Here is a 143,657-nt window from a genome sequence, read left to right on the forward strand (position 1 = left end):
TGTGTCAGAAGCTTTCTCTGCTCCTTTTTATACTATAATAAAAGTCTGCTACACGCACACACACAACAAGAGCAGCTTGGTACAAAACAGAAGTTTCTGTAGGTGAAGTGACTGAGTCAGGGGAGAGTTGATGGTGATGAGGCAGGAAGGCTAGGCAGGAACGCTGCCACGTGGGACTTTGCAGGCTGTGATTATATATATATTTAATATATACATATATGTATATACTACTTTCCTTTATAAGATCGCTCACTTGAATACATATTCATATGTTGAATGAATTATATATTGATATAGTCAATATATATGCATATATATTCAAATGAGCGATCACATGAAGGAAGGGAAGCGACTTTGACCTGTTTCTCATGTGTGCATTCACTCAGCCTATGTAATTCAACTATTCTACTGTGTGTCAGTCACCGTGCTAGGAGACAGAGATACAGAGAAAGACAAAATATGAACCCAGTTTTTATGAGCCTGGTAACAGAGGATATGGGACTTCCCTGGTGGCTCAGAGGGTAAAGCGTCTGCCTTCAATGCAGGAGACCTGGGTTCGATCCCTGGGTTGGGAAGATCCCCTGGAGAAGAAAATGGCAACCCACTCCAGTGTTCTTGCCTGGAAAACCCCATGGACTTAGGAGCCTGGTGGGCTACAGTCCATGGAGTCACAAAAAGTCAGACACGACCGAGTGACTTCACAACAGAGGATATAGATACACAAGTAAGTACAAAACAGTGTGACAAGAAGCCTAATAAAGGAATGTAGAGGCTGAGAGAGCCTAGAAAAGAGTTGATTGTGCCTTAGAGATTAGGGAAATTTTCATTAAAAATGGAGACACTTTAACTCGCAGACAAAGCATAAGTAGTAAGGGGGAAGAAGGTTCCAGCAAGAGGAGCAGCAGGTGCCAAGGCACTGCAGTGACCCTGTTCAGAAGAAATGCTCATTTGTCCTGACAAGCACACAGTTGGAGAGGAGGCCCTTGGTCTTCCTGGTAAAAGATCTTTAAATTCCACACCAAAGAGCTTATATTTTATTACTGGTGCTCGTGCTTAGTAGCTCAGTCGTGTCCAGCTCTTTGTGACCCCGTGGACTGCAGCCCACCAGGCTTCTCTGTCCATGGGATTCTCCAGGAAAGAACACTGGAGTGAGTTGCCATGCTCTCCTCCAGGGCATCTTCCCAACCCAGGGATCGAACCCAGGTCTCCTGCATTGCAGACGGATTCACCGTCTGAGCCACCAGGGAAGCTTGTGTTTTTATTACAGGTGCACGATAAATAGGGCAGGTTTAGAAAGCTCTCTCCAGGGAATGGTAGATGATAGACTGGAGTTAGGTACTAAAGGCAGTCGGACCAGTGAGTGGAGTTTGCAGCAGAGCAGGTACAAGATCTGCATTGGGTCATTGATCCCAGAAACGAAGCGGGGTGGGGGAGAGATGTTTCCAAAGCAGGATGCCCTTTGTCCCTTAAGCAACAGGACCCTGCTGTCTCTAAACTTCAGGACAGAAATGACCCTGGGGAGCTCCCCTATGCCTCCCTCTGAGTTACAGACACCTCTGCTGGCGCCCTCTCTCGTCCCCGTCGCCAGCCCCCGCCTCCTTTCTCAGGAAGCTTGGGTCTCCCTGGGAGCGGGTCTGCCCTTGGGGGAGGCCTGTCGACTCGGCGCCCTGCAGACCGACGGACGTTCGGGGCGGATCGAAGAGGGGCTCGGCGCCCCCTGCGTGCACGTGTGCTAGCCCGGGCAGGAGGGAGCGCCTCCGCGGAGGAGTCCAGGAAGAGGGGGCAGGGAGAGGCGCTCCACAACCTCGGTCCCGGGCGCCCTGGTCGGCCGCGGTGGAGCTGCAGCTTCCAACAGGTTCGTAGAACTCGCGCTCGCGCTCGGTTGCCGCCACCTCCCCCGCTGGAGCAGGTCCGCGGGAGAGACCCTAGCCATAGGCCCCGCGCTGCTGAGCTCCCTGAGGGCGGCTTCCTCCGCCCTCCTTCCTTCTCCGGGTAGCTCTGCGCTGCCGCCGGCTCTTCCGGGGCGAGGCGGAGGGCGCCGCGGGCTCCAACTCGCTTCAGCACCACCTCGGGGACAGCTCCCGCGCCCCGCAGCGTCCTCGCCCTGGGGTCAGCTCTCGCACCGGCGGACCGCGCCCGCCCGGCCGGCTCGTCTAATGGTTCGGTCTGGGTTCAGTACCACGGTCGCGGAGGACAGTCCTCCGCCCCCGCGGGCTCCGTTCCCCGCGTCAGCACCGTAGCGGCGGACAGCTCTCGCCGGGCGCCAGCTTCCTAGCGAGCCGCGAACAAAGACAGGGGGCTGGCTGGGGCCTTCCGCGCTCCTTGGGAGTGGGTGGTTGCCTCCGTGGGGGTCTTTCGACTTCCCCCAGAGCAGTGCCAGAGGCGATCAGGGGAGGGGGCCTAGTCGTATTCGCGGGTTTCTTGCCTTGGGTCTGCAGTTCGCCAAGGCCTGGCGGTGCAATGGCGGGTCCCAGCTGGAAGTCGGAAAGAGGATGGGAGGGGAGACGGGCACAAAAGGTCCCGGGCTACAGTTGGGCAGGTTGGGCCTAGGCTAAGAGGAAGGAGTGCGCCGCCCCCTCTTCCTTCCAAATCCCCACCTCCGCGGCTAGCTCAGGACCGCGGACTTCCATCGCAGAGCCTAACACAGATGCCTAAGGCTGGCAGCTGCAATCACTGACTCCGACTGTCCCCGGAACATCCCTAGAAAGTGTGAGGCTGAGTTTCCGTTGGGGGGAAGGGGGCCGAGAAACCGCGGGGAAGCCTCGCGAAGCCGGCGGCTACACGCTCCCCCTCCCTCCTGCCTAGGGTTCCGCCCCCACCTCCAGAGTGAAGCCCGCAAGGAAAGAAGGGGGAAGGAGGGGACCTGGGCAGCAGGTTGTGAAAATGGCTTGACCCCGGGAGGTTGCAAGTGGCAAGAAGAGAGGATGAGAAGCTGGGAGGTTCTCAAACAGGGAGGCTGGTTCGGCGACAGGAGATCAAATGTGGAAAAGGAAACCTTTCCTCTGCTGAAGCAGGGAGGGCCCTGGAATCACGTGATCCTCGCTTACTGAGAGTCTCACTGGGAGATGGGAAGAGCTAGCTTTAGGGGGCAAAGGTAATTTGCCCAAGGTCAGTTAGCAATTTTGTAGCAAAATTGAGCCTAAAATTCACGCTCCCCAAATCCTGGACTTGTGTAAGATTGATAGGGAAGTCTTAAAATACCAGATGTGCAAAGAAAGGCCAAGTCGTTTCAGTTGAGTTCAAATCCTAGCTCTGTCACTTACTAGCCTGTGACCTTGGAAGTGACCTTCTGAGAAGACAGGTTAGTAGTACCCACTTGTAGTGAGGCTTTAATGAAATACCTATGTAATGAGATTAGGGCAGTGCCTGGCACATAATAAGTGCTCAAAAAATAATAACTACTATTCCTGACATTATTCCCTCTGTAAACGTGCTGAGGGCTCTTACATGCCCTGGCTGTGAACTAGGGAGGCAGAGAAGTGTCCTGAAAAGGACACAGACCGGCCACAAGAAGCAGAAAAGTAAACAATTGCAATAAGATATGATTGTGCTGTAATTAAGGTGAGTGTGTGAGGCTGTGAGATCACAGAGGCAGGAGTGATGAACTGTGAGGAAAGGAGGAAAACTACCTTGAACAGATGGAACTGTGTGGAGAGGCCTCACGTGTGAAACCACAGCCACCAGGGTGATGTCATTGTGACAGAGGGTCCTCAGGATGGGGACTAGGAAATGAGAGTGTTGAGAAAGCTGGAGTCAGTCTCCAAAGGCCCTTTTGTGATGAAATATTTCAAACATATTTTTTAAAAATAGAAAGAATAGTATAATAACCCCCCACACACACACACACATACCCATCATCTAGCTTCAACAGTTGGGTAATTTATTTCATCTGTACCCACGTCCACTCTAATCACACATACCGGTACAAACACACACAAACACAGATTATTTTGAAGCAAAGCTAAGACATCCTATCATTTCATACAGAAAGATTTTTAACATCAGCAACAACCTCTGCCATTCAAGTGGCATTCCATGTTAGAAGTCACTAACTCAAACCATGACTTTCTCTTCTTAATGTGTTCTGAACATTCCTGTTCCTTAGTATAAAGTTTTGAGAGAAGCCCACACTATGGTGACAAGCCATATGCTTTAGAGAAACTATTTTAGGAAAAGCAAAGGGCACATCAACTCTCTACAGATTTTACCCAGCCAGAGTAATCTCTACTACCTATACAGTGACCAGGGGCCAGTGACTATTGGCAAAGCTGATCAAAAGACAAATAGAGCCCCATAAAGAAGAAGGAAAAAAGTGAGCTTCCCTTTCAAGTCATCTGAATCATAAGTTCATAAATATAGAAGGTATGAAGTCATGGAAATCATCCAACCCAACAGCCATATTTTACAGATGAAGAAGACAAGGGACACAGTTGGGGATGCATCCAAGTTCCTACAGGGCTGAGACCAGAGCCAAGGCCTTTGAACTTAAAACCCAGACTTCTATTCAGTTCTCCATTTTGCCCAAAAGATTAGGCCTTAGAGTTTCTCAGGCCCTCCAGTTGAGATGCCATTTCCTTCCCCATCTCAAAGAAGCTGGAAGGAAGAGGCAGAAGTAGGGCAAGAAGGGTCCTTTCTGGTTCTCAAGAGGATGACAATGTCTGACAATTGGTCTCTGAGGTACCCTGACACAGCTCCCTCTTATATCTTTTTGGAGAAAGTCGAGGATGATGGTACCTCTGTTCCAGCTGCTACACATTAGCAATAGCTCTGCAGTTAGACACCTAGACCTTAATTCTGTGCATGTGTGTCCATCCTGCCTGCTTTAACCAGAAGCACGTGAAGACTTCCCATTTGCCCTGAATTTGGCTGCACATCCCTCTTGGCTACAGATAGCCATTCCTCTGGGGTGTTAAATGAGTAGTGTTTGGCCCAGGTGCTGGTAGGACTCAGCTCTTGTGCCTTCCTGGAGTATGATGTCTCCCCTGTTATTGATGAAATGTGATGGCTATGATGAGTGTGTGCACTCCCATTGGGCTGTGGGCACTTCGCAAGTCAGCAGTCTTGCTTTTTAGGGATGTCCCTGCCTGCAAAATGGTGAGGGCAATATCTCACAAGTTTCCTTGAATCTTAGTTGGGCAAATTAAAACATGTAAAAGAAGTTTAAGCATCCCTGATGAAGAGAAGTCAGCAGAGAATAGTCGATAAAGTGGCCTTATTTCTAGGAGCATGGTTGCAGGTAGGATGTAGGAAGGTAATGAAGATCATGAATTTCAGCTTGTGAAATTATCCCAGCTTTTAGCCTGAGATGAGGCCAAATTAGATAAATTATATTATATTATCCGGGCTTAGTTGAATTGTAGCTCCCCAAAGAGACCTTGGAGAGTATCTACTCTTCCTTCAACATGAACTCATTGAGTGGCTATTATGTCAGGCACTGTTCCACGTGCTGAGCAAGACCCTCCAGACCCCTGCTTCATGGGGCTTACAGACTTGCAATAGACACAGTCGTTAACAATAAGTAAAAGGTGAAAACATCTAAGCAAACGAACAATAGCGGAGGTCTGTCTGCAAAGATGACATGGGACTGAAGCCCAAATCACAAAAACAGTCGGTCATGTGTGGACGTGGGGCAAATGTTCCAGGAGAAGAAATAGCTCGATAGAGTGTCTATTGTGAGCCTGGACTGTCTGCAGACAGACAGGAACCAAAGTGGCTAGGAGCCAAGTGAGGGAGACGGGAGTGGCGGCAAATGAGGAGGGGTGGGCAGGGACCAGCCCATGCAAAGCCTTCTAAGTGCAATGGATTGTCACTGGATGGTTCAAGCAGTGGAGTGATAAAAACTAGTTTTGTTTTTAAAAGCTGCCTCTGGTTGCTGCATGGAGAGTGGATGATCCGGGAGTGCTGGGCTGGGCAAGAGGGAGCAGAGAGGGTGAAACACAGCCTCCCCCGTTGAGATGCTCAGCATCCAACAGAGAAGACAAGACCTAAACCAGAACAACAGTCTTCCATGGGAAGGGCTATTGTGGCGAGATGTGCAAGGCGTCGCAAGAACCCAGAGACAAGAAGAACTCATTCAACCTCGGAGACATCAGGGAAGGCTTCCTGGAAGTGGGCAATGTCTGCTGAATTGTATCTAGAAAAGGAGATGGTAGGGTTAGTGTCTGAAACAGGCAGAGAGGGCACGGAGTGGCAGCAGGATGCAGGGGGTGGGTGCCAGCCTGCCTGGGTCCCTTTAGCAGCTGTGTATCCTCAAGCAAATTACTTACCTCTCTGTGTCTCAAGGTCCCCATCTTTAAGATGGAGATGAGAATTACAACACTTTTCAAGGTGCTTCTGTTAGGATTAAACAAGTTACATTTTGTGAAGCATTTAGACAGTGCCTGGCACTGAGAAAGTGACAAATGAGCGTTGGTTAAATAAAAATGTGGCACAATGGGGGTGGGAAGGCAGGGAACATGTGCTGGGAAAGTTCAACTACAGCCCCACACTGAGGGGCCTTGAGGATCAGGCCAGGGAGGCCCACCTTGGTTTGTCTGGTTTTTGTCTGCAAGCCAGTGGCTGTTACGGCTGCTCTGGGTCTCTGTTGGGGCACTCGGTCTTTCTCTAATCGAGGTGCATGGGCTTCTCCTGTTGCAGGGCGTGAGCTCTAGAGCATGTGGGTGCAGTAGTTGTGGCGATGGCCTTAGTTGCCCTTGGGCATGTGAATCTTAGTTCCCTGACCAGGATCAACTCAGGTTCCCTACTTTGTAAGGTGATTCTTTACCACTGGACCACCAGGGAAGTTTCCCATCTTGCATTTTTTTTTTTTTCTTTTTCTTTTTTCTTTTTTTGCAGTGAGAAGTCATCAAAGTCTCTTAAGCAGGGGGAATTAGGGGTGGAGAATAAACTGAAATCCAAAGGCCCAGAAATAGAAAGGAACCTACCCAGAGTCACAGAGCCAGTTACTAGACACTGTCATCTGTCTCCCCTACAGATCCATTCTTGTAGGAGGGTAAGGACAGTATATATTTTATTTTGTTCTCCATTGCAGCCTCAGGGTTATAAGAATGCCTAGGATAGTCTCAGTAAATATTTGTAGATATGCTGCTGAACCAATGAACAAATGGGGCAGGGAAAGTCAGAATCCTTGAATCCTCGAGAAGGTCAGGGCATTTTGGACAGTGGAGAAACTGCTCTCAGAAAAATAAACTCCTGGAGATGTTGACTTGGGGGCCTCAAGCCCCTCCAAACCCCAGCTTCCCCTGTGGCAGAGACACTGCTGCCCACAGTCCGCCAGGCACCCCCTCAAACTGCAGCAAGCAGTGCTGCATGGGGTTCAGAAGTTAATCTTGGTAAAGTGCCTGGAAGATGAGAATCGTTCCGCAGACATTCAGGGTGGTAATTGCCAATGCAGAGAAAATGTATCTCTCCATTGGCGAGAAGCAGGACTTTGTGTTCCACAAAAACCAGCCTTTAGAATTCCTGTCTCTGACTTGTCAGAGAGCTGTGACTGCCGGGCGGCCAAGTAGGGTCTTGCAGTTCAAGCAGCAGATGGCAAGATACTCAGAGGCACTCAGATCCAGTTTTCGTGTTGCTGACCGTCTCCTCTGAGCCAGGCATGGAAGTGGGCGCGTCTCCAAAGGGGAGAACCCCAGCCCCAGCCCTTCCCAGCTGGGTGAACTGGGGCAAGTCCTTGCACCTTTCTGAACTTCAGGTTCATCATCTGTGAAATGGGAACACTGCAGCCAGTCCGCCCAGGCCGTTTGATTCTGACAGCGTGGGCTTAGGGTTGTACGTCATTTCACAAATGTGGAAACTGAAGCTCAGGATATGGCTCATTGGCCCCTCAGTACTTACTGAGCACCTGTGACGGGCCAGTAACTCTTGCGGGAGCTGGAGAGTCAGTGAAGAATGAAATGAAAACACATTCTAGTGGAGACAGAGGAAGCAAGCGAGTAAACAAATATAATTCCACCAAGTTATGTAAGTGCTAGGAAGGAAATAAAAGAGGAGGTGTGCTAAGGAGAGTGGGGTTGCTTAGGTAGGGCAGGCTGGGGAGGCTTGATGGAAGAGGCATGGAAACCGACATCTGGATAGGGAGAAGCAGCTGGCCATGAAGCAGCTGTCCAGGCAGAAAGTGCAAAGGGCCTGTGGCAGGAATAAGCCTGATGAGATCACAGGACAGAAACCTACTGAGCAAAGGGGAAGGTGGTAGAGAAGAGCGCAGAGCTGGCAGGGCCTTGAAGACTGGTTGAAGCAGAGAGGTGACAGAATCTAACTTCTGAGTCATTTACCTCCATCTCCCTAGCCATAAGGGGCCTGACGTGGCAAAGCCCACATCAGAGAGATCCCTGGGACCTCTTCAGACCCACAGTCCCCACTGCCATCTCTGGAGCAGGTCAGCCAAAGGGCAAGCAAAATGATGGATTCTCCTGCTGGGAAATAAATCCATCGGCTGGCTGGCTGCCGGGTGGGCACCGCAGTGCCTCGCAGGCAGCATCCTAATGCCGTGAGGCGAGAGAGGGAGGGAGAGGACACAGCGCCGGCCCCGGCTGGGGGGTGGCAGGTGGGAGAGGCACCTGTCTTAGGTGCAAAATGTAAGGGGATGCTAAAAAGCTCAGCCATCAACACAAATATCCTTTGTGCAGTATTTTTTAATAAGATTAATGCAAAAAATCTATGATGATTAAAATACAAAATATTTTCAAATAAAGACAGGATTCCAAAAGAGGTTGAAAGATGAGTCATTCATGTGCAGGATGTAATCCTGACTCTCAGATGCTCACTCCCCTGCAGGGACACTTCCTGGGCCAGGGCCCTGTTCCCACAGGGAGCCAGCATCTAAAACTAGTCTGTTCTTGATGAACTGAAAGAAACAAACATCTCCAAACAGGAACTCAGACATCACCGCTTGCTTCAGTTGTGGAGACAGAGCTCAAGCAGGGACCACACAGCTTGGAGGCGCTGCTCGGCCCACAACCCCCAGGGCACAACATAAGTCAAGCAGTTCAAACCCATGTCTTGCACATGGTGGGATCCTGAGCAGGTCAGGCAAAGGGCAAGCACAGTGATGGATTAAGTAAGGCACTTTGCCTCTCAAGCCTCAGTTCCCCATCTGTGACCCTGGTGCCAATTAAACCTGATCCCCAGGATTCAATAAGATAAAGTCCCCTGGTGACTCAGAAAGTAAAGCATCTGCCTGCAATGCAGAAGACCCAGGTTCCATCCCTGGGTTGGGAGGATCCCCTGCAGAAGGAAATGGCACCCCACTCCAGTAATCTTGCCTGGAAAATCCCATGGACGGAGGAGCCTGGTAGGCTACAGTCCATAGGGTCACAAAGAGTCCGACACGACTTCACTTTCACTTTTAAGTCTTCTAGGACCTAGCTGGGCCTTCCCCAGAGGCTCAGTAGTAAAGAATTTGCCTGCAATGCCGAAGACGCGGGAGATATGAGTTTGATCCCTGGGCCAGGAAGATCCCCTGGAGGAGGGCATGGCAACCCACTCCAGTACTCTTGCCTGGAAAATCCCATGGACAGAGGAGTCTGGGGCCGGGGGGGTGGGCTACAGTCCGTGGGGTCGCAGAGAGTTGAACATGATGGAAGCGACTGAGCACGCACGCACACATGGGACCCAGCTACACCAAGGGGATCACAAACCAGCAAAGTCAGTATCTTCTGGGAACGTATTAGAAATGAGGAAGTGCAGCTGCTTCCCAGACCCATGGAATCAGAATCTGCATTTTAACGAGACTTCCTGGGAGGGGGTGGCATGCTTGTGAAAGCCTGAGAAAGCGGTCAATTCTTGCCATTTGGAAGATGCACACAAAAATGACAGGCTTGCCCCTGTACCCACCAGACCCTGAGTTAGATCCTGACTTGAGGCAAGAGGAAAAACCAAAGATGGAGAGGCGAGATGCTGGTGTGGCCACCTCACTAAATTTTGAACAGTCAAATATTGAAGCCAGGGAGTCTGGCTGAGCTCCTTCTATACTTAACCATGGAGGCCCCCCATTTGTTCACCTGGAAAATGGGAATAATAATAGCTGCCTTACTGATTGTTGTGAAATATGAAATTGTTGTGCTAAAGATCACTGAATGCTTGCCCTTGTTGCTGGTGGGGTGGTTGGCGTCTAATACATCATTACTGAGCACTGTCCATGTGATGAAATAGGTAACATTTGTGCAGCTCTTTGCCATTTACAAAGCACTTTCCTACATACCATCACCTGACTCTCAATCCTTTGGGTGAGAAAGCATGAGATTTATTTACTTTATAGAGGAAAGTACTCTAGGCTCAAAAATATGCAGTGACTTGTCCAAGCAAACCAGGATTTAAATGCCTGGAGTCCAACACTAAAATCCATGCCATCATCAGAGCATCCAACAATAACCACAGAAAAGATTAAACACGGGAATAACTGGAATCAGACCATATTATACACTAGGGATGGTCTTGTTCAATCTCCTTATTTTACTGAAGGGAACACTGAGGCCCCGGGAGTGGAAGATACTTGACCGAGGTTACTCAGACAGAGCACCAGCCCTGCGGTCAGAATGCAGCTCACGAGGCTCTCAGTCCCAGGGCCTTTGTTCAATGTCCACACCCCTCATCACACAGGCCAGCCTCCACCCGATCAGCCCCGGGGTGGGGTGCTGGCAGCCAGGGGTGCAAGACCAGTCTAGTGGACGGGAGGGACCCCAACTCCTCCTTCCACTCCAGCCCGGCCAGAATAGGGAGTGCAGAGGTTGCAGTTGCCAAGGTGAAGCGTGCGAGGTTGCTAGGACACATTTTGGGAGCAGTCAGGTGGCAGAGGAGGGTTCAGCTGGGCTGAGGCTGGGGCAGAGATGACGACCTGACCCACTGGTCTTCTTGGAGCTGCAGGAGGACTTCCAACTCTGCAGGGTGGGTCAGCCAACCAGAGGGCTGACTTGCAAAGAACCCACAGCTCTGTACTCAACACACCGCCCAAGCCTGGGGGCTGAGAGGCTCTTTCCTCTGCCCTGCGCCTCATCAAACACAAGCCTTCCTGCTGAGTCCTCCCATCCCCCCAGCCACATCAGCTCCCTTCCAGAAGGAGCTCTCTAGAGCTCAAAGCCAAGCCCTGCAGGGCCCTCCAGGATCCTCGGGGTGAAGCCCACACCCTGCTGAACTGAGCCCCCCAACCTGGCACCAACAATCTGCCAGCCTCATCTTTCTTTCTCCCCAAGGCTCTGGCCAAACCTAACTCCTCCAAGTGCCTGGGAAGACCATGCTCTCTTGATGCCTTTGCAGATGCTCTTCCCTCTGCCTGGGAAACCCTTCCAGCCCCACTGTCCCTAAGCCTCAGCTCCAGACTCTACCTCAGGGAAGCCCTCCCACTGCCTCCTGGCAGTGAGTCTCCTCTGACCAGCCCACCCTCAGGTGGGTGGCTCATCGTGTTTTAAGCATCCACTTCCCTCTTTGGGTCCCAATTAGGTTGTGAGCTTTATAACACCTCACTCTAGAGTAAACCCGGGTTCCAGCGGTGCAAGATTAGCACTTCTCAGAGCATCTGTGCCCTCCTCTGTGATGAGGAGGATGACCTTGGCCTTGCCAGGCTAACGAGAGGATTAGAGATTGTGGATGTGAAGGACTCGACACAACTCAGTTACACTGAAGCTGCGGTCACCATCCTGTTGCTTATGTCAATAACACGGACACCAGGCATAGAGGGCTCACCTGTAAACCCGTGCCAAATGGGTCCCTCAGCTGCCCAGTGGGCGAATCACCAGGCACGAAAGCTCTAGAAAGAGCAAAGCCCCATTCTGGTGTGAGTCATAATGACTCCAGTAGTCAACACTCTTGATTCCCACAAGTCTCCAGACCTGTGTCATCCCAACACACTCTCTGCCTACCCTTCACTCACTAAACAAAATTTATTAAGTACCTACTATGTGCCAGGCAAAGCAGTAGGTAGACACGAAGCACTTGATCGCAACACCTACATTTCTCTCCTTGCCCCCCACCGACCTTTTTTTTGAAGTATAGTTGATTTACAATGTTTTGTTAATTTCTGCTATACAACAAAATGATTCAGTTATACACATATTCTTTTTTTATTGTTTTCCTTTCTGGTTTATTCCGGGAGATTGGATATAGTTCCCTGTGCTCTATAGTAGGACCTTGTTGTTTATCCATTCCAAATGTAACAGTTCACATCTACTGACCCCAAACTGCCTATCAGGGTCAGCCTCCCAACTCAACATGCAGACCCTGCTCAGAGGCGCTCCCATCAGCCAGCAGGCCCAACCAAAGACCCCCCTCCCCCGACCCCCACCTCACCAGTGAGGAAAAAGCAGCTCTGCCCTTTTGCCAATCCGGCTGCTAGCTTTAAATTCAAATACTGTCAGCCTCCCCAGAGCAGGCAGCCCGCATGGCCTTTCACTGCGCTGTTACCAGCGTTTAGAACAGGGCCTGGCACAGTCGTCCAGCCTCCTATTTACGTGTTCATTCACTCACTCAGCAGATATTTATCAAGCCCTGCTAAGTGCCAGGCTCCGGGGAGCCAGCAGCAGGGCCCTTCCTCACTCCACTCCTCTCTCAGTGGAGGGGCTGAGGGGGCAGAGGGGATTCTGTTAGGAGGTGATGGTGCCAGGAGCTGTTGAGACCCAGCGGGTTAGGGCTGTGCTTCCCAGGGTGGTCCCGGAAGATCGCCAGTGATGGAAAGGGCCTCGAGTGGGCTGACCTGTTGGAACCCCTGACCTGGGGCCAACCCCCCAGCCCCAGCTCTGTCGCCGAGACCGGAATCTCCACGTCGTGTGTCACAGCAAGCAGGACCCTGGTGGCGGCAGGAAGAGAAAATATTCGAGGAGGAGATGACAGGTTGCGCTCAGGTCCCTGCAGTGGCTGAGGCCTTGGCGTCCAGCCCAGAGAGGAGCTGACTGCAGCAGGAGAGAGAGAGTGAGGGCTGCAGGGTCTCGCCCGGCCCCACACTCTCCCCTGTGAGTGAGTAACCGAGCGGATCACGTCCGCTTCCAGCCCCTGTGTGCGCACCTACGACGTGGGAGCGGAACATCGACCTCGTTCTTCCGAGCCGTGTGAAGGCAAATCTAGCAAATTTGCTGAGCATTGCTCAATCGACAAATACTTACTGGGTACCCTTTGCCTTTTTAGGTATATCTGCTACCTCCTAGAAGAGAGCAGAGGAAGGCAATTAGGATTTCAGGGGCTACCATGCAATAGAAATCTTCACAGGCATTATCTTACGTAACACCGCCACCAACAATACTAGAGGCTTCCCTGGTGGTTCAAGCAGTAAAGAATCTGCCGGCAATGCAGGAGACCCGGGTTCAATCTCTAGGTCGGGAAGATCCCCCGGAGGGGGGCATGGCTACCCACTCCAGTATTCTTGCTGGGAGAATCCCAAGGTCAGAGGAGCTTGGGGAGATTACAGTCCACAGCGTCACCAAGGACTGGACACGACTGAATGACTAACTCTAATATTAACTAACCAATAACAGTAACAAGTACCTATATGGCCCAATACATGAGGCTGGTGCTATTAGTAGCCCCATTCTATACAGGAGGAAACAGGCTCAGAGAAATGGAATGGATTTCCCCAAAGCCAGAACTCAAACCCAGATCTGACCGACCGTAAATCCCACCCACTGACACCAGTCAGAAATCACAAGGAAGCCAGAAAGCAGTGTGGTCAGTGGTACCGCAGCTGCATTGCCTGGACCAGAGACTAAGACGGATGGCTGCTGTCAGGAGCAGGCGAGGTGGGGTCAGGGTTGGGTCTCCTGCCAAGCAGGACCCCTCCTGAACTGCCCAGCCCTTTGCCAGAACCCAGAGGATCAGTGTGGCCTCAACAGGGTCAAGGGCTCATCTGTCAGGGGGGTCTGGGGAGGGGTGCCCATTCAGGAAGCCGCCCCACCCCCTGCAGCCCTCTCCCCTCCGCCCTCACCACCCTCTCCCCCTCCGGGAAGTCTGTGGGTCTCTGGCATGCTGCCGGCTCTGCCTGGTAACTGGAGGCTCCTGCCTCTCAGCTCAGCCAGGAAGCAAAGTAAGGGTGCTGCCCAGGCTCACGCCCATACGCGGTACTCAGCGCGCCCCCCACTCCTGGTGAAGGTGGTCGTGACGTTACTTCCCCATGGTGGTCACCAAGAGCACTCCCCAGTGGGAATGAGATGGGTCAGTCTGGCAACACGTTAGAATGGCGCTAGCTCACATTACAGCAGAGAAGAACGTCTTTGTGTGTGCTACCTTATTCAGTGATGACCCTCCCTCCCCAAAACACCTGAGGTATCACCCCCAGGTTACAAATGAGGAAACTGAAGCACAGAGCAAGGGAAGGACTTGCCTGAAGACGGACAGCTGCAGGTGGCTAAGCCTGAGCTTCTACCTTCTGTTTCCTGTCTGTATCCCCAAGTGGCCCACGTACCTTTTAGGTGGTTGGTATTTGTTGGACAGATGAATGAGTGAACTAACGAGTTGCCTAAGATCAATGGCAGGGCAGAGCAGAGCTGGGAGCTTACTGTCCTCTCACTCCCAGCTCCTATGCCTTTTGTTGAGCTTCTGCGTTGATGAGCTTAACACTTCGCTCTGCACCCCCACCCCAGGACCTCAAGCGTCTCATGTGTGATGTTCATTACCCCCACCCCCGCAGCAGACTAAATGATGAAAGGTGGGCCAGTCAGCCTTGGTTACTCTTCCAGGTGGCCCCCAAGCTTGGATCATACCCAGCATCCCTTCATCCATCCACCTCGCCTCTTCCTCACCACCCACTACCAGTAATCCAACGTGCATAGTTGTAAACTTGTTTCTTTAAATAAACAGTCTTGAGTTTCATACCAAATAGTCTTTTAAGAGGAGGAACGTCTCCAGGCCACCTCGTATTTAGCATACACTGAGCCACATATTTGCACAGAGAGAGTGTGTGTGGATATAGAGATCGCTTGATCGCTATAGATATCATTGCTCATCCAGATGGGAGCTATTTATGATGCTGAGTCACTCGCAGAGAATGCCACTGAGGGATTCCAGGCTGGGCTCTGAGCCCCAGCATCACAGACCTCGTGGCTCTTTGCCTCATCCTCACTTTTCACAAATGAGAGAGACAGAGACGAAGTGGTCTCTCCCACCACCGCGCAGGGACAGAAGGAGACGTGTTGGCCACAGTATATGCAGACTTTCTCATAACCAAGCCCTACTCCAAATCCTTGTCCTCCATCCAGGACACCACAGCCCTTTCATCTCGTCCAGCTTCTTCATTGTATAGGAGCAGAAACTGGGAGCCAGAGGCGGAAGGGACTCGTCCAGTGTCCCACAGCCAGTCGGGGGCAGAGCTGGTCCCAGGGTTCAGATTTGCTGAGTGCTATCTGGTCCTCCCTTCCATCCCCCAGCAGCCTTCTTCAGTTCCTCTCCGAGGTCACGCCGCTTCACAGGAGCCTCTCTGTAAACCCAGAGCTGACCCTGAGCGTCCCCTTTCATGGGCTGTTCCAAGAGGGGAACTGAGTCTGGCTTGTTTGGATACCCCCCATGCTTAATGCAGGACCTGTATACGCTAGGGGCTCGATGCTAGTGCCCTGGGGGTTATATAAGGCCAAACTCAGTACCAATTCCTGGGGAATCCTAGTTCCCTGTTTGAAAAAGCACCCGTTTCTCTCCACCCTCTCTTTCTTGTCTCTAAGCCAGTTCTCTATCCATGCAAAAATAGACTCCCTCCCACTCACCACCCACTTCTGCCCAGTTCTATAATGAATCAATTTTATTAATAGGCTTTGGGATGAAAACTTGACAAAGGCTTTTTGTAAAAGTCACCCTTTATCTCCGTATATAGTTCACTTCTCAAAGCATTCTACTAAACTGGTCAGGTGGGATTTTGCCTCACATAAAATATTCATTAATCCACTCTTTCCCTCCATATAGAATGTGTTTGTTTAAGCATCTGGTGATCTCTATGCTTTATTATGGATTCTACTCAATTGTTCTAAGAGACAGTGGGATGAGACAGAAAGAGAACAGGCTTTGGAATTAGGACTGAGTTACATCCTAGCTGACCACATAATGGTTCTGCACCCACACCGATTGCTGTGAGAATTAAAAGGTATAATGGCTGTAAAGTACCTGGCACATAAAATGCTCAATACATGTTTGTGAATGAATAAATGAATGAATGAGTTACTCAGGACACTTATGAATAAACTATCCTACTCTGAAGTGTGAGAGATCACTGACTCTGCAGTCTGAAGTAATGAGGTCAGACAAGTCCAAGGGCAGTTTGAAAAGTCTTGTGTCACCGACCGCAGGGATTAAGCTACTGGTCGGACTGTCTCCAAGCCAGAGAGGGATGTTCTTTCTGTGGCCCCTTTGGAAGGTATTCATTCCCTCAGGAAATCTTGTGCTGAATATAGGTTCAAAATAGAAAACTCCTTGAGAGTAAAGATTGTGTCTGGTTGTCAGATTCTAACTTTTCCCAAACAAGAGCTTGACTCAGGGTAGTAGACAAAGAGATGTGCGGTAGGTACACACTGAGGTATGAGTATGCAGTAATTATGCATCGGACTGCAAGGGGGTCAATCCTAAAGGAAATCAACCCTGAATATTCATTGGAAGGACTGATGCTGAAGCTGAAGCTCTTCGGCCACCTGATACAAAGAGCCGACTCAGTGGAAAAGCCCCTGATGCTGGGAAAGATTGAAGGCGGGAGGAGAAGGGGACGACAGAGGATGAGATGGTCGGATGGCATCACTGACTAGGTGGACATGAGTTTGAGAAAATTGCAGGAGGTCGTGAAGGACAGAAAGGTCTGGTGTGCTGCAGTCCATGAGATCGCAGAGTTCAGATTGAGCGGCTGGACAACAAAAACAAATGCACAGAGTTGGGTTGAGTTGAGTAGAGTTGACTTGAGTTGACTCGGCTTGAACTGACTTGTTTTGCATTTGTTAATGGACTCAAAGTAAGGACTGCCAAGGGAGAAGGCCTGACTTAGACATGGTCCCTCAGCACAGGGGAGACCCCAAGTGTGATGTTATGGGGACATTCAGAGCCTTCCAAAGATGGAGGCATCTCAGAGAGGACAGGGCCATTGCCAAGACTGAGGAAGAAAGGTAGCAGCCTTGGCTTGGTCGGGGGCACCGCAAGGCTGAATGTCCTTTAGGAATCTTTAAAACTTACTGTAACTCTATGAGGATCTTTCCATATTTTAGGGCAACAGAGTCTTCTCTCCTGGGAGACAAAGGACTTTGGGGAATACCTACTTCAGTGGGGGATGGACTCTAGTTTTGAGGGGCCAAATCAGCTTCACCATGAGGTGGCCTGTGATGGCCCACAGTTAGGCAGAGCCCCCATACTGCAGACGCTGGGAGAGTCATAAACTGGTCTTCCTGCTGCGGGGAAGGTTTGGGGTTCTGAAGGAGTATGAGTCTAAGTCTAGACTTCCATCAGGCGGTGGTTACTAAAGGGAGCAGCAATGCGGGAACATTAGTGAGTAGGCAGACAAGACCTCTGGCGTCCCACCACTGAGGCCAGCCAGCACTGCTGGGTCCCCTCTGCTGGCTCCGCCTCAGTCACCACCCCTCTCAGGGTGTGGCCAGGCATCTGCGGGAGAAGGAGCTGAGGGAGCAAACGGGATTCCAGTGAAGTGCGGCTGCCCCCGCCTTTATCGTGCGCAGCTGGGTCTGTGTGAGCCCCTCTCCCACACTGGCCTGAGACCCATCAGGGGGCCTGCATGCTCTCCTCAGCCCCCTGTACTGTCTGAAAACCTGGGTACAGGTTAGAACGTCAGTGTTCAGTGAGTGAATAATGATGGCAGAGGAAGGCTTACAATGCCAGTGGAAGATTTCAGGAGGGAAAGATGGAAAATTTCAAGATTTCAAGATGGCAAAAGCCCAGGGTGAAGACGTCCAGCCAGAAAGGATAGCATAGATTCAAAAGTTGTCCCTCAGAAGTGTGGCTTATAGAGAAAATTTGGCTAAGTAGAGTCAAGAAAGGGTGGTGCAGCGCAGGCTTAAAATACTGTTCCTCAGAGTCCCAGGCTTCCGAGGCAGACTCCCAGGGACCACCCTAGGGTGAGTTTGAGCAAGGGAAATTCCCCCAACCCACCCGAGACCATGCCATTCAAAGTTTTAAACTGCAGTTTTATCTATTTTATACATTGGATTGGGCTCCCCAGGTGGTGTTAGTGGTAAAGAGAACCTGGTTCGATCTCTGGGCTGGGAAGAACCCCTGGAGGAGGTCATGGCAACCCACTCCAGTATTCTTGCCTGGAGAATCCCCATGGACAGAGGAGCCTGGTGGGCTACAGTCCATGGGGCCGCAAAGAGTTGGACACAACTGAAGTGACTTCACACACATGTATATTGGGTTCCCACACATTTTCACTTTTAAAGGATTCTTTGGATTGAAAAAATCCATTTGGAAAACACCAATGTTGAAATAGTCTAGGCATCTACATTAGGCTGTCTGGATGCAAATCTCAGCCCCTAGACTTTCCACCTATGAACATCAGAATGGGGCCCTTCTGAACCTCCACATTCTTGTCTGTAAATCATCCTTCTTCCAAGCATGTGTGAGCATTAGCTAAGATGCTATAGTATTTCCCAAAGGCTGGTGCACGTGTGATTGATGGTGTGTGTGATGGTTTTAGGTGGTATAGGGATAAATATTTATTATTTTAATAGCTCACGATTGATGCATGTTAGGAAAACATAAGCAGCATATTAGACTCCATGATTTATGGAAATAATATAGCATTTCCTTTTAAAATAAAATTCTGTGCTTTTTGAAAGGCAAATCGATTTAAAGAAAAACACTAAGTAAATGAACAGCACTGATAACCGCAGAAATCATGAAGGTGACACACGAATGACTGAAAGGTGGCAATATTTGAAATGATATATATAAAAGAGCTATCATAGTGCCTGTCATTTAGGGAGGGCTCTAAATGGTGAATTCTTATACCTTTCTGTACCTTGCTGGGATGGCTCAGCCTAGAACCAAGCTCTCCACTCGGGCAAAGTAACTGTCCAGGCCTGGTCAGTCTGGAATCCAGTGTTTGATGGGCATGGGGCAGGCAGCAAAGGTCAATTTCAGGCAGACAGCAGTGGTCAAGCCCCAGAGGGCAGCACCGATCGGGTCCTGGCAGCCAGCTGGCCACAGGATCTTGAAGCAGACACTGGCTGCTGAGGCAGCATCCATGGTGCCAACCACGAGTGGTCTATGAGATTACTTGGAGAGTTATTCAGGCACAAGTCAAATACCCCCAGGAGAGAGTTACTTCCTTTTCAGCTGATTCCATCAAGGGGGAAGTCTCAGTTGGAGGGTAGCACCTCCTTGAGGCCTCTCTAATGCTTGTTGATCTTCATTTCCAAGACAGAGACCCAGTCTTCAGCTGCCAAGAGTTTCTGGCTGAAAATGAATAACAATGTTGTCTTTTCCAAGTATTTTTTTTACTATTACTTTCCATGTATAGAACACAATACAGGTATTCTGTTTATGAGAAGGATCTCCTGTTCCCTTTTCAAATACATGTTTTAAAGGTTAAAAGGGAGAGTGTTACTTTTGTTCAGTATAAAGATAATAAAAGTACAAGCAGGATAGAGACATAGAAACAGATAAATGTAGTCCTTGACCAAGAAAAATCCCAGCGTGGCAGAGGCACGGCTCCAGAGTCCAGGCCAGCCCACAAGCAGGATGTCTTCTGACTCGGCCACAAGCTTTGCGGCAAGCGTTGTCCTGGAGAGGGCAGAGGAGGCCACACCCTGAGAAGGGGTCAGATTGCTGGGCAGATGACCCTGAGCTGCCAGGCTGCCCAGGGCAGCGGCCGGATAGCAGTCAGGACAGCTAGGGGTGACCCCAGACGGTGGGCCTGGGAGGGATGCCGGGCCTTTAGTTCCTAGTGAGGCTGGGCCGGCAGAAGATGGCTCTGATTGAGGGGGACGAAGGGGCTGAGGATTGGGAACAGGGAAGGCCTGACTCCACAGCCCGCACCAGCTAGGTGCTCAGGGGAAATCTGGTATGAACCCAAACCATTCATACCAGTCTTTGAGAGGGGCTGGGTATGAGTTAGGGCTGGGTATGTGTTGGTAGCAAGCAACAGAAACCAATCAGCCTCACTCAGACAGAAGCAGGAATTATAAAGAGAGTATCAGCTCCCAGAATCAAAGGCCAGGCTGGTTGTCAGACCCAGGAAAGGATCGGGGCCGGGGCAGACTAGGAGTTTGGGAGCAGGGACTGAAGTCATTTTTTCCCTAAGTTCCCCTTTGGGATGCATCAGCCACAACTGCTGTTTCCCCTCTGCCTCAGTCTTCTCATGAGTCACAGTCCCAGGAGGGGTCAAGCCAGCCTGCCCGTGTCCCGTGTCCTCCTCTTGGCCGATGGAGAGCCTTGAGATTTGATTAGACTCAATCCAAGTTTGAACACCGAGGAAGGGGTTGTTCCCAGAAAGAAAATCAAAGGACTATTACTAAAGGAGGAGGAATTGATTCTGCACAGTCAAAACCCAGTAGCGCATGTCTTCTACAAGGGGTGGGCAGTGAGGTGCAGGCCTGCCTCTCTGGGACCATAAGGGGGTTTCCTTTCCCCCACCCTGGCTGGACCAGGTTCCTCCCACTCCGGGCCATGGTCAGCCGAGGCAGGGGCCTCTTATGCTTCCCATGAGGAGCTCCTGGAGTCTCCGATGGTCTGGGAGAGGGAAGTGGCTGGACAAGCCTGGCTCATGGCTCTTCAGACTTTTCATGGCTGGAAAGGATCTGCTGGGTTGAGAAAGTCTAATGAGAATTGCACGCTCAGGGGTTGCAAACCCAACTGTCTGCTGGCTGGCAGGGAGCAAATGCATGAAGGTAACTGAGATGACTTGGAATAGCCGTGCCTGTCTAGAGGGGATGCCACTGCCGGCTCCAACCAGTTATTGGAGCTGGATTCTTTCTGGGGGGTGGGGGCTGCGCTGTGCCTTCGCTCTGGTGCATGGGCTCTTCACTGTAGCATGAAGACTTTGCCTGGCTGCGTGTGTGGAAGCTCCTCGCTGGCTGTGGCGCACTGGCTCTAGAGCATGCAGGCTTTAGGAGTTGTGGCAGGCCAGCTTAGGTGCCCTGCGTCATGTGGGATCTTACCTCCCTGACCAGGGATCAAACCCTCATCCCCTGCATTGGAAGGTGGATTCTTAACTACTGGACCACCAGGGAAATCCCTTCATCCTGAGTTTTTAAACTGAAACCCAAACCCAGAATTTTACAAGACTCCTCGTTTTTAAATATTATTAACATTTAAAATACTGTGCTGACCAAATGGTACAAACCACCAGTTTGCAGCCGTCGGACTGACTTCTATTCATCCACTGCAACCCAGCTGAGCAGGGACTTCTCAGCCGGGAAGCCTTCTGTGACTTCTTCCTCCCTCCACCGTGTCCACCCTTTCTTTGGATTCCTTGTAGATGCTGTATTTCTTCTTGTCACAGTACTGACACTCTGCATTATAAAAACTCATTTGTTTTCATCTGCTGCTTCGTCAAGGGTGAGGACACCCACTGTGTCTCGTGTCTCTTCCCAGCACAGTGCCTGACACATACGGGGTGCTGTGGCATTGCTGAAGGGGGGCTGTGGGGACTGCGTTTGTCAAGGTGGCTAGGTTATTCAGTGGTAACAAATTAATCCTGCAGTCTCTCTGGCTTAATACAACAAAGGCTTGTTTCTCTCTCCTATGGAGTCTGCCGTGGGACCTGCAGCTCTCCAGGCAGCTTCTTTCCGAGTGGTGACTCAAGGAACCAGACTAGCTCCCTCATTAGGGAGCGGGGGGAGAGCACCGGGGGAGAACTCACACCCCCTCTGACAAGCCTCAGCCTAGCAGTGACTCTCACCGGCTCTCTTCACAGCCATTGGCCAGAAGGAGGCCCATGACCAGCCTCCCTATAAAGGCCTGGAAATATGGGTGGAAGGCAGCCAGGGCCCATCATTCACAGGAAACAATGGGACTCTTAAGGTCACTGCATGGAAACACCTCTTAATTTGTGACATCCAGAAAAGTAGAAAAGAAGTAGGGAGAGATTTCGTTAGCTTAAACTTTTTTTCCCAATCAGTAAACACTAGGAACTGGAAATCAAATTGATGGAAAGTAGAGGTCAAACACCAATGAGCAAACCATTTATAGTGAAATCACATCTGAGTCCTTGGCATCTCATTTGAGGTCCATGATGGCCTGGGAATGATTGCTGCTACTCAAAGTGTCTCTCTTCTGTGATCAAATGCCGATGCATTCAGGGATCCTGACCCTCGCTGCCACCCTTGGCCAGAAACTCAGTCAAGGTGGGTCAGTGGGCCCCCCCCAGAGGCTGGAGACACACATCATGCCTTCTACAGGCTGGGCACAATGCAATCGCAGATGTTTCCTTGGATTGGAATCACAGGATGGTAGACGTGCTCTAGAAAGAGGGCAAGCTTTGAGAGCCAAAAACACCCGGGTTCAAATTCTAGCTCTTTCCTAATAAGTTAGATTCCAAGCAAGACTCTTCACTTCTCTGAACCTCAGTTTCATCATCTTGGAGATGCGGACAATGGTAACACCTTCCCCCCAGAACAATTGTGCAAAGTCTATGAGGTAACACATGTAAAGGGCCTGGTACACAGTAATACCTCAATTGACATCATTTCTTTTTCCCCACTGGGTTGAAAGGACTGAATCTAACCTATCAATAGCACTCCTGAGTGCAGTCAGCAAGTTCCCATTTTCATGCCTCTGTTGATAAGAAGTTCACTATATATCTGGCCCCCAACCCCCAAGCACCCTACTCCATTTTTGAACCACTCCCATGGTATCTATAATGAGAGGATCTGATGTCCCTGGGGACTGGAGTTTGGGGGAAAGGCGCCTGACCCAGCTCTCCTCTCTAGATGACTGATCACTACCTCTGCCCTAGGAGAAGATAAGTGTGGTCAGAATGAAGCAGGTGAGGGCTTCAGAAAGGCGGAATATGTGTCCATTTCCAGCTTACAGAGAGAGGACAGAGAAACTCATCACATGGGAGACAGGATCCCAGAGAAGAAAAATATCTGGAAGACTGTCACAGGACAATGATTCGGGCTTAGCCTGGGATTAAATGAGGGAAGCTACAAGGGAGCCAACAGGAGTTCAGAATAAGAATGAACATTCCTTTATTCATTTCGCAAACATTCACTATCCTCTATGCCAGGCTCCATGCTGAGCACTGTAGTCATGAGTCAGCCATAGGGCCTGATCTTGGGGAAGACCATGTGATAATAATATTAAACCCATATGAAGGGAGTAGCTGAGATAAAGGGAAGTATGGGGACTGTGAGAGCTCAGAAGAGGGGTCCCAGACCCACCTGGGGATGGGGGATTTAGGAAAGGATGAGGAGGTGGGCAAAAATGGGGATGCTAGGCAGAGGGGCAACATAGGAAAAGACACAAAGATAAGAAACATCCTAAAAAAAAAAGAGAAACATCCTGGCCTGTGGAAAGACCTACGCACTGTCCTGCTGCTTAAGGCAGGGAGGTGGCCGGAGCAGGCAGCAGAGGGCCTGGAATGACAGCGCAGAGCTGAGACCCTCCCCAGACTAGGAGGAGGCTTGGAAAGGTGCGAGACTTCATGGAAGATTGTTACTGCAACACAACCTACATTCGTAAAAGTGGTCGTATCACATATTTACAGCTCATTGTATTTTCACAAAACGAACACACCCCTGTAACCAATCAAGAAGCAGAAAGGTAAAAGCAGCCACAAAGCCCCCTTCACTCACCTTCCCAGACACCATCCCTGGCAAGGGAACCCGTCTCAACTTCTAACCCCATGCGTTAGCTGGCTTGTTTCTGAACTTCATGTAAATGAAATCATGCGGTGTTTGTGTCTGACTTCTTTCAATCAATATTATGTTTGGGATTCTTTCACATTGCATCATGTTGCATTATTTCACAGTGTTCATTCTCATTGCTAAATTTTATTGCATTGTGCAACTGTACCAAAATCTTTCCACTGCTCTGGTGCTGAGGGGCATTCAGGCTGTGCTCACCTTGGGCTCCTATGAAAAGTTCTGCTGTGTAGATTCTTATATGTGGCTTTGGATCAACATTTATGTACATTTCTGTCGCGTTTATACCTAGAGATAGAATCAACACACCCTAGAGGATGCAGGTTCCCCAAGGAGAACAAACATTTGTGTCCAAAATGGTAGCCCCAATTTACAGTCCGTACAGTACTGCATGAACATTCCAGTGGCTCCATATGGTCAGGAACACTTGACATTTTCTGACTTTTCCATTTAAGCCGTTCTTGTGAGAATGCTCTAATTGTAATTTGCACTTCCCTGATGACTAGTAAGGTTGAAAACCTATTTGTAGGCTTGATGGCCATTTGACCATCATCTTTCCTGAAGTACTTATTCAAGTCCTTGGGAAAGGAGAGACAAGGTTTACGTTGCATTTCAGAAAGTCATCTTGGGTGGCCAAGTAGGATGATGGAGATGGTAGAAGTAGGTTCTCTGAAATTTCTGGCTGGTACCAATGGTGTCTCACTTAGGCGCTGGACTTCATCTACTTCTTCTGCTTCTTCAAATGCCTCCTTACCAACCTCTCACAGATGAGGTGACTATGATAACAGGGAGTAATGACTTGCCCAAGATTTCACAGTTGGGCTGAGAGTGAAGCGGACATGTGGGGGCCTCGGACCCTCAGTTCATATCCTCATCAGTCTCAGACTAGAGTGGGATGTTGTGGGAGAAAAAAGAATAGGAAAAAAAATGGAAAGAAAAGTAAAGAAACAACTACACAGACACCTCACTCATTTTACACAAGAGCAGATTGTCTCTCCCTTTCTCTTCTCCCTTTCTCCTTCTCCCCAGAAGCCCAGCAGAGGGCAGGTCCATCAGAAGCCACATGCCCACCAACCCTGATACTGTGTTGGGTGCCCAGTGGCGTGAAGGGAGGAGCGAGGCCCACCCTAGTTGGATCCCACCTTCCACCGCCCACTGGGGGCCCTAGACTCATCACTACCTCCCTGGGCCTGACGCTCTTCGTCTGTTTCAATACCGCCTTCCTCAGAGCCTGCAGAAGGGACCCAGCGAGCCAGCTCCCTACCTGGCGAGGGGTAACCCCAGTCTAGGTGACATGCCCATTCCCTCCCTGGGAGCAGGGCTCCCCATCCTGCCCACTGCCCCGTTCTTTGACTCCTGCCTTCCTGAGTGGCAGGAGCAGCATCCTTTTGTCTCCTGCAGCTGCAACAGGCCCCGGAGGGCTCCTCACTGCTGGAGCGCAGGTGTGGCAGGGGCAGGAAGGGCGGCCCTCCCCTCCCACCAGGAGCTCCGTTTCCCACACGGGCTGACAGCCACACAATTAACCCCAGAAGGGCCTTTCTCTTCTCAAGGGCTCTCAGCTCAGAGCCCAGACACCTTTATTTTGGGAGCCTCGCTTGGTAAAGTGCTTTGTCAACACCACCTCCAGGCAACCCCCCCCCCCCCCGCTCTCCCACCACACACACACCCCACAGTGCCATCCTGCCTGTCCTTCCATTCATTAACCCACTCAGCACGTAGGGAGCATCCCAAGCACTGTGCTAGGCATCAGGACACCCACGAGGTCTCTATCATCATGGAGTTTTCCCTTCGGGGAAGAGATGGATAATAAACAAGCAGGTGGGTACTGTAAATAGGATCCCTTTGGATGGTACTCAGAGCCATGACATGGGGAAAGGCCCCCTTTGATGGAGGGGGCCAGATGGGCAACCACTCCATCCCAGGGCGGAGGGGGAGAGGATAGGCCACTGTCTGCAAGGCTATGTCCTTCTCTGGTTTGGGTTCCAAACTCAGCTTCCGGAGGGAAGGGTCCCACGGCAGCCACCACGGTGGGGAGGTCCCAAGACTTTGCAGCAGAAGGTCATAGCTGCTGCTGACCCCTAACAGCTCTGCCCCCTCCCCTCCAACCAGCTCCTTCAAAGTCTGCCTGCTCTGGGCCCTAGCAGCAGGGAAACGGCCCTGGGAATTCTTTCTATACCCACCAGCTTTTCCCTACCCATCCCATAGGTTGAACCCTTCAATCCTACTGGACTTGGAGAAAACAGTCTTTTCTAGTTGGTTCCCCCAATATAGCACCAGCGGCAAGGCCAACAGAGCCCCAGTCAGGGCCAGCAGCCCCTCCTGGCTCCCCCCGCCCAGGACGCTCTCTCTCCACCTCTCCTTCTCAGACCCCCTCTTCTTTCTTTTACCCTCTCGCTGACTCATCCTCTGTGTGCCTGTCTCTGTGTCTCGTTTTGATCCCGTCCCCGCCCCCGCCCCCCCGCCACCATCTCCCTGTCACTCTAATTCACATCCTAAATGTATGTCTTTCTTGGACATTAATTTACTTCAAATACTGATTTTTTCTTTTTAAATGCATTGAGCCCCTACTGGGTGCCAGGCATGGGGCAAGGAGCTTGGGTCTAATCAAAGATGAGTAAAGCATGCACTTCCCTGGAATGGAGATGAGTCATGCACTTAAATAAGTGAAATGGGGAGACTGTAAGTGACCAGTGTAATAAAGGAGACACAGATAGGGGCTGAAGGGAGTCAAGGAGAGGGGCTCCTGGGGACTTCATGGAGGAGGTGACTTTTAGTCAGACATTGGGACGTGGTCATGTCACGGACTGTGGGCTGACTGTGGGGAGGAAGACTGCCTCCCGTGGGCTGGCTGCTCGGTGCTCCCCTCTCACATGGAAATCTTACTGTGTCCTCCTTACTTAACCTCCAAGAAATCCTGAATAAAGCATGGACTTTGTGTCTGAAAGCCCTGGGTCTGAGTCTCACTGACTCAACATTCTGAGCTTTCATTTCATCATCTGTAAAGAGCCTCCTAGGGCTGTTGTGAAAATCAAATAAGACAAAGGATGTGAAAATGCTTTCCTACTGTTAATGAGGCTCTTTACCGTTAATGAGGGCTCTTCTGACTGCAAAGGACAGAAATCCAACTCAAAATGGCTTAAAGTAAAAAAGAAAAGTCTGACACAGCTTGTGTCAGGCACACTTGGACCTGGAGATTCAAATGATAACCTCAAGCATCTCTTTCTGCAGCTCTTGGGTCTGCTCTCCTGCACATTGGCATCATTCTTAGCAGGCATTCCCCCTCTGAGTGGCAACACAGCAACCACCTTCCGCTAGCTGAGTCAATCCAGTGGAAATAGGATACCAAGTTCCCAGTGGGGATTGAATCTCAGGGAACTGATTCCTAGTCCATCCCTAGAGCCAGACCTGGGTCACACACTCACCCCGAAGTTGGTGATGACGTGATCCTCCCACCCAACCCATGACTATGAGTGGGAAAGGGGTAGGCCCTCCCAAACAGGCACTGTTACACTGTTATAAGTAGGGGTAATGGATATCCTATTTTTTTTTTTTTTCACTTTAACGGGTTGTTGTTGTTGTTATGACTTATGACTTATCCTAAGCCGTGTCCGATTCTGCGACCCCATGGACTACAGCACGCCAGTCTTCCCTGTCCTTCACGATCTCCCAGAGTTTGCTCAAATTCATGTCCATTGAGTTGGTGATGCCATCCAACCATCTCATCCTCTGTTGCCCCCTTCTTCTCCTGCCCTCAGTCTTTCCCAGAATCAGGGTCTTTTCCAATGAGTTGGGTCTTCCTATCAGGTGGCCAAAGAATTAGAACTTCAGCTTGAGCATCAGTCCTTCAATGAATATTCAGGGTTGATTTCACTTAGGATTGACTGTTTTGATCTCCTTGCTGTCCAAGGGACTGTCAAGAGTCTTTTCCAGCACAATTAGAAAGCATCACTTCTTTGGCATTCAGCCTTCTTTATCGGGTAATGGGTACTGGGTGTCAATTCACTTGGAAAATGGAGACAAAGAACACAGAGGAAAGCAAGATGTACTCCTTCTTGTCTGTCAGGTCTCAGCCTAGTTGTCATCTCCTCCAAAATTCTCTTCTGATCCCTCAAAGCTGTATAGGGTACCATCACGACCACCACCCTCATGGGTACAGCACCTTATGCTTCCCTTTCCGTCATACTCATAACATTTATTATAACTTTCTACTTACTTGTCTGTTTCCTTCATAATATTGGGAAGAAAAACACAGTGCCTGTCTTATGTGTTATGGTAGCCTTCATACTGACAAATGCTAGACACTTAGTAAATAGTGGATGGACGGATGGATTATGGATGGATGGATGAGTGATTGAATGTAGGGATGATGGATAGATGGCTAGATGAATGGATAATGGATGGGTGGTTGAAATGAACAAATGAATGAGTGGTTGGATGAATAGATGAGTGGCTGGGTGGGTGGAGGGATGGATGGATGAAGATGAATGGAAGAATGAAGAGATGGATGATTGGCTAGATGGAGAAAGAAGTAGTAGGATGAGTTTGGGATGTGCTAAGCATAGGCTGCCTGTGAGCACAGAGATGTCCCTTAAGCTGTTGACAGGCGAACGAGCAATTCAGGAGGGAGGTCTGGGGTAGAAATGGAGATTTGAGAGCTATCAGCCTGGAGGTGATTGTGGAGGCCTTGAGAGTCATTCAAGACCACCAGGGAGGGGGCGTGAGGGGGCGAGTGATGCTGCAAGGTCACACCCATCACATCATAGACACTTGCACTCAGGGCTGTGTGGTGTCAAGGTCTGCTCTCCTTTTTTCACTCCAAGGGAACCTGGCCACTCCTTGAGGGGGTCAGCACAGAGTTAACTTCTCTCCCTTCTCCCCTCCCTCCCCCTCCTCAAACCACTCAGCCTGAAGGGAGCAGCTGCCTGGGAGGACAGAGAGACAGATTATGTAAACTGTGATTGCCACCCACAGGAGGAGGAGGAGCAGGAGAGTGAATAGGTATTGAAATGCGCTTTCAATAATGCATGTCCTCCTCCGCAGAGGCCCGGGGCTTGGTGGAGGGGAGAAGAGCCTTAAAGAGACCAAGCCTCTGGTCCCTAGGGGCAACCCACACACACCCCAGCCACACGGTCCTCTGTCCACAGCTGGAGGGTCCATGGACATCGGGGGTCCTCAGCCTTTCACCATCAAGGACACTTTTTCCCCCCTCTCCTGGTCCCAGGAGATTTGAGCTTTTAAAGATTCTGTTTCCCAAACACACTGCATTTAAGTCATGATTAATTCATTTTTCCCATTTTTTATTAATCAAAGACACTTAACCGCCAGTCAGAGCTTTGTTCAGCAAGAAGTAAGTCACAAGGATATCACTCCAACCCAAAACCGAGAAATCTGACAACATTGTTAGCCAAACCCACCTTGCTGTTAGAAAAAAAACCACCTTCTCTCCCCAACCCCCATTCATTACTGTTTTTGGAAAACAAGTGCTTCCTAGGTGGCTTGCTGGGTAAAGAATCTGCGTGTAATGCAGGAGATGCTGGTTCGACCCCTGAGTTGGGAAGATCCCCTGGAGAAGGGCGTGGTAACCCACTCCAGTATTCTTGCCTGGAGAATCTCCATAGACAGAGGAGCCTGGAGGGCCAAAATCAATGGGGTCGCAAAGAGGTGGACACAGCTGAAGTGACTGAGCACATTCGCATATGCAACCGGGGTACAGGGCTTCCGGCAGCACTCTCATTTCACAGAGTAGAAAACTGAGACCCAGAAAAAATGGGCTTGACTCAGTCTCAGAATCAGTGGGAACTGAAGGCTGAGGTCTGGCCTCTCCAGCTTCAGTTGATTTAGAACTTGGCAGTGAGGTAGGGATATGGAAGTAAGAGGATGGCAGGGGGAAAGCCTCATAGCCAGCACCTTCATCGGAACCCTACTATGCACCTGACCCAGTATATATACTCTCCGACTTTGTTCCCACACAATGGCCCTGAGAGGAGAGGTCACTATGCCTCGTTATGCATATGAGGAAACTGGGCATCGAAGAAGCTCTGTGGGTTACATAATCCCCTTGGCTGGAAAGTGAAAGATCAGGATTCCAGCAGGTTCTCCCATTGACTGTGAAATTCATACTCATTCTACTCACTGGTCTAGCTGGGAGGAAACAAGGCAGCCATTCAGACTGGATCTCAAGTTCTGCCCACCTCTTACCAACCGTGTGATTTGGTTACTGATCCTATCTCTCTGAGCCTCCATTCCTTCACCTGGGGAACTGGGGTAATATCTTGTTCCTTGAGTGATTGTGGAAGGTGAGAAGAGACAATGGATGTTCAAGACTCCAGCACAGACCTTGGGGTACAGCATTTGGAATTGGCTTCTCCTTTCGTACTCCCCTTTACTTGTTAAAAATCCAAACTGACAGAAGTCAGGGTGAGAGATCTGATTGCTTATGTTTGGGGGCATCTCCTAGACTTGGAATAAGAAAAGTATTGCTCTGTTCTCCCTCTGTTATCAACTAAGTGGACTGCCCTCCTCTGGTCCAATAATTCTAAGACAAGAGCCAAGTCTACCCCTCCAGTGTGAACGCTCTCCTGGCCATCACCATTTTATGCCATGTCTGGTTTTGTTGGTATCAGGTCAAGATGTCTTGAAAATTCCACACAACACCCCCACCCTCCTGAAAACCCCATTTATTTCTCTAAGTGGAAATCTTAGCTCCCAGCAGCTGGAGAGGGCGACCTCCTCGACCTGCCATGGTTGTTGCCCTGGACAAGGGGGAGGTTGAGCAATTGACTCCCTGGTCCCTCCCACCCCAAAATGGTTTTAAATGATTAAGTTCAATAGACATGGTAATAGGATGGAACACCAAGAATTCCTTGGGCATTATGCAGTGTATCAGAGATTTGTGAGGCTCCTCCTAGGGCCAGCTGTGAGCTGAGTGGTGAAGACTGACGGATGAGGGGGCCCTGGCTCTGCCCTGCAGGAGCTCCCAGACTAGAGGGAGAGACAGATGCAAAGCCAAGCTAGGAGCACTGGGCAGTTTAGAGATTGTGCTAGAATTCTAGGCAGGGTGTGGGGGCCCAACAGATAGGTGGGGCTGACTGAATGCAGAAAGCAACATGGGGAAACTTCACAAAAGGCTGATGCTTGTGCTGAACCTGGTATAAAAGTCAATTTCAGACAGTGGGACAGATGGAAAGACAGGGCCATGGGAGAACATTTTAAGGAGGATTCTAGGTTGTATGAATGGAAGGGGGTGGACATAAGGAAAGCTGTGTTGGGTTAGGTTAGGTAGTGAAAGGTCTTGAATGCCATTGCCAGTGGTAATGGATTCCAGGCTTTGGCCATGGAGAGCCATGGCACAAGAGTGTCTGTGATCAGACTAGCATTTTAGAAAGAGCTCTCTCTTGTAGAAAAATAGATTCACAAGGGCAAAACTAGAGGCAGATGTTTTGAAACATGAGTGACAGTTGATGTGAAAATCAGAGGGGCCTTGAACTAGGCTAGAGAGGTTTTGTGGAGGGTGAATGTATTGGATGTTATGGTTGATTGGATGTGGGGATGAGAGACAGCAAGAAATCTCTCAGGATGGCACCTTGCGTTTTGGATCCTACCTGCCTCTCTACTCTACCTGACCACCAATGTTCAGGCCAACTCAGGTTCCCAAGGAAGCTTGGAGAAGGATGACTTCCCATCAGCTACCTCCCAAAACTGAAGAGGAAGTTTAACGCTTGTACTCTCCTGCTGGTCAACACACCCCCCAGTTGCAACTGAAAGAAACTCAGTTGAAAGTAAATTTAGCAAAAAGCACAATTTATTGGCATAGGTGATGAGAAATTCAAAGGACGACTGGCTTCCTCCCTAGCTGAGTAAGTCACCTCGAATGATAAGAGCAGATCTCAGCTTCTCTCCAGGTCTTGGCTCTTCTTTCCTTTGGTGTTTGCTTCATGTTCAGTCAGCTTCTGGTCCCTGCCGTTCTGCACTTGGACCGCGCTAGCTTAGCAACCCACCACAGAAGGAGGCTTCCCAACATCTCCAACAGCAATTCCAGCGCCGAGCCTCATTGGCCTCTCATGGGTCACATGCCCATCCTTGAACCAATCACTGTAGCCCAGATGAACAAGCGCTGGGCTTGTAGCGCTGATTGGCCAAACCCTGGCCATGCGCCGTCTACTGGAGCTTCAGGCTGCTTGGCTTATTCTAGTTAAACTGCGTGGAAGGAGACTGGGAGAGGAGCCGTTCCCCCAAAGGAAATGGGGTTGCCTTACTGAAAGAAAGGGAAATGGGAGCATAGTATGCAAAACTACCAGCTCTTGACCTCCTTTCCATTGCAGCTTGGAGCTATGTAGAAAGGCCACCATGCCTTCCGGAGTTTGGCATCTGTGTTAGATCACATACCCAGGCCTGCTCAATACACCTTTAAGGTCTAGAGCAAGGAGATGTGCTTGGCCTCTTGCACTTTGAAAGTAACAACTAACTGAAACTGTTCGTTCATGTAGTCACTGGCCGCCCATGTGCCCTGGCCAGCTCTGCCTGCTGTGGGTGATGATGGAAGGACTCAGACTCTTCCCCCAAGTAATTCACAGGCTATTTTAAGTGTAATTCTCTGATAATTTAGTAGAGTCAAATTTACCCTCCAAAAATTACATTTCACTGCATATTTTTTTCTGGCACTTGGATGCTTTTATTTACTTTTAGATTAACTGCCTCCCATGAAAATCACAAATTGGAAAGGCCTCTAAAATTCCCTTTTTACTTCTGAGTCAATTTTGTCTTTACTAATAAAAAAAATCTAGTTGTTATTGCATTTATTGAACACTCTCATTGAGGCAGCCTCTAGTGTTTTCATGACTTATTCTTTGGAAATCTAGATATGAGCCCTGACAAGGTGCACAGACTAAGAGGGTAAAGATCTGTCCTGTTAGATCAGGGGAAAATTGAAGACCAGACAACACAATACTGGTGGCATGTGATGCCTATTGTCAAATATCCACCTGTGGAAGCAATGTGATGTTGATCTTTAGGGCAGAGGTTCCAGTGGTTGGGGAAAAAATTTTAGCTCAGTGTGAATGAAAAATATTTAAGGACAGAGCTATCACAAAATGAATAAGCTGCTATATAAGGTTGTGAGCTCCTCATCCCTGGAGGCATGTAAGCAGAAACTTTTGTATAGGAAGTTGTACCAAAAGATTCAGACTCTTCCAACTGGGAGATTCCTGAACCACAGGTTGAGTTCTACCTCAGTCATTGTCTTACAGTGTGGCCTTGGGTGAGGTCCTGCCCTTCTCTGAGCCTCAGTGATCTAGATAACTCTGTATTTTCTTCTTCCTCAAAATGTCTTGCCTCAGGTATTCACACATGTCTCTGTATACTCAGGCAACTTCTGTCCTGTGTATAGCCCAAGGCTCCTAGTGCCTGAGAAAAGCAGGCCAGCAAACCTACAGGTGTGAAGCACCTTCTGTTTGTAGAGACCTGTGATTGATAGCCAGGGGGACAGGCAGGTCTGTGGAGGGAAATCAGCCCCTGGGGCAGAATGTATCCCAAACACCTGACTTGGCCTCCAGCATGCATCATCCCTCTCACCCAGGATGGGCCCTCCACCCACAGATCATCTTGGGAATTGGCCTCATCCCACCAGGTCAAGCAAAGGGCAGAAGACACTGATGCAGAAACCAGTGTCATGGAGGCAGAACGTTTCTTCTGCCTTTTCATGAGTGATCTCAGTTCTCTGGCTTTTCTCACTCCTCTTCTGCTCCCTGCAAGGGAGGCATTACTATCCCCAATTTCTTGGAAATCTGAAGCTCAGAGAAGCTGCCAATTGTCGGAGGTCAGCCAGCAAGTAAGCAGTGGAGAGGGCCCTGGAGGAGGTCCACATGCCTTGCACCATGCTCCCTGCCCAAGGATGCTCACCAGCTCACCTTCCAGAAGGAAGTATCAGTTCCTCCTAGGTAAGTGCCCCTTTGCCAGGATAGTGGGTGAGAGACAGACCAGCACCTCCAGTGCCTCTGTGAGTGTTTTCCAAAGGATCAGGAGGAACAGGCGAGCCCGGAGCAACACCTGCCCCCTGAATTCTGCTGGGCCTGTTGGAAAGGCTGTTGCCGTCTCTGGACTGACCTAGTCCCTTCAACAGTAAGGTCTAGGATTCTACCATCCAAAGTTTTGCTCCCAGGTCTCCATCTGGGTGGGGATGATGTCTTCTGGCCACATACAGGCTGACAGAGTACTTTCCATGGCCTGTCGACCCAGAAATGACCCTGAGACATGGACAGTAGAGGTCCCCCACCCAGGACAGATGAAAAAACGAGAGGCTGCGTCTTGTGCCCAAGAACACACAGTCAGGAGGGCACAGAGCTGGGGATGAGGCCCAGACTCTTAACACCCTGATGGTGACTGCCCAGAACTCACAGAGACAGAGGGGACCTCAGTGCGGGGAGCAAGGTAGGGAGGCATGCAGGGAGACAGGACGGGACCTATATTCTGTGGTTTAATTTTCACAATTCTTGGAGATGATCTGTACCATTTTTCAGGTGAAAACACTGATGCTTGGAGACGTTAAGGGATTCTAGGTCGTAGCCAGGGAGTGGCAGAACCAGGTATAAACCACTATGTCATGCCACCCCCAGGAGGTGCGGAAAGCCCCCACCCAGGGTTGCTAAGCCAGTGATCCTCCTCCAGGAGGGACAGGTTTAGTGGTGAAGTACCCCCCAGCCCTCACCATCAGATGCACTCAGCCTCTGCCTCTTGGCTGCAGCCCACAGCCACGGCCAGGGAGGCTGGGCAGGTGTGCTGGAGGTCTCTCTGGGATACTTTGCACACAGCAACACAGACAGCAAGGAACAAGTAAAATCCAGTCTCTGGAGTCTTTATTCCCCAGGGCTTTCCTGGAAACAGCAGGAAGCTATTTTAAAAAGCTGCACCCATAGGCAGTAACCCGGGAGACGGGTGCCCTGCCCAGTCTTCACCCCTGTTGGTGGGAAGCGACGCTTATCCTGCTCATTGCTCAGCCAAGAGGACCACAGGGCCCCCACCTGGCCCAGGCCTGGGAGAGAGGGCAGGGGGACATGTCACGTGCCAGGGGAAGGGCCGTGTGTCTCGCTGAAAGCATCCCCACCCTACCAGCTGGAAGGGGCCTCCGATTCCTCAAAGGCAGTGTGCGCGCTTGTGCTGCAGCACTCGTGGGTATCAATGAGACTCTGCATCTGTTGAGTATTGTAAAGTGGAGTCTTGTGTATCTGGGGGTGGTGTGTGTCCACGGCAGCCCAAGCGTCTCTCTGTCTTGCACAAGTGTGACGTGCAAGTGGGTGTATCTGTGCTTCTGAAGGTCAGTATGTTGATGTGAATCTGTGTGTGTGTGCACGCGCGGTCGTGTTTGTGTCTGGGTAGCTGCATCTGTTTACTTCTGTGTGTAGGTGTGTATACACATGAGTGTTTATGTGTGTCTGTCAGTCTCCAGGAAGCCCAGAAGGTAAATGTATGCAATTTTAGATGCTGGAGAAACATAAGCTACCTCTTGAGCTCAGCTCCTGCTATCTCCACGGCTTAAGTCACAGAAGGAGAATTCAAAGCTCAGAGAAGGAAAGGGATCTGCCTGACGTCAGGCAGCAGAAGAGAGGACTGGAGCCCGGTTCACTTCTTCCCCATTAAAGCCTGTCTACCCAGTCACACCACAGAAGCTGCATTTCCAAGGTCAGCAGCTGCCCCCTGCCTGCCCCATGCAAGTAAGGGTCAGCTGAGCCCTTCGTCCCCACTGGGCTTTAAACTAGCGACTGAGAAGGGAGAGGTGTCCAGGCACAGGCGCATCTGTTCTGAGCTCCGAGCAGAACATTCACGAGAATAACACGGCCTTGATTCGGGGAAAGAGTCAGCTGAGCTGACTGGCTACTGAACCCTGGGCCCACAGAGATCCTGAGAGAGGCTTGATGGTGCCTGCCCTGAGGAGGCTGCAGGAGACCAGGCAGGCAAACCAAAAACTCTGACCTGGGGGTAAAAGCTCCTGCGTTTCTGCACAGAGGCAGGGGCACGTGAGCCTGCCCAGAAGGCTGAGCAAAGCTAGTGAGGAGGTGAGGTCTGAGTTTGGACTGCAGAGAGGCAGGGTGGTATGTCAGACACTGAGGAGAAGGGGCATTCCAAGCCTGGGGCACAGCCTGTACAAAGGGATCTTACTGACATCCTCACACTCATTCCAGCCAGATCCAGCTCCTTCCTGATCTACCCTCACCCTCTGCGTAGTCTGCCCTCCACCTCTCTCTCCTGTGCCCCTGTATCTCCACCACACAGAACCTGCTCGTTCCTTCAGCAGACGTGTCCTGGGCCCCAAATAGGTGCCTGGCCCTGAAAGTGGCACAGGAGCTAGAGACGGGGATTGGGCGCAGTCAGCCAACTGCATCCCCTGATTTTCTATGTCCCTGGACCTATGCTCAGCGCAGTGAGGGATGAGAAGACCATGGGGGAGAGGAAGGAAGCTCAGTGAGGGCCTTGCTATGCCGGGCGTGAGCCCCCACTACAGCACAGAAACTTAAGTCCTGGTGGCCCCATTTCTGGAAAAGAAAGTTGGGGCTCAGAGAGATGAGCTGACATATTTGAGATTGAGCAGTGTGTAGAGTCGAGCCAGGTCTGTGGGACTCTGGAGTCTGGTTCTTTCTGCCAGGCCCAGCTGGCTGTCTGCATGACCGGGAACACAGGCTTTGGAAACTGCTGCTTCTGCTGTTCCTTTGTCTGTACCCATCTCTTCACCGAGTGCTCTAAGCTTTCAGCTCTGTTCCTTTTGGAAATGCCTGTCAAGTCAGTAGCAGGGCCCTAGGCAGTAGGGGGCTTCTTTGCCCTTGGGTTCAAAGAAAATGGGATCAAACGCCCATGTCTAAGGAGCCCATGTGGGCCCAGAAGATTTGAGGTCAGAGTACATGGGGAGGCCTCAGGGCACATGGCTGGACCTCCTAGTTTTCCATGCCTTCTGTTAATAAGGAAGCCTCCCTGCCCAGAACCCTTCACTACTCAGCCTAAGAAAGGAAGTACACACCGTGAGGACCCAGCAAGGTCACGCGCGGGAGACTCAGCATTCTGCTTGCTGGGAGTAAGCTCTCCATAACATCAGCTAAGAAGAAAATGACTAGTCCACATCGCGTGTCAGCCATAACATTTTGTAAGTTTTCAAAATCTTATTTATGACTGAATCTTCACAGTCCGCCTCCCTGTGATTAGGAGTGGCCACCTCCACAGATGACAAGCACTGCCTCTGTGCAGATGAACAAACCATGGCCCTCACCCTCCAAGAACCACAGGCAAGAAATACAGACACACAGGGGCCTCTGGGTACTCAGTAGCAGTGTGTGCCCAGTTGTGTCTGACTCTTCTGCAACCCCATGGAATGTAGCCCACCAGGCTTCTCTGTCCATGGCAAGCATACTGGAGTGGGTTGCCATTTCCTTCTCCAGGGATTGAACCCACGGCTCTTGCATCTCCTGCTTTGGCGGGCAGATTCTTTACCACTAGCTCCACCTGGGCAATCTATCTGTGATAGACTGAGTGTACTCGTGGCTGTGATAGAAAGAAGCATGGTGAAGGAAGATAGCGGCACATGAAGGACTCCTTTTCCAACAGGGATAATTAGAGAAGGCTTCCTGGAGGAGGAGACCTCTAAACTGAGGCCCGAGGGTGAGTCAGAGTTAAGCAGGAAAATGTGAGTAGGAAGGGATGATAAGCGATAGAACAAAGCTTCTAGTCCAAAGCCCAAGTTCTACCCGCTCTGAGAAATCTTATTTCAACAGTCCTCAGATGGGCGTGGTCTGAAAAGCTTTGGCAACAAGAGTCTGAGGTAGGGATGGGAGACCAGAGAAGGGATAGTAGATCTCATCTCCAGAGTCAGCTGGTCCCCAGACTGGAGAGGACTCTTTAGCCCTTCCTGTCATGACCGGCCCCTTTTCAGAAACCCCACCCAGGCCCTGGGCTGAGCTGCTGCCAGACTCCTGCTTACAGCTCTCCTGCATCCCATCTCCCTTCCTGGTGAGCTGTGAACTTCTCAAACCTGGAAGGGCAGCCCCCGTCGCAAACCAGTGCTCCTCCCTGGAGCACCACCCCTCCAGCCGGCCACAGTTTCAACACAAGATTTCACTTCGGGGTGCAAACCAGCAGCATCTTGGCATGTGAGGGAGACGGAGGGGGAATCACTGGGTCTAGAGACAGGAAGACTCACCTTTGAAAGGCAGTTTTGCCACTTACACAGCTTGGGAAGTCATCACACGGCTCTGAGCCTCAGTGTCCACACAAACATCAAATCAGACAATACCAGCTGCACAGAATTCTGTGAAGAGTCAGATGAGATGCTGCACGTGAAAACTGCTCATAGACTGTTCAGAGGTATGCATATATAGGGGCTTCCCAGGGGACTCAGTGGTAAAGAATCCACCTGCCAGTTCAGGAGACACAGGTTAGATCCCTGGGTCAGGAAGATCCCCCAGAAGAGGAAATGGCAACCCACTCCAGTATTCTTGCCTGAGAAATCCCATGGACAGAGGAGCCTGGTGGACTACGGTCCATGGGGCCACAAAGAGTCAGACACAACTTAGTGACTGAGCGTGGGCACATGCACATGTAGGTGGTGTTATTGCTGTGATTTGGGGCATGAATAGTGATAAATGTTCATTCGTTCAACAAGCATTTATCTAGGACCCATGTGCCAGCCGCTGTGCTCAGAGCTGGCATCCCACAGGGAACTGAGTAGATGCAGGGTCTGCCCTCAAAGACTTCACCATCTGGGACAGAGATAGCCATAGATAAATTCAAAATGACATGATTTGTGCTTGGTTGTGGAGAGGCACAGGGGTTAAGGATAGCCAGGAGAGTCAGCCAGCTCAGCATGGGAAATCAAAAAAAAAACCTTTGCAAAACCGAGATCCCAGTGGTGTAAGCTAGGGCAGGTCAGGGAGGAGAGCTGCAGAGGCAACAACACGGGCAAAGGGCAGAAGGTAGGACCACGGGGTCAATTTGGGACATCGCAGAGTGAAGGAAGTTGAAAATTAAGCAGAGCATATCTGCTTTGAGATAAGATCAAAGTTAACTATATTATGTTAGTACCTTTTAAGCAGGTTGCAAACAATTTGATTTTTTTTTTTTAAGTAAAAACAGAAAACCATGACACCTAAATTCAGATGATATAACAACTGTCAGCGCCTGGTGCAGCCCAAAATAAGAATTCAGGTCACAAAATATTGCCATGAGCATCAAGTGTTTGTCCCTCAGCTCCGAGCCAGCTGGAAAGGCAGGACCCCTTTCCTTGTAACACCGACAGAAGTCCTAGGTTTCATTCGAATTGGCTTGTTTAGGTCAGAGATCCCAGCCTCCAGGATCTAATGCCTGATGATCTGAGGTGGAACTGATATAATAATAATAGAAACAAAATGCACAATAAATGTAATGCACTTGAATCATCCCCAAACCATCCCTTCCCACTGTGGAAAAGTGATCTTCCAGGAAACCAATCCCTGGTGCCAAAAAGGTTGCGGACTACTGGTTTAGGTCACGTGGCCTCCATAAACTAGAGGGGTACAGTGATCTGATGAGCTAGACGTGGGTGGACAGCGGGACTACGGTAGTTTCCCAGACAATACAGCAAGGGGCTGTTATCAGAAGGGGCACAGAAAGTAAGGAGGTAAGGGTAATGGTAATGTCAAGACAGTGTACCCAACTGGAAGTCCTTCCCCTTTCTATTCTGCTTTAAGGAAACTCAGAGTCATCCCAGGAGGCAGTCCAGCTTTGGGTTCCATATTTTCTGTTAATTTGATCCTTGCTGTGGCCCTTCTGGGGGTGTTAGCATTCCCATTTTACAGATCAGAAAATGGAGGCTTAGAGAGATAAAACTGCATACCCAGGGGCCCAGAGATTAAAAGGGGCAGATTCTAGATTTGAGCCCTGGTGTCTCTGAAGCCTATTTTTACTGCATATCAGGCTGCCACAGTCGCTCTGCTCCCCACATACTTCAGGCATATTTTCTGGACCCAAGGGAAACTTGAACGGCATAGCTGTCTTGGCTGCCCTGGTTTTCCTGCTCAGGTCATTCCCTGCCACTCCGGAATCCAGAGCCCACTTGTGAACACTTGTGTTCTGGGTTCTGGTCTCCTAACTGAAGAGGGCAAGAGGAGAGATGGGGCCCAGAAGTGGGGTTCAGCCAGAGTGAGTTACATGCGGATTTGTCCAAGCCTCCTACCTGCTACTGCTGTCCCCCACAGCCTGAAGGACAGAGGCCTGGAGCAGAAAACAGGAAGCAGACAGTAGCAGTCACTGCCGCCCACACCTTCCTTTAAAGTTTACAAAGCCGCCGTCTCAGCCTTCTCAGCCGATCTGCATCCTGCACGTCTGCAGAGCGGGTACCAGCATCACGCCCATTTTACAGATAGGGATCGAGGTCACGGCGGGAGGAGGACCCAAAGGGGTGGAGCCAGAGCTTGCGTTCACATCTCCAGGATTCCACACCCCAGGGTTTTTCAGTTCTCAGAAGCCTCTCCAGAGGAAAGCAGACCCAAGCTTGGCATCCTGAAGGCACGGATGGGAAGGAGACCCTGGTTCACAGCTTAGGTGCCACGGCCAGCGTTTTCTCACACTGGGTCTCATTCACCCCCGACGCCGAACCTGCAAAGCACTTATCATTGATCTGAGGCTTGGAGAGGAGCACTGACCTGGCCAAGGTCAGGCAGCTTGGAAGGGAAATTCAGACCCCAAACCCTGCTATCCCATGACCTTCATGTGGCTTTTATTAAGACCTCCCTGCCACTGCAGCGAGACGCCCCGGGCTCCCACATCAGGCAGGGGCTAATTGGAAGGCAGAGCGCCGAAACTTCCTGCTTGGTGTGGTGCGGCCCCGCCCTCCCCCTCTCCACCTGGAGCCAGGGCCATCTGTTCCCTTTTGTCGGGATGCAGGGGAAGATGAAACTAAATTTAAATACTAATAATACTTAACATTTGTCTGGAAAATGTTTTGCACACTAATTGCTGATTAAGCCTCCCCAGGCCCCAGAGAGATTCTGTCTTTATATCCCCGTTCGGCAGCCGGGCTGATGGGACCCAGACCAGGAGGCTGGAGGGCGAATTGGGGGCTTGCTGGGCAAGAGTCTAGTCAACCTCCATCTCTGCTCAGCAGGACGGGGGTGGGTGAATAAATTCATCCAATTCATTGTTGCTCCACAGCGAACAGGAAAGCTGTAGCTGGATGCAAATTGACTTGGCTGTCTACCAGCCGCCTGATCATGGGCAGCCCTGAACCTCTCTGAGCCTTGATTTCTTTATCTGTGAAATGGGAAGAGTGTTCCTTTTTGTTTCAGTTAATCATTCACCACTGTTTGCTGAGCACCCGACTTGCTGGCCAAAGGCCAGGCCCTGGGAGTCTGCAGAACGTGATAGACAAGGTTCCTGCTGGCTTGCAGCTGGTCTGCATCTGACTGGGGAGACGGAGCAAGCAAGATAATCACAGCTGCTGACAGTGAAGTTGTTAGAAAACAAATTCATAAATGTATTTTTTTTAAACCACGATACACCTCTAAATTCTTCTGGGTGATACAGTTGAAACCACACTTCAGATGGAATTTGAACCCAGCCAAAACTCAGGTTGGGAGTTGAACCCACTGTCTTTTAGTTGAAATTGCTCATCTGTGTCGGGACTTACCGAAGCTCAAGTTTTAACGTCTCAGCGCAGAAGGAATTCAGTAAGAGGCAAAGAGATAAGTAAGAAGTGGATTTATTTAGAGAGACACACATTCTGTAATCAGAATTCTGTCCATCTCAAAAGATGAGAACGGCCCTGAGATGGGGGTTGGTTAGTTTTGTGGGCTGGGTACTTCCGTAGGCTAATAAGTGGGAGAATTGCTCCAATTGGTTTGGAGAAGGGGCAGAGATTTGTAGGAATTGGGCTACTGCCTGCTTTTTGGCCTTTGATGGTCAGCCTCAGAACTGTCATGGGGCTGTGGGCGTGTCTTCAGATGTACTGTATTACAATGAGCTTATAATGAGGCTTAGGTCCGCTGGAAGTCAAATCTTCTGACATCTTTGACCTACTTGGTTCTAACCAGTTTATGCCCTGTCCTCAAGGGCTCTGTCATTCTTTTAAAGGTTGTGCCTTGCCCCTCCCCCTTCTTTTTTTTCCCCTCCTGTTTCAAAATGACTTATTTTTCTTGTAATGTTCATCTAGAAATTAGGCTTCCCTGGTGGCTCAGATTGTAAAGAATCCGCCTGAAATGCAGGAGACCTGGGTTCCATCCCTAGGTCAGGAAGATCCCCTGGAGGAGAGAATGGCAACCCACACCAGTATTCTTGCCTGGAGAATTCCGTGGACAGAGGAGCCTGCCAGGCTACGGTCCATGGGGTTGCAAAGAGTCAGACACAACTGGGTGACTAACACTTTCACTTTTTCCCAAACTGGAGGGAGGGGTCACAGTGGACAGAATCACGGGCTTGAGGATTTTGTTGGAGCTGGGGACACCCTAACATATTCTTGCAAATCCAGGGCAACAGCAGCTTCCCACTCTTACATCCCCAGGAAGGAGTCAGCTGTTTCTAGCATTTTCCATATCTCCCCTCTTATGTCAATCACCTTTCCACTTTCCCAGGGTTTCTAGAGCCAGGCTTTTCTGGTGGAGTCAGAGGGGGGGCCATGTGGTTTGCCAGCTGTGTTTTTTGAAACACCAATATTCAACAAGATGACTTGAGGTCCACCTCTGGGATGAGACGGGACCCATGCAGGGGTCTCCAGGCCCACAATCACCCCAGACAGCAAAGTTATTCTAACGTTCTTATCTATTTTCAAATTTATCTAAAAAGAGAATTCCATTTCTGTGAAAGAGGTTGAAAAAACAGCCGTCTTTGTGGAGATGACCCAGAGTCAGGAGACCAGGATTTAAATTCAGATGTATCGCTTAATAGCAAATGACCCCTAGCAGGCTGGATGCTTTGCCTATAAAATGAGCTTGCCATCTGACCAAAAGAATGAGACCACATGGAGACAAGCCCGTGCAAAGCTTGGCTCAGTGGAGGCTCTCAAAAAGCTTATTTAAACCTAAATTTTTTCCCCCTGGGTATTTAACAAGCCGGAATAGAGCTGAGTTGCAATGTCTGACTTCACCAGTAGGTGGACCCTGCTTGAAAAGGTCATAAGATCCTCAAAACAAATTCACACCTTCATTTATCAAACCTGTAGCTCCAAAAATTTTAGCTACCCATTCATTTAAAAATAGGAAACACCTCTGTCTTTGGTTTAAGAGCTTCATGTCTAGCCTTCCACAGAGGGTGAAAAATCAGCACCATTCATAGCAGGGCTGTCAAGAAAGCCCACCCAGCCGCATCGTCCCAAGTGTGCGCTTATTCTCAGATACAGCAGGTCTGACAGGGTCTCGCCTCTTCTGCATTAGTTGGTGCCAGAGACAGGGATGAGCGTGGCCAGAAAGGAGGCGACTGTCTGGTAATGACGTCTGGGGAATATCCAGTTTCCACACACATGGGGAAGCAAGAGGGATTACACGTGGTGTGACAAGACTTCTTTCTATAGCACATTGAGCTCCAAGGACCTCCTCTGTGCTGGGCATGGGGGTGTCCTCTCGGGTCGTCACTGCAGTTTGACAGAGGACACCAGGCCCTGGGAGGGTGGGTAACTCACCAGCCTCCCGCACAGCAGATGGTGGAGCTGGGGTTTGAACTGAGAACTCTAACTAGAGAGGCCGTGCCTCTCAAGAACTGCTTGAAAGTAGAGACAAGGAAAGTGTCACATTTGGTCACGTGAATGATTCCAGAAGCAGAGAGTTTGAAGGGGAAGGTGAGACTCAAGTCAGTGGCTGCTTCTCACCCTACACCCTAGACCTCCACGTGATCAAACATCCCCCCCAAACTGCAACCTGCACCTGGATACAAACACTCCGAGGCCCAGCAGCCTGAATCCCTGCCTGCACAGGTGCGTACTTTGCACAAACCCCCAGCGGATGCACCATAGACTTACCCATGTGCTTACATGGGTTCAAACACAGAGACACACAGAGGCCAGCCAGGGAGCAGTCACACACGTGGAGATAACCCAGACACACGGGAGACACACGCCAGGAACACACAGCCGGAGCCTACAGGTGGAGGCAGCCGGAGCGTGGAACTGCTGTGTGCCGGCACCTGCTATGGACAAAGCTCTGATCTGATCCTTAGAGTCCAGGGACCCCAAGCCTCCTCCTCCTCCTCACCCCACCGCTGCCCCCTGCAGCACCAGGGGATTGAGGTCCTGGCTCGGCAGCCTTTCCGAGCCCGGGATCTGCTAGCTCTGCCTTTCTAAGGTTCTCACAGCACCTCAGACTTGTGGCCATTTCACAGAGGAGAAGACTGAGGACAGTACAGCCAGAAGCCCCAGAGGTGAGGTCCAGAGGCCTTGGGGAAACAGTGGGTCTGAAGGTACAAAGATCCTTAATTTACCCGGGGAGTCAGAATTCATATCTCCAAACAGCAGCCGGCCCTCAGGCTGAGCTAGGACTGAGGCGGGCTTCCCAGGGAAAGGGCTCCTGAGAGAGGCGAGTCTCCCAGCCAGCAGGGTCAGCCAGCCAGTGACCCAGGAGGTCAGCGGGCCGGGGGGACAGCGTCACTGTCTGGCAGGCAGTGTCTGAGTCAGTCGGGCAGGGGCGGCTGGTCAGACGGCGACAACACGCCAGCCCTGGCTCACACCCTTTCATCTCCGCCTTCCTCAAGAGTCTTGGGAGGACTGGCCAAGCTCAGCTGTATCACTGCGGCAGCCTGCCCTTCTCAGCCCCTGACGAAGCCTGGGAGCACCAGCCAGACGCCCTGAGCTGTAAACAGTGGCGCTCAGGAGCATACACTGTGATCTCGGTCCCTCTCTCCCTCCCGCCGCCCACATACACGGGTTCATGCACACTGTGTCATATCACACACACACCTATAGAGTCAAGTGTATCCACACAAGCACACATCCAGGCACACACACCTGCAACACACACGTGTGGGCACACACCCCCGCACCAGGGCACACACACCACCTCCCGCCTGCTCGCATTTCTGTAATGCAGGCACTCAAGTGTCTGCCTAAATCCATCACCTGAAGGACTGAAGAGGCCTTTCAGGGGAAGAGGGCTGTCCCTCCTCACCAGCAAGAGGTTAAGGAGAGATGGAGAGAGCCAGATGGGGTTGGCTGGCTCTGCAGGCCCTAGCGATGACCCTTCAGAATGATGGGGAGGAGGGCACTGGGCAAACCAGAATGAGAGGGTTTGCAGGAGCCACGGAGCCCTGGGGGGCCCACACCACCCTCCAGCCCTGAGATATCCTCTGCGCGAAAGCTCTGCTTCACTGCGTTCTCCTCCAGGGGCTTGCCTGCAGCGGCACGCTCAGCCTCACTCCTGACCTCAGTTTCCTTATCTGTAGGACGAGGTTAATGAGCCTTGTTATTAATAAAAGGAGGCTGTCTCCGGAGAGTGTTGCAGACTGAAACCACTGTCCAAGTGGAGCTACTAGTGGCCAGCAGGGTTTGGGGGCAAGGCAAGGAGGAACAGCCAATGGTAGAGTCGCAATTTTAATCGTACTGGGAAGGCGGCGGGGAGAGGGTGGGGACCACCCATAGGAACGGGGCCACCCAAGATAAATAGCAAGGTCTTAGCACAGGGAGCTATATTTGATATCTTCTAATAAACCATGATGAAAAAGAATGTACGAACATATGCATAACCCATCACTTTGTTGTACACCAGAAACGAACACAACATAGTAGATACACTTCAATTTTCAAAAAAGGAGAGTCGTGATTAGTGATAACCAAACAAAAAATTCCTGTGAAAGTTTATTAGGAAGTCAGATATATGGTACTCAGATAATCCTGGGTCAAATTAAAAACATTTTTTATTCTGAAATTTCTTTAACATGAAATAAAGTATTTGTCACTAAAAAAGAGAGAGAGAGAGAGAGAAACAGAGGTGCCAGAAGGCAAGCAGCTTCTGTTTTCTTCATCAGGAAAATGAGTGTCTGTCTCAAAGAATTGGTCATTTATTCATTCAGCAACCTTTACCTAGCTGCTACTGTGGACTGGGTGCTGGGTTTATGGAGACCAACAGGGCCAAACAAGGGCCTGCCTCAAGGGTCTTCTGTCTAGTGGGAGAAGGCTGCCCACAAGCACACAGATAATGGCCCCATTGACAATAAATGCTGGAAAAAATAAAATACAGCAATTATCCCCAGTGACTAGGAAGGTAGCTTGTGGGTAGGAAAAAATCAGAGAAGGCTTCTGAGGGGGTGGCCTGAAATTGTCTTGCCATCTGAATGGGAAGCTACCAGCCATGTGAAGGTAAAGGATAAGAGCAGCCCAGGTAGTCAGTCAGTTCAGTCTCTCAGTCGCGTCTGACTCTTTGCGACCCCATGGACTGCAGCACGCCAGGCCTCCCTGTCCATCACCAACTCCCTGGAGTTTACTCAAACTCATGTCCATTGAGTTGGTGATGCCATCCAACCATCTCATCCTCTGTCATCCCCTTCTCCTCCTGCCTTCAGTCTTTCCCAGCATCAGCGTCTTTTCTAGTGAGTCAGCTCTTTGCATCAGGTGGCCAAAGTATTGGAGTTTCAGCTACATTATCAGCCTTCTCAATGAATATTCAGGACTGATTTCCTTTAGGATGGACTGGTTGGCTCTCCTTGCAGTCCAAGGGACTCTCAAGAGTCTTCTCCAACACCACAGTTCAAAAGCATCAATTTTTCTTCTGTGCTCGGCTTTCTTTATAGCCCAACTCTCACACCCATACATGACCACTGGAAAAACCATAGCCTTGACTAGACAGACCTTTATCAGTAAAGTATTGTCTCTGTTTTTTAATAAGTTGTCTAGGTTGATCATAACTTTTCTTCCAAGGAGCAAGCGTCTTTTAATTTCATGGTTGCAGTCACCACCTGCAGTGATTTTGAAGACCAAAAAAATTAAGTCTGTCACTGTTTCCATTGTTTCCCCATCTATTTTCCATGAAGTGATGGGACTGAATGACATGATCTTAGTTTTTTGAATGTTGAGTTTTAAGCCAGCTTTTTCACTCTCCTCTTTCACCCAATCAAAAGGTTTTTTGGTTCCTCTTCGCGTCCTGCCATAAGAGTGGTGTCATCTGCGTATCTGAGGTTATTGATTTTCTCCCTGCAATCTTGATTCCAGCTTGTGCTTCATTCAGCCTGGCATTTCACATGATGTATAAGTTAGATAAGCAAGATGACAATATACAGCCTTGACGTACTCTTTTTCCAACTTTGAACCAGTCCACCGTTCCATGTCTGGTTCTAACTGTTGCTTCTTGACCTCATACAGATTTCTCAGGAGGCAGGTAAGGAGGTCTGGTATTCCCATATCTTTAAGAATTTTCCACAGTTTGTTGTGATCTACTCAGTCAAAGGCTTTGGTGTAGTCAATGAAGCAGAAGCAGATGTTTTTCTGGAACTCTCTTGCTTTTTCGATGATCCAACGGATGTTGGCAATTTGACCTCTGGTTCCTCTGCCTTTTCTAAATCCAGCTTGAACATCTGGAAGTTCTCAGTTCATGTACTGCTGAAGACTTGCTTGGAGAATTTTGAGCATTACTTCGCTAGTGTGTGAGATGAGTGCCATTGTGCATCAGTTTGAGCATTCTTTGGCGCTGCCTTTCTTTGGGACTGGAATGAAAACTGACCTTTTCCAGTCCTGTGGCCACTGCTGAGTTTTCCAAATTTGCTGGCATATTGAGTGCAGCACTTTCACAGCATCATCTTTTAGGACTTGAAATAGCTCAACTGGAATTCCATAACCTCTACTAGCTTTGTTCGTTGTGATGCTTCCTAAGGCCCACTTGACTTCGGACTCCAGGATATCTGGTTCTAAGTGAATGATCACACCATCGTGGCTATCTGGTTATCTTAAAAGATCTATTAAGATATTTTTTGTATAATTCTCTTGTGTATTCTTGCCACCTCTTCTTAATATCTTCTGCTTCTGTTAGGTCCATACCGTTTCTGTCCTTTATTGTTCCCGTCTTTGCATGAAATGTTCCCTTGGTAGCCCAACCAGAGGGAATAGCAGATGCAAAGGCCCTGAGGCAGGAATAACTTGTCACACCCGGAGGAGCAGACTGAGAGCCTTTGAGACTGTGAATGAGTAGAGAAGGGGGGAGTAGGAAAGTGCATTTCCAGAGGAGGGAACTCAATAGCACATTGTGTAGGACAGAATTCCTACAAGACTCTGTAGGACACTGAGGAGGACCCAGTGGGGAGTTTGCCAATTGTCTCTGTTTGGGAGCTGGGTTGCATTTTTGGAAAATATTGTTTCAATGCAGTAGCCCCTGGGAGAGACAGAAGAGGCTGGCATAGACTCAGAGGCAAGGCTTGGTGGGCTTCCAGACTCCCCATCTGCCTAGAATATCTCCGAAAGTGATAAGTTCTTAGAGACAGCAACCCCAGGTGGACCTGACCTGTGACTCCCGAAGGCCTTCCCAACACCCTGGACAGGCTGTGGCTGCAGAGGCCATGGCCAACTGCTCACTCTCCTGAAGGCTTCTCATTTTAACTTCTCAGCAATCCTGTGCAAGAGTCACTAGCAGATCCCTTTTCTGGGGCATAGAATTTAAGCTCTAAGATGTTAAGGGGCCAAACTCTTCTCAACCTTCACTGTCTGTCTCTCCCAGGAAGCCACCCACCCACCCGTGTCTCACCCATTGGCCCCGATTCAGGCCCCCGCCCTAATCTGTTCTCTGCACACCACCCAGGGAGGTCTTCTTAAAAGGAATTTGGACCAGTCCCTCCCCTGCTTGTAACTCTACAAGGATCCACTACACTCACACTAAAATCCAGTCTTCTCTGGGACCCTCATGGCCCTGTGTGGCCAGTCCCTTGCTGGCTTCTCATGGCTTGGTTCCCCAAACTCCCACTGCTGCAGATCCAGCCACACTGGTCTCCTGTCCATTGCTGCAAAGCACCAAGCTCATTCTTGACCCAGGGCCCTTGCACTTGCCACTTCCTCCCCTTGGCAGATTAGCCTGTAGTGCAAATGTCACCTCCTCGGGAGGGCTTGCTCTCTGAGAGTAAGGCCTGCCACGACCCCTTCCCCCTCGTCCCAAGCTCATTATCTTCAGAGCACTTATCACTGTCTGACATTACCTTGTCTTTTGTTTGTTTAGGGGTCGTCTGTCGGCCCTGCTAGATGGAGAGCCCCCTAAGGGCAGGGCTCTCGTTGGGAAGGCCTGACACACTGCTTGGCCCAGAGCAAGAGCCCAGGAGAGATTACTGGGAGGGATGGATAGACCTGTGTCCAAGATCACCCAAGCCTTTGACCCTCTAAGGCCAGAGATGGCCCAGGGACCCAGGACTTGGAGGGAACTCAGGATGGGTGGTCCTAGTTGCAGGAAAGGGAAGTCACCTGTGACTTCAACCTCTGCAGCCCGAGTGATACAAACGGCCAGTCTCCGGGCTCACGCCTCCCCCTCCTGAATCACTGGGACCCGACCTCAGTGGGGACAGCAACCCTCCTCCCACGGGACTCCCTGGCGCTGTCCTCCCTTCCCTTTGAGGCCTGCCTTACAGTTACTCGCTGCTGACCGTGTCCCACGCACCCCTCAGCCTGGGGCCAGGCCAGTCCTCCCCAGAGGTGGGCACAGGACCAGCACTAGCCGTTCGGGACCCCCAGAATGCCAACCCGTGACTCCACAGGGCAAGCGCGACACACCAGTGCTCCACACCTGTGTGTCCCCGGGGGCTCGAGGGAGCACGTGGCCAGCCCCGTGGTGGGGTGACGTGACCACAGGGCTGGCTGCGGAACCCGGGGACCCAGGCTCCAGGCTTCTCCACCCACTGGTAGCAGAGGTGACCTTGGGCAGATCAGTCCCTCCTCTGAAGCTCAGTTCCCTCGTCTGCAAAAGGAAAGCATCTTGGATCCAGTGATTTTTGAGGAACCTTGCAGCTCCAAAGAGAAAGAGCAAAGCCAGTCAGCCCACCTCTCGAGCCTCAGCTTCCTGGTATACAACATGGGTAGGGGGCACCTCTGATCTTCGGGGACATTGAGATGACTCAAGGAGGCCGTGGTGCCAAGGACACAAAGGAGGTTCCAGATGGGACCCTGAGTACAGAGACAGAGAGACACGAGGCTGGAGGGGGCTGCGGGTGCTGGCAGAGGAGGTGGGCTCGTCCCAGGCAACGTGGGGCCACCACAGGAAGCTTCCGAGCAGGGAGTGATATGATGGGAGTATTTTAGGAAGATTCTTCTGGCGACACAGCACAGGTTGGGTTGGAAGAGCTGTGTGGAGGAGTGTGAGCAGGATTTGTGCCTGGAAAACACTTTTAAATGAGGTCCCCCCCACTCCCCAGCCCTCCAGCATCCCAGGCAGTTTGAGAAGCAGGCTGGGGCTGGGGGCTTCTTCTTCCCCCACCCAGCTTGCATTTATGGCCCCAGGCTGAAGGTCTGCTCCCCGGAAACTCTCCAGCTGACTCCTCTCCTGAGCTGCATTAGCCCCTCGGCAATGACAAAGGAAATGGCAACCTGGAGTAGGAAATGGCAACCCACCCCAGTATTCTTGCCTGGAGAATCCCACGGCCAGGGGAGCCTGGCAGGCTACGGTCCATAGGGTCGCAGAGAGTCGGACACGACGGAGCTCCTTAGCACCATGATAAAGCACTTTCCTGCACATCGCCTTTGGTCAGCCAGTCCATCTCAGAGCTGCAGCTGAAGCTGGGGAGCTGGGATTTGAACCCAGGTCTATAGGACATCGAGTTCAATGGCCCTCCATGCAGTCACAGAAACTCGAAGTTGGAGGTGGGGGGGTGGGAATGGGCCAGTCCCCGGAACCCTGAGTCTCTGATAGGCGTTCTCTGCCCTCATCTCAGTCCAGGGCAGGATTAGACAGAGTGGAAAGCCTTGCTCAGCCCAGGGCCCTCCAGTCCAGGAGAGGCATCAGCCAGCCTATACAAAACATGCCTGGATCCAGATCGGCTCCATTACTTGGTACCAATCACGACGGAGTTAACCCCGGCTTCCCCAGGCCTGACTAGTCAGCAGCAGAAAGAGCTGCCTGTGGCCGAGCACCGTGGAGAAGGGGGCACCTCTGGCCCAGCCCGGGACCCTCCCCACACCCTGTGCCGGGCAGTGCCCTGTGAGGCTCAGGTCTTCTTGCCGTGAGGTTTCCGGCCAGTGATGCTGTCAGCGTGGCTCCCAGCCACCACCTGGCAGCCGCCTCCCAGGGCTGACGGTCACTGCTTGTTCATTCAGTAAGCCGTCTGCAGTGCTTGCTGGACACCGGGTCCCGGACGTGGTCCTGGACACCAAGGCACGTTTAGACAGATCCCTACCTTCACACAGCCCATAGGCTGGAGTGGGAGGTGGGAAGCTGCAGGATGGTAAGTGTGTGATAGGGGTGCACAGCCAGCTTCCAGAGACAGGGGCGCCTCATCCAGCCAAGGAACTCAGGAAGGCTCCCCAAGGCCCACCACACCTGCTTACAGAGCTGGGGGGCATGGGGGGCCAGGTACAGAGAAGGGTGGGGAAGACGGAGGAGCGTCCAAGGCTGAGGCACAGTGAGAACCCAGGGAGAGGACAAGGGTCCCAGGCAAAGGGAAGGGCCAGGTGCCCAGACATGGAGGCGAGAACAAATGGGATGTTTCCAGGAAATCGCAGGCAGCTCAGAGCAGCTAAAGGAGAGATGCCGGGGCAGGGTGGTGGGTGCAGGTGGATTAAGGCCCTAGAGGATCACAGGGACCAGATGGCAGAGATCCTTGTCTACCATGTGGAGGAGGCAGGATTGTATCTGGAAAGCAGGGAGAAGCTCTTGAGAGCTTCTGTGTGGGGGAGTGACACTGATCAGATCTGGGACAGAGGGTGAGGGGACTCAGGGGACCACAGTCCAGCTAGAGAGCCAGAATGGCGGTCCAGCCTAGTGCAGGCTCTGGTCACAGGGGGGTGGCCTCGGGACAAGCCAGATGGTGGGTAAAGGAGGCAGTGCCTTGCGCAGATGCAGGCAGCGGGGTAAGGACGCAGGTCCAAAGTCCGAAGACCACAGCTTCTGCTCCCCTGCTCCCACCCCCAAGCCCCTCAGCTAATGGGACCATGGCTCCTACCCAGGGCCACCAGGGTGCTTTGTGTACAGGCTACTTAACCTCCTCATGCCTCAGTTTCCTCATCTGTAAAGTGGGAATGCCATCTGCCAGTGAATGGCAGGCTGGGATTTGAACCCTGGTCATTAGCCCAAGCGCACACTCTGAACCACCCCACTGGCTCCCAGGTGCCCTCTTGTTGGCAATGGCTGAAAGAGGCGGCGGGACACAGCAGTCAACAGACCAGAGGAGGTTCCTGCCCTCGTGGAGACTGTATTCTAGCTGGAGAGATGAGCAATAAGCATGTAGACAAATACATCTAAACAAAGATAAAGTCATTTCAGACAGTGGCAAGTGACACAAAGACCATTAAATGGCGATAGGAAGTGATGGTCTCATTTACATAGAATTTAGATAGAGTAAAAGAGGGGCAGCCTCTAAAGAGAGGATGTTTGAGGTAAATATGAATATCAAGAAGGAGCCAGCCAGGTGAGGATGTGGCGGAAAGGTGTCCCAGGCAGAAGAAACAGCAGGTGCAAAAGTCCTGGGGCAGCAATAAGATCGCAGCGCAGGGAAGACACAGCATTGGTGTGACCGGAGTGGAGCCAATGCGGGGCAAGTGGCGGCAAGAGGGCCCAGCTCCCGTGGGGGCCTTGAAGAGCCAGGAAAGGCCCAGGACGGCAGATTTCATTCCAAGTGTAGTTGTTTGTTGTTGTTTTTTTTTTTTTTCAAGCTAATGGAGGGTTTTAAGCAAAAGCATGCAATGATCTAATTTGCATTTTCTCAGGATTCCTCCGCATGCCAGGAAGACTGTGTTGGTGTGTTTTAATGCCAATCAGTGCTGCAGAGCATGCTGTAACCACGTCCACATTTCAGCAGGTACCAACAGAGAACAAATGTTAGTCAGTTCTCTCCTTTGGGTGGGGCTGACCTATCTGTTGTCACCAGCCAGCTCCAGGTGGCTGTTTGCAGCTAGAAGTGACGTTCTTAGTCATCAGGCAGGCCAGCTACCCTGGAGCCAAAAGAGAGGGAAATTCATAGGAATGTGTGACGGCAAGATTCAGGGCACTGGACCTCAGCCTGTATCTTCTCAGGACTGTTCCCACAAAAGCCCAGAATCTTCCTTAGGCCTAGACACACTTATCCCTCCCTCATGCGCACAACTTCATGCATGCAGCCAAACCCCATGCTAGAGACTGGAGGTGTAAAGACAAATAAGACTTCACCTTGAGGAGCTCCCAGCCCAGTGGGGTGGTACAAACACAGGAGCAGAGACTCTGGCTGAGCGTAGGCAGCCTGGTCTGTGGGGCGAGGGAAGGCTTCTGGAAGAGGAGTCCTGTGACGTGAGTCCTGCTTGGGAGCCTTAGAGCAGAGGCCCAGCTCTGGCGCCACCCTGGGCTGGGGTCACAATTCCACGTTGTTCCCTCAGCCGCTCCGTGGCTCCATCCTTCTGGGAGCTCCCCTCCCGGCACCCTTCTGGCCAATAGGTGATGTGCGAGGTGTACAGCATCAAGACAGTGCCATGCACCAAGAGAGCTCTCAGTAAACGCTAGCCTCTCCCAGAACATTAATAAGATCATTCCTTTAGGGGGAATGGACTTGTGAGCTGAGCATCAGAAGCACGGCTTTGCAAAAGTCCTATTTGCCTAGCGAATCAGGAGTTCCTAGTGCCCCACCACACACACACACACACACACACACACACACACACGTGTCGCCCTTGGGGGAGGCATTGTCTGTGTAGCAGCCTCACCCTCAGCAGCTAGATACACCAGACACGCATTGTAAGTGAGGGACCTGCACTGATATGGATTAAAATACTCAAGTTTGCAAATTTTTCAAAGCAAATTAGAGGGGATCCAAAGAACTCCCCATAATAAAGTTATGCTCAGAATGACCTGAGGGCAGCAAGATTTGGGACCGTGGGGCCAGAGGAAGGCGAGAGAACTCCCACGCCTTCACTCAGGAGAGCCGCTGTCATTTGGGCTGGGGGTTTCCCTGGTGGCTCAGATGGTAAAGAATCTGCCTGCAATGCTGGAGACCCGGGTTCAGTCCCTGGGTCAGGAAGATCCCCTGGAGGAGGGCGTGGCACCCCACTCCAGTACTCTTGCCTGGAGAATCCCATGGACAGAGGAGCCTGGTGGGCTACAGTCCTTGGGGTCACAAAGAGTCAGACACGACTGAGCGACTTCACTTTCACTTGAAGCAAAGGCAGCTCTGGGCAGACGGAGAGAGTGAGCTGGCAGGTGGGAGAGGGGGCGGCAGACAGCCGCAGCCTGCACAGGGAGCATCCGGAGGTTCGCTTTCTGGGTGGAAATTTCTGGACGTTAGTGGACTAGCAGCTGGAAAGGCAGGCTTGGGCCGTGCTGTGAAGGACCTTGACCGCCAGAACAAGGCACTCAGGCTCCAGCCAACACTGCAGCATTTGCCAAAGCGCAGGCCTCAGAACACCCCTCACCTTGATCTTCCACGCCGGAAAGTCCCATGCTCAAATAAGCTCTAGAAATGCCAGGCGCTATGTCGCCTCTCAGAGAATCGTAATCCAAACAGCACATCAAAGGCCCTGAAAATTCCTGCAGGGAACAATCTGTTGGACTTCACTTAGCCCAGCAATCCCCACTCACCTGACAGAGGGCTCCCCTCCTCACAGAATCCCTGTGGAACCTGCACGGTCCACTTGAAAAACGCCAGGGGAGACAGGAGTGAGTTGCTAAGTGTTTTGAGCAGGGTCAGCACTGCGTGCTCAGAGCTAAGCGCACAGAGGAGCTGTGAGTCAGCCTCATGCAAGGAGAGTGGAGGACGGTGGGGCGAGGGAGCCAGGCAGAGCTGGGGGGACACGCCAGGTGGCTGGCACAGTGCAGGGGAGCTGGTGAGGCCTGGGGGGTCCCCGGGGAGGAGGGAGGGCAGAGATGGCACGGGGCGGGCAGTTCAGACTCAGAGCTGGGCACTCACACTGCTGTGGGCTTGAGGAAACAGGGAGATGGCAGAGCCGCCACTGAAGGACAGCTCTGATGCTGGGTGCAGGAGTCCAGCTTGAGGCGCCTTGCATGGGAGGAGCCTGTGGGCAGGTGTCTGTACCCTCCAAAGCCATGAGCCTGCTTTCTTGTCTCCCTGAAGCTACCCTCGGGTTAGGGAGCCCCAAGGAGGCCCGCCCTCCTCTCCTCCCGAACTGAGCACTCAGTCGGCCCCTGTGGTTTAAGTGGGGAGCCCCTGGATGAAAACACCGCAGAGCCATTCGTTCCCACAGTAAACATTTGTCAGGTCCAGCCTGGGCCGGCCAGGCGCAGCCCAGCAGCGCAGAGACACTGCCCTCGCTGAGACGAGCCGCTATGCCAAGTCACCAGGCAGGCAAACAAGAGCCATCTGGGAACCGGCGCAAGTCCCAAGGAGGCGGGGACCAGCTCTGCGCAGAGAAGGAGACGTGTGCCCTGAGTCACGAGCCATCCTAAGAGGAGGCAGGGCACCCCGGGGGGAAAGCGACGGCAGCTCTGCAAAGAAGGGCTTGGAGAAGAGGTCTCATCACAAGAAGTCCCTGCAAGGCCTGGGCCTTAGGTTTCCCACCTGTGCAATGGGTATAACAACCCTCATGGCAGGTTCCTCTGTAAGGACCCCGGAGGAAGGGCTGTGATCCCCTCTCATCCACTTCCCAGGCGCTGCCAGGCCCTGCGCGGAGATGAATGAGGCAGGTGTGGGGGAGTCACTGAGATGAACAAGCCTGGAGACCCAGGTGGGCTCCTTCATGCCGCGGCCAGGGGATATCTATTTTTGCCCTCCGGTGTCTGGGAGGTGGATATTGTTGGAAGCAAAGCAGGGCCTGTCCTTGGCTCCCAGGGGCCAGGTTCCACATGTGCACGTCTGGCAGCAGCGCTTCGGTCCTGGCGCCAGTCTGAGGCTCCGTGGGCCGCTCGGGAAGAGGCAGATGTATTTTGACAAGCCTGCCACAGCTTCTACAGCATCCTGAGTCAAAATAAGCCCTTCTCATGGGCAGCCCCTGGGACCGGGCTATTTCTGCACCACATTCCCTTTTCCCACATGGGGGAGGGGTGCGGTGGGGGGGCAGGACTCAGCAGCAATGGTTCCAGCTAAAAACAGAAGCTGCCTCAGCTGGAGCCCACGACATCCCCCTCTGCAGAGCCATCAGCTCGTGCCTGTCGTGAACTCCAGAAGTCTTTCATGTGGGCGCAAACTCAGATAATTTCCCCCGAGGGTATGGGCAGTCCAACCTCAGAAACACTTCAACAATCTTCCCATCCCAGAGGGTCACAAATCATAAAAATAAGCAGTTCCATGTGTACCAAACTTTGCCAATGACAGTGTCTTCTTGCCCACACAGCAACTTGATGAGGCGGCTGCTATTGATCCGTTTTGTTTGGGGTTTTTTTTTTTTTTTTGGCTATGCTTGCAACTTGAGGGATCTCCATTCCCTGACCAGGGATTTCCTCCCTGGGCCTGCCAGTGAAAGTACCAAGCCTTAAACACTGGACCACCAGGGAATTGCCTGCTGTTCCCATTTTAAAGATGAGCAAATTGAGGCTCAGAGAAGTGACCTGACCCTGGAGAACATGAAGGAGAGAAGAACTGAGTTCAAGGCTGTCAGAGTCTCTAGATGGAAAAAAAAAAAAAAGAAAGAAACAAGAGCCTGTGAGAGAGGAAATGGAATTGCAGCAAAGGTGGTGGCAGAATTTTAAATTAGATTGGATTGGGATAAAAAGGCAGGAAGGCACGCCGCCTGAGTCCCCGCTCACTGTGCCAGGCACCATACAAAGTCACTCTGACACACAGCATCTCATTTTAATTTTCCAAACAGTCCTGGAAATAGGAACTGCCATCCCCATTTTCTAGATGGGGAGACTGAGGATCAGAGAGACAAAGCGGCCTCCCGCCCGGCTACAGGGAAAGCCGTCTCGACCTGGGGCCTTTCCTCCGGCAACCAGTCTGCAAGGTCGTGGCTTCCTTGGTGCTGGAGGTGCTGCACGAACTGAGGCCAGGGCGGCCTCTGGACAGAGGGAGGCGAGGTGAGCAGGCGGGGTCTGCGGGTGTTTTCCGGGGCCCAGATGACTGCGGGTCCTTCGGGAGCTACCCCTTCAGAGAGCAAGTCGTTGGCTGAGTTTACGCCTCCCTTCCAGTTCTCCTTCAGTGTTGCATGGCACCTGTGAGAAAGGCCTGAGTCCTCACAGCTCTGCAACACGAGCCCTCCCGTTCACCGCCCGCAGACGTGGGGTGCACCCGCGCCCCGCGCCCCGAGCTGGACACCCGCACGCAGGTCCTTCTCCTTGTGCGTGCACGCGGTTACCCCGTTACAGCAAGTGACACCAGTTTTCCGGTGTGCAGCGGGGAGTCGAGGTTTCCTTTTAAAGTGAACGCAGTGAAGGGTTTTATTTTTGCAAGTGAGTGGAATTAGAGGGTGGCGTTCAGTAAACAGCAGAGGTGGTATACAGATGTGACAAACCCGTGAAGGTGCTACTCCAGGGAGTGAGGCCGCCACAGCGGGCGCCTCACCTCTGGGCCGCGGCTGGCACCAGCCCCACGCGGCGTCCCTGGAACTGACTGCCGGGGCCCCTGAGAAGCCAGCTCCAGCACTTCCCCGCCTGCAGAGCAGGCTGGGCTCGGGGCCTTGTTTTTCCTGGGCCCGGTGCCACGCAGGCCCCCGCAGGTGGGCGGACACACACCTGCCCCCTGAGATCACCAGGGAGAAAGGGCATGGCCCTCGAGGCAGAACCATGGAGAGAGAAACTTGGAGCCTCAAAGAGGCGACAGTGCCAAGCAAGTAACTGCCCGCCTGGCCCCTCCTCCCACTGAAATCCAAGATCAGCCTTCCTGAGAAGAGCACAGGGGTAAAGGCAGGTGTGGACCCACTCTGCCTGGGCGCGGTCCAGCTGCCTCGCACATGCTGGGGGATGCTGAGCCAAGAGGCCGCGCGGCCCGCCAGGCCCGCTCTGCAGGGTGGGGCCGGCACAGGGCCCACTTCCTAGGGGTCTCGAGAGGGACACCTGAGTTCACGCAGGGGAAGAACTCACAGCAGCCCCCACAAGGGGCTTGCACCCCTCCCCATGCATGGTGCCTGTTACTCGGTGTCAGACCCCGGCTAGGCAATTGGCAGGTGTTCTGTCGAGGCTGACATCTGCCCTACAACGTGGGCTCAGAGAAGTGCAGCCCCTTACCCCAGGTCACACAGCCAGCAAGCCCTGGGGCCAGGGCAGGAACCCAGGCTCTCCAGCTTAAGCCAGTGCCCTTTCTACGGCACCCCCGAGCTCTCCCCGCTTACCCCCACTCCCAGGCCCTCAGGGTTCCCCTCCCGTCTCACTGCTCACCCCTCCACTGACCTTCACAGTGAAGATGCTTCTCCTTCCAAGAAGGCACAGCCAGGCCCTTTTAGCCCCCCTTCAGCCTTTCTGCTACTCATCCTGCCTTCCCACCCAACTTGCCTTCCCCCACTAAAGTCACTAGGAGAGCAAGTTCTCTTTTGATTGCATGCAACAGAATCTCAGCTGTAAACTAGAGAAGCGTAGGAGACCATATAAGTTCTCTGAGCTTGAGTTTGCCCTTAAGTATAAAGGGTCACCACAGTATGCACACAGACATTTGGCATAAGGATTAAATGAGGCAATGCTTGTTAAAGCTTCAGAGCTGAGCCTAGCAAATAGTAAGTGCTCATTATTACTGTTAATCCTTGTATTGTTGTTGTTATTATTATTACTACTACTTGAGGGATGATGGTTGGAGACACTGCCCCAGTCTCCAAAGAATGCACCCTCTGGTAAATACACTAAGATAAGTAAGCATCCAAGGTCACAGGTACCCTCCACTGGAGTGAACTAGAATAGAGCAGAAGCGAATTTTGCAGTGTCAGAATGATACAAAACTGCAGTCAAACAGGTGCACAGTGATCCAGGGCCACCGTGGGAGCGAAAAAACTGCACAATTCATTTATTCAGCAAACATTTACCAGGCACCCAGCACAGGCCAGGCACTGTGCCAGGCATCAGCGCTGCAGAATGGCCAAACAGACGTCATCTCTGCCCCCGTGGGACTCCCACCCAGTAGAAGAGATAAACCTGGAACAAATCATTATTGAAGTTCAGTGGAGCTAAGAAGAAAAAGTACATCGTGCCATAAAAATGTCTGCTAGGAAACAGAGCTTAGTCTGAGGGTATAGATGGGAAAGGCTTCTTTCTCATAGGAAGTGGGGATTAAAGGGGATCAGAGAAGCAAGGAGAGCAGTTGGGTGAGATAGGAGAGTAGAGATTATAAGAGATTATTTGGGGGTAAAACCAGCCTTCTTTCGTAAGGCAAAATGATCAAGGTGTCTAGAGTCAAAATGCCTGAAGTCTAATCCCAGCTCTGACATGTACTGGCTGTGACACCTTCGCCAATATAATAAATCTCTCTGAGCCTCAGTTCCCTCATCTGCATAATGGGCACCATGCCAATAATCTCACTGGATTAAATGTAATAACGTACATGGAATAATTAGCACAATGCCAGTCAATTCTATTTTAGAAATAGAAAATGGTAGAAAAGTCAACCAAAGGATTGATTTAAGGGCAAAAAAGGATTGTATTAGTTCGTGTAACTGAAGAAGTCAAGAGTAGTGGATTTCAGGAAAGGCTTGATCCAGAAGTCATGCACTATCATGAGGGCTTGGTCTCGCTCCCTCTCTATCAGTTCTATTTCTCTTTGGCATGGCTTCCCCCTTAGGCAGGCTCTTTCCACACCATGACCCTGCAGCTCTAGGTTCACACCTTTTCAGCTCAATAACTCCAACAGAAAGAGAATTTTTCTAACGCTTCCAAAACAAGCTTCAGGACTGAGTGTCCCTGGGCCATCTTGAGTCACATAACCATCCCTAGGCCTGGGTTCTGTACCAGCCCCTAGAGCTCGGGAGAAAGAGGACCAGAGGACTCCATCCAAACCACATGGCCACTGGACAAGGGAAGGGTGGATCCTCAAAGGAATACCAAGCTGCTGAGCAGAACAAAAGCTACAGGACAAGATAAGACAGCCGTGTCTACCACGGCAAACACACAGAGGCACAGGGGGACTGTGCTTCGGCAGTCGGTGACACGCTGACAGTGCTCAAAAATCTCTCAGCGTCATCTCAGCCTGAGCCTAGTCATGGAGTGAGTCCCACCCCAGGCAGATACCCTGGTCCCAGAGAGGTGAGTGCCCACTCCAGGACCAGACAGGTTGGATGCAAATCCTTAACGGCAGCTTCTGGCTGTGTGACCTTGACCACTTTCCTGTCCTGTCCCTGCCTGCTTCCTCATCTGTGAAATGGGCACAGCGGTAACGCCTCCTAAGGCGGTTGCACGGCACAAACAGGGTAGCAGGTATGAAGCATGCAGCAGCTCAGTCAGGCTGGCTCCTGTCACTACTGTCATTCCACAGGTTCTGAACCTCAGGGGTCGTGCTGATTCATCCCTCCCCACAGAGAAAGCCCCTTCCCCCCTCTTCCAGAACATCCACCAAAAGCCAATGGAAGGCCATATTTGACCTTCCACTTGGTGAAATTAGATGGAAATATGAAACTCTGGGGCAACAGGAAATCGAAGTGAGTAGACCCTGTCATCTGGGGAGTCTGCAGCCAGCCCTGAGTTAAAGTGAACTCCCAGGAGGGGGCATCAGAACCCTGGGCTACTCTGGCTACCTCCTCCCAAGGACCAGGCTCCCCTCCCTCTTAGAGGCTCTTGCAGGTCTGCTCAGAGAACCAGCTTCTTCACAGGACACTCCCAAGGAGTTCAGCTGTGTCCCCTGTCTGTCACCTGTCTGATCCTACAGCTGTCCTGGTGTATGTACCCTGACCTACCCCCCTCCCCGACCCAAACATCTAGGAGGCAGAGCTGATGACAGAAGCAAGAAAAGAGGTAAATCACATTCATGAATCACCCTGAGCCTGTCCCGCACTCAGCTGGGCCCTTGTTTACAGATTCTCGTTTGATCTCCATCATGAACGCTAGTTACCATCTGCCACCCAAGCTTCAGGTGAGGAAACTGAGGCTCAGAGAGGTGAAGTGACCTGCCCAAGGTCACCCAGCTAATGAGGGAAGAGCTAGGGCCCAGCCCAGGCCCTTAGATACAGCATTTCAGCTCCCGCCATGCTCAGCTCTGAACCACAGAGGGGAACCTAACAACCAGGCAGCCCGAATCCAAAGAGAGAGCAGGTTTCCAAGGAGAAGGAGGAGAGGTGTTGGGAACATGCGGTTATTTACAGGATGCCGTGTGGGTTGCTGCAGGAGAGAGGGAGCCGTCCTGAGGTGAGGAGGGAACGGGAGGTGCTGGGTCCTCAGTTTCCACATCGAGAGAGCCGAGGGGCTCACGCCAGTTTTTCTGGGAGATGGAGCCGGGGAAGGGGAGAGCGTGCATGCAGGGCTTGCACTGTGCCTTGAGCACAGAGGGGTTTTGGTGGCTGTGAGCTCCCTCGGGGGGACCCAAGGGGACTACGGCCTGACTCCAGGGACTGCGGGCGTCGGATTCCCTGGAAGCGAGGGAGGAATCTGCTTACATCCGCAATCTGCTTAGGCTCTCAGTTCTCCCAAAATGGCCATTTGAGAAGGAAATCACCCTGGCTGATGAGGTCAGGGCACTTGGGGCTGGGTACAACAAAATTCAACCAGAGACTCTCCGCGCGTTTGACCTGACCCTTGACCTCCTAGCAAATGACCCCATGCCAGCTGAGGAACACCCTGGCCTCTCAGTGTGGCGGACAAGGACCCAGAGGACTGCCCAGCTCTCTACCCCTGGCTCCCTACACTTCCTCCCACCCGGGCTCCTTTCTGTTCCAGGAATAGGCCACTCTCACACTCAGCCCGGGGAGGGGGGTTCCTTCGGCCCAAATCTGCTGCCCCACATCATCCCACATTCAGGCCAAGCTACAGTGTCATCCCCAGAAGCCTTTCCCAGACACCCCCACCCCATCTTTCTTTCTCAAATCTCCCCGTTATGGTCCGTCAGTGCAGCCGCCACTCTCTGAAATATGTGTCTTTCCATTTACTTGTTAATTGCCTGACCACGGGCCTGCCAGAAACACGCCAGGAGGCAGACTGCTCTTCTGTCTTGTCTATCCCTCTTCCAGCACCGAGACACACCCAGCCCTGAGCAGGTGCTTGGGGAACCTTGTTACCTGGATGCTGGTCTTTCCAAGGTGGGGATGTGATGGCTAATTCTAGCTGCCTTTTCCTGCATGCCTCCATGTGCCAGGGCCTGTACATGCACGATCTCAGCTCTCCAGTGCACCACAAAGAAAGTGGCGATGCCCCCTTTGCCAATGAGGAAACATAGGCAGGACAGGCATGTACCACGGGGACAGTGCCGCTCCCCCAGGCCAGCACTGCTGGGGAGCCATCACCACCGCTAAGCCCGAAGGGCAAGGAGGGAGTAGCTGCCAAACCTGGAGAGGGTGCATATGTGGAAGGGACCACTTGACGGGAGCAGTGGCCTTCAGACAAGGCTCACTCTCATTTTGCTCTAAACATCCTCTGATCCCTGCCAGTAACTCTCATTAAAAAAAAAAAAACAACCAGAAGCTCAAGGGCAAAGAGAGCCTGGTGACTGGTCCAGATGGATAAGCCTCGTGGGCCCAGAGCTGGGCAGGGAGGGGGAGGATGGATCTGGAGGAGCAAACAGAAGCAAGCCCACAAGATCAACGCCCAGCCGAGGCCGTGGGAACCCCTGTGACAGTCCAGCTCTCCCTTCCTGCCACAGTGACCCTGGAAGCCGCATATCAAGTTGGTGGCATCATCAAGATGGTAGAACTTTCCTTGAGCCTCATCAACCTTGCATAGAACCTCCTTCTCCCAGCCACAGCTCAGCATGGTCTAACTACTATAGTCAGAAACAAAACAAGATAGAACAATAAGCTAAAGAGTGGTGCCTCAGAGGCATTGCAAGGAGAAAGGCAACTTTTGAAAAACCTTTACAAACTAATGTCTTAGGCTCAAGAAGCTTACCCAGAACAGTGAGACCTTGAAATGATGCAGTCCAAAGACACCCCACAAGTCACCTTGAGAAGGACTGTGGGGACAAGAATCACAGGTCTTTCATATCCATCAAATGGAAAGAGGTCAGATAAAGGACCAGCAAGATGCTTTCTGATCACAGTTCTGGGAGGGAGCTCAGAGATGAAAAGGAGAAGTCCAGACTATCTGAGGGAGCCTCGGTGTCAGCCTTGACTGCGGAGGACCTCAGGGAAATTCTTGCTCCCCAATTGCTTTTTGGAAGTGGGGACACCAAAGGCGCTGTTCTGACGGGCAAATGTTCTGACTCCAATTGACAAATGAGATGCAGACAAATCGCCAGAAAGAGATGGCACCCGCCCAAGAAAGCTGATGCCACTCAAGGGTGAAATTGCAGAGCTCTTGGCCAAAAATATGTGCATTTTTGAGGGGATGCGGCTATGTGAACTGGAATCTGTGGATATAAAGTTTGGGCTTTAGCAATGTGAGCTCCTTCTCTCGCTGAAATCAACATGACCGTGGGGACCATGTTGCACTGGTGACAGAGACAGAAAACTGGGACCAGGATGAGCTGCTGTTTCTTTCCTGGGATGTGAGAACATTAAACAGAGGGTCCTTCCAGGGTCAGAGCCTGCTGGATTAGAAGTTTTCGGAAGGAGGGGACATAGAGCATCACAGATTCCAGCAAGTCTCTTGCAGGTGGCAAAGGTAGAAGCCTCATTCAAAACAATTTAAGCAGAAAGATGGCATTTACTGATCACATAATGGAAAAGTACATGAGCAGATGATGCTTGAAGGCACATCGAGATCTGGACACTCAAACGCTGTCATCAGGAATTTGTCTCCTTCCCTTCTCTTGGCTCTTCTCTTCTTTGTGTTGGCATCACCCTCAGGCAGGCTCTCTCTGGGTGGTGACAAAAAGGTCCAGCTGCTCAGGCCCACATTCTGCCAACCTTGCAAATCCCATAGAAATAGAAAGCGTCTTTCTCATTGGTTCCTACTAAAGTCCCAGAGCTGACTCTCATTGGCTTAACTTGTGTCACTTGCCCACCCTGAGCCAACCACAGTGGCCAGAGCTAATAGTGCTCATTGGCTGGCTGTGGGTCTAATGCCCACCCGGATCATAAAGTCTAAAAGCAGGGAAGAAAAAGATGCCAAAGAGATGCCAAACAGGCCAAAGTGTGCGTCACCACAGCAAATGACACCAAAAACATCCCGATGACAAAACACCACAGTTATGGGGCAAAAGCGTGGGAGGGACTCTGGGGGTTAAGTGTACGGGCTAAGAAATTCGAAAAACAGAAAGAGAAGGGGACAGTGGGGAGCAGTACAAGATTCAAATGAGGATGCTAGCACTGTTACTGTGGTCTGTGGCCCGGCAAGGAGCCTAGGTCTCCAAGTGCCCGCAGCTAAGATGAAGGTCTCAAGGCCCACAAGCCATTTCAACCGCAAGTGGTAGGGCGATGCGATGCACAGATGTTGCGTCTGGAGATCGTCATTGAGCATCCACAGTGAGGAAGTTCACTGTTTGATGTTGGGGATTCAGGAATGAGCAAGACACATTCCTTGCCCTCAAGCAGCTTACACTCCAGCAGCAGAAGACAACCAAGGATACATAAGCTAATAGAGGAACGAAGTGAACATCAGAGTGTGGAGTGGACCGCAGCCGAGAGCGGCTGGCGCAGGAGGCAGAACGCAGACCAAGGGAGGCCCTCGTGGGTCTGGACTTGCTGTGGGCAGTGATGAGTCACCGAAGGTTTCGGAGCACCGGGGTTACACAAGCGGGAAGAGGTCTCCTCGGCTTTATGCAGCCAGATGAAGTCCAAAGGAGAGTCACAGAGGTGATCAAAGGGCCGACGACAGGCCTGCAGAGGGAGTCGACAGAGTGAGGGCCGGGAAGACGAAGGCCAGGCCAAGACTTGATCCAAGTCGGGCGGAGGCGCGCCCTGCTTTCTGACGCGGGACCAAGCTGCGGATGGAGCCGCACCACGAAGTCACAGAGAAGGTGGCTTTGTCTAACCCCTGTGGGGACAGGTGAGTGTCACACAAACAAAAAATGTCATTTACGTCACTGGGGCCCCCACCCCCACAAGAGGGGGCATAGGCTGGAGGTGGGGAGTAAATCACTCACAAAGAGGTCCTGGTCGAGTTCTGAGCAATCGTCATCAAGGACGGCTGAGGGGCACCCGGCTGTCTGGGGATGTTCGATATTCATGAAAAAACTGCTTCCTGAGGGCCAGCTTTGAGCCTGGCTCTCCTCTAGCCTCTGAGCCCAGAGACAGGCGCAGGCCTCCCCTTATTACCTCACAGCCTGAGCGCCTTCTGAGATGAGCCCAGGGCTGTGTTTGTTTACTGGGGCAGCGTTTGCTTTCCCCATCAGACAAGACAGAAGTGTGTGAGCTGTTTTTTTCTCTCCGTGGCATCTCCAGGACCTACAGGAGTCCCTGGCCTGTTGTAGATGCTTAGTACATATTCGCTGACTGAATGAATCCCTCACACTCAGGGAGTCCCCCCTGCTCAAAGGCCTCAAAATCTAGGGAGAAAGACAAGAAAATCAACATCCATTGTAAAATCTCAAGGGTGCTACAATGAAGAGGTCTATGTGGGAACACACAGGACACCCTGGACTCAGCCTCACTTTCCAGAAGTGTTCCTTTCTACTTCAGCTGCCAGTCAAAGCGGAATAGGGCAGGCAGGCCTCTGCTGGGGGCAGGCAGACCTCCGCTGGGGCCGCCAGCATGGGCAGAGGTGCAGAAGCTCCAGGGGTCGGGCAACGCAGACAGCGTTCATGGAGCTGGAGAGACCATTTCCGGTCCGGGAGGGCCTGAAGGGCCAGCTTAAAAGATTGGCACTTCCTCCTGAAGGCAATCAGAAGACATTAAAGAATTTTTTGTGTGTCAGTTAAGATCCTTTTCTTTGCAAGAAGAGAAAAAACTAAAGCAGCTTTAAGGAGAACAAAAAGGGGAGGGGTGGTTATCGGCTCATAAAAATGATAAGACCTAGGAGAGCTCTAGGGACAGCTTGAGCCAAGGGGGAAAAGAAGGTCACCAGGCTAGGGTTTTTCCTTTCTCCTGTTCTTGACTCTGCTGGCTCTGAGCTGGTCCCCATTCTGAAGCTCTTCACGGTAGCTCTTGGGAAACCCGATTCATAGAGCTCAGTGAAGCGAAAGAGAGTCCGTGTCCCTTAGTTCAAGCAGTAATTCCAGAATCGAGTGTCTCTGTAGCCCCGACTGGTCTGACTTGGGCCCTGGGACCATCCCTGAGCTGATCTGGGGAAGCAAGGAGAACACGATGATGATTGGTTTAGCCCAGGTCACATGATCGCATCCATGGCTCCAGATGAAATACATAGGCTGGCTCATCCAGAGCTGATGGCACGCGCGGGAGGAGTGGGTGCGAGGTGGCAAAATAAGCTGTGACCACCATGTGTTTTGAGGAGGAGACTGATGCAATCAGGCCGTGTTTTAGAAAGCTATGGTTCTCCTACAGATCTGGAAGCCAGTTAGAAAGTCAACGTGCAGGAAGACCAGAGGCAGAAGCAATGGTGAGATGCCAGTGTGAAGAGCCAGCTTGAGCCAGACTGAGTGGAAGTGAGCCCAGGACTGTGACAGAGGGGGGATTCTTTTCATTTAAACCCTCAGGGCCCTGACTTACAGCCCCCATCACCTATCATCACCTCAGATTTGGAGCACCCCGCCCCATTAAGGACCAGCCTGTGGCATGGTCCCCGTATAGGAGCCGGAGCAGGGTCACCTATCCTTTGGGACCAGTTGCCCCAAAGCTGCAGATCCTGGCTTGGTTGCCAGAAACCCACCTAGTCCCCCTCTGAAAATGAGGCCACCTGCACAGACATACCAAGTTCCAATGCTGCTGATGCTGCCACTTCTCAGCTGTGCTACCCTACCCAAAGCCCTTAACCTTTCTGAGTGTGAATATCACTACCTGAATATAAAGTGGACGTGCTGACATTTAAGGTATGGGAGGCGTCGGTGTGGGGATTTAAGCAGATAAAGATATGAATCACTAGCACAGTGAGAGGTTCAGGATATGAAAACTCCTTCCTCTTCAAACCCTTCAGCTTCTCCCAGGTTTCATATTCCCAAGACCTTTCCTACCCCTTGCTAGTTTGCCAAATAAAAGGTGTCTTTTTTTTTTCCTGCCAGAAAGAAACAACTGGAGGTTGAGTGGCACAGAGCAGCCATTTTTAGATTTGTGGGTGGAAAATTCTTCATGTTCACAGGCCCGAATTTAAGCCCCCTCTGGACTTCCACCAGGCAATTCCCACGTGAGGACATGATGCTCCAGCCCCACATGTGCTGGAGAGGAAGCCCAAGAAGGGGTAAAGACGTAGAAGAAACATCCCCCTCCCCAAAGCCAGCTTCTTCTAAGCTTCCGATTCTCCTTTCTCACCCCAACTTGACCAAACTCAGGGGGCTCGTGATGCAGAATCCTCTGACCACGAAGTTCATAAAAGGAGGCTTTGTCTAATGATCACACTGCCCCAAACACCAGAAGAAATTCCCACCTTCCTCGGCTGTTAGAGGGGAAGAGTTTGACACTTGCTGAAACTGTGCTATGATTCCCTGTCTTAGCTGAGTCTAACAATTGCCCTGGGAGGTCGGGATTGTTAACCCATTTCACTGAAAGGAAACTGAGTCTCGGAGAAAAGCCTCTGTCTCTGGAAAAGGCAGAGAGCTGCTGAGATTTCACCCACGTCTCTGTGTGAGCAGAGCCCCTTGCTGTCCCCTCCACAGTGCCTCTGAGATGACTCGCACAGCCCAGGAGCCAGCCTCCCTGTCCTTCCCTGCTCTGGGCTTCCAGTCCCATCTGGCTTGCAAGCTGTGTGTTTTTGATTCTCCTCCTCAGAGCGGCCTCTTCACTAGGATAGCACTTAGTATGTTGTCTTATCATTGACTGTTGGTGGGCACCTCTCCCCACTCACTCCTGAGTGCTTCAAATCAGAGCCTCTGATCTGAAAAGATCTCGAGCGTGTGAATTGGTCCTGCGTTATCTCTCTGGGGAATATTTGCATCTCTCGTTGCAGAATCAAGAGGAGAAGAGAAACTCTGAAACTTCTTATCTTTGTCTGCCTAGGAGACTGCCTGGTGTCAGAGGCCTTACACACATGTTTGATGAATGAATAATTGAGTAAAAAAGACCTACCACATAGCGTTGTCATGAGCTGAAAGGGTTGATATCTACAGCATCCCTAGAACAGTGTTTGGCGTGCTGAAGGTTTTTAAGAACGTGATGCTGAGTTACAACTGGGAAGGACTACTTACCCAGGACTTAGAGGTTTCATTAACTTGCTGTGTGGCCTTGAGAAAGTCCCTCCCCCTTTGGGGGTTTTGGTGCCTTCATCTGTGAGTTGATTACATTGGGTGAGAAGACCAGAAACGTACCTTTTCAGTGCTGCTGAAATGCATGTGCTTTTTCATGCATGTTTAATTTCCTGCATTCACCCCCACCCCAAACACACATACACACACACACACCCCACATGCGTCAGTCTCCAAAATAGCCCTTGGCATTTTCTGTCTTTCATTTCCTTGACCAGAAGAAGCTCCGTGAGGTTACTAACCATTGTTGTCCATGTTCCTCAGCTATGACTGCTTTAGTAAAACAGCGATTATGTCCCCTCAGATTCATTTTATCAAGCAGCGAAATTTGTTTTGTGGGCCAGGGTGCGCTGGTCCTAAATGGAAAGTAGAAGTCATTTCCAGCTTACTTGCTCCATAAACACAGGGGTTCTGTCTGCCGCCTTTGCACCCAGATGGAAAGAACATTTAACTTCACAAATGTAGGCAACACCATGGAGGCAGCCCTGCAAGGGACAGGGGGAAAAGCTTTCCATTCCAAAAGGAGCAGTTAGGCTGAGAAAGAAAAATTCCTCCTAGAACAAGAACAAAATCACACTGTGACCACTTTCAAATCCACAATTCAAGACATTGTTAAAGTTGTGAGTGCATGTGTGTGTTGAATCTTAGCTTGTAAAATATTCTATGATTCCTTGATTCAGTCTTTTTTTTCCTATAAGACCTAGGATCATATGGTAGTCAGATTCTGTTGACCCAAGACAAGGATGTTTCAACTAGTATGGGTGCTGAGTCACTCAGTCGTGTCTGACTCTTTATGGTCCCGTGGGCTGTAGCCCATCAGGCTCTTCTGTCCACGGGGATTCTCCAGACAAGAGTACTGGAGGGGGTTGCCATGCCCTCCTCCAAGGGATCTTCCCAACCCATGTATCGAACCCAGGTCTCCCACATTGCAGGTGGATTCTTTACTGTCTGAGCCCCCAGGGAACTAGCGGGTGTATCCAGAACACCTGGGGTCTTGGTAACCAATGCAAATTCCTGGGCTCCCATCTCTAAGATTGTGGTCCATCCACATGGGATGAGCCCCAAAAGTCTGCAATCTTTTTAACAGTTCCCCCCATTGCATGGGATCTGAGTAGGAGGCAACCACTCTTGGACATACAGTGTTTAGAGAACCTGTCATTCTAGATTCTGTGATTCTAAAATGGCCTTTTGCTTATGATTCTAGTATTCTGGAACTCTTATTCTGTTTCCATATGCCTAACAACAAGATTCCAAGGTCTACAGATTATCTTTCTGAGTAAAGGTTTTTACTTGGGGGAGGGAAAAAGGGACCCAGTGTCATGGGGTTAGAGGGACATTCTGGAAGGGGGACTTCCTGTGGGCACAGCACAAAGGTTGATGCTCTACTGATCTACCTGAGCAGGTCCAGTGCTAGGACTCAAATGAAGAAGCTTGGCGGGTGTGTTGGCTGGCTCTGGGATGACACGCGCATGTGGGACCATCAGGGGGATTCCCGATGGACAGAGAGATCCAGCCATGTCCCAGAGAGCTGGAAGAGCTGAGGCTGGAGGAGTGGAGGCAGTAGTCAAGCAGAGAGCTCAAAAAAGAACCTGTGGCAAGGGAGGAAGGATGCACCCCCACACCCTCCCCGCGCCTGTGCTGGATGGTGGGGGATGTGCAGACTGGTTTGGCAGACATGAAAATGTAAGGTTTCAGGAAAACCCAGGACAAGAGGGAGCCAACTGTGTGGGGATATCCCAGGGTACAACGTGTGGGCTGAAAGAGGACTGCCTTGACATGCTAATGAGTGCCTGGATCTGGGAGGCTGGGGATGGGAGGAAGGTAGCAGAGGACCTCTGAGGAGCTGGCAGGCAGATGCTGGGCTGGGGAGGAGCTCTCAGTTGGGGAGCAGGGTCTGGAATAGAGAGGGTTTCCTCAGAATGTTCCCACACACATTTCACGTGCCATCAAAGGGTCAGGATTCAGCTGAGGAACCTGGGATCCCTTTCCTAAGAAACAAAAGCGGAGGATGGAGAAGGGAGCCAAAAGTTTCCGGCTTCCCAGACGGAGCAGGCTGGGTTACCAAGGGTTTCTCTGGAAGTGGGGGAATGGAAAAGAAAGCATCAGTCACCCTTGGTGACACGTTTAGGCTGTCTGCCTGCACGGTGGTGAGGACACACTCCTGGCTGCACGTGCAAGCCCCTCTGTCCCACACAGTGACGTGTGTGCCAACTCACTGTAACACACTCACACCTGCACCCTTACCATCAGTGACTGCTCCATCTCACACTGATGCTGACACATGAGGCATCATCTCTCATGGGCAGGAACACTTAGCACACCCGTCATTACACAGAAATGGTGACGTGCCCCCAGAACTTTGCTCCTGGCATGGTCTACATAGAGAGCACCCTCTGTGGCTGTGGACAGCACACCCTGCATTCAGTTCAGCTCAGTCGCTCAGTCGTGTCCGACTCTTTGCGACCCCGTGGACTGCACCATGCCAGGCTTCCCTGTCTATCACCAACTCCTGGAGCTTACTCAAACTCATTTCCATGGAGTCAGTGATGCCATCCAACCATCTCATCCTCTGTTGTCCCCTTCTCCTCCCGCCTTCAATCTTTCCCAGCATCAGGGTCTTTTCTAGTGAGTCAGCTCTTCGCATCAGGTGGCCAAAGTATTGGAGTTTCAGCTTCAGCATCAGTCCTCCCAATGAATATTCAGGACTGATCTCCTTTAGGATGGACTGGTTGGCTCTCCTTGCAGGCCAAGGGACTCTCAAGAGTCTTCTCCAAAACCACAGTTCAAAAGCATCAATTCTTTGGTGCTCAGCTTTCTTTATAGTCCAACTCTCACATCCATACATGACTACTGGAAAAACCATAACTTTGACTAGATGGAACTTTGTTGGCAAAGTAATGTCTCTGCTTTTTAATATGCTGTTTAGGTTGGTCATAACTCAAGAGTCTATCTGCATATAATACCTGTGCCTTACACTCAAATCATCACCCCATGCCATTATCATATTCTACTGTAACAACAACCCACTTAGCTCTACACGAAATCACACACTCACACCAGAGTCACTTCAGATCAGAAGGGGTACAGCCCCACACACGGAGACAGACCCACCCCCGCTAGCCCCTGTATCCCCCCACAGGGATGCTGCCCACTCTCACCTGCAGTGTCCAGAAGTGGACACACACACATGCAGCTTTGCACATCCGCGGGTTTGCCTTCACCCCGTGCCACTCCATGTTGAAGGAGAGACTGGGACCCTGACCTCACCGCCTGACAGTGATGCCACCCTAGCCTTATCAGGGACAAGAGGGGAGGCACTCACCAGAGGAGTAAGGCGGCCTAGAGCCCTCTCCTGTGCACCACCCCCATAGCTCTGGTCCTGCCTCTGGCAGACAGCCACCCCCTCAAACCAGCTCTGCCCCTCCAGGCTCCAGCTAGAATGGCAGGAGGTAGACTCAGCATCTGGAGCATCCAAGTGTCTCCCTGCACTGACCAGCTCAACTCCTAGCTGAGGCCAGGGCCAGCTCAGCAAGACCCTCCTCATCTCCCACATGGCAGCCGGGGTGCCCTTTGGATGGAGGCAGCTGCGGGAAAGAGATGGGCTGCCCTTTGGACAAGAGCCATTCTCACTGATCACATTTACAGTCTCTGACAGCTGTCACTCCTCAATCCTCACACAAAGTACTGACATTCGCTCTCTTGATTGGCTTCTTAGTGAGCATTCGAGACATATACACAATCATTTTTAAAAATCTGTTCAAATCTGGCCCCCTGCCCCAGCCCACAGGGCTCATAAATAAAAGTAGAAATTCAACACTAGCCAGGGTAAGACACCTTAAGCAGAGCCACATTCATGTTTTACCAAGTGACTCTTAGAAGCTGTCTACAGAGCAGGCTCTGCAAGGTCCAAGGCTCGGGGTGGGGGGTGGGGACTTCAGCAGGCTGGATTAGAGACGCAGGAGATGAAGGAAATGCTGACAACCCACATGACATGAGGACCCTAATCTGAGTGTGAATTCATAGCAGGTTTTTCTTTTTTCAAGCGAGAAACTGGAGAACAGGGAAGATGATAAATGTCAATGTAAAAAAATGTATCAGCAGAGCAAAAGTTACATTTCCATAGGCTGTGGGATGTGTCAGAAGAGAAGCAGCCCAGCTTGGTGGAAGGCCCCTGGAGCCCAGTGTCATGCAGTCATGGGCTGGAGTCTTGGATCTGCCAAAAACTTACTATATCTCCCTGGACCTTGCCTTCTGCACCTTGAAAATAGGGATCTGTGTGAACTAGAGGAAAGAACGTACTTTATGCAAAGCACTGAAGTGAGTACCTAAGACATAATTGGAGCTGATGGTCATATGATTAGCAATAATATAATCAGTAGGAAATGTTCACAATACTTAGCAACATTTTGGCAGTTATAAAAGAGTATTTAGGAACCATGTCTACTGGTTCAGTGGTAACACTGAACGTTGTCCACTGGTACAGTGGTAACAATGAACAGGAGCAAGTGTTCATCTTTTTACCATCTTTTTTTGACAGGAAGCATCAATGGCTAATATCATGTCTTAATCGTTCAAAGGATAAAGCCACCAAAACTTGATTGAGCTGCCCTTTTATTCGCCAGTAAGATTTTCTGCAGCTAGACATGACTCATGTCAGCTCATGCAGTTTTAATAGGCTCAGAGAAACTGGGGCTCAAAGGGGGTTTTAGCTGTCACTTACCACCCACCTGCTGTCTTCCAGGGATAGGGCACTCAGCACCTCACATGGGCAGGCCATACTGCGGTTGTACAGCTCCAGCTGGTAGAAGGCTCTTCCTCCTAGAGCGTCCGTCTGCCTTCCTTTACCTTTCCCCCATTGCCCCAGTTCTGTCATCAGCACTGGGAAGAACGATAGTTCTCTTTTTTCCCTTGCTATGGTCACTTATTCATTCAACAACCATTCTTTAGCCCCTGTTTTATCAGGGGCTTGCTAAGTGCTGGAATTACAAACTGAGCAAAACTTGCCAGTCCTTGAAGGGCTAATCCCACTTAAGAACCCTCTCTCTCCTCCAGGTAAAACACATCCTCAAATCCTTCAACCATCCCTCATTTAACCTGATTTCCAGACACCCACCACTAAACCACCCTGCTTCTTTTCTAACCATATTTGAGCCTACTAAAGCCTATCTTAAAGTGTTGTGACCAAAATTGAACTTAGTATTTTTCTGAAGGCTAAGTTGAATTTTTAGCCCAGCTTAGTCAACATCCATGTCAAAGGCGATGCCCACTGTGGAAAAAGGCAAATTGCAACTAGAGTGCTGCCAGCCAGATCCACTCACTGAGCTTCTGTTCTAGGAGAACAGGGGAAAAGGAGGGGAGAGGAGAGAGGAGGACTATGACTCTTGAAATGACAGGATGTCAGATCTCTCTGCCCAGAACTCCCCTCCAGGCATTAGTGGCAAGTCTAAGTCACTCTAATCAAACAACCTCCCCACTGCCCCCTCCATTAGTGTCCACCTCTGAAAAAGGAAGAAAAATTTTAAATGAGCCTGCTGATGGGCCAACACAGCATGGAATGGAAAACTCAGCCATAAAGGAAGGGACTCCCCTACACCCAGTCTCACAGCCTGGAAGGGGAAAACAGAGAGAAGCTTTAGAAGGTGACTCCATAGGTGAGGAAAGTAGGTCTTCCAATGACTTCTGATGTGTGTGTGTGTGTGTGTGTGTGTGTGTGTGTGTGTGTGTGTGTGGCGGGGAGTGGGGGGGTCCCGCATTTTGAGGTCTTTGCTGTCGACATGAATAAAGGAAGAGTCCCCGTTTATTGGAATAAAATCATGCCTCTTGCCTTTCCCAGATCCTGTCCTGCTGCTCTTACTGCTCCCTTCTTGGAAGGAAGCCATCCCTTACAGAAGCAGGAGTCATCTCCACTCTGACATAACCCTGATTGATGCATAAACTCCTGCAAATCTTTCAAAGGCCTGGTGCATGGCCCCTCCTCTCTGAAGCCATTTTCCTACACATTGGGCTGGATTAAAGGAAGCATTTTAGAGCCAAAAGATGCAAGCAAAATAGAGAGGCTCATAAGGAGAGAGTCATAAAATGAAAAGATGAGTGTGAGGAGAGGAGGAAAGAAAGGCTGGGGGAGGGGGGAGGGACATGTGTTCTCCTGCCTCTTGGAAGTCCTTTTTCTTCCCTGGGCAAAGGAGAGAAAATATGGCCTTCCAGAATAAACTTTGCCAAAGAATTCCTTTTCCTTGCTCTTCACGGAATATCAGATCTAGAAGGTCCTAGCAAGTGACTTGCCCAAGGTCCACAGCAATTTTGCGGCAGTTTTCTCCCTCTGGGTCCATGTGGAATGTTCCTTACTGCCTATGGAGGCCTTGCCCATATGATCCATCAGTTTCCTGAGTGTTCACATAGCAGGACAGGATGCTGAGGGGCTGCAATGGTCTGACGGTGGTTCTGTCATCCTGTAGGAGCTCACAGCCAAGAGGCAAGCAAATAGAGAAGCAGGGGTGTGCCTGGGGGTTGAGCGGGGGTTGAGCGAGTGCTGAGGCAAGTGTGATCAGTTCTGCCTGGAGGAATCAAGGTGGGCTTTCTTGAACAGTGGATCTTGGATTTCTGCTTTAAAAAAAGAAAAAAAACCCTCCCTCCGTCTCCTGACCAGCACTACCCCTTGGAACATTGAAGGAGCAAGCTTGCCGTCCAGAAAGCCTGGCTGGGATAGGCAGCCCTATCCTGAATCCCTGCGGGAGGGATTGCTGGGGGTGTCTGGAGGAGAAGGTGGAAGAGGAGGTGGAGAAGGAAGGAGAGGGGAGACTTCTTTTTTTTTTAAGAGAGGGGATAGGAGGAAGAATGGGAAAGGGAAACGGAGGGGGAGGAGGAAGAGGGAGGGAGGGAGAGACGGAGAAACGGAGAGAGAGGGGGAGAGAGCCGGAGGAAGAAGAGAGGGGGGAGAGAGGGGAGAGAGAGAGATTTGAATTTCCCATCTGGAAGGGGAGCGGTAGCACGTCAGGGCCTGGCTGACGGGCGTGATTGGAGGGCGCCTCCGGCAGCCGCCCGCGGCAGTAGCCGCGGCCCCAGCTCACCGGGCGGAGTTGCACGAGGCGGCAGCGGGAGCTGGAATCGCAGAAGGAACTGCCTCGCTGAGTTCGGCCGGAGCCCTGCAGTGGCTCAGACGGTTGCGAGGACCGCCAGGTCGGTGCTGGCCGCGGGCCGGGAGGGCGGAGCCGGGCTGTGGGCAACAGGGTCTGGGCTTTCGCCTCGAGGCCGCAGCGCAGCCCGGGAAGCTGCGGAGTACCGCTTTCGGGGGGACAACAGCTCCCCACGACTACCCGAGTGCTGGAAGCGGAGGCTGCGCGGCCGCAGCAGGGACCCCCCCACCCCGGGCGCGCTCGCGGTGGTGCTGAAAGGACAGCTCCCCGCGAGCAGGGGACGCCTGCAGGCGGGAAGGAAAGGCTGTGAAGCGCTAGCCAACTGGGAAGGAGGGCTGGGTCCCTGAGCCGGAGACCCTCGGGCAGAAGCCCCAAACTGCCCGGCTCCCAGGGAGCCAGGACCGCCCCGAAGGCGGCGGGCGACTCAAGTCTGAACCTGGAGAACAACTTCGGGCTCTTGGCGGAGGGATGGGGGCACGTCAATCTAAGCTACTTCAGGTTCGTGGTTAACCTGGAGACCGCCAGGGCCCTCTTCGCCCAGGAAGAGCGACGCCCCCCCCCCCCACCCTCACCCGCCAAGGGGTACGGTTCGGGTATCGGAGTGAGTCAGAGGGCGGCGGGAGTGGGGCGGACAGAGCGAAGGTGGTGGGGAGGACAGCCCACACGTCGACGGGAGGTGGGGGGATCGAGAGGACTCTATTTGTCATGGGAGGAGGAGGAGCCGGGGTTGAGGCTGCCCCTGTCCGCTGCCTGGGGTCAGTTAGGACGGTCGCCGGCCCTACTCTGCCCCCTCCCTCAGCAAAGTTTGAGACCTGGCCAGGTCTTGAGGTTGGAGCTCTGAGTGTTGGGGGGCGGTGGGGAGGGGCGCTTTCAGTGGCCAACCACGAGCTCCATGTAGAGCAGCCGGCTGCGTTGATCTCCGCGGGAGACGATCGAGGGGCGCCAGGATTTCGGTCCCCCTCTTCTGCTGGGAGAATTACGAAGCCCCCGCCTCTTCCGCTTTTCTCCAGGAGCCAGTTGCTTACCCATTCCCACCCTCCACTGCTCCTTCCTCTCCCCTAGTGCTCTCCCTTCTAGCAAGGGGCGGGGGTGAGGAGGGGGATAGGGGGACATCCCCTGTCATTGTACCGCCATTCGCATAGAGTCCCCCGCAAAAAGCAAATGAGTGTGGAACTGAGTTGCAGCGCGAACATGGCCCGGACATGAGCTATTAAAGAAAAAAAGAAAAAAAGAAACAAAAACGGATAAACAGTCACAAGGACAAACACTGCAGGTGCTCGAGTCTGCTGGTCAGATGGCGGGGCCCAGTCCTAAAAACTGCCTGGGGCTCAGATGGTCGAGCCTGAGGAGGTGCCTCGGCTGCCTTGGGGCTGCGATGGGTTGGCAGAGTCTGGGCGCGGAAGCTGAAGGCGCGTGCTGCATCCCGGGCGCGCTAAGGGCAAGGAAACCTACCGCTGCAGCAGCATCCCTCCCCCACCCCTCCTGGCATCCCCTCCCCCAGCCTACCGTCCCCACTACCAACACCACCATCGCCCTTCCCGCGCAGGCATCGACCAAGCTTCCCGCAGACCCGCTGAGGAGCGCCTCCTGGCGGTCTGGCCAAAATCATCAACGGCAGGCAACCTGCCGGACCTCAGCACTCCTCCAGGCATATGGCAAAACATCTACACGCACGCCTGCACACACGCTCACGCAGAATCACAATGATGCCTAAGTTCAGACGCGCAGGAGCTTACCTTGAACGAGTACACTCTCACATACTCGCGAACACACACCATTCAATTCAATCCAGCAAACATGTCCTGAGGCTCTACCATTAGCTAGGAGAGGCTGTAGATTCTGGGAAAGGGAAAAAAAAAAGCACAAGATACAAGCCCTGCCCTGGGAAGATTTCAAAGTGGCTGGGAAGGAAAAGATGCATAGGTGTATAGAGTGCATGAGCTGGAGGCAGGCAGGGTTGCCCTAGAAAGTGCCATGGGTCTCAAAAGAGGAAGACTCCATCACATTTCACCAAGGATATCTGGGAGATTTTATGGGAAGAGTGATGTACGAAGGGAACCTTTGAAAATTAATGCTGCTGCTGATGGTGATGATGATGACAGCTAATATGTACTGAGCACCTACTATGTGCCAAATGCTGGGCTGATCACTTTATTTGCATTATTTCATTTAATGCTTACAACATGAATTGGGCATAGGTGTTATTGTCCCCATCTTACAGATGAGAAAAGATGAAGTCATTTGCTCAAGGTCACTCTAAGTTGAGAGGCCAGGGCTTGAACTGGCAGAGATAAGGTTAAGAGGTTCCAGGGCTGTGGAAATAGCTTGAACAGATGCCCAGGAGTTTTCGGAAAGGATATATGTGGAGGTATAGCTGATACTGAGCCACATGCAAGGAATGGGAAATGAATGGTGAGGCAGGCAGATGCTAGACTGTGCAGGACTTGAAGGTCAGCACAAGGACTCTAGTTGGTTTAACCAGGCCATGGGGAGCCATTGCAGGGTATGTTTGCATGAGCACATCTGCCCTTTAGGAAGATTAATCGGACAGCCTTGTGGAGGATGGATGAAAGTTAGGGGAGGGGTAGAGTTGGAGGTTATGCGCAAATTCAGAACACTGAGGCCCTGAACCAAGGCATTAGCAGCCATAGGAGAGGGGATGTGTGGATGCAGGGAACACTATGAAGCTGTAATTCCCCGGCTTCTCCCTCAGAAGCCCATCCCAATTATAACTTGCCAATTCCCGTTGCGGTTTTTGTTCAGCGTCTACCTCCCCAGCTGACTGAATGCTGTGAGACCAAATGCAAGGACTCCCTTGTTCCCTGCCGCAGCCCAGCACCCAGAACAATGCCTGGCAGACAGACGATGCTCAAAGAACATTTGTAGTGTGAGTGAGTGAAGGAATGAATGAAGCATTCACTGACTCTGGAGTTTTCCACTGAGGCCATGGGAAGAAAGCATTCTAAGGAAAAGGTGGTCGGTGGGGGTAAGGGGCAAAAGAGCAAGGATGAGACTAGCTTTGGATAGATTCAAAGTGAGACTATCTAGCAGAGAGTTAAATGTGCAGGTTTGGGGAGAGAGAGAGGGTTGAAGCAGGGTATAAACCATTAAGGGGAGGTGAAATTTCCCAGGGAGACAGTGGGGGAGTGAGGGGTCATGGAGGGGAGTCAGCGAAAGATAGAGGAAGGCCATCTGAAAAGCAGGATGATGACACAGGAGGGCTGTGTCATGGAATTCAGGAGATGCAAGAAGAAGGTTGAAAACAGCAGAGCGAGTGAAAGGGGGTGAGGGGTCCTCATTGGCCTCTGATGCTGCAGAGGGATGGAGGGAGAGGGGGAGGAGGGCCATGGAAACTGTCCTGAGTCCGGTGATTCGGAGGACTCTGGCAACTCCAGCCAGGGCAGCTTCAGTGGCAAGGGCAGCAGTCACACGTCTCTGATCTCACAGAGACCAAGGGTTTGACCGGGAGGTGGAAGAGTGGTGACACCAAGGGGAAGCCTCTTGATCATGAAGCTAGGAGGCAGAGATTAAGAGAAAGATGGGAGTCAGAGCAGGAGCTGGAGAAGGAAGGGGATGAAAGACACCTAAGGAGAAGAGATTGAAGATGTGAGGGAACGGGAGTCATAAATGGATCCAGGAGAAGATGCAAAGAGAGAAACTCTGACGCTAAGGCAGATGGATAGGCTTCGGCGGGGAGGAGGGAGACTTTTCTCCCTTGGGAGCTGTGAGGAGAGGTGCAGGAGCTTACACTACCAAAACAGTAATTGTTTTAATAATGATAACACCCACCATTTACTGAACTTCCATCCTATGCCAACTGCATTCCACAGATTATTTCTAAGCCTTCAAAAGGGTATTATAATCCTCACTCTATAAAGGAGACCGAGACTCAGAGAGGTTATGTCAGTTACTCACTATCACTCAGCTAAAAAGTGGCAGATCTGGGATCTGAGTCAGATGTGCCTGACTCCAGACTTCCCCAGCCTTCAGATGCACCACACCACACAGAGTGAGAAGGAAGTCACCTGCTGAGAGGGATGAGGAAGGAGTAGGTTGGACCTTCAGATGGGTTACGGGCAGTCTCATCAGGGTGAAGAAATGGCTCAGCAAGTGAAAGGGCCACGCTGGGAGTCAGCCGCAGGACCTTGGTGGTGGACCCAAGAAGCTGGGCTCCGTGATCCCGGCAAGCGGGGAGTAAGAGGCACCTGGAGTGACAGGGGTGTAGCCTGGAGAAGACTCCAGTCCTTGAGTTGATTGCTTTGCATGCAGGGGAGTTGGCAGGGGTAATCGAAGTTTTCTGAATGAATGCAGGAAACAGAGGAGTCTGGAGAAGGAGATGGTTTGGTGGCAGAGGGGTGGCATGTTGAGTATGAATGGTGGCATGGGACATTCAAGGGGAGGCATTGAAGAGGGAGGCAAGTGTAGTTCTTGACTTATTTGCCTATTTCACACACATGCACGTGTGCACACACACACACACACACACACACACTCACACACACCCCAAAACGTAATCTGCATGAGGGCAGGACTTGATCTGTCTTGTTCACTGTTACCTACCCAGTGCCTAACACACTGCCTGACATGCAGTAGGTGGGGCTCAACTAATGCTTGTTGGATGAATGAGTATCTGGTCTGGTGCCCAGATAAGATATCTAGGTCATCAGCGTTAGCGCCCGTTAAAGCCCCTGGAAAGGATGAGTTCCCCCAGGGAAAGAGTAGAGACGAGAAAGAGACAAGGACTGAGGTCAGAGTCCTGGAGAACCCACTTGGAGAGACAAGAGGAAGAAAAGCAGCAGATGAAAGGAGGGAAGAAGGAGCAGGAGGGAGAAGACAGAACTGAGTCACAGAAGCAAGGAGGGAGAGGGGGTTGAGGATACAGTGGGGTGGGGAGCAGTTCAAATGCTTCAGAACTGCTCCAGCAGAAGAGCTGGGGAAAGGGCCCGGTAGATCATCTGACTCTGGAGAGAGACTTACCAGATCAGCAAGTTAGGGATGAGGCAGGAACTAAAGCCCAGGTGCCCCGTGGACCAATTTGAAACATCTCAAATTAGACTCCTGCGTCCTCCACCACCACCTGGCAATTCCTTGAGCTGCCAGTAAACACAGAGGAGGAACCCAAGAGTTCCTGAAATCATTTGATTATTATTCGTTTCCTGTTCTTAGAAATGCAGTCTCTTTACAATATTTTTAGTCAAATGAAAACATCTTGATTGACTGAGTGAGCCGCCTTCAAACTCAGAATTCTGGATCAGGGTGGGTTCTCCTGCATTTCCTGGAAATCCTGTTCCTTTCTGGAGTGTCTTCATAAACATGCAGTCAGTGATGGCTGACATTAAGGAGGACCAGCTACACACCAGGCACCTGACCAGTATCTTATCTTCCCCTTCTAACATCAGTGCAGGGTTAGCCTTTCACACTCCTTCATTTTGCAGGGAACAACCTGAAGCTTTCCCAGGGAGCTGCAGCCAGTGAGGACTGGGGGTGGGGGCAGGATTTCAAACCAGGTATGTCTGATACCAAAGTCCCTGGGAATGGTTTTCAACTCCATCATGACTTTCTCTCCTCAAAACAACCTATCAGGCGATCTGATCACGTAGAAGTCCTCAGATGAACTTCCAGGACCCATTGTATGAAAAGATCTCAGTCTGCTGATATGTCTTCTCATTTTGAAAGAAATGAGGAAAATTCATCATCAGAAAACAGCCAGTGACCTTGCACTCAACCTGGTTGTAATATCCGGCCTGACTACTCTGCCACCATTTCCTAGGACCCCTTTATCCTCCTAGCCAAGCATAAAGACCCCAAGGCTGTGTAGAATAAAAGGCCTTGGGGAGTAGGTCTGGCTTCAGTTGACCATCAGGGCACACGACACTTTGATTAGCTCATTGATGTCCCCCTCCACACCTGAGAAAGGATTTGTGGTGGATTTGCCTACAAAGGCACCAGTGAAACTGAACGATTAAAATAAAAATAAAGTGTCTGAGAGTTAGAGCATCTGGGTTCACATTCTCAGGGATGCAGGAAGAACAGCGTAAGAAGGAGGCCAAGGGTAGAGAAAGGCTCCAGCTACCCCTCCACTCCCACTGCTGCTGGAATACTTCCATTTTTATGTGTTTTGCATAATGAGATTCCCATTAAGATTTTATTTGGAGAAAATCTTCTGAGGCAAAAAAATAACAATAAAAAATACAATAGAAACTGAAAGTTGGTGATTTAGGGAGAAGGAAAGGAAGACTAACACGAGCTGAGTGCTTATAACACCCAGTGCTTGATACTTTAAAGGCCTAAGACCCAGGAAGATTATCAAGTCTCCAGCCTCCTATGCATAATTCAAAATAAAAATCAGTATTAAGCTATAAAACACAAAACTTACATGTATGATGCAATAAAAATAACTTATTTCTCCATTTGTCTAATTTCAGAAGTCTGGATATGTTCAATATAAGCTGGCTGTTCTCATTTTTCTACCCACCTCTGATTTGCTGGGTCCCCAAGTGCAAGCTCACTCCTTCGAGGGCTTGATTCAGCAACCCAGGCTGGAATTCTCTCCAGTCTCCACAGCAGCCCTGAGAAAGGAGGCACTGCCATCTCTGTCTTACAGGGTGGCAATTAGAACTCAGCACCACCTGCATCCAGAGTCCGCACTTTCTCCAGCTTTCCTGGACTCAATCAAATTAATACAGATATGATGAAGGCTTTAAAATATGGATCAAAAGGCATTTGGCAGCGTACCTGTGCCTGGCACAGGGCTTCCCGATAGCTCGGCAGTGAAAAATAATCCACCTGCAATGCAGGAGACACAGGAACCATGGGTTGGATCCCTGGGTCAGAAAGATCCCCTGGAGGGAGAAATGACAACCCACTCCAGTATTCTTGCCTGGGAAATCCTATGGACAGAGGAGCCTGGTGGGGTCGCAAAGAGTAACCGGACAGGCTGAGGGACTGAGCAAGCAGGCTCACGCACTCACGCCTTGCACGAAGCAAGTGCTCAGGAAACAGCTCCTTTCCATCCCCTTTCCCTGAAGTACCAAGCACTGGGTCTTAGCCTTGACCGATGGTGCTTGATGCCGAACTAGAATGAGGCGTCCTCTGTCTGACTCCACCATCCTGCCTACGCAGAGGCCTCGCCCATCTGACCTCCAGCTCCTCTTTTTGCAGGTAGCCGCATCGCCCGGAGCCAGGCCTGCCTGGAGCGCTGCATGCAAATTCAGCTGCTGGCTAGGGCACACTAACCCGAGTTGCAGGCATGGACTTCGTCATGAAGCAGGCCCTTGGAGGTGAGGCTCTAGCCCTACACCCCCTTCCCCCCTCTCCAGTCCAAACCCAGGGGCCTCAGTGCCCCGGGCCTCCCTATGCCAGCCTTGCTGCCATGACACCGCCCTCTTCCTCCCCCACCCATCCCCCACAGGGGCCACCAAGGACATGGGGAAGATGCTGGGCGGAGAAGAAGAGAAGGACCCCGACGCACAGAAGAAGGAAGAGGAGCGGCAGGAGGCACTTCGGCAGCAAGAGGAGGAGCGCAAGGCCAAGCACGCGCGCATGGAGGCCGAGCGCGAGAAGGTCCGGCAGCAGATACGAGACAAGGTCAGCGCCGCCCTCCTGCCCGTCCTGGAGTGTAGGGGGTAAAAGAGGTCCCCCACAACCTCGGGTTTCCCTGAATCCCGGCGCTCGCCTTAGACCTAGTTCTCTCTGAGCCTCACTCTTTTCATCAGAAAGATTCATGTCACAGAACAGCTCCCTCAAGGGCCTTTTGGAGATTAAATAAGACAGTGCACATAGTAAGTGTTCCCGAATGTTTGCTGCTATAGGTCCATACCCTGTGCCCGAAATCCTAGAGACCACACAAATTTGGAATCCAGAATTTAGATACTTGGGGGAAGGACTGTAGTGCCCTGAGCGCTGTTTTGTGTCGCTTCTGGTGGATTTGCAGGTGCCACCCTGTGCCAAACAGTTCAATACTTGTCTGCTTGCCCTGCAGAAAAACCAAGGCTCTAAGCAGCCTTCCATCAGTTCAAGACAAGTTTTGTCACCAGAATTGGGCCCCAAGCATGTGGAGACCCTTCAGTTTTCAGATCTTGAAAGATTTCAAACAAAAGCAGAGAAATTATGGGGGTCCCATGCATCGTCTCTCTCTTGTTAAAAGCCCGCAGAAGACAGGCACAGTCCCACAAGGAAGATGCCCTTATGCCCATTTTACAGATGAGAGGCCCGAGGCTTAGCAAGTTCCCAGGGGCTGCCCCAGCTGTACGTGCATGACTGCATGACGGTGGGACTCAGCTCTCTCCTCGCCCCGTTCACGCCCCTCTCCACCCTTCCCCTCCCCAGTATGGGCTGAAGAAGAAGGAGGAGAAGGAGGCCGAGGAGAAGGCAGCCCTGGAGCAGCCCTGCGAGGGGAGCCTGACCCGGCCCAAGAAGGCCATCCCAGCAGGCTGCGGGGATGAGGAGGAAGAGGAGGAGGAGAGCATCCTGGACACGGTGCTCAAATACCTGCCCGGGCCGCTGCAGGACATGTTCAAGAAGTAACCGGCACCCCCACCCCCGACCCCATCCACTTGTTACTTTTTTTTTTTTTTTTTTTTTGGTTCTTTCTTTTCTTTTTATTCTGTTAAGTCTCAGTTCTGAAGGGGAAAACCTCAGTTGGCCTCTGCCCCACTTCCCCGGCCAGGGGCTCCTCCCCCTCAGCACTCCTTCACGCCCGCCTTCATCCAGGGTATCCTGCCTCCATCACCTCACTCCCAAGTTGCTTTAAAAGAAGAAGACAGCTTCTCTCCAACAGGAGGTGTTGAGCCCAAGGCGGCAGGCACTGGAGACCCCCTCCGGCAGCCTGAGGTCTGTGCTGGTGTGGTGATCCCCATACATTCCTTCATGCGCCCCACTGCCAGGAGGACCACTGTCCCCAGCCAGCCAAAGTAATGACACATTCCAGCCCTGCCCAGCATGCTGACCTTTGGCCTCTGAATCCCCGTGGGCCTGCAGGTCAGGGCAGGGGTTGAGTGGCCTGGCTCTGAGAAAGGGAGTCTGGGTAAGTCTGGCCTGTCAGGGCCTAGCCTGAGGCTGGCCTGCTCTGTTGTGGCCAGGCCCGGGGCTGGGCAGGAGGCTGGGGCTCTCCTTCTTGCCTCCCTCTAATGACACCCGGTCCAGGAGCACCCCTCCACCCCCCACCTCCCCCGCGAAGAGGCACAGCTCCTGCCAAGCCAGTCCCTCCACACGGATCCTCTGCGGACTTTGACTCATCTATGGAGGGACCCCAGGGTAGGGCAGCCCCTTGTCCCTCCCCCACTCCACTTAGGTCTGGAGCCCCACTGCCAGGCTGGGCCCAGCTTGCCCAGCCAAGGGGCTGCCCAGGCCCCCAGAAAACACTTGGAGCCATTGGGCAGCGATGGCCCGTGCCGTGGGACTGCCCACTGGCACAGCCTCGCTGCCCCCATCCTTACCCACCCCTCTTCCTCACATTGTCCTGTTCGCGGGCTTCCAGGGCTCCACAGTCCCCAGGAAGACCACTTTTGACCTTCCTGGCCAAAGCCCCAAGCTTTTGGGGAAAAGCCAGTTCCCACTTGACAGAAGGTGTCTGTCCACTCATCTCACTGGCCAAGAACAATGTCTCCTCTGGGATGTGAGACGGACATTTGCTCCCCCCATCCCAGATCTTCAAGGTCTCCTTCTCAGTCAGTTGTGTGAGAACAAGGCAGTCATGAAGCACGTGTGTGTCCAGCCGTGCATGAATGTGCATGGCAGAGACCGTGTCAGCAACTGTGTGTCCAGATGGAGCACGTGAGAGAGCAAGGTGTGTGTCCAGCCGTGCATGAATGTGCATGGCAGAGACCGTGTCAGCAACTGTGTGTCCAGAGGTTATATACATAGCCCTGTGATTAGAGTGTCTTGAGATTTTGTGCGTGTGTTAGTCATCATCCCTGTGTCAGAGACCCACGTATGTCAGGCAGCCTTGTGTATATATGTTTGTTTGAGGTGGTATGTTTGAGTTGAGATTGTGTCATATGTGTGAACTCACCATCTCGTGTGTGTGTTACAGCTTGCATGAGTTAGCTCACATCTGCAATTGTTTTCAGAAATAGTGTATACATCAGGAGTGATGAGAACATGTTAGATGTTGTAAAAGTGTATGTTTGAGAGAGCTGTCAGATATGCTGAGACTATTGTATGCATGTGTGTGGGCTCTGAAAAAGCAGTTGTGTACTGGGTGTGTGCTTGGGGAAAAGGAATATTGGTAAGATGACTGCTCTTGGAACCAAAACCACTAGTCACGGGTGGCCACACCCAACAAGGAGACCTTGTCCTTGGCCTGGAGTCCTCCTGCCCTTGGGGGGTTCCTGCCTGAAGTCCCCAGAAGTCCACTGGGACAGACCCAGGCAGTGCCCAAGAAGCCATGCTGGCCCCACCAGGGCCTGCCCCAAAAGCAGGGGCCAGGGAGGGGGCGCCTTGCCTGCCCCGAAACCCCTGCCCCATTGGCCCGTTTGCATTCTGCAGGTTTTCCATTTTAGTGAATTTATGCTTTTATTTCAGAGACAGACATGTGTCTTCTCTGTCTGTTTCCAATAGTTAAAGCCATATCAGTTAGACTGCAATACTTTAAAGACAAGACAAAACAATCCATATGTTTAGGGAACCAGAAAAGTCCCCTGGTCTGTCCCTCCTCTGGGGAGCAAGGCCTCAGCAGCTCCAGTTCCCTGGACTTGCCCTTCTCCCCCGCCCCCACCACCTCTGCTGTGCCCTTGTGTCCTGCCCCCCAGGGGGCCCGTGTCTTTGCCTGTGTCTGTGATGGGGAGCCACCTTGCACCCCTGTTGTCCGCTTGTCTATTTGTGTCTGTTATCCTGGGCAGGATGGTCATTCTCAGGCAGGGTCCAATCTTGGGGCCCCAGACCTCCCAGACCCTGTGTGTAGGTTCCACCTAGACACAGGGATGGACCCCAAGTGTTTAGAAAGGCCTCCCTCTTGACGAGGGCCCACAGACCTCAGAGGAGGTACCAAGGCACAGAGAATGCAAGATGAGCAGGGAAGACCAGGGCCCAGGGGCCCCAGAGGCGCAGGGGAGCCCAACCATGCGTGTGGGACACCCCAGGCAGGCCCGAGGAGCACCACCCTCAGAGGGCGCCCCTCACAGTCTTCACAGCCCCTCTGCACCCCCAGAGTGGGCTCAGGGCTTTTCCCAGAGGAGAGCGCCTTCCAGGCAGTCTGGCTTCAGGCTGATGTACACCCCGGACTCCTCCAGCCTGCTTCTGAGCTGCAGGACTGGACATCTTTCTGGAGGAGGAGATGGGAAGAATTTCTGCTGGGACATACACTTCCAGGGAATGACTCCTGGGTCCAGGGAAACACAATGACCATCGTTCCTGACACAGACCTCACTGTGGGGAGAGGCTAATATGTGACCAGAGAGGATGTCATGGGCAACACGTTTGTGGGGGCACAGAATATTTGTGGGGCACTCTAGCTGGGAGTGGATGGTCCCAAGAAGTACATGAGGTGAGAGGGACGTGAGGCCTGCTGATGGGAGGACGCAGAGCATATGTCACACCCAGACAGGGCAGTGTGCCTGCGGCACACTCAGGAGGCAGGGCAAGGCGGGGGTAACCCCACAATTCCCACGTACACACACAGTGTACAAGGGAGGCACCCCCTAGCCAGGAGAAAGGAAGGAGCACTCAGCGCCCATGAGTGAAAGCAGAACAGAAGGCCAGGTTGCCGGGGAAGGCCACTTCCTTGCGGTGCGCCTGGGAGCTGACCACCAGAGAGGAGAGAAGGTGCTTCTCGAGGTCCCCTGTGTGGGGCACTGGTGAGGACTGGGCTTTCCACACAGGTACGTCCTCCACCCCAGGTCCGGGAGGTGTCCTTAACTACAAAGCAGTCTCCTCCAAATGCAAGGTCAACAGACCCTCTTGGCTGTGAGAGAGGGCAAGAGCCAGCGAGAGAAGGGGACAGAAAAACTTCAGCTCAGGTCCCTTCCAGATGAGACAGCTGGTGAGCAAAGCAGCCTCCCCACAGGCCCCTGGCTAGAGTAAAAGGCGGGCAAAGCAGCAGCCCCAGGAGCCCCTGAGCCCAGCTGGCAGGGTTGACCACCACCACCATGCCACCGCTCCATCCTGCTGGGCTCCTCACGCCCTTGACTTGAGGACCAGCACAGGGGCTGGGGGTCAGACTGGCACTGGGACATGCCTCCCCCGACACGGCCCCTGCTCTGCTCCCCACTCCCGTGTCCCCCGTCTTCACTGGAAAGAGAGTAAGAGGCACTCCTGCTGGCCCTCGGGTGGGGCTGGGGGTCCTAGTGAGACCCGGGCAAGGACGACCATCCTACTCGTGTGGGGGCCCCCTTTCCCACATCTGTGCTGTGTCCTTGTTGCTCTGCTTCCTTTAAATGTGTCAGTGCCTGGGGGGAGGCGAGGGGCGCCCCTTCATGCCCCCCGAACCTGACCAAAAGCCATGGCTGTTGCTCCCCCTTTGTATGACGCAGATGCTAAGATGTACCAAACCAACCATGACACAAAGAAAAGACCTTGTACAGTAGCTCTCGGTCTGTCTGTCCTCTTCTGTCCATCGGCACCGCTTGGGCGACATGGGACCCCAGCTGAGATGAGGGGTCAACCCACAGAGCCGGAGAGGCCCCAGAAAACCTTCCATTTTACCTTCACTTCTGGCCGGGACCTTCTGACAATGAGCCCCAGAAACCAGCTGAGGCCAGAGTGAGGGCTGGCTCCAGAGATTCAGGGCCATCCTCCTGCCCTTCAAAGCCAGCTGGCACCCCCAGGAGCTGGCGGTTCAGCCTGACTGTAAGCCCCACGCCCCATTTCTTGCCACCCTTTCCCACAAGTTCCTTGGGTGTGGCATCCTGCCACAGAGTCAAGTCACATCAGTTCAGTTCAGTTCGGTCGCTCAGTCGTGTCTGACTCTGTGACCCCATGAACTGCAGCATGCCAGGTCTCCCTGTCCATCACCAAATCTCAGAGTTCACCCAAACCCATGTCCATTGAGTTGGTGATGCCATCCAGCCACCTTATCCTCTGTTGTCCCCTTCTCTTCCTGCCCTCAATCTTTCCCAGCGTCAGGGTCTTTTCCAATGAGTCAGCTCTTCGCATCAGAGTACTGGAGTTTCAGCCTCAGCATCAGTCCTTCCAATGAACACCCAGGACTGATCTCCTTTAGGGTGGACTGGTTGGATCCCCTTGCAGTCCAAGGGACTCTCAAGAGTCTTCTCCAACACCACAGTTCAAAAGCATCAATTCTTCAGTGCTCAGCTTTCTTCAGAGTCCAGCTAAGTCTGTCATTTGTTGTCCCACCAACATTATTGCAGTTTCTACCTCTGCTGGGCTGTGTGCAGGAGGCCAGGGACCCAGAGAAAGGATGCCATTCAGCATTGCTCCTGGACACAGACACATGCCAGGCCTTGTTGAGGAGTCAGGACTAGACCACCTTTGCTACCCCTCCCCCACATAACCCTTCCTTAAGCTAAACCTCTTCTCTCTGCTTGGATAGACACTCATTCCCCACACCCTGGTCTCCTAAACTGTGTCTCTTCCCTTCCACCCACCCTCTCCCCACCACCCCATCCCACCTAAAAGACTCATCTGAAACCCAGACTTAGCCATGCCACTCTGCTGCCCAGCACCCGTCAATGGTTTACAGGGCAACATCACCATTGTCAAAGTGGCCATGTGTGATGTGACCCCTACTGGCTAGGTCTGACCCCACCTAACTGTGCTCCAAACATCCCCCCCCCCAACTAGTTCCCACACATCTCATGCTGTTTCATATTTGCCTAGTCTGTCCCCTCTGCTGAAATGAACGGGACCCTTCCCCTCCCTAACTTCTCAAGACCCAGTTTCACTGTCACCTCCTGTGTGATGCTGGAAAAGACCCTGATGCTGGGAAAGATTGAAGGCAGGAGGAGAAGGGGACAACAGAGGATGAGATGATTGGATGGCATTACCGACTCAATGGACATGAGTTTGAGCAAGCTCCAGGAGATGGTGATGGACAGGGAGGCCTGGCGTGCTGCAGTCCATGGGGTCACAAAGAGTCGGACATGACTGAGAAGCTGCACTGAATTAAACTGATTGGTTAGGAGTCACAGGCTCCAACCACAGTTCAGGGAAAGGACTACACAAGGGTACAAGCGCTGGGACAGGGACCACTCGGGTCATCTCAGAGTCTGCTCCCACAGAGGCCGAGGCAGCCCTTCCCCACAGAGGAGCAGGAGCTGAGCAGGGCTTCGGTGGAGCCAAACCACAAACTTCTTGCGCCCTGGGTGCTGGGGGAAGTGTCTCAGAGCAGGGCAGGGGCCAGTGGTGTGCTCTCCTGGGGTTTCTGCAAGACTGAGGCCATTCTCAGAGCTGGGGTCGAGGTTCCGAGGCTCTTTGCTAGTCTGGGAGCTGGAGAAGAATGGTCTGTGAGGGCTTCTTGCTTCCCTGGGAGTCCACCTGTGTGCTTCACCAGTGGGCCAGCCAGTGTCCCTCCAAGGCCCCGGGCCCTCCTCAGGACACTAACAGCTCCAGGCATCCAGATGCTTATTCTCTGCCTCCCTCTCCTCTGCTTTACCTCAGATGCACCCCAAAGTGCCCTGTGGGAAATCCTCTGACTCTGGGCCTTGAATGTCTTGTCCTAAAGAGTCAGTTAAATAGTACTTACTGTGCTCCCACCACCTGCCAGGCAGCACTAGGTAGTTCTAGGTACCAAGAACATCAACTAACAGCCCTTCCATCCAGAAATCTACTTGTTAGTGGAAGAAACAAGCCGACAAACGGACCTATTACCCACCTAAATATTTGCAATGATACAGGCAAACTCCAGGCACTTGAGGAAGGGTCCTTGGAAGACCCTTCCAAGGCATCTGAAATGAGTCTTAAATGAGGAAGAGTCAAGCTGGTGGAGAAGGAGGACCCTGCAGGCAAACGAGCTGGCATTGTCTGACATGGGTGGTGCAGTAGGGTAGGAAGAGGTGAGAGATTTCTACAGGAACTTGAGTTCTTGGTGAAAAGCTGAGAGTCTGGGGACATCAATCAGGGTGGGATGTCCCACAGTGGAGCTTGGGTGCTTCCTGTAGGTGGTGGGGAGCCCTTGAAGGGTCCTTAGAAGAGTGTGACCTGATCATATTGAGGAAGACCATTAGAGTTGTGAAGAGGATGAACTAGGAGCCTAGGGAGGAACTGGGGCAACATCAAGATCAGAGATGGCAACACCTGACCTCAGGCAGTGGCAAGTGAGTGGGGAGAAGTGGGTAGACCAGAAGGCCATATAAGAGGGAAGATTGGCAGGACTTGAGAATTGCCTGTGAGGGGTCTGGAGAAGGAGAGTGTAGGCCAATGCTTGTGTCTCCATCTTAAGTATTAATAGGTCCATTCTCCAAGATCTAGAATGGTGGTAGGAGACAGGTGTGGAGGAAGATAATGAGTCTGGTCTGGGTTTTTGGGTTTGAGGCACCTGGGAAAGAGTCCAGCAGGGAGTCTGGAGGGCAGGAGAAGCACAAACCATGTGATTGCTGGGCTAGCCCTCCAATGGAGTGATGCCTTGACCATTTAGTTCACCACAGGGATCAAAGCACAGGAGATCAAGAAACCTGGACTGGGAAGAGGATTTAGTCAAATGCATCCTCCTGTGCTACTCAGGAGTCCCTCCTGTGCCATCTTTGGTAAAGGGCACTCTGCTTGCACGTCCCCACCACCACAGTGTGGGAGAGATCCTTACAGAAGGAAGTGGACAGGTCCTAAACCAAGAGCTGCCAGGAGACAGGGAGTTAATGAAGCCTCCTCCAGTTTCCCTTTAATTGGCTGCAAAACTCTGCTTTCAAACCACTCACTTAGTGCCTGTAATTAATTGGGGCTTTCTGCTTTATCTGAGAGATGATTTGATACCCCCCAAGGACAACGTTTTCTTAGCTGGGATCCTCCAGCTGGAGCTGTCTCTGCACACTGGCCTCTCCATGGTGTGCTGACTGTGGCCACAGGCTCCTGCAGGGCTCGTCCCCATTCCAGGCCAGCACCAAGTGGTACAGACGCAGGGTACAGGCTGAATGGGTAGGGCCAGGGACTGCTATTACCACCTCCTTGGGCTCCAGGGCCAGGCATCCACTCCATCCTGGGACAGGCCCATGGTCTCCAGCTCTTGGCCACATTGACTCACACTGACTCTCATAGTAAGAGGCACTTGGCATGAGCTTGTCTACAAGAGGGTCAAAGCAGTGCATCTGGTACATGGGGCAAGGGGTGGACGCTTCCACTTACTAAGCCCCTGCTACATGGCATCCACAGGGTTGATTGCTTTAAAAGCATCACCTTGGCAACCCACTCCAGTGTTCTTGCCTGGAAAAGTCCATGGACAGAGGAGTCTGCCGGGCTGCAGTCCATAGGGTTACATGACTGAGCATGTGTGCACAAGGGTGGAGGGAGATGGGTTGGTAGCAATAAACTGGTAGAACTAAAAAAAATAAATAAATAAAGGCATCACCTCTGCTCATCCTGACAGGAATCTCTGAGGTCAGGTTTGTGCTCATTTTCCTCATGAGAACACCAATGCTCAGAAGTAGAGGTTTATAATGGAATAGGCACAGGCTTTGGTTTTCAGACAAACCTGGCTTTGAATCCTGATTCTTTCTGTCTGGTCTTGGATAAATGATTCAATATCTCTGAACTTTGGTTTCTTTATCTTTAAAAAAAAATTGAGTACAATAATGCTTAACCTGACTAACACCATCAGGGTCTCTGAAGGAATTAAAGAAAATAATGTCTGTAGGTCTACTGGCACAGTACCCCGGCATGGAGCAGGTACCTAAAAAGTGACAGCCATTACTGCAAATGCTACTTCTACCATGGGCAGACTGATGAAGAGGAGGAGGGGAAAGGAGGGAGAAGATATGGAAATGAAGAGGAAAAGAATTAATTTCCAGAGTAAATTGAGAAGCCTGGATTTAAAGCCAAATGCATTTCATGTCTTTTCACTGTAACACAAGACAAGCTGGGAGACAAGGGTCACAAGTGAGAAGGAAGGCAGAAGGGAGTAACTGTCTTTTCCAATAAGCTCTCTTCAGCTCAAAAGAGACTTAGGAATATGTATTAGTTATCTGTCACTGCATAGCAAATTACTGCAAAACTTAGTGGCTTCAAGCAATGAACATCTCTTTTCTCTTACAGTTGCTATGGGTCAAGAATTCTGGAGTGACTTGACTTGGTGGTCCTGGACTGAGATCTCTAGTGAAGCTGGGGCTGCAGTCTCATCCGAAGGCTTGACTGGGGCTGGGGGATCCCCTGCCAAGATGGCTCAGACACACTGCTGGCAAGCTGGTGCTGGCTGCTGGCAGGCTACCTTGTCAGGAGGGCCTCTCCTGAGGGCTTCTTGAATGTCCTCACAATATGGCAGCCAGCCTCCCCTGGAGTGAGTAATCCATGAGAGCAAGGTAGAAGCTGCAACATCTTCCATGACCTAGGTTCAGAAGTCACCACCATCACTTCTGCAATATTCTGTTTGTCACATAAACTAGCTCTGATTCAATGTGGGAGGATACTGCACAGGATTGCACCAGGAGGAAAGGGCATTGGAGGTTGGGAGGCATCCTGGAGGCAGGCTACTTCAGCCCACCTTTAGACTCTAGTCAACAAACATTCCTTTATTCATCTATCCACATGGCAATCTCTTCCCACATGCCTCCTCATGGCCAAATGCTGGGCTAGGCACTGACTTTCCAATCTGAATGACATAGTCATAAGAGCTGAGAATTCAGACACACACACCAACACATGGTAAATCACTGTGAGCAAACATTTGGATTTTTCCCATCAGTTCTGGCCCCAAACCCAGCTTGTAATGTTGAAGCCATTTGACCTTGAGCAAGTTATTTTACCCCTCAGAGCCTCCATACAAAACGATAATAGTATCTGCACTGGCCAGCAATTGCAACAAGTGTCTTAAAATACCTGGCACATAGCAAGTTCTCAATAAATGATGACTAATACTTTCAGTATTATTACTTTAAATAAATGGAGATTGCACTCCCAAATCCGGACAGTGGCCCCATCTAGGCTTCCCCTGCCCAGCAAGAGAAAATTGGGGCTCTTTGACCCCAAGGCTGACCCCTGGGCCCTGCCTGTCACCTCCTCCCAAAGGCCTAGCTGAGCCCTACGGTGACTCTGACAGCCTGAGGCTCCTGGCTGCCAGCCCTAATCAGAAGCTCCAGCAAAGACCTCAAATTGATTTGCCATCATTTAGCTGGGAAGCGAGAGCTCTTCTTGACTCACAGCCAAAATCTATTCTGTGATAGCAAAGTAATCACCTCCGTGGCAGGTGTGCGGAGACAGTGATAGAGATTTAGGACAAAAGTCTCCATCCTGCCACCCAGAACCCGAGCTCACTGCTGTTCGTCGCTGGTCCCCCTTCTCCTGCCCATGTGTGGCCTGCTTCGCATGTCCCCACAAGGTGGCATGGGCACCCCTGCCCCAGCCCTGGCACACACACACCCACACTTCATGTGGTCTAATGTAGTGAGCAGTTGGCAAATTTTGCAGAAAGTGCAACGACCTGGGGATCCTTAAAAAATACTGATGCCTGGCCTCCAGATATTCTGATCCAGTTGGTAAGGGGTGCCCCCTGGGCACTGGGGGTCTCATCAGTTCTCCTGGAGGTTCTCATGGGCAGCAGAGTTGGAGAACTGCTCGTCTGGTGCACACAGCAGTAGCTTCACCTAGATGCATGTCCCTCCACACTCATTTAGTCACTCGACAGTTGTTTACTGAACATGGACAACGTGCCAGGCACTATTCTAGGAGCTGGAGAGTCCACAAAGAACAAAGTCAGTGCCCGAGCTCATGGAGTTGACATTCTGATCAGAGGCAGATGAGATACAAAATTATAAGGAAAAGACATAATATGCTAGATGAGAATAAATGCCTAAAAAGTCACCTGTGGCTAGAGCCTCCTTTATATGACACCTGGGTCACCCACACACCAGCTTATAGCAGCTGCCCCCTACTGCTGACCAGACCCAGGCTGAGTCTCCACTTCAGCCATATATGAACCCAACTCTCACAAAGACACCCCACCTGGTCACACTCTAACCCTGACACCAGGCACAGGGTGAGGCTGAGCCCCAGTGGCAGACAAGCCCTAAGTCCTGGTAGTCCCTGACCATCTGCTCAGGCCCCCAGTTCTCACATGAATCCAGCACTTTGTCTGGAAGATTAAGTATCTCTGGCCCTACTGCAGATCCCAAACTTAGCCCTATTCTCAAAACTTCCCCCACAGAGAAACTACTGGGTTTTCTAAGAATTCTTACTACTAGCATCTAGAGGCATAAGAAAACAGATGGACTAAACAGATGGGAAATGCCCCCAAGTGGTAGGGTTGTTGATGCTGGAAGGTCCCTTGGAAAGCATCCCACCTCTCCCCCTCATTTTACAGCCAGGCCCAGAGAAGTTAAGAAGTAACTTGCTCAAGGTCACACATCAAGCCCACAGCAGAAGCAGAATGGGGATCCAGGTCTCCTCTTAGTTCAGTGCTCTCTCTGCTACCCTCTGTCCTAAGAACGTAGGGAGCACTGCCCGTCTGGTAAAATAGCTCCCAGAATTTCCTTTGAGAACCCACCCTTCGCCTGTTCTCTACCCAGGATTGGGTCAAATCCAATCCACCCAACACCAAGTATTCCCATGGCCCTGTGATCAGTTGTGGGCAAGACTCAGGAGCCAGGGGAGGCAAAGCAGAGACGCAGCAGCTGCTCTGGGACCTTGAGCTATGGGGCAGGAATGGCTGCTGCCATGTTGTTATTTCATGTGGATTAAGGGCTAAGCCAACCTGGGATGGAGAGCTTATTTGGGAGATGAAGAGAAATGGGGTTGCAGGGACATCCTCTGGCCCCAACCAAGCCATACTGAGAGGAACTCTCACCTGTTGTTCTTTTTTAGCTTCGTGAGTCAATAAATTCGCCTTGCGCTTAAAGCCAGTTTGAAGTGGGTTTCTCTTACCTGAAGATCTGGCCACTACAGACAGGAATCCCTTTCCAGCTCTCCCAGAAACTCTCCCACCTGCATCAAATCACCTACATTCTGACCCCACCCCACCCCTTCTGCTCTTGGTCTCCCCAGCTCTTAGAGTTTCACAGAGTCTGGTCCCTAAATTCACACAGTGCTACTTCCCTGTTCTTCCACATTGTGATGGGCAGAACAGGACTCCCCTGCAAAGATGTGCACATCCTAATCTGTGGGACCTGTGAATAAGCTGTTACTATACACAGCAAAGAGGAATTAATCCTGCAGATGAATTTAAGGTTGCTAATCATCTGACCTGAAAATGGGAGGTAATCCTGGAAACTCTGGGAATTGGTGATGGACAGGGAGGCCTGGCATGCTGCAGTCCATGGGGTCACAAAGAGTCGGACATGACTGAATGACTGAACTGAACTGAACTGAATAACAGTTGGGCTCAGTGTAATCACCAGGGTCCTTAAAGAAGAGGAAGCCAGAAGGGAGAACCAGAGAAATGGCAACATGAAAAAGACTCAAGCCAACATTCCAGACCTTGAAAGTGAGGAAAGTGCCCACAAGCCAAGGAAAGTGGAAAAGGTCGCATAAGCTGGAAAAAGCAAGGAAATGGATTCTCCCCTAGAACCTCCAATAGGAACCTAACCCTTTCCACTGTTTGAGGCTGGTCCAGTGAGATTGAGTCCCACTGGATCTCTGATCTCCAGAACTGTAGAAAAATGAATGTGCTGTTTAAACCACTAAATTTGGGGTGATTTGTCATAATAGTGATACTGTTGTTCAGTTGCTCAGTTGTGTCTGACTCTTTGCAACTTCATGGACTGCAGCATGCCAGGCTTCCCTGTCCTTCACCATTTCCTGGAGCCTGCTCAAACTCATGTCCATCCAGTCGGTGATGCCATCCAGCCATCTCATCCTCTATCGTCCACTTCCCCTCCTGCCTTCAATCTTTCCCAGCATCAGGGTCTTTTCCAACAAGTCAGTTCTTTGCATCAGGTGACCAAAGTATTGGAGCTTCAGCTTCAGCATCAGTCCTTCAAATGAATATTCAGGATTGATTTCCTTTAGGATTGACTGGTTTGATTGCCTTGCAGTCCAAGGGACTCTCAAGAGTCTTCTCCAACAGCACCGTTCAAAAGCATCAATTCTTTGGCGCTCAGCCTTCTTTAAGGTCCAATTTTCAGATCCATACATGACTACTAAGTAATATGCACATTAAAGGACCCTGATGTTACATTAGAGAGATTGGTCAACATCTCATTTCTTTCTGCAGTTCTGGTCGAGCATTTACCATATGCCTAAGCTGGATCCTGGGAACACCAACCAGACACCTGACCCAGGCCTTCTAGGCTCCCACAGCCAGCTTAGTGCAGATGACAGGATCTGTAGTCAATTTGGATGGACAGTGCTAAGTACTATGATGCAGAAGCATATGGGATGCTATGAGAGCCCACAGGAGATGCACCTAAACCTACCAAAGGTGGGGAGAAGGGACATATTCAGGGAGCATTTCCTGGAGGAGTCAAAAGCTGAGATCACAACCAAAAGCAGGGAAAGTTGTTCTTGGGAGATGGGACAGCAGAAACAAAGACTCAGTGTCAAGAAACAAGGCGCACTGTGGGCCGTGGAGCATGCAGAGGGTGGGAGCAGAGGCTCCAGCAGGGGCTGGGCCACGCAGAGCCCAGAATGCCAGGATGAATACAAGCGGCATCCACAGGTGCGGGGCATGCACGCATGTGTAGTCCGTACCTGGTCTCCTGCATTGCAGGCAGATTCTTTACCAACTGAGCTACAGGGGAAGCCCATCACTCACTCGTGTCCGACTCTTTGTGACACTCTGGCTGTAGCCCGCCAGTCTTCTCAGTCTGTGGGTTTCTCCAGGAAAGAAGATTAGCATGGGTTGCCATGTCCTCCTCCAAGGGGATCTTCCCAACCCCGTGGATCGAACCCGTGTCGCCTGTGTCTCCTGCATTGCAGGCGGTTTCTTTACCTGTTGAACCACCAGGGAAGCTCACAGCTGTGGGGAGCCATGGAGAATTTTAAGCAGGAGAGAGATATGAACAGGGAGCAAGCAGGGTCACGCAGAGGTTCAGAGACCCACATGCAGACTCCAGGAAAGAAGGAAGGGTAGATGCCCTAGGGCACATCCATGGAGAAGGGTGCAGAGAAGGAGGCACTGAAGAGCTGATGAAGAATGGAACAGGCTCGGTGTGCCTTGCCTACGGTGCACCCAGGAAGGGAGGGAGCTGGGAATAACTGCACTTCCTGCTCTGCTCCAGTGGGAGCCCTTCTCAGAGATGGTGGCGCCATGGAGGCGGAACAGACTTGAAGGAGAAATGAGAAGAGGTAAAGTCAATGGAACCTGGAAGCAGCCCCAGGAGATGTCCAGGAGGCAACTGTTCGGCAATGAGTCTGAGCCCGGGGGAGGAATGTGAGTCAGCACAGGTGAGTTTCAAGGCCCTGGAAGCCGATGGCCCTACAGAATGTCAGGAAAGAAGAGGAGAGGCCAGGCAATGCAGTCACTTAACAGATTTCTCTAAAATGGGAGCAGGAAGACACTTCAAGACTACAAAGAGAATTGTCAGGATACTCAGAGACAGACCAGACAAGGACTGAGGGTCTGCTGGACCCCACAGCTCCCTGCCTAGCCATCATGGCAGCCAAGGAGACTCCAGAATGGCAGTGCGTCTTGGAGAGGCCTAGGGATGGCTCTGGGGTCAATCCTCCTCCCTGACTGCATCCGAGGATGCTTAGGACACCATCCCTACTGCCAAGGAAGTGCTGGTACCATGGTGACAGGTTTAGAGCCTGGAGAACCCCAGTCTCAACTGTCCCCTCATATAGTGAGAAGAAGGGATTCGCTGGTCTGGACAGAGGCAGACAACCTCCCACAACTTCCACAGTTGCTTTCTTCCTTCCTCTGCCAAGCTCACCATCCTAGGGAGCATTTAATAACTGGCTGCCAGGTCTCCTGGGGACAGACTAATGAAGCCGCCTTCCACCTCCTGCAGGCCTTGGGGCTCTGAGCCCTGCCCCTCCCCGCCTACTCCCACCCCTCCTATCAAACCTCCCACTCTCCCCTTTGAAGTGCTCAGGCCTGGGGGCCTCCATCTGGGCCCTAACTTGCCAGGCTTTAGATGACAAAGGGAGCTCCAGGCTCCAGGAGAGGCCACAAAAGGAGGCACTTGTCTGGGGTGGGGGACCCTGGGGCCAGAATGTCTCTTCTTGGGTCTTACATCTGAGTGTTCTCAGAATGTCTGCTGAGTGGCTGCAGGAAATAGCCAGCACACCCAGCCGCCACACTTCTAAGGGCACCAGGCTGCACATGGGTCTCCAGCCCCCAGCATCAAAGGGGTCCTGGTTTGGAAGAACCAGGGTTTGGATATTAAATGAATGTCTCTGCCTCACAATGTGTGACCTTGGAACCTAACTTCTTGGAGCCTTGCATCTCTCCTACTTAAAACAGGAGACAATGATACCCCTTCACGCAGAACGGATAAAAGGAGGTCATGTATGTAAAGCACTTGACACAAGGCCTGGGGCACAGAATGTTCGCAATAAATTTTATGCCAGAATGTTTCAAATTGCACTCCCTGGCAAGGTGAGGTGTCCAATCAGGATGTGGCTGTTGCCCTGGAAACTCAGGTTTCTCTGTACAAAGGGTGAGTGGATGCTGCGGGACTGGCCTCCCCTCTCTGGCTTCCCCTAGGCCGGTTTCTGTCCCTCCAGGGGTTGGTACTAATTTGGAAAACCCTTTTCCTCCTCTTGCTTAATCACCGCGAATCCCTGGAGTGATTTGTCAGACGGATTCCATAGTTGGGCCCACGGATCACAGCAGCTCAGATCTTTCCATTAAACCTCCTTCGTGCGTGAGTGCATAGTCGCTTCAATCGTTTTCTACTCTTGGCAACCCTTTGGACCGTATCCCTCCAGGCTTCTCCGTCTACAGGATTCTCCGGGCAAGAATACGGGAGTGGGTTACCATGCCCTCCTCCAGAGGATCTTCCCAACCCAGGGACTGAACCCGCATCTTTCACGTCTCCTGCACTGGCAGGCAGGCTCTTTACCACTGCACCGCCTGGGAAGTCCCTTAAACCTCCTTACTCCAAGCTGTAATCCACAGTGTGGGGAGGAAACAGGACGCTACCTCCCCACCCACCCGGCTGCCTGCGACCATGCCAGTCACTAGCAAGGGCTGTGGTGCTCCCAAGTGTGCTGCTGTCTGGGGCCCCGATTACCTCCCCTAAAGGACTGAAAGAGGGCTTTCCTGATTTCCCTCAGCCTGGGTCTAAGGAGACCCGTGGACAGGTCTGTCTCCACAAAGCACTTCTGTGGGCTCCTCTGGGGTCCTGTGAGGAATGCCCATTTAGTCTGTTTGCATGTCATCTCCTCTTCTAGATGTGGGACCCCAATATTACCTTGGAGAACCACTTCTCCCACACTCTCAGCTCCTGTAGTGCAGGAGGCCCAGGCTTTAGGTGTGGTCACGTGACCCAGGTCTGGCCTGTGAGAAGGTCACGCCCTGTAGCCATTTGATTGGTCAGGAGTAGCCATGTGACCACGTCCGACCTGTGAGAAGGCCACATTCTTTTATCCAATTGATTGGGTCAGGGATGGTCACATGACCCAGGTGTGCCCAATGAGAGGGTCCCACGCTCCTAGGCATAGTGATTGACTTGGCAATGGCCTGTGACCCAGAGAGAACCCTACCTGGGACTTTACCTGAAACCACCAGGAAAGAGGCTCCATCTCTCCTGTGCAGTGGCTGAGTTGGCCCAGTAAGAGCTTTGAGCTTCCCACAGTCATTTTAACTCTTTATGTGGAAAACTCATTTGTGAAGGCAGCTTACACAGAGGAGCGCAGAGCTAAGCTATAGTGAGAGACAGTGATTTGAGCTCTTGAGCACCAGGCAATCTCCCCTCCTTCAAAAAGCAAAGTTGCCCACATCCCACAGCAACCAAACTTACAAACTCTGAGTTGCCACGTGAATGAATCTTGGGAGTGACAGCACTCCCAAGTGCTGAAGTGAGCATTGACCGTCAAGCTCGGGGTCAGATAGAACTGGTTATGGGCCCCAGTTCTGCATCCCTGTATGCTTAACCTCAGGCAGGCTACATCTTTTATATGAGATGCAGTTACATTCTTTTTGAAATGGAGTTAACACCTGAAGGCAAGTTAGAAGACCCCATACTATTTCCTTGGTTAGAATGTACTACTTCCACTTCTCCATCTTGTGAACTCTTACTTAGCCTTCAAAACCCCACTCACTGTCACCTCCAAGTAGTCTTATTATTCCTTCCAACCCTGCCCCTACAGAGATAATACATATTGAGTGCTTACTATATGTCAGGCATTGTGCTATTGCATTGAAGTACACAATAACCCTAAAAGATGGGAGCTAAAATATCCCTATTTTGCAAATAAGGCATCAGAAACTCAAAGAGTTTAATTAACTTACCCAGGATCATACCTTCCTGTCTGGTGGTATCATGGTCCATTTTGTTTCATGTTATTCTCCCCTCCCCACCCCCAACAAGATTCTGAACTCCTTGACCTTGGCAGCCCTGTATCCTCATCCACTCACCAGAGAGCTTTACCACCAGTCGGAAGCATCCACACACAGGCTGACCACCAAGAAAGACTCATAAACACTCCTTCCTATTTATCTAGCCATCTTTCTCCCCACCTGCATCGCCCTGACATTCACCAAGTGTCCCCAGGATTGCACGAGGAGGGTGCAGCTAATGCCGATGTCGAGAGCTCAGCTCCTCCGTACATGAGTGCCAAATAAAATCTCAGAGACAGAATTTGGGTGAAGTAGAAAAGCAGAGCTTTATTTTTGCCAGGCAAAGAGGGCCACAGCAGGCTAACACCCTCAAAACCATATGCCCCAACTTGCAGAAGACAGTGAGAAGTTTTATAGTAATTGTCCAAAGAAGGTGTGATCAGCTTGTGGACATTCTTCTGATGGGTTGGTGGTGAGGGAAGTGGGAGTCAGCATCATTAACTTTCAGGTCTAGCTGGTCTGGGGTCTGCATGCGCGTGGGCAGCACATGATTAATCATTAACCTTCCCACCTGGAGGGGGTTTGAATATCTGCAGAATGGCTCTGAGATATTGTTGTGTGTATCTGTTGATGGGGAAACAGAACCTTGCCCCAAGGCTGCTCTTGACTGCTTGTTTCTCCCTGGTCTCCCATCCCCTCCCTTCTCTGGTTAACAACTGCTTGAATCTGCCAATTGGAACTCAGGGAAGGTCATGGAGGCTAAATGAAAGCTGCTTCCTATAATCAAGGAAATGGGGGACGCAGAAAGACCTTGTGCCCTGGAGCACAAGGGGGCACCAACAAGGTCCCTGCACAGGATCATTGCCTCAGGGACCCGAAGGGTATGTAAAGAAGAAAGTGGGTGGCAAGGAGACTTCAGTTAAAGGAGAACCAACCTCCCTGGGTGGCCAGAGACTCTCTACAGATTTGGAAATATCTGCTAGATACATCATTAATAGCTCAGTCAGTAAATCATCTGCCTGCAGTGCAGGAGACCCAGGTTCGATTCCTGGGTCGGGAAGATCCCCTGGGAAGGAAATAGCAACCCACTCCAGTATTCTTGCCTGGAGAACCCCACGGACAGAGGAGCCTGGCGGGCTACAGTCCATGGCATCACAAGAGTCAGACACGACTTAGCAGCTAAAACCACCACCATTATAAATGAAAGTCAAAGGAATATCTATGTTTCCCTTAACCAAAACTGGGAGGATACACAAGAATTTAATACAAGGTTTTATTTGTGGTGAGGGGTTGAGAACAGACTGGATGGCAACAAGTGTGGGAGTTTAGACTTTTCTTTTTATTCTGTTTTGTACTGTTTTGATTTCCAAACTCTAAGAATGTATTATCTATTTAAAATAAAACAAATAAAAAATGTTAAATAACAGAAGAAAGCCCCACTTATATCCAGCTGACTGTTGCCACGCAAAGATGTGGGTCCGGCATTGCCAGAGTTTGCAGTTCAGAAGAAAACAGAATACAGGATTTTAATGTGAACTAGCCCCATTTTTAAATGTTGGGAATGACTGTATTTCATCAATATAGCACATGTTTTCACATGTGAAAATCACTGAATTTGGGGTTCATCTTGCAACTGATGGCATGTCAGGGTTTGTGAGCTTTTCTTCCTTAATGGTACATTAAATGGAGGCACACCTTCAGTCAGTCTCACAGTAGGTTTGATGAAAGGACTTCCCTTGTAGCTCAGTCGGTAAAAAATCTGCCTGCGATGCAGGAGACCTCGGTTCAATTCCTGGGTTGGGAAGATTCCCTGGAGAAGGAAATAGCAATGAACTCTAGTATTCTTGCCTGGGAAAATCCCATGGACAGAGGAGCCCGGCAGGCTAGAGTCCATGGGGTCACAAGAGTCGGACACGACTGAGCAACTAAACCACCACCAATGTAAATAAATGCTTTGAAATACTGCCCAGCCAAAGAGAGCACACCCAAGGGTCAGATAGGCGAGGGGCTTCTGGACCTGACTCTCCTCGACCATGAGCTCTGAGCTGCCTTGTCCCATGAACACAACGTGGCCAGGCCCTCAGCCACCCCCGGCCTCTCACTGGAGAAGGGCCATTAGCTGCCACCTCCAGGGCTCAGCACTGGGGCTAGGAAAAGCAGAGGCTGAAGAATGCGTACTGAGTGGGTGCAAGACTGCAGAAGGAGTGATTTAAGGACAGACTGGAGTGGGAGGTGGCCTCTCAATCCACCTGCCTTTAGCCCCCGTCCCAGGACGCAGCCTGACGTTCCCCAGAGCCAGGTCTAGTGGGCCAGGAAGCCGCATAGACACTTCCCATGTAGACATGTGAGACACACCCTTGAAAGCAGCACATGCCCCCAAATAGACAAGACCAGTCTGATGCCCTTCATCCTCTAGATGGAATGAAATAGGTCTTCCCAGATGGAAAGGGCATGGATACTTGTCTTTGGGGTGTTTGTTTTTGTTTTTTAACTAGCATCTCCCTTTTATTTTGCTCAGAGTTTCTCAGTTTTCCTTTGGGAAACCTCTTCTCCCCAACTTCCCATCACGAGGGGCTAATCTCATCCCCCACGCCACCGCCAGCTCTAGGGATGGGCACGTGACTCAGGCCTGGCCAATGAGTGTCACTTCTGAGATTTACCCAAGAACTACTTACTTCTGGATGGGATGAGGGGTGAGGGGTGGCTCCCTCTGTTGCTGAACCAGCAGGACATGGGCCTGGAGCTGTTGGCGGCCATCTTTCAGTCCACAAGGCCAGACTGCCTCAGACTCAAGCTAATGCAGAGGAAATCGGGACTTAAGAGATGGAGAGACAGGTATGTGAGCGTGGTGAGAGAGTAAGACCCATCCTGATGACATCTTTTGAGCTCCTAGACCCATCCATTCCTGAAGTCCATGCCATCTTCTTAATTATGTGAACAGTACATTTCTTGTATTACTTAAATTATTTTGAGTTGAAATTCTATCACTTGTAAATATCCTCAAATAACTACCTATCAATTATACAGTAGTTTATGGAGTCCTTATTGATTAGCCAACACCAGCTAAGAACTTTTTCATCTTTCTTTTATAAATAAGTACACTCCTTGCATGGATACTGTGATACACCACTCAGGTACCCCTTCAAGAATAAAGAACTTTTTATCCCAACTGCAGAAAAGTGCCTCCATCAGACAGTCCTCAGCTATCAGCACCTTCAGGGATCGCCTCACAAGAAGAGGGCCTTCTTACCTAAGGTGACTTCCTGTTCCCAGGACTTCATACATCCTGTGACTGATCAAAATGGTGGTATAAAGGCCAGGCCCATTTGCCCCAACTCGGGACAGCTCTTAACGTACTAAGGATATGCCACCTACAGAACTCACCCCAGGGTCAGCTGAGGCTTCGGCTGGTAGAGCAGGGCAACGCAAACTTCCCTCTCTACCCCATCCTGCTTCTTTCCCTTTCCTTCCACAGGTGTTGATTCTAAGAATAATTCTTAATAAATATCCTACAAACAGAATTCTGTCACAGAATCTGCTTTTTGAGAGCCCAACCTGTTACATACAGCTGGTACCGAAAGTGGGTCAGGAAAGCAGACACTGGGATGAGAGCTTGGAGCTGAAATACCTGCTACCCAGCTGGCAATTCCTGCCCCCCACCCCCCGACAGATAGCCCCCGGCATAGGTGATAAATTAGGATGGCAGCCTGGAAAAGAGAATTCAGTAACTGGTGTGACACATTTGAGAAATATGGTGGAAATAGTAACTGGCAGGACAACTGAACTGGGAGGCTATTGTTAAACCCAGCTGATCTGGAAAAACATAACAGAGGGTAGAGTGTGGTTAGTCAGCAGTTAAAAGCTAAATGGGAAAGCCTGCTGTTGGCATTTAGAGAAGCTGTCATCTCCCTCCATTGGCAGGGCAGAGAAACGAAAACTCCTCCCAGGCTCCAAAGAAGGCTTGACTCCAGCCAAGGCAGGTCCACTCTGCCACAGTCAAAGCCCCAGCTAGGAAAGAGTGGAGCCCTGGAGACCGGGATGGAGACCTCTGGATTGACTCTCCAGGTTCTCCTGAGCCATCTAAGCCTGCAGAGGACCCGCCCCTTCCTGCTGGGGGCTAGCGCTGCCTCTTCACTGGAAGACTGCAGAGCCCTTGCAGACACAGGATCTGCCCCACTTCTCCTGTTGCCATTGGGCCAACAACTAGGCTTAAGTCACAACAGAAACTAGCTGTGTGCATGTTGGTCTTGATGTGGAAAGATGGGGGTTATACCACAAAGGAGCAGCAGTACAGTCAATGTGGGACTAGGCTTGGACAGAGGGTATTTGGTCAAGAGCCCCAGATCATAAAGTTGGATCAAGGGTGAAAGTAAAGTGTAAGTAAAAGTCACTCAGTTGGGTCCAACACTTTGCGATCCCATGGACTGTAGTCCATAGAATTCTCCAGGCCAGAATACTGGAGGAGGTAGCCTTTCCCTTCACCAGGGGATCTTCCCAACCAAGGGATCGAACCCAGGTCTCCTGCATTGCTGGCAGATTCTTTACCAGCTGAGTCACAAGGCAAGCTTATCAATTTGGGAGCATTCTTCCAGGATGCAGAATTTAATACTCTGACAAGTACCCCAAGAGACGATGCACACTCATTACTGTGATGGCCCACATGAAGTGAGAAGCAGCATGGCACATGGGGGAAGAGGGGATGGAAAGGCTCAGAGAGGTGGGCATGCCAGGGGAGATGTACTCTGTAAGGCTGGAAACCCCACCCCACCTCCAGAGGCCGGTGTTACACCCAGTACCCAGAGGACACCCCACTCAGCCAGGCTGTCAGGAGTGTGCAGGTGAGCAGTCTGTCCCAGCCCCCGTCACTTGGAAGTTCAGTGATGGCTCTTCCCTGTAGGCTGGTGCTGGAGATAGGAGATGCTGGACTCGTTCACAGCAATGGGGAAGATATGAACCAAAAAAAAAAAAAAAAACAGAAGCCATCCAAAGGCAGAAAGATGCAATCTTGTGATGCGTGGTAAGGTGGAGGGGCAAACAGGGGCAAACAGGAAGACCTGCAAACAGTGATGGAGTTACTGGAACGCAGCATCCCGAGGGTAACATAGATGGGCGCAGCTAATAAGGGTACGACCCCATCTGCACAATCAAAAGAAAGCAGGGATGGGCAGTCAGGAGGCTGACAATAGGCACCCCAATATAGAATAATAATCCCTTCCCCAGTTTCATACTTGAGCAGGTTTTGGACCTGGAACTCATTAGCTAAAAGGAAGAAGGACCCCAGTCCTCCCCCAGAGTTACTCAGATAACTGAAGGCTGTGGAAAGGGGTTAGCCAAGAAATTCTAGAAGAGCTGGACACAGAACTGAAACTCACACTGGTACTTAAAACTAAGCATCCTCATGGTCCCTGCTAAGATGAGGGGATTGATAAATGGAGTTCTAGCCCAGAACCATCTCACAGTGGTTCCAGCTGCACCCCACCCAATGGTCTCCAAATGGATAATCAGAACTGATATACTTAGTAACTGGCATGTACTCCTCCTTAAGGCTTCCCTTGTGGCTCAGACGGTAAAGAGTCTGCCTTCAATGCAGGACACCTGGGTTCGATCCCTGGGTCAGGAAGATCCCCTGGAGGAGGGCATGGCAACCCACTCCAGTACTCTTGCCTGGAGAATCCCATGCACAGAGAACTCTGATGGGTTACTGTCCATGGGGTCCCGTAGATTCAGACATGGCTGAGTGGCAAACACACACACATTCCTCCTAATCCTATGAGGTTAGAGCTGTCATGATGGGAAGGATGGATGGAGGCTTTGAAACTGCCGCTTCTGGCTGAAACAGTAAATCAAAAACAGTGTTACATCCCCAAGGGATGACAAAGATTAGTGCTGTTTCTAAAGATCCAAAGGGTGCAGGATGGTAATTCTTTGCTCCACTGAACTCCTGGGTTTGGCCCCCATTGAAACTGCAGACGACCAGAAGTGTGAAAAGTGGCAGCCTTCTAGCACGTGCCTTACCAGGTATGACCCGGCCGCTACAGAGGTTACCGTGAACTCTGGAACACGTTATGAAGCCATTCATTTGATGAATGTGTTTTCCTCAGGCTTCCCTGGGGGCTCAGTGGTAAAGAATCTGCCTGCTAATAATGCAGGAGACTCAGGAAACATGAGTTCCATCCCTGGGTCGGGAAGATCCCCTGGAGAAGGAAAGGACAACCCACGCCTGTACTCTTGCCTGGAGAATCTCATGGGCAGAGGAGCCTGGTGAGCTACAGTCCATGGGGTCACAAAGAGTTGGACACAGCTTAGCAACTCGACAATAAACCATCCCAGTCAAGAAAGAGAATCAAAAAGAGTCCACACTCACAAGGAACAGATGACAGTATGCATCCACCACTCTCACCAGGGTGCTGCCTTGGTGGTCCAAGGAGACGAGCACCATTCGGCCTGCTGCCAAGCGTCGCGTTGATCCAGTACTCCGCCCACATTCTGCTGAGAAGACCGAGGAACAAGGGGCAGAAGCGTGCTGGAGGCCAGAGGGCGAGAGAGAAAACTGATAGACCCAGGGGCCCACTGCATCAGTAAAATTTCTGAGAATCCAGTGGTCTGCTAAATACTGGAGCATGTCTCCATAGTAAAGGCAAATTATTTCATCTTTCACTTCCCATCATGAAGAAGAAAACACAGCACCTGACTGATGAGTCTGGAGGCAACATATTCCATTAGCTGGGAATCCTGCTCCAACTCCCCAGGCCAGGTGACATGAAGGACCACCAGAGCCCAGAGCAAGGAAGGGCTCCACAGAAGGTTCCAGCTGCTGCTACTGTTAGCCTTGTGGCTTGGGCTGTGTGACCCCGTAGACCCTGTGGGGTCAGACATAAAGGACAGTGACATGTACAGAATCAGGTAGTGACAGGATACACTTTCTGCATGGCTCAGTTGATAAAGAATCTGCCTGCAATGCTGGAACCTGGGTTCCATCCCTGGGTCGGGAAGATCCCCTGGAGAAGGAAATGGCAGCCCACTCCAGTACTCTTGCCAGCAGAATCCCATGGACAGAGGAGCCTGGTGGGCTATAGTCCATAGCGTCACAAGAGTCGGACATGACTGAGTGCTATCTTTCTTTTCCAGTGATAGGGAGGCTGCCACATGAAGTGTGGCAGACTCTAAGGAGAGAATCACTATCGCGGTCTCGGGGATTTCTAAGCAAGGAGATCATTTACAGCCAAGAATCAAACACCTTCTGAAAAACAGGTTGTGGTGTGCTCCTGAAAACAGAGCACCCGGTCACAAGACACTGAGCAATCCTGTCACCGGGACTGCCCGCCATGGGCCGGGTCTGTCAGACCCACCGCCTCAGAAGGTGGGCGGATCTTGAGCGGAACACGAACAGGACTTGAGTTCACAGCACGCTACACCGCAGGCAGAAAGGCCCCCGCCATCGCCACCATTGCACCAGCACCAGCTCGTACAGACAGCCACATCACGATTCTGTGCCACCTAGCCGGAGAGGAAGACAAACCTCTGGGTTGGTTTGGGTCGGTATGTGGCAAATGACTATACAGGACTGACCCTGCCGCCCGTGAAAGACCAGGAGTAGAGACATGTTTCAGCAGAGACTTGCCTTTCCTGCCCATGGTTCTCTACCCAAGGGCTTATGAAGCATTTGATTCACTGGCACATGACCCCCCATAACATCACCTCAGACCGAAAAACCCACCTTAAGAGCTATAATCCAGAAAGTGTGGGAATGGGCTGGCCCGCAACCGAAGGATCCACCGGTAACACCACCGCCCACCACCCAAAACCTGCAGCCAGATGGAGCAGTGTGACGGGGTGGAGCTGAGACACAGTGGAAAGCCGGCTCAGAGACAAGGCCCCATGAGGCTTTGGCAGGGCCACTTTAAATCAGACGCCTTGTATTGCACTGTGTCCCCAGTGGGGAAGATGCATGGGTGGAAGCCAAAGTGGCCTTCCCCCCGTCGTCCCCAGTGACCCTTCCCCGCTTAGGGAGTCTCTGCTCTCCATCCCTCAGCTCCGGGCTCTGTGGGTTTGACACCTTTGTCTCCAAAGAAAGGACACTCGTGCCAGTGGACACAGCAAGAGTCCCTTAAACTATACATTACAGTTGCCTCCTTGGCACTTCAGGCTCCTGCGTCAGGGCACCGGCAAGCAAGAACAGTCACCGTTCTGGACTGAGCAGCTGTCCCTGGATGTCAGAGACAGGTCACCCTTGGGGACAAGGAAGAATGCGCTGACACCTCGGCGGTGCCCTTGGGCGCCCCTCGGCACTTCCATGCCCATGTGGACAGGAGACTGACCAGTGCAGCCACCCTGGCCTGAAAAGGATGTGGTGACCAGGGTCTCCGTCCCCGTAGAGATGAAACCCGAGAGGGAGGGATAGTGAAGGGGCTGCTGAGGAGTGGCCTTGCAGCCCTGAGACCACAGCCTCGGCGAGGGAGCAGTCGTTCACCCACTAGCCTCTCCCTCCCAATTTCCCAGAGAGGTGCATCTCCCAGAAGATGGCTCTGTCAGGCACCACCCAGGTCTCCCTGAACCGACAGAGGACTCACCGCCCTGGCAGGTGGTTGTCAGCCCCCCCACTTCATTCCCCAGGTTGGGCAGACCTACATGCCATGATGGACCAGCATGCAGGCACCAAGGCCCAGCCCGTTCACCACAGCTCAGGACTCCCTGAAGTGCCATCCTGCCCTCAGAACTCCCTGCAGCTGAGCTTCCATCGAGACAGCGTCGTAGGTGGGCATCCCCTCTGACCCAGTCCCGTATCTGTCCTCCCCCTTCCAAAGACATCGATCTGCAGAGCAGTCCCTAATAATCCCCCTGCCTGCCGCATCACAGAGACCAGCCCTAAATCATTCCCTGAGTCCTAGCAGCAGAGACCGCGCTGCAGAACTCTTCTGGCCCAAAGCCCATATACCTTCCTCTAGAGCATCAGGCCTTCTTTACCCACAGACCCAAAAAGTCAGCACATGCAAGACCCAGAAGAGGAGATGCCGAGCAGGCCTCTTCATGGAATTCACAGCAGCCAGATGTGGGCTCCATACTAGGAATGTCCATCTGATTCCCTAAGCTGCTGCATGGTGATGGGTCCCACCCGGGGCGGGGGAGGGCAGACGCTCAGCTTCGGTTTCCTCAACTCCAAAATGGGACCAGTAAGGCTGTCCACGTGCATGTTTGCACGCCTGCGGGGGCTCCTGGCAGGCAGACACCTCTGAGAATGCAGCCATTATCATTCAGGAGCTGTGGAGCTAATTAGCCTCGCTGCTGATGCAACAGGAACTCACAGCGGCAACTGGCCTGCGGAGGGGAGGAGAGGCTAGAACATCTCATTTTGACAAATGGCTTTTGTTTACCCACGACTGGCAAACAAACGCTCCACGCCGTGTGGCTAATCACCTAAAAATAACAGCGCATATGTCCCCTCTGAGGAGCGTTCCTTGCTAACAAGCACAGAGGCTGTAGGCTGTTGGCGGGGGAAGCTCTGTGCTCCCCTCCCTGCCCCCCACAGCCCTGCGAGAGGACCCGAAGGCTCTGGCCACCCAGCTTCCTATTCCTCACATCCAGCCTTCACCCAGTCCCTCTAGCCCCAAGAAGCCGGCCCTCCCTTCTGCGACCCCAGCCGTGGCCCCCAGCTGCACTCCTGGGCCAGGCGTCGCCACTCACTTGCCAGGGCTGCACCCCAGTCTCCTCATGGCTCTGTCCTGCCCAGGACAGGCCTCCCATAACACACAGGTCCGACCACTGCCTACAGCCCTCCCTGGCTTCTGGCCCTCAAGACCATGCCATCCTGGTGTTCCCCAGCTTGGCTCGGCCATCAGCACTCGCCCTCCTGGTGCCCTGAGGGCACCCAGACTCTCAAGTCTCCAGGCCCCTGCAGATGCCAGTGTTAGGGGAAGCACACTGATTGAAACCGCCCACCCTGGTCAGGTACCATAGTAACCATTTGCATGAGTTGTTTTATGGCAGGAGATCCTGATAAGGAATATGGAACTAATAGGCCACCACCAGCCGGAAGAGTTCGGGAAAGATCGAGAGGAGACACTACCTGTCCGTCCACTTCCCAGAATCCCTCTTGCTAGCATCCATCTTGGCTGAGCGATGCGTGCGCCACCAGGAAAGACTCTGAATTAGAATGATTGGCCAAAGACCACCCGGAAACTAATCCCATCACCATAAAACCCAAGACTGCGAGCCACGCGGCAGAGCAGTTCTCCTGGGTTCCCTTACCCTCCTGCTCTCCACCTGGGTGCCCTTTCCCAATAAAATCTCTTGCTTTGTCAGCACGTGTCTCCTCGGACAATTCTTTTCCGAGTGTTAGACAAGAGCCCAGTTTCGGACCCTGGAAGGGGGTCCCCCTTCCTGCAACACCAGGAGCAGGGCCGCTTCCGTCTACAGTGACCCTCAGTACTCTCTGCCAAGGGCACGGAGACGGGAATGCTGTCTCTGGTGGTGACAGATTAAGGGAGTCTTCTCCCAAACTCCAGGCCAGTGAGTCCAACCACTTACTCGATGTCTCATCTTGGTTGTCAAGATGCATCTCAACAGTGTGCCCAAACACACAAACACACACACGTATGCACACTCACGCATGTACAAACACACAGGCACACACACGCACTCACAATCCCCCTGCTATCACCTCAACCCTTCCAGCTGCTCAGGCCAAAAGTCCTAGAGCTGCCTTTGACTCCTCTCTTCCTCTCCCAGCCCCTAACCAACCCTTCAGCAGACGGACCAGCTCCATCTTCCAAACCCATCAGACTCGCTCCCAGCACTGCCATCCCGTCTCCACCTCTGGCCTCTGCCTCAGCCCACCACACAGCCCCCAGGGGATCCTTTTTAAACTGCTCACAAACTGTCCCTCCTCCTCTCCAAACCCTCCTGCAGGTTCAGGTCTCAGAGTCAAGCCAAGTCAGGGAGGGTAGCCAAATATAGCAAGTAAAACTACAGGACACCTGAAACACAGGACCTCTGAAATTTGAGTTTCAGAGACAGGCAAATTAGACTGGGACACGCTTATATTAAAAAGCCATCTATTGTTTAGCTGAAATTCACATTTAACGGGGTGTTCTGTATTTTTTCCATCAGCCAGGCCCGCCCCCACGCTCCCCTCCCCCACGCCCGCGTCACCCCCACCCTCCCTGGCAGCCGGGGCTGGCTTTCCCCAGGGCTCCTCAAGCGATTCTTCCATACCCCGGACAGTTTCCTCGGCCGACAGAATTTCCCTCTACATCACTTTTGGCTTGCCCCCTCGCCCGCTCCACCAAGGCCTGCCCTGACCCTCGAGACCCAACAGCAAGCACCCTTGCCGCTTTGCTTCCTCTTTCTCCACAGCCCGTGTCCCCGCCCACCAGAAAGTCGTCTCCTCGAAGGCAGAGAATTGTCTGTTTTGTTCACAACTGTATCCCTACACTTAGCACTGTGCCTGGCACATCATCGTCAGTAACTATTTGTGGAATAAATGACGTCTCTGCTGTCCCGCCCCCACGTTGCCTGGCAACGCCTCCTCAAACTGCAGGGACCGCTGCCCGGCCTCTCCTGACCACGCTCAGGGGGCACCAGGAAGGAAGCATCACCCCTCGTCTGTGCAGCCGCCGGGGCTGCCCCCAGACACAGCACAATCCAGCCCATCCTGCTTGATACTCTCCCACAGCTCCAAAGAACGCAGGTGTGCTGGCCGCATTTCCTAAATTTAAAAAAATGTGGGACTTCCCTGGGGGTCCAGTTAAGGATCGTTCTCCCAATTTCGGGGACGGGGGTTCAATCCCTGGTCGGGGAACTAAGATCCCACATGCTGGATGGCGAGGCCTAAAAAAAAAAAAAAGAAATGGTGACAGGGATGAGCCACGTGTTAATGAGGACAGTGTGTGAGCCAGTAGATTTAAAATATCTGGAGAGAATCCAGGCTGCAGAGTCTGAAATCAGCAGCTCTCCTTAGCCTGTATTAGAGCTGTTCTCTCACTCTTTACAGGCATCCCCACTCGTCTAGGGGCCCCACCAAGGTGGGAATCGTGTCCCATTCCCCTGTTTATCCCCAGTGCCTGATCGATCGGAGGTGCTCAGTACAGGTGAAGGAATGAGCAAAGTGCGTATGTGAGTGAGTAAAGAATTAAATAGCTTAGGAAAGAAAGAGAGTTCTAGTCCAAGGCTTAGCCTGAGAGGGGCTGGTTTGAGACCCCTCGTCCCTAAAGGTAAAGAGTCTTGCTCTTTAGCTCTGCTGAGAAAAGAAGGATGAAGGAAGAGGAGTCAGTCCTCCCTGTAGCCCACATCCCATCAAGCACGTCCATGTTAGCATCCTCTCAGCAGCCCCAAAAGGCAGCTATTGTGACCTCCTGGTCCAGATGGAGAGACTGAGCCCCAAGGAGATGCAGCCCTTTGCAGAAGGTCACACTGTGAGTGGTGAGTGGAGATGGGGCTGTGTCTCGGCCATGGCCGAGCTGCCTCGCCCCAGGTTACAATGACCACGGCGGAAGGGGCGCTCTGTTCCCTGGATGCACTTTTGCACAGTTCAGGGAGGCCCCCTGAGCAGGAAGGTGGGACAAGTCAGACTGCACAAGAGAACAGACCATGTGGCTTTGCTCCAGTCTCCCACTGGCTGTCCAGGGGACCCGGCCTGGCTCCCTTCCCACGTCTGCACTGTTCCCTTCTGCCTCTGACCACAGTTCCTGGGCCCACACCAGTTTCAGAGCCAGGCTGATGCAGGCGCCTGCCCGGAATCATTGCATTTGTCTCAACATTTTTTTGATATTAATATCATTCTGGACTAATGAGTCTGGCCCACTTCGTCCCAGCTGGAGCCTCGGATGTCTGCTGATTAATTTGTGCAGAACTCGTGGAGGGAGGTAAGGGGAGAGGGGGGGAAGGAAGAGAAGGGAGGAGGAGGGAGAGCTGCGTGGCTTCCAGAGTAGAAACAGGTTTCCTCTGCTCCCTAGTGATTTTCCGCAGGTTCTTAAGCCCCCTGCCAGTGATGGGTGCAGAAACGAGGAGGCCCCTCCCCCCACCCCCGGGTACTTGCTTGTCCCCAGGTCAGGGGGAGGAGACACGTGCTTTCCCCAGGGTGCGAAGGTGCAGGCTCCAGGTGAGCCCGTGGCAGGGGCTGGAGGAGCAGGCTCCTGCCTCACGCCAGCCCGGCCGTGTCGCCTGGGGGCAGGCGTAGTCCTCCCTCAGCCTCGTTTGCTCATCAGAGAAACAGGAGCAAAGATCCCAGGGGAGCACAGTCAGTCTGAACTCAGACATGTTGACTTGGCTTCCAATCCCAGCTCCCCCATTTGGGGCCAGGTGGCCCTGGGCAAACTACTTAACCTGTGTAACGGGACAGTAAACAGCAGCTGCCTGAGTTGCAAGGATTGAACAAGCTCATAAAAGTGCAGCGCTCAGCCTGGCACTCAGCAGGGCCCAGTGCTAAATGATCAGCAGCTAACTGTCAGCACACACAGCAGTAGTCAACCGAGGAAGCAAAGCCTCGTGGCCCCACTTGGTGGAATATTACACAGCCACCAAAAAGGATGCACACCCGTTTACAGGCTGGCCCAGGAAAGGCCCCTGCTCAAATGACCACAATATACCTGTTTGAGAGAATCTCATCGCCCTTTCACAGCAGGGGTAGCCAAGCCTCAGAGAAAGGACTTGATTTGTCCCAGGCCCCCAGGGAAGCACACAGCTGAACTGGGAGTCAAAGATAGGGAAGATCAGCCTCACAATGAAATCTCTTTCCTCTTGGCCATGATCCCTGCACGTCAAATTTTAAAAATTGATTCATTAAAGTCATGAGCTTGCGGACATTTCATTCTGGTTCCTGTCCACGTGACTGATATTTTTGTGCCATAGATAATCATTTTTTAAGGCAGATAATAATCCCCATCCCATGTTCCCCACTTGGCTGACATGCTGATCAAAGGATCTAATGGCTGTGGGAGGGTTTTGGAAACAGGAAATGGCTGGGCCCGGGGGAACAACGGTCAGCATCATTACAGGACCTGGGTGACTGAGCTTAATGTTACACATCCATTCATTCATTCAACAGGCATGCATAATGTCTAAAGGTACATGTTCTAGGCTTATGGCAGAAAGTGAAGAGGAACTAAAGAGCCTCTTGATGAAAGTGAAAGAGAAGTGTGAAAAAGCTGTCTTAAAACTCAACATTCAAAAACCTAAGATCATGGCATCCAGTCCTATCACTTCATGGCAAATAGATGGGGAAACAATGGAAACAGTGACAGACTTTATTTTGGGGGGCTCCAAAATCTCTGCAGATTGTGACTACAGCCATGAAATTAAAACATGCTTGCTCCTTGGAAGAAAAGCTATGACCAACCTAGACTGCATACTAAAAAGCAGAGATATTACTTTCCCAACAAAGGTCCATCTAGTCAAAGCTATGGTTTTTCCAGTAGTCATGGATGGATATGAGAGTTGGACTATAAAGAAAGCTGAGCACTGAAGAATTGATGCTTTTGAACTGTGGTGTTGGAGAAGATTCTTGACAGTCCCTTGGACAGCAAGGAGATCCAACCAGTCCATCCTAGAGGAGATCAATCCTGAATATTCATTGGAAGGACTGATGCTGAAGCTTAAGCTCCAATACTGTGGCCCCCTGATGCGAAGAGCTGACTCACTGGAAAAGACCCTGATGCTGGGAAAGATTGAAGGCAGGAGGAGAAAGGGACAACAGAGGATGAAATGGTTGGATGGCATTACCGACTGGATGGACATGAGTTTGAGCAAGCTCCAGAAGTTAGTGATGGACAAGGAAGCTTGGCGTGCTGCAGTCCATGGGGTCGCAAAGAGTCGGACATGACTGAGCAACTGCACTGAACATGTTCTAGGCTTAGAAGATAGAGCAGTGAACAAGAGAGATGACACTCCTGGTCCCTTGAAGCTGACATCCTTGTGAAGGAGACAGACCATAGATAAACAGATACAAGTGTTACAGAGGAGAAGAAAGCAAGGTAAAGGCACTGGGGAGTGAGGTTCTTTGTCTGTAGTGTCACAGAGGGCTTCTCTGTAAGGTGACTTGGAGGCTAAGTGTTTTGTTTTTCCTTTTCTTGGAAGCTAAGTTTTAAAAAAAAGTATGAAGGTAAATGATGATATCAAAAGTAAATACATTCCAGTTCAAGGGAGCAATAGCAAGTGCAAAGGCCCTGAGGCAGGAGTATACCTTTGATGTTCAAGAAATGCCAAGGCCAGTGTGGCAAACGTCAGGAGAGACTGATAATAAAGGGGGTCCAGCAGGGATGCATAGAATGTAGGGCCTTGTAGGCCATTGTAAGAGCTTCAGGATTTACACAGCTCAACTAGAGGATTTAGTTTACCATTTTCTCATTTGACGTATTACTTGCATTGCCTTTTCCTTCCAACAATTCCCCATTTCTGACTGGATCAAACCAAATTCATTGGCATGGCACTCACGGCCTTTCAGAATCCTGGCCCCCATGGACCTTTCCAGCCTCCAGTCTCCTGGTTTCCCATGCTCCTCTCTCAACCCCTCCACCCACCTCTATGCCTTCACCCACGCAGTTCCCTCTGCCTGGCTTCACTCAGGCTCACACTTAACAAATATTTGGTCAGCACCATTAGGTGTCAGGCACTATGGGAGGTATCAGGGGGGAAATGGAAATATTTGCCCATGTCCCTGTTCTTCAGGCCTCTAGCAGAGAGGACAAACATTAACCAGGAAAGTGTGGGGAAATGAGTGTGTGATTCCCAGAGCTGTGGGGCCATGGCAACGGCTAATGGGGCCCCCACTCTGGGCTGGGGGGCGGTCAGGATGACTCAAGGATGAGCAGCAGTCAGCCCAGGGCAGAGGTGGGGAGGAAGAACCCACCCCTGGAGAATAGCCAGAGGAGAGGGGAGAGGAGGCCAGCCTCACACGACCCCGTGGACGAGCTCAGGAGTCAGACCTTGATACCAAGGCCCGTGCAGGGCTTGGTGGCCAGAGGCTCAGCTGACTTCCCACCTGGCACATCCTCTGTGCCCAGCTTCCTCCTGGGTACCTGAACCAGGCCAGGAAGGGAGCTCAGCAAATAGGCAGCACCCGCCTGGCTCAGCGCTGGGTAAACAGGACTCTGCCCTGCAACTCAGCCCGCAGCTGCACGGGGATAAATATTTGCCTAGAGTCCCATGTCTCCTGATGACTGTTGGGGCATCTGCCAGGCAGACCTGACCGAGGGGAGCTGGCAGGAGAGGGATCAGCCTCAGGGGACCCCCGTGTCTCACTCTCTGGGGTGCTGGGGTGCAGGACCCAGACCTGGAAGACCCCTGGCCAGGGCACCCTTGAAGGGCTCTGCCCAGGGTTCAGTGGGGTCTCGGGAAACCTGATGCCAGCTGAAAGCCAAGAACAGAGAGTGAGCTGGAGAAGGACAGCCCTGGCCACACCCGGCCACAGAGGAGCAGCCAGTGCGCCCCACCTTCCTCACTCACTTCCCCTCCCCCTACTTCTTCTGAATACAGTACAGACGCCTGGATATGTTAACTCTGCATCCGGCAGGGGAGAAGGGAACTGGGAAACTGTTCTCCTCCTCTTGGAGCCTTTTGAATGATTTACCTTGTGCATTATTCAAACGAGTATTCAAAGGAGTAAACTGTAAGGTAATATGTGTTCATAATTTTGGTTGTTTATTTATTTTACAGTAGGTCCCTGTTGGTTACCTCTTTTAAATATAGAAGTGTGTACATGTTGATCCCAAACTCCCAGTCTATCCCTCCCCTCTGGCCTTCCCCTGCTGGTAACCATCAATTCCTTTTGTAAGTCTGTGAGTCTGTTTCTGTTTTGTAAATAAGTTCACTTGTATCATTTTTTTTATATGCTCATAATTAAAAAAAAAAATTGTGAAGAAGAGTGTATGAGTTGCAAATTAAAGTTCCCTGACCCCCTGATCTCGCTTTCCAACAGAACCTCATCTGAACTTGGGTGAGATTTCATTTTTGTTATAAATAGCATCATAGGGTACATTCTGCTTTCTACCTACATGTACGCCCGGGACACCTTGCCACACTCACACATCCGGGGCCACCTCCTGCTTCTCATTCACTGAATTTTTCCTGTAGTTTGGATGTACTGTGATTCATTACACAGTCCCCTTTGATGGGCATTTGTTTCTAGTTTGATGCTATTACAAATATTACTGTACTGAATGTCCTTTTACCTGTATCTTTGCATATTTGCTGAAGCTGATTTGTGGAATAAATTTCAAGCTGGAGGCCTAGTGGCTTGTTCATGTATACATTCAACAGAATTGCCAATTACCCTCCATAATGCCTGTGCTGTCCTCATGAGAGTGCTCATTTCTCCATCCCCAGGTATAAGACAACCTTTAGCTCTTTGTTAAACTTATGGGTGAAAAATGGTACCTCATTTTTATTTCTATTTCTTAATTTTTAGTGAGGGTAGACATCTTTCAGGCATGTGCTTGTTATGTATTTCTTTTTCTGTGAACTGTGAGCTTCATACACTTTGAACAGTTTTTGGGTAGGGCTTTTCGTTCTTTGTTTCATATCAACAGTGTTTTGGAGATGTATTCAACAGCCTCTCATGAAATAGGAAAAAGTATGTCCACACCCAGGCAAGGGCTGGAGGCAGTCCCAAGGCAAAAGACAGCCAACAAGCTTTGAATCTCATGAAACGCAAAGCACCTGTTTTTAAGTGGACTGGGTCTCCATTTTCTTGTCAGTAAAGTAGAAAAATACAGTAACTCCTGTTCATTAGTGAGAAAAGCACGAAATTGTTTGTATAAATCAGAATAATTCAGAAGCAATTGACAGAAAACCAATCAAAACTGGCATAAACACAAGAAGGAAATGTATTGACTCATGTGAATAAAAGCTTGGGTTTCAGGAATGGCTGGATCCAGGTGCTCAGACAACATCGCCAAGCCTCCTCTGTCTCTCCTCCTCTTGCAGTTCGGCTTTCCCTTGTAGTCTCAACCTAAATGTACTAAGACGGCCCTCAGCAGATCAACACGTATCCTCGTGGTTCAACGGCCCATGAAGAGTAACTATTCTCCAGCAGCTCCAGCAAAAATCCAGAGACCAGCTTTGATTGGTCCAGACAAGGTCATAGGTCGTCATCAAGCTAATCATTCAGGTCTGAGTGATAGATTATATAAGATGAGGGATAAGAGTGAGTCCTGTATGAAGTGTATGGCCAGAATATGAGAATGGGAAATTTTGACTGCCATTACGAAAAGAAACAACAGGCTAAAATTACAGCTGTCCCTACACTGGATTCCAGCCCTGCCCTGTCTGCGTGCCCCTGGACAAGCCATTGCTTCTCTCTGGCCCTTGAGTTCCTCGCCTGTAAAACCTGGGCATTAAATTCAAGCACTGTTTTGATCTCCTACAGATCAAACATCCATCTCTTGGCAGGTTTCCGTCTCTCTGAATCAGTGACTTACATCCTCCCTCCCACTATCTCATGAGAGCATCCAGCTAACCTGCCTCGATTCAGACGAAAGAGACTCCGGGAACTGCGATCTTTCTTTACCAAGAAAAGGAAAATGATAAAAATTTTGGTACCTCTGCCGCAAACTCTGTAACATTTACTTATTATAAGGTCAATCACTTGGAACAATGATGTTGTTTTAAAGGATCAAGAAGAATAGGAAATTAGATATTCGATAATGTTTGACAGATACAATCATGTTTCAGCCTCAGCACTGACTTTTTAAAGTCCTGTCCTTTTTAAAATTGTAAATATCAAGACAATCCCAAGTTGCAAGGAATACAAGGTAGAAATGCTCGTGGCATTTAAAAGTTTGCTTTGCAATTTCAGTATTCTCTGTAATTACATAAACAGAGACAGAAGAAGAAACTTTAGTGTCAAGCCTACGCTCAACATGGAGGAGACAATGGCAGCCCAGTCCAGTATTCTTGCCTGGAAAATTCCATGGATGGTGGTGCCTGGCAGGCTATGGTCCAAGGGGTCGCAAAGAGTCAGACATGACTGAGGGACTGAGTGGGCAGGCTGCACTAAATCCAGGTAACTGAAGATGTAAGAAACTGTGCTGGTTGTCTCTGCAATATTAATATTTAGCATGCAAGATATCTGAGGGGTTTTGTTGCACTGGTTACAATGTTTAAATAATTAAACATATTTAAAATGTGAAGTTCACATTTTTATTATTTATGGAGGCCTCTGCTTTGGAGAGCACAGTGCCAGGTGATCTGTGAGCTTTACAACGCGCGCACCTAAGTGGGGTCCTGCTGGGTGTCCTCCCGCAAGATGCTTCACTTCATTAGGCTTTGGTTTCCTCATGTGTCATGGAATCCCTTGCAAACCCAAGGAAATCGAGCAGAGAAACAAAAATTTTTTAAAAGCAAAACAAAAGGACAGATCAAAATGTGTCACTGTAACAGGCAGACGTCAGCGACTCCACTGGTGGCCTTTCATTTAACAATGTGCAAAGGGCATTAAGTTGAAACATATGAAGCTCCAGTTTTAACAGATCAAAACAGCCAAATAAAGGCAATTTTGCCTACAATACAGTTGATCCCTGAACAACATGGATTTGAACTGTGAAGGTCCACTTAGTGTAGACTTTTTTTCAATAGTAAATACTACAGTACCACATGATCCACGGTGAGTGGATCCATGGATGCAAAACGGCAGGGACAGAGGAACTGTAGACATACAGGGCCAACTGTAAGTTATAAGCTGATTTTCAACTGTGTGGAGGGTCCTAATATATGAAAACCGGTAGTTTGTGGTTCTTTTCTAGCCCATAGACATATTTTATTTTAAAAACACCAACTGAGATATTTCACATGACAAACAGATTTCTAGTCTCTGCTTAGAAGAAAAAATTCCTACACAAACACATACGAGAAAATTGTTGTGATCATGGGTTGGACAAAGACGTCTTTGCTACACAAGAGTAAAAGAATGACCAATACAGTATAATAAAAAGGTGATAAACTGGACACCATCAAAATTAAGAATTTCTTCTCTTCAAGGACAATGTTAAGGGAATGAAAAGATTTCACACTTGAGAGAGCGTGTTTGCAAATCAAATATTTGACTTAGAACAATCTGTATCTTGACATACAGAGAACCCTGAAATCTTTGAGGACATAAATCTTTTTTATCTATCATATAAATAGATAAGATTCTATTTATATGAAATGTCCAGAATAGGAAAATCCACAGAGAAAGAGGGAGGGAGAATTGGTGATGGGAGTTGGGGGTGATAGATAAAAGGTATGAGATTTCTTTTTGAGGTGATAAAAATGTCTTAAAGTTGACTGTGGTGATGGTTACACAATTGTTTGAATATACTAAAAATCACTTAATTGTATACTTTATTTTTAATTGGAGGGTAATTGCTTTACAATAAATATTGTGTTGGTTTCTGCCATACATCAACATGAATCTGCCATAGGTATACATATGTCCCTTCCCTCTTGAACCTCACCCCCACCTCCCGCCACATCCCACCCCTCTAGTTTGTAACAGAGCACCAGGTTTGAGCTCCCTGTGTCATAGAGCAAATTCCCACTGGCCATCTATTTTACATATGGTAATGTATATGTTTCAATGCTACTCTCTCAATTCGTCCCATCCTCTCCTTTCCCCACTGTGTCCTCAAGTCTGCTCTTTATATCGGCATCTCCATTGCTGCTGCAAATAGGTTAATCAATACCATCTTTTAAGGTTCCATGTATATGCATCAATGTATAATATTTGTTTTTCTCTTTCTGACTTACTTTACTGTATATAATAGGCTCTAGGTTCATCCACCTCATTAAAACTGACTCAACTGTATTCCTTTTTATAGCTGAGTAACATTCCATTGTGTGTGTGTGTGTGTGTATAGATACCACAATTTCTTTATCCATTCATTTGTTGATGGATATCTAGGTTGCTTCCATGTACTAGTTACTGTAAATAGTGCTGCAATGAACATTGGGATACATGTGTCTGTTTCAATTCTGGTTTCCTTGGGGTATATGCCCAGTAGTGGGATTGTAGGGTCATATGGTAGTTTTATTCCTAGTTTTTAAAGGAATCTCCATATTGTTCTCCATAGAGCTGTATCAATTTATATTCCCACCAATGGAGCAACAGGGTTCCCTTTTCTCCACACAGTCTCCGGCATTTATTGTTTGTAGATTTTTTTGATGATGGCCATTCTGACACCTGCGAAATGATACCTCATTGTAGTTTTGATTTGCATTTCTTTAATAGTGAGTGATGTTGAGCATCTTTTCATGTGCTTATTAGCCACCTGTATGTCTTCTTTGGAGAAATGTCTGTTCAGGTATTTTGCCCACTTTTTGATTGGGTTGTTCGTTTTTCTGGTATTGAGTTGCATGAGCTACTTGTTTATTTTAGAGATTAATCTTTCGTCAGTTGTTTCATTTGCTATTATTTTCTCCCATTCTGAGGGCTGTCTTTTCACCTTGCTTATAGTTGCCTTCATTGTACAAAGCTTTTAAGTTTAATTAGGTCCCACTTGTTTATTTTTGTTTTTATTTCCATTACTCTAGGAGGTGAGTCATGGAGGATCTTGCTGTGATTTAGGTCAAAGAGTGTTCTGCCTATGTTTTCTTCTAAGAGTCTTATAGTTTCTGGTCTTACATTTAGATCTTTAATTCATTTTGAGTTTATTTTTGTGAACAGTGTTAGGAAGTGTTCTAATTCCATTTTTTTACATGTAGCTGTCCAGTTTTCCCAGCATCACTTATTGAAGAGACTGTCTTTTCTCCATTGTATATTTATGCCTCCTTCATCAAAGATAAAGTGCCCATAGATGTATGGGTTTATCTCTGGGCTTTCTATCAGAAAGAGATATTAAGGGAATAATCCCATTCACCACTACAACAAAAAGAATAAAATACCTATGAATACACCTACCTAAAGAGACAGAAAACCTATATGCAGGAAACTATAAGACACTGATGAAAGAAATCAAGATGACATGAACAGATGGAGAGATATACCATGTTCTTGGATTGAAAGAATCAATATTGTGAAAATGACTATACTACCCAAAGCAATCTACAGATTCAGTGCAATTCCCTATCAAACTATCAATGGTATTTTTCACAGAATTATTAATAAAGCAAAAAAATGCCACAATTTGTATGGAAACACAAAAGATTCGAAGTAGCCAAAGCAATTTTGAGAAAGAAGAAGGAGCTGGAGGAATCAACCTTTCAGACTTCAGACTATACTACAAAGCTACAGTCATCAAGACAGTATCATACTGGCACAGAGACAGAAATATAGATCAATGGAACAAAATAGAAAGTCCAGAAATAAATCCACGTACCTATGGACACCTTATCTTTGACAAAGGAGGCAAAAATATACAATGGAGAAAAGACAGTCTCTTCAATAAGTGGTGCTGGGAAAACTGGTTCAGTTCAGTTCAGTTCAGTCACTCAGGCATGTCCGACTCTTTGTGACCCCATGAATTGCAGCACGCCAGGCCTCCCTGTCCATCACCAACTCCCAGAGTTTACTCAAACTCATGTCCATGGAGTCGGTGATGCCAACCAGCCATCTCATCCTCTGTCATCCCCTTCTCCTCCTGCCCCCAATCCCTCCCAGCATCAGGGTCTTTTCCAATGAGTCAGCTCTTTGCATCAGGTGGCCAAAGTATTGGAGTTTCAGCTTCACCATCAGTCCTTCCAATGAACACCCAGGACTGATCTCCTTTAGGATGGACTGGTTGGATCTCCTTGCAGTCCAAGGGACTCTCAAGAGTCATCTCCAACACCACAGTTCAAAAGCATCAATTATTTGGTGCTCAGCTTTCTTCACAGTCCAACTCTCACATCCATACAAGAGCACTGGAAAAACCATAGCCTTGACCAGATGGACCTTTGTTGGCAAAGTAATGTCTCTACTTTTTAATATGCTATCTAGGTTGGCTATAACTTTCCTTCCAAGGAGTAAGCATCTTTTCATTTCATGGCTGCAGTCACCATCTGCAGTGAGTTTGGAGCCCAAAAAAATAAAGTCTGTCACTGTTTCCACAGTCTCCCCATCTATTTCCCATGAGGTGATGGGACCAGATGCCATGATCTTAGTTTTCTGAATGTTGAGCTTTAAGCCAACTTTTTCACTCTCCTCTTTCACTTTCATCAAGAGGCTTTGTAGTTCCTCTTCACTCTATGCCATAAGGGTGGTGTCATCTGCATATCTGAGGTTACTGATATTTCTCTTGGCAATCTTGATTCCAGCTTGTGCTTCTTCCAGCCCAGCGTTTCTCATGATGCATATAAGTTAAATAAGCAGGGTGACCATATACAGCCTTGACGTACTCCTTTTGCTATTTGGAACCAGTCTGTTGTTCCACATCCAGTTCTAACTGTTGCTTCCTGACCTGCATACAGGTTTCCCAAGAGGCAGGTCAGGTGGTCTGGTATGCCCATCTCTTTCAGAATTTTCCACAGTTTATTGTGACCCACACAGTCAAAGGCTTTGGCATAGTCAATAAAGCAGAAATAGATGTTTTTCTGGAACTCTCTTGCTTTTTCAATGATCCAGCAGATGTTGGCAGTTTGATCTCTGGTTCCTCTGCCTTTTCTAAAACCAGCTTGAACATCTGGAAGTTCACAGTTCATGTATCGCTGAAGCCTGGCTTGGAGAATTTTGAGCATTACTTTACTAGCATGTGAGATGAGTGCAATTATACAGTAGTTTAAGCATTCTTTGGGATTGCCTTTCTTTGGGATTGGAATGAAAACTGAACTTTTCCAGTCCAGTGGCCACTGCTGAGTTTTCCAAATTTGCTGGCATATTGAGTGCAGCACTTTCACAGCATTATCATGTAAAAAAGAATGACACTAGAACACTTTCTAACACCATACACAGAAATAAACTCAAAATGGATTAAAAACCTAAATATAAGACCAGAAACTATAAAACTCTTAGAAGAAAACATAGGCAGAACACTCTTTGCCCTAAATCACAGCAAGATCCTCCATGACTCACCTCCTAGAGTAATGGAAATAAAAACAAAAATAAACAAGTGGGACCTAATTAAACTTAAAAGCTTTGTACAATGAAGGCAACTATAAGCAAGGTGAAAAGACAGCCCTCAGAACGGGAGAAAATAATAGCAAATGAAACAACGGACGAAGAATTAATCTCTAAAATACATAAGCAGCTCATGCAGCTTAATATGAGAAAAGTGAACAACCCAATCAAAAAGTGGGCAAAATACCTGAACAGACATTTCTCCAAAGAAGACATACAGGTGGCTAATAAACACATGAAAAGATGCTCAACATCACTCACTATTAAAGAAATGCAAATCAAAACTACAGTGGGGTATCATCTCACATGGGTCAGAATGGCCATCACCAAAAAGTCTACAAACAATAAATGCTGGAGAGGGTGTCTTACACTGTTAGTGGTAACACAAACTGGTATGGCCACTGTGGAGAACAGTGTGGAGATTCCTTTAAAAAACTAGGAATAGTACTGCCCTATGACCCATCAATCCCACTACTGAGCATGTACCCCGAGGAAACCAGAACTGAACAGACACATGGACTCCAATGCTCATTGCAGCACTATTTACAATAGGTAGGACTTGGAAGCAACCTAGGTGTCCATTGGCAGATGAATGGATAAGGAGGTTGTGGTACATATATACAGTGGAATATTACTCAGCTATAAAAAGGAACGCATTTAAGTCAGTTCTAATGAGGTGGATAAACCTGGAGCCTGTTACACAGAGTAAAGTAGGTCAGAAAGAGAAAGACAAATACTGTATGTTAATACACACATATACGGGATTTAGAAAGATGGTACTGATGACCCACTTGCAGGGCAGCAAAGGAAACACAGACATAAAGAACAGAATTTTGTACTCAGTGGGAGAAGGCGAGGGTGGGATGATCTGAAAGAATAGTATTGAGACATGTACATATGTAAGATAGATGACCAGTGCAAGTTCAAAGCATGAAGGAGGGCATCCCGAGCCTCAGTGCTCTGAGACGACCAAAGGGATGGGGTGGGGTGGGAGTGGGGGGTCAGGATGGGAGGGACACATGTATACCACAGCCTATTCATGTAGATGTACGGCAAAAACCATCACAGTGTTGTAAAGTAACTATCCTCCAATCAAAATTAATTTTTTTAAAAAAACTCTCAAGAAAACCCATGAGGGATGAGGAAGGAAACTTGGAAGAGGATCAGAAAATAATTTGGGACCTGACTGAGGAAAGCTTTCAATGCCAGTATAAGAATTTCAGCCTTTATCCTGTGGGCCACAAACAGTTCTTCATCTTCCCCCACATGTGGCAAATTATTCTTTTCCCCCTTTGCATGGAAGCCTGTCCCCTCAGCAGCCACATGACACTCCCTTCATTCAGGTCTCTGCTTAGATGGTCATCAGAGGAGCTTCCCTGACCTCACTATATAACACAGTGCTCAGTCTCGCCCAGCGGCACACCTGATACCCTTACCCCACTGCTCTTGTTTCCATAACACTTAGCACCACCTCACACATATCTTTCTGTTCACTGTCTTTATCGCCTCACTACAACATAAGATCAATGACAGCAGGAACACTGCTGTGTCCTCTGGGCCCACAACAGTATCTGAGTTAGTACGGAAGTCTGATAAAATATTTATTGAATAAATGAATCCAAATTTTACAGATGAGGAAATGAGGTCTTTGCAGCTAGTAAGTGGTAGAGCTGGGACCCAGACCCAGAGATTATATCAGTTGATTGAAAGAATGTTCTTTTAAACAGGATCCCACAGAGGGATCTCCGGGTATACGCCGTGGAGTTAGAAAGACCTTGGCTTAAATTAGTGACTCTTTATCATTTTGGAATCACTGATCCCTTCAAGAATCTGTTGAAGATTTTAACCTTTCCTCTTAGAAACAGACAGAAGTGCAAACATGAAACATTTTGCAGGTGACTTTAAGGAGCTCACGGACACTTTGGTGCCTTTGATGAGCGTCTTGGCCTGTGTCTCTAGATGAGTCACCTCAGCCCTCTGAGCCTCAGTCACTGCTCTAAAGTGGAGATAATGAGGCTGATCTCACAGGGTTGAGAGAAGATCCGACCAGCTCAGCACGGACACCCAGTGTTCAAATCCCATCAGTTGCCATCCCCATCTCCTCCTGAGCCACCTTGTGGCTGGGGTCCCAGGCCAGCTCATGTGACTTTCAGACGCTTATTTTCTATAAGCCCTGGTTGCCCCACCAGGGAAGATGTATTATTGCTTATTTAATAGAATGGATCAAGTGAGATAGTGAAAATCCTCAGGAAACACTAAAGCCCTGGAAATGTTTCCCAAGACATCTCTGAGTGCCGTAAATTGCTTTACTGTTTCAATTTCGGCTGCAAAGAACATTCTGCAGACCCAGGCCTAAGGAGTTCAAAGATAATGCAGGTCAAATCTCATTACACCAAATCCTATTAGAGTGCCACCCTCTCGTGTAGAAGCCTTCTCTCACCACTGGCTTATGGCCTCCCTGGGGAGGTCAGGCCAACTTGCCTTGTCTCCTGCCAGCCTGGCTCAGAGCCTGGCACATTGTGGGAGCTCCATGACAAAAATCTCCTCTCGCTGGCAGTCAAGAACTTGTTGTTTGGTTCACAGGATTTCTGTTTTAATAAGATGCCAACATTTAAAAGTTGAGAGAGTTCATAAACAAATTGAGGTTTTTGGCTTCTCTTGGAAAATTGATGCTTTATACCCTGAGGTCTGGTTTCCACATGTGGAGACAGTCAGCTGGGGATGAATTGCAGCTGCTCCTTGTTCTCTTCTAATGGCACCTGTCATGTGTCCTCTAGTCCCTGCATTCCCCGTAGTTCCTATGCATACACAGCATGTGTGTCTAACTCCAGCCTCAAATCTACGGACATGTCAGCCAGGTCCCCTATTCTATATCCTAGGAGCACCGTAGAAAGCCCATCCTGAGTACCAACTTCAGTAGGCCATAAGAAAGTTCCATGAGCGAAGTATTAACAACCCCATATCACAGATGCTACTACTACTGCTATCACTTCAGTCGTGTCCGACTCTGTATGACCCCGTCCCTGGGATTCTCCAGGCAAGAACACTGGAGTGGGTTGCCATTTCCCTCTCCAATGCACGAAAGTGAAAAGTAAAAGTGAAGTCGCTCAGCCATGTCTGACTCTTCGAGACCCCATGGACTGCAGCCCACCAGGCTCCTCCGTCCATGGGATTTTCCAGGCAAGAGTACTGGAGTGGGGTGCCATTGCCTTCTCCGTCACAGATGCTAAAAGGCTCTGAACGACAAAGAAACCCACCCAAGACCACAAAGCTGTGATAAGAAATGAGAAACAATAAGATAGATATTTACAGACAGAATCGAGACTCAACCATGAATTCCTACTAACTGAGGACAGAATAACCTATGACAATGGCTCCTACTTATTGAAAGCAAAAGTCACTGCAACTACACTCTGGCCTAAAACTCTGAGCCAACCAGACCTGGTTTCGAATCTGAACTCTGCTGTATGCAATCACAAGACTTCACTTCCTCTATCTCCGTGTCTCTCAAATGGAGCCTGGAAGAACTTCCTTTCAGAGTTCTTCCCTAAGCCTTCATGATCTTGGTCAACGAATCCAGAAAATGCCACCCTGACCCAAGAACAGAATGAGAGTCAGTGTAAGGTTTTGGCTTGCTTTGGTTCTCTACAGCATCTCTGAGGAGCTATAGAACAAAAGACAGTTTCTTAAAAATCTTTGAGCCAGGCAGTCATAGTTGAAAATGAGGCCTAAAGAAGTTATTTGGAGTATCCTATCTGATTGGAATAACACGATGAGGGAACAGTAATTCTCTGGGACTTATCCTGGTGGTCAAAACTCATTGGGTTTCCCCAAGCCTTGCCTTCTTCCTCCTGGCCCCATGGCTAGGCTGCAGGTCCCAGACAGCTCCGTGCGGCCAGTGACCGAGTTCAGGCCAGAGGAATGTGAGCAGAAGTGATGCATGTCACTTCTAGGACTGCCCACAAAGCCCTTCCCTGCCTTGTCCACCATGGCCTCCATTCCTTTCTGTGGCCTGCTGCAGGCAAGCATCTCAGGGGTCAGGCTTTGAAGCTGATGGATGGTGGAGCCACACAATGGCAGGAACCTAAGTCCCTGCATCAGCAGTTGAAGGAGAAACGTGCACCCATCAGAAATATCTATTCTGAACAAAAATAAACTGATTTTATATGACCCATTTTATATTGGAAGGGGGCATGTTTGCTACAGAAGATAGTGTTGACCCAGATGGATACAACACCAATATTTCTGTTATGAAATGAGGAAGGTAAGAAGTCAGCAACTGTCCCTCTGGGTTAGACCAGACTGTGGCTTAAAGAATAGGAATTTATTTCCTCTCCGTTCTAGAAGCTAGAAGTTCAAGATCAAGCACCAGCGGGTTTGGTCTCCTCTGAGCCTATCTCCTCGGCTTGCAGACGGCAGCCTCACAGTTTGCTCAGTGAGCGTCTTCCCTATGTGCACATGTGTTTCTGGTTATTGCCCACTGTCCGTGTGCTCGCTGCCTTTCATTCAATCAATACCAGCCACATTGGGTCAGGGCCACTCACCTTAATCACCTCTTTAAAGGCCCTATCTCCATCCTGAGGTACTAGGGTTTAGGGCTTCAACACATGAATTTGAGGATATCACAATTCAGCCCATAAAAACCTCCCAGACTGAATTTTTGGATACTAAGACACTTCAGTGTGATTCTCCATGGCTTACTTACTGTGTCATTCTAGGAAAGGGGAGGCCTCAGATGTAGACACTAGCCTTCCAGTCAGTATAAAGGACTATTCAACTCCCACCTATGCCAAACAGAATACATTGACTTCTGATTTTTGTCAGACTTCTGTATAAATGTTTAGCCACCAAGATTCAGTTCTCCCAGATTTTATTAACTTTTGATTTACTAAAATGTCTAATTGTTAGAAGCAGTAAGCTTGGGTCTGAAGCACGTACAAGGGCCTGGCGAACAGCAACAGCTGCGGAGTCAGGCAGATTTGAGGTCCAGTCCTGACATCACCCCAACCACGAGCTGAGTGAGTGTGGGTACATGCTCTGTGAGGCCCTCTCTGGGCCTCATGTCCTTCATCTGCAAAGGGAAAGAGTAGTTTCATTGGTTAGAACTTTAGTTAAAGTGACAAAATCCTAAGCTTATGAGCTTGAGCAAAGATAAATTTCTGGTCTTTGGTAGGTTGACAAATAAGGCTTTAAGGAGCATTCACTCACAATGACTAAGAGAACAGGAAAGGAAATAATAGCAACAAAATCATGGATGCTGGAAAGAAAGTGGATTGATGATATTGATGATAACTGTCTTAGCAGACCAGAAGAAACAGCCTCGCCTCAATTGTGGGGGAATGCGGTCAGCTAGCACCATAAATCTCTAGAAAGGCTCATGAATTGAAGGCATCAAGTACCTCAGACAAAGATGTGAAGGTGGCACTTACAACAGAGGACTGGTGGAAAGTCTGTCTGAGACAAAGATGGAATCAAATGATTAAACTTAATACCACTAATATAGGACTTTCTGAGATTCTTATAATAATATAATTATAATTATATATGAATTATAATAATATAATTCAAAAGAGGTACACAGCTTATACTACCAAGTCTTCTTGCCATTATATTTAACATGAATCTAATAAACCTTTAGACTGAGCTTTCAGTCCACAGGGAATTCAGGAGCAAGAGGAACAAGTCAAGTAAGAATATTATCAGCAAACCGAGACTGTGGGATATTTTGCAAGACAGACAACTGGTCTGGCCTCTTCGGAAAGTCAATGTTCTAGATTTTAAAAACTAGATGATATATAAACATATATGACAACCAAATACCATGGATCCTGGGGTTTTTTTTAAATAGGCTGTAATTAAAAAGAATGAAATAATTCCATTCACAGCAACATGGATGGACCTGGAGATTGTCATACTGAGTGAAGCAAGTCCAAGAAGGATAAATATCATATGACATCCCTTCTATGTGGAATCTAAAAAGAAATTATATAAATGAACTTACAAAACAGAAAGAGACTCATAGACTTAGAAAACGAACCTATGGTTGCCAGGGGGAAGGGATATTTAAGGAGCTTGGGATGGACATGCACACACTGCTGTATTTAGGATGGATAACCAACAAGGGCCTGCTGCACCACACAGGGAACTCTGCTCAATGTGGTGTGCAGCCTGGGTGGGAGGGGAGTGGGGGAGAATGGATACATGTACATGCATGGCTGAGTCCCCTCAGTGTTCACCTGAAGCCATCACAACATTGCTAACTGGCTATACCCGAACACCAAATAAAAAGTTTTTAAAAATAGGCTGCATGGAGAAGTTTGGATACAGATTGAATATTAGATGATGAGGCAGCCAGCCTCCAAGACAGTTGACATTGATCACTTCCTCCACACCTTAATTAGGGGGCCCTAATGAAGTCCCCTTTCATATTATGCCAGGGTTGGTCTGGTGTCTAACACTATACTGCAGAAGGGACCTAAGTCGCTGCCACAGTTAGGTTATAAAAGGTTACAGCTTCCATCCTGGGCGCTCTCTAGCACTCTCTGGCCCTAAGATCCTCTGTTTTGGGCAAAGCTAACTGCAATGCAGGACACTTAGGTAGGCTGTGGATGGGACGGTGAACAAGGACCTGAGGCACCCAGACCATGCAATGAGCTTAAATGTGGATTCTTCAGCATCATTCAAGTCTTGAGATGACTGCAGCTTCAACCAGCAAGTTTACGACAACCTCATGAGAGACGCTGAGCCAGAATCACCCAGCTAAGCTACTATCAAATTCCTAAATTTAGAAAACAATTCCATTTATAATTGAATCAAGAATAAAATAGGTAGGAATAAATTTAACCAAGAAGGCAAAAAAAGACTGGTACACTAAAAACTATTAAATGTTGCTCAAAAAGCAAACGAAGACACAAATAAATGTAAAGACATGCCATGTTGATGGGTTAGAAGACAATATTGTTAAGAGTACCTCCAATGGTGATCTGTAGAGTCAATGTTTCTCTATCAAAATCCCAAAGCCTTTTTTATAGAAGTAGAAAAATCTGCCCTAAAATCCATATAGACTCTCAGGGAGCTCCAAATATTCAAAACAATCTTGAAAAGGAAAAACAAAGGTGGAGAATTCACACTTTCTGATTTCAAAACTTACTACAAATATAAGTGAATTAAGACAGTGTGGTCCTGGCACGTGTGTGTGTGTGTGAAGTTATTCAGTCGTGTCTGACTCTTTGCAACTCCATGGACTGTAGCCTATCAGGCTCCTCCGTCCATGGGATTTTCCAGGCAAGAGTACTGGAGTGCATTGCCATTTCCTTCTCCAGAGGATCTTCCCCACCCAGGGATCAAACCCAGGTCTCCCACATTGGAGGCAGACGCTTTACCGTCTGAGCCACCAGGGAAGTCACTGTGGTACTGGCATAAATACAGGCATATAGACCAATGGAATGGAATAGAGCACCCAGAATAAATCCTCATATTTATGGTCAAATAATTTTCAACAAGGGAGCCAAGATCATTCAATGGGAAAAGTCTTTTTAAAAAAAAAATGTTGGTAAAGTTGGATAGCTATGTGCAAAAAAAAAGAAAAAGAAAAATGAAGGAACTCTTAGATGAAAACATAGAGGGAAATCTTAATGACCCTGGATTTGTCTGATTTCTTGTATACATTACCTAAAGCACAGGCAACAAAAATAAAAATAGGTAAAATGAATGACAGCAGAAGTTAAAACTTCCATGCATCAAAAGACACAATCAGCAGACTGAAAAGCAACCTTTGGAATGAGAGGAAATGTTTGTAAATCATATCCATTATAAGACATTAATATCCAGAATACATAAAGAACATATGTCAATATATAAAGAAAATATGTCAACAACAACAAATACAACAACCCACTTTAAAAATGAACAAAAAACTTTATTATGGACTGAACTGTGTCCCACCCAAAATTTGTATGTGAAGTCCTAATTTCCAATGTGATTGTACTTGGAAATGGGCTTTTAAAGAAAATAATTAAGGCTTAAATGAGGTCATAAGGTGGAGCCTTGATACAATGCAACTGGTATCACACACAGAGGAGAAGATATGTGAGGACATAGTGAGAAGGTGACTGTACACAAGTCAAGAACAGAGTCTTAATCAAAAACTAAATTTTCTAGCACCTTGATCTTGGACTTCCAGCTTCCAGAACCATGAGAAAATAAATTTCTGTTGTTTAAACCACCCCATCTGGGGTATTTTGTTACGGCAGTCTGAGAATATTAAAATAATTGACCTTTGAACAACACAGGCTTGAAGTGCATAGGTCCACTTTAACAGCATCATCTTTTACGATTGTAAGTAGCTCCGCTGGAATTCTGTCATTTCCACTAGCTTTGTTCATAGTAATGCTTCCTGAGGCCCACTGGTTCTAGGTGAGTGACCACACCATCATGGTTATCCAGGTCATTAAGACCTTTCTAGTTCTTCTGTGTATTCTTGCCACCTCTTCTTAATCTCTTCTGCCTCTGTTAGGTCCTTATCATTTCTGTCCTTTATCGTGCTCATCCTTGCATGATATGTTCCCTTGAGATCTCTAATTTTCTTGAAGAGATCTCTAGTTTTTCCCATTCTTTGGTTTTCCTGTTTTTCTTTGCATTGTTCTTTGAAAACGGCCTTCTTATGTCTCCTTGCTATTCTCTGCAACTCAGCATTCAGTTGGGTATATCTTTCCCTCTCTCCCTTGCCTTTTGCTTCTCTTCTTTCCTCAGCTATTTGTAAAGCCTCCTCAGACAACCATTTTGCCTTTTTGCATTTCTTTTTCTTTGGAATGGTTTTGGTCACTGACTCCTATACAATGTTACGAACCTCCATCCACAGTTCTTCAGGTACTCCATCAGATCTAATCTCTTGAATCTATTCATCACTTCCACTGTAAAATCATGAGGGATTGGATTTAGGTTATACCTGAATGGCCTAGAGGTTTTCCCTACTTTCTTCAATTTAAGCCTGAATTTGGCAATAAGAAGCTCATGATCTGAGCCACAGTCAGCTTCAGGTCTTATTTTTACTGACTATATAGAGCTTCTCCATCTTTGGCTGTAAAGAACATTATCTGATTTCAGCATTGACCCTCTGATGATACCCATGTGTAGAATCATCTCTTGGGTTGCTGGAAAATGGTGTTTGCTATAACCAGCATGTTCTCTTGTCAAAACTCTGTTAGACTTTCCCCTGCTTCAGAGTAATGATCAACTCATACCCACAAGAAAAATACCTGAGGCTATGGAAAGAACCATCTAAAAGTGTGGGAAGGAATAGAACCTGGCACTCATATAAGGCTGAAAACAATGCCTCTTGCCTAAAATTTCATGGAGCATTAGGTAGAGCAATCATAAGGGTCTTCCTTTAGTTATGGAGAATAATTCATCCTAGATTAAGCACTGCCCCAACAATGCTTAGGGCATTATTAGACCTTGTCAGACCTTCCTAACAAATCACAAAAGCAAGAACCAAAAAGATCAAGCTGTTTCTGAGTAACTTAACTATATTCCAGGTCAAAGATTAAGAAGATGTATACAAAAATATCCAGCACCCACCAGGTAAAATTCAAAACATCTAGGATCTAATGAAAGATTACCAGACATGCAAAGAGGTAGGAAAACACACACCATATGGAGGAGAATAATTAATAAATCTAATCTGACCAATAACTGACATTAATTCAAAGAAATACATTAAAAGCTGCTTTAAAACACACAGGATAGGATTCGGAGCAAATAAAATATTGCAGAAATAAAGATTAGTAAACTTGAAGATACTGCAATAGGAACTATTCAAAATAAAACACAGAAAGAAAAGGGGGGGAAACATTAAGGGTATCAACAAATCTGTGCCAACAAAACTGATAACTTACATGAAATGCACCAATTTCTTGAAAGACACAATCTATATTAACTCACTCAAACAGAAATAGATAATATGAATAAGTCCAGAAGACTAACACACATATAATTTAAGTCACCGAAGGACTGGAGGATGTGACGAAACAAAAATAATTTTGAAGAAACAACAACCAATTTTTTCCAAATTTGGTAAAACCTATAAAACCACAGATTCAAGAAGTTCAAAGAGCTCACACACACACACACACACACACACACACACACCCTACTTTTGAAGAAAATTACACCAGTGTACATTATAATAAAATTTATCATAACCAGTAAATAAGAGAACTATTTAAAGCAACTAGAGATAAAAGGCACACCATATTGCAAGGAACAAAGAGAAGATGACACAGATTTCTAATCAAAATTATGGCAACTAAGAAGACAGCAGAGCAACATCATTAAAGCACTCAGGGATCTTGTCAACAAAGTCTATACCCAGTGAAAATATTTTGCAAAAATGAATATGCATTAAAGACAAAAGCTGAAGGAATTCATCCCAGCAGACCCACACTACAGAAAATGTTAAAGGAAGACTTTTAGGCAGAGAGAAATAATGCCAGATGGAAATCTGAATCTACACAAAGGAATGAAGAGCAACAGCAATGGTAACTATATGGGTAAGTACAAAATATTTTTTTCTTACTTTTTTAAATATCCTTAATAGATATTTTACTATTTAAACAGTAATAATAATATATTCTGGAGTTTAAAACATAAGCAAAAGTAAGATGCATGACATTAACAGCATAAAGAATATGAAAGGAAAAGTGGAAGAACACTAATGTAAACTTTTTATACTATACATGAAGTGGTATAATAGTACCTGAAGATAGACCATGATAAGTTAAAGATGTGTACTATACACACTGAAACGATCACTAAAGTAATAAGACAAAAAGTATAGCTAAAAGCCTAGTAACGTGAATTATATAATTCATTCATTTGCATTTGTGAATTATTTTAAAATTTATCCAAAAGAAGTCAGGGGAAAAAATGATAAAAGAACAGATAAAAAACAGAAAGCAAATAGCAAGATGATGAACTCACATGTAACCATACTAATAATCACACTAAAGGGTAAGTGGTCTTAAACTAAAATGCAAGGATTATCAGATTACATTTTACAAAAAGGCAGTCTAGACTACATGTTATCCACAAATAACACACTTAAAATATGAAGACACCAATAGGTTAAGAGTAAAAAGATAGAAAAGATACAGTATGCTAACACAGGTCAAAAGATACCTGAAGTGGCTATATTAGTATTAGGCAAAGTAGATTTCATAGCAAAGGATATTACAAGAGAGAAAGATCATTTAAAGTAAAGGGGCCAATTAATCAAAAGAACATAACTACCTCAAACAGTTATGCACCTAATACCAGAGTCTTAAAATACATGAAATGAAAACTGATAGCACTGCAAAGAGAAATAAACACATGTACAATCTTAGTCAGAGACTGTAAATCCCTCAATAATTAATGGAACAGTTAGACTGAAAATCAGCAAGAATATAGAGGACTTGTGCAACACTTAACAATTTGACCTGATTAACATTTACAGAATATGCCATCCAAAAGCCACAGAATACACATTTTCTTAAGTGCACATGGAATGTTTACCAAGACAGACCACACGCTGGGCCATAATGCAAGTCTTAATAAATTTAAAAGGAATCAAGCTATAAAAAGTGTGTTTTCTCATCAAAATAGAATTAAATTAAAAATCAGTTATAAAATGATCTCTGGGGAAAAAAGACCCCAAATATTTGGAAACTAAATACTCCATTTCTAGGTAACCCATGGATCAAAGAAGAAATCAGAAAGACATTAGAAAGTATTTTGAACTGAATGAAAATGAAAATACAACATATCAAAATCTGTGCAAGGCTGCTAAACCACTATTTGGCAGGAAATTTATAGCACTAAATGCCTTTGTTAGGAAATAATGAAGATTTTTAATTAGTGAGTTCAACTTCCCCTGGTATAAAACTAGAATAGGAAGAGAAATTAAAACCAAAATAAGCAGAAGAAATGAAACAACAATGAGTGGAAATCAATGAGCTCCAAAATGGAAAAAGAACAGAGAAAATAAAAGAAAAACCTAGTTGTTTGAGATCAATAAAATTTATAACTTCTAGCCAGATGAATTAGGGAAAAAATAAATAAAACAAAAATTGCCAAACTTATAAAAGAGAGAGGTGAGATTATTATAGATTCTATAGGTATAGAAAGGATAGGAGAATAATTTTATAGCAATAAATCTGAAAACTTAGGTGAAACAAATTAATTGAAGGACACAAACAGAAAAACTCAAGAAGAAACAGCTAAGAGAATAGCTTCCAACATATTTTAGAAATTGAAATTGTAGTTAAAACCTTCCCACAAAGAATACTCTAGGTCCACAGGGCTTCATTTGTGAATATTATCAAACAGTTACAGGGTAAAAAAATGCCAGTTCTATACTAACTTTTCCAAAAAATTGAAGAAGAGCAATGTTTTCCAATTCATTCCATAAAGCAAGCATTACCAGACACCAAAACCAAAAAAAGACATTATGAGGAAACTACAGACTGATAACTCTCAATAAGCACAAAATTTTTTAAAAGCCTAAACAAATTTTAGCAATTTGAATCTAAGAATATACTAAATGGATAATATATTCTGACCAAATGGATTTTATGCCAGGAATTCAAGGTGGGTTTAATGTTTAAAAAGCCAATCAATGTAACTCCCAATATTAACAAACAGAAAAACTGTGCCTTAGCACTTAGTTAAGGTCCTTAACTAATTCTCACTGAGACAGCTTGGTACCCCCCATCTCTGGCAATTTCTTTAATGGAGGAATGGATGTGCTGAGTGGCCTAGCCCAGGCCAAGTGTTCCCCTCTGGAATCAGGCTGTAGGGGTAGGCAGTGTGTCCAAAGCCACAAAGCTCTCTAAATGAAAATCAGGGCTTTGGGAAGGGAGAAAGGGAGAGATGTCATTAGAACCTCCCATTTTCCGTTGCTTCTACCTGCATATCTGTTTAATTCTTCCACTGTCTCGGGCTGAAGAATGTGTCTTTCAGATTATAGTTAGACATTATGCTAAGAAGGTAAACAGAGTTGTCAGCTCCAGTTTTTTTAATCCCAGGAAGAGAGGTGATTGCCCTGGTTTGGGTCGCATGCTCATGCCTGGCACAAGCAGTATTGCCAGGGAGATGGGCTACATGACGGGCACAGCGAGCACCAAACAGCTACCCTGAGCCAGGAAAGGTGCTAGATTTACAGCACCTGCTTGGGTAGACAAGATAACAGGAGTCCAGTTGTTGAGACAATGTACACGAAGTCTCTTCTTCAGCAGTGTGTCTGTGATACCTCATTTCTCTCTCAGCCTCCCACCCCTACCTTGCTCCAAGTTTGCCAAACTGAAGGGCAGACCTTGGAAAAAAATAAACCAAAAACCCTTGGGTGATTCCTGTGTGAGCAGGTTCTGACTCCCTCTGTACGTCTCTCATCTCTCTCATTTAAAATAAAGAAATCGAATCAGAAAGTGCTTAGGTGAGCCACCACATCCCTGAGACTCAGATTCTTCACCTGTCAAAGGGGGTTAGTGATAGTCCTCAACTTGGAAAGTAATTGTGCATGATATGAACTGAGTCAATGCATGTGAAGCGGATTCTGAGCATACAATAGGCACTTAACAAATGGTAACTATTATGCTCCATTCCACACTTTAAAAAAATTCTCAAAAGGGAATCTCACTAAAAATAAATTGCACAAGAACATTCCAAAGCCCTCACCAGGGCCAGGAAAAGACATCACTTTTTTCCCAAGGAGCACCTGCCTGGGGTGTTACCCTCCGGTGTCCCCACCTGCACCTCTGCACACCCACGCAGAGTCCCCTTCCCCCAGTTTCTCAGAGCTCCGATCTCCACGTTTGCCTCCCACCACCTCCATCCCCACCCTCCAGTCATCTGTGCTGCCCACCCTGACAAGCTGTCTCCCTAACACCTCACCTACTCACGTCTTCATTATTTCATTCCTCTACCTTTGTTTCTCACGCAGAGGCAGGCGGGAGCAGGGATGATCACACAGGCAGGAGGCCCTGGGCACTGGCTGGAACGCAGCCCTGCCCCCTGCTGCCACACCCGCCACACATGCCCGATGGCCCCCTGACGCTCCCTTCTCCCCCCAGCCCTCTCAATCAGGATGTGTTAGCTGGGAGACAGTCCCCGTCTCTGAGGCGGGTCAAGGAGAGGTGCAGTAGGAAAACCACTCACAGAATCCCGACCCGCTCCTGCTCCCGGCTCACTAGGCCTGTGACCTTGATCCCATCTTTTTTTTTCTCCTCTTTCCCCAAACTACTTTAAAAAATATGACAATACCAACCCTTACTTCACGTGGCTCTGTTTCACCTCCTGGGAACTACAAGGGCAGCACTGTAGAGGAATGTGGCTTGATCTTTTATAGACTGGGTGACTTTGGACAAGTCTCTTCACCTCTCTGAGGCTCAGTTCCCTTATCCATGAAATGGGGGTGATCTGACACCCATCTCACAGGCTTGCTTTGAGGGTCAAAGCAATCTCAAGATGAGGAGAACACAGCCTGGTCACGCTGTTTATTGTGACAAAAGAAGATTGCTTCAAAGGAGGGTTTTGAAAGAAACATAATAGAATAAAAACATAATGGACACTTCTGCTTCCAGACAGATGAGGTAATGGAACAGATTTACCCTCTCATCTGACACAACTGAAAAATAAAACCCTGAAAAATGTGGAACAACAGTTTTCAAGACAGTGAGGGCATAAGGCTACAAAGGGTAATGACCCCCACGAGAGACAGAAAACAAAACGGAGTGAGCCCTGCAGCTGCCCTACCCCACGGCCTGGACAGAGGGTCCCGGCTGTGGTGTGAGGAATGGGAAGGAAGGCGGAGGCTGGCAAACAGCTGAAAGACCAAGCTGAGAATTGAGAGACAGGGCTGTCTTCAGTACCCAGCGCAGAACACCCACGAGGAGAGACAGCACCAGAAAGAGAGCCCTCGAGGCCTCTGGAGCGTGTAGCAGAGCGCAGAGCAGGGCCTGCAAGCACATGAGGAAACTCCGTGAGGCCAGGGAAAGAACGTCCAGCGGGTGACAGGGACAGCCCCGGCCACACGCGGGGACATGGGGCTGGAAAGAGTGCTGTCCTGCCAGCCAGACTGCACAGCTTGCCTTTACAATGAGGAATGCTAAACCCTTCACGCTCCACGCTCCAGTCCCATGAAGCAAATCTGGAAAGCAAGACACACAAAAGAAACTAGTGATTTAGCTGCTTTCCAAAGTAAAGTTGAAGAATATTTTTTTTATTATTAAAATACATTAAAATAGCCAGAAACCAACAAGGTAAAATTCACAGTGTTTCGCATCCAGCAAGAGGTTAATAGGCATGAAAAGAGGCAGGAAAATATGACCCATAAAAAGAAGAAAAATCAATTAAAACCAATCTAGAATTGACACAGCTGTTAAAATTAGCAAAGAAGGACATTAAAACAACTAATATATTACATTAGAATATATTTTAATATAATATGACATTACAATATATTATACTATATATTTAAAATATTCCATATTTTAAAAAGTTAACCGGAGCCATGTAAGATATATTTGTTAAAGAGACCCCAATTTTTAGGGATAAAAACTATAATGTCTAAGATTAAAAATATACTGGTGGAATTAATAGCAAATTAGTTACTGTAGAAGCAAATAGTGAACTTGAAATAGCAACTGCCTAAAATTAAACACACAGAAAAAAAAATCAATTTTGAGAATTAAAAGAGTACCAGTAAACTACAGAACAACTGAAAAGGCCCTAATGTATATACAGTTGGAGTTTCTGAAGAAGAGGGTAGACAGAAAAATAAAGAAATGACATCCAAAATGTTCTAAATTTGATGAGAAGATAAGCTAACAAATTCAAGAAGCTCAACAAATGCCAAAAATAAGAAACAGCAAGAAAACTACACTAGGATACATAATAAAATTGCTCAAAACCAGTAAACAAGAGAAAATCTAACAGAGGAGGGGAAAAGCATGTCGCATATGGGAGAATAAAGATAAGAATAACACAGCCTTCTCATCAGGAATAATGCAGGCAAGGAGGAAGCTTGTGGGGCAATGTATTTAAAGTAAAATAGTAAACCTAAAAGTGGGCTTCCCTGGTGTCTCAGTTGGTAAAGAATCCTCTTGTAATGCAGGAGACCCTGATTCCATCCCAGAGTTGGGATGATCCCCTGGGAAAGGAAATGGTAACCTACGCCAGTATTCTTGTCTGGGGAATCACATGGACAGAGGAGACTGATGGGATACAGCCCATGGGATTTCCCATGTACATGGGATTCCCATAATCAGACACAACTGAGCGACTAAACCACCACGACCAAACCTAAAAGTACACTTTGTTGTTGGGTCAGAATACTTAATATTATTAACATGTCAGTACTCCCCAAATTGATCCATATATTCAACACAAGCTAAATCAAAATGTCAGAAAGCCTTTTGTACAAACAGCCTACCTGATTCTAAACTTCATATGGAAATGCAAAGGAAATCCACACACACAACTCTGAAGAAAGAAGAACAAAGCTGAAGGGCTAAGGCCACCTGATTCCAAGAATTATTATAAAACTATATTAATCAGGGGGCTGCCCAGGTGGCACTAGTAGTAAAGAACCTGTCTGCCAATGCAGGAGACCTAAGAGACACAAGTTCAATCCCTGAGTCAGGAAGATCCCCTGGAGAAGGGAGTGGCAACCCACTCCAGTATTCTTGCCTGGGAAATCCCATGGACAGAGGAGCCTGATGGGGTACAGTCCATGGGGTCACAAAGAGTCGGACATGACTAAAGTGACATAGCATGCATGCATATTAATCAGGACAGTGTAGTATCAGCATCAGAGTAACCATACAGATCAGAGGAACAGAGGAGAGGGCTGAAAAACTGGCCCACACATATACAGGTTTTGACAAAAGTGTAAAAGAGATGCAGAGGAGAAAAAGATAGCCTTCTCGACAAGTGGTTCTGGGACAACGGGAAAGTTGTATGTGAAAAAAAACAAACAACAACAACAAAAAACCTTTGGATCCATACTTGTCACATCTATAAAAGTTAACTCAGAAATGTATTAAAAATTGAAATGTAAAGGCTGAAACTACAAAACTACCAGAAGAAAACATAAGAAGAGAAACTTTGTGGTCTTGGGTTGAGAGCATATCAAAGACTTGGAGCTGACACCAAAAGCATGACTTGTAAAAGAACAAATTGACAAGTTGGACTTCATCATAAGTAAATACTTCTGCTCTTTGAAAGATACTTTTAAGAAAATAAAACTAGCAAACAACAAGCAAAAAACGTTTGTGAAACCTATTTCTGATAAAAGACACATCCAGAATAAAGAACTCTCAAAACTCAACATCAAGAAAACAAACAATTCAATATTTTAAAACATGCGGAGAACATCTGAACAGACTTTTAACCAAAGACGATATCAAGATGGCAAAAAAGCACTTCAGTTCAGTTCAGTTCAATCGCTCAGTCGTGTCCGACTCTTCGCGACCCCATGAATCACAGCACGCCAGGCCCCCCTGTCCATCACCAACTCCCGGAGTCCACTCAAACTCATGCGAATTGAGTTGGTGATGCCATCCAGCCATCTCATCCTCTGTCGTCCCCTTCTCCTCCTGCCCCCAATCCCTCCCAGCACCAGGGTTTTTTCCAATGAGTCAGCTCTTCACATGAGGTGGCCAAAGTACTGGAGTTTCAACTTCAGCATCAGTCCTTCCAATGAACACCCAGGACTGATCTCACTTAGGATGGACTGGTTGGATCTCCTTGCAGTCCAAGGGACTCTCAAGAGTCATCTCCAACACCACAGTTCAAAAGCATCAATTTTTCGGCACTCAGCTTTCTTCACAGTCCAACTCTCACATCCATACAAGAGCACTGGAAAAACCATAGCCTTGACCAGATGGACCTTTGTTGGCAAAGTAATGTCTCTGCTTTTTAATATGCTATCTAGGTTAGTCATAACTTTCCTTCCAAGGAGTAAGCATCTTTTCATTTCATGGCTGCAGTCACCATCTGCAGTGAGTTTGGAGCCCAAAAAAATGAAGTCTGTCACTGTTTCCACTGTTACCCCATCTATTTCCCATGAGGTGATGGGACCAGATGCCATGATCTTAGTTTTCTGAATGTTGAGCTTTAAGCCAACTTTTTCACTCTCCTCTTTCACTTTCATCAAGAGGCTTTGTAGTTCCTCTTCACTCTATGCCATAAGAGTGGTGTCATCTGCATATCTGAGGTTATTGATATTTCTCCCAGCAATCTTGATTCCAGCTCATGCTTCTTCCAGCCCAGCATGTCTCATGATGTACCCTGCACATAAGTTAAATAAGCAGGGTGACCATATACAGCCTTGACGTACTCCTTTTGCTATTTGGAACCAGTCTGTTGTTCCATGTCCAGTTCTGACTGTTGCTTCCTGACCTGCATACAGGTTTCCCAAGAGGCAGGTCAGGTGGTCTGGTATGCCCATCTCTGTCAGAATTTTCCACAGTTTATTGTGATCCACACAGTCAAAGGCTTTGGCATAGTCAATAAAGCAGAAATAGATGTTTTTCTGGAACTCTCTTGCTTTTGCAATGATCCAGCAGATGTTGGCAATTTGATCTCTGGTTCCTCGGCCTTTTCTAAAACCAGCTTGAACACCTGGAAGTTCACGGTTCATGTATCGCTGAAGCCTGGCTTGGAGAATTTTGAGCATTACTTTACTAGCGTGTGAGATGAGTGCAATTGTGCAGTAGTTTGAGCTTTCTTTGGGATTGCCTTCCTTAGGGGTTGGAATGAAAACTGACCTTTTCCAGTCCTTTGGCTGAGTTTTCCAAATTGGCTGGCATATTGAGTGCAGCACTTTAACAGCATCATCTTTCAGGATTTGAAATAGCTCAACTATTCCATCACATCCACTAGCTTTGTTCATAGCGATGCTTTCTAAGGCCCACTTGACTTCACATTCC

General features: G+C 49.6%; 1 protein-coding gene and 1 long non-coding RNA gene across 3 annotated transcripts; one reads left to right on the top strand and one right to left on the bottom strand.

Annotated features, from left to right (window-relative positions):
- Positions 1 to 1,640: 1,640 nt before the first annotated feature.
- On the top strand, positions 1,641 to 83,754 carry CPLX2 (complexin 2). 2 transcript variants are annotated; one of them, XM_061158520.1, is made up of 4 exons: positions 1,641 to 1,855; positions 82,370 to 82,488; positions 82,620 to 82,795; positions 83,537 to 83,754. In XM_061158520.1, exons 2-4 carry the CDS (start codon positions 82,458 to 82,460, stop codon positions 83,732 to 83,734), a joined length of 405 nt encoding a protein of 134 aa, XP_061014503.1. In that variant the 5' UTR covers positions 1,641 to 1,855; positions 82,370 to 82,457; the 3' UTR covers positions 83,735 to 83,754. The 2 variants fall into 2 exon arrangements, with proteins under 2 accessions (XP_061014503.1, XP_061014502.1); XM_061158519.1 differs by lacking the exon at positions 1,641 to 1,855 and adding an exon at positions 75,097 to 75,251.
- Positions 83,755 to 102,181: 18,427 nt separating this feature from the next.
- On the bottom strand, positions 102,182 to 107,534 carry LOC133067460 (uncharacterized). The gene is made up of 3 exons (XR_009695260.1): positions 107,053 to 107,534; positions 103,364 to 103,503; positions 102,182 to 102,498 (listed from the first exon to the last, which is right to left on the bottom strand). It is a non-coding gene; the product is annotated as an uncharacterized LOC133067460 (long non-coding RNA).
- Positions 107,535 to 143,657: the final 36,123 nt, after the last annotated feature.

This window comes from Dama dama, chromosome 12 (genome assembly GCF_033118175.1).
Source record: "Dama dama isolate Ldn47 chromosome 12, ASM3311817v1, whole genome shotgun sequence".
Taxonomy (NCBI): Eukaryota; Metazoa; Chordata; class Mammalia; order Artiodactyla; family Cervidae; genus Dama; species Dama dama.

Bases quoted from the DNA above. Each gene is read 5' to 3' on its own strand.
- CPLX2 (XM_061158520.1), top strand. From the start codon at position 82,458: ATGGACTTCGTCATGAAGCAGGCCCTTGGAG. The intron at 82,489-82,619 runs GTGAGGCTCTAG...CATCCCCCACAG, and splicing joins CATGAAGCAGGCCCTTGGAG to GGGCCACCAAGGACATGGGG. The intron at 82,796-83,536 runs GTCAGCGCCGCC...TCCCCTCCCCAG, and splicing joins GGCAGCAGATACGAGACAAG to TATGGGCTGAAGAAGAAGGA.